This window comes from Hibiscus syriacus, unplaced genomic scaffold (genome assembly GCF_006381635.1).
Source record: "Hibiscus syriacus cultivar Baekdansim isolate YM2019G1 unplaced genomic scaffold, ASM638163v2 tig00006230_pilon, whole genome shotgun sequence".
In the NCBI taxonomy this organism is placed as follows: Eukaryota; Viridiplantae; Streptophyta; class Magnoliopsida; order Malvales; family Malvaceae; genus Hibiscus; species Hibiscus syriacus.
In genome coordinates this window covers 136,396-249,788 of record NW_024062089.1, presented here as the reverse complement: position 1 = coordinate 249,788, position 113,393 = coordinate 136,396, and the positions used below count along the sequence as shown (strand labels likewise).

At 34.3% G+C, this 113,393-nt stretch overlaps 7 protein-coding genes, 1 long non-coding RNA gene and 1 pseudogene across 8 annotated transcripts; 5 read left to right on the top strand and 4 right to left on the bottom strand.

The window, feature by feature from the left end:
• The first annotated feature begins 7 nt into the window (after nt 1-7).
• Nucleotides 8-3,046, top strand: LOC120200595 (annotated as a pseudogene).
• Nucleotides 3,047-3,982: 936 nt separating this feature from the next.
• Nucleotides 3,983-6,062, bottom strand: LOC120200621 (CTD nuclear envelope phosphatase 1 homolog). The gene is given in 7 exon segments (XM_039201420.1): nt 3,983-4,221; nt 4,331-4,484; nt 4,793-4,874; nt 4,958-5,047; nt 5,050-5,074; nt 5,163-5,291; nt 5,698-6,062. Coding segments are annotated over 7 exon segments (912 nt in total). The 5' UTR covers nt 5,995-6,062; the 3' UTR covers nt 3,983-4,086.
• An 18,611-nt stretch (nt 6,063-24,673) lies between these two features.
• Nucleotides 24,674-27,849, bottom strand: LOC120200601 (cyclin-dependent kinase 18-like). The gene is made up of 7 exons (XM_039201399.1): nt 27,325-27,849; nt 26,311-26,723; nt 25,692-26,030; nt 25,467-25,574; nt 25,105-25,383; nt 24,858-25,001; nt 24,674-24,769 (listed from the first exon to the last, which is right to left on the bottom strand). The coding sequence occupies exons 1-7, from the start codon at nt 27,614-27,616 to the stop codon at nt 24,674-24,676; spliced, it is 1,671 nt and encodes a 556-aa protein (XP_039057330.1). The 5' UTR covers nt 27,617-27,849.
• A 13,674-nt stretch (nt 27,850-41,523) lies between these two features.
• Nucleotides 41,524-44,909, top strand: LOC120200620 (protein SMAX1-LIKE 8-like). Its single transcript, XM_039201419.1, has 3 exons — nt 41,524-42,733; nt 42,855-43,104; nt 43,238-44,909. The coding sequence occupies exons 1-3, from the start codon at nt 41,580-41,582 to the stop codon at nt 44,873-44,875; spliced, it is 3,042 nt and encodes a 1,013-aa protein (XP_039057350.1). The 5' UTR covers nt 41,524-41,579; the 3' UTR covers nt 44,876-44,909.
• Nucleotides 44,910-46,989: 2,080 nt separating this feature from the next.
• Nucleotides 46,990-49,366, top strand: LOC120200617 (PHD finger protein ALFIN-LIKE 2-like). Its single transcript, XM_039201418.1, has 5 exons — nt 46,990-47,137; nt 47,243-47,275; nt 47,658-47,880; nt 48,740-48,860; nt 48,961-49,366. Exons 1-5 carry the CDS (start codon nt 47,050-47,052, stop codon nt 49,207-49,209), a joined length of 714 nt encoding a protein of 237 aa, XP_039057349.1. The 5' UTR covers nt 46,990-47,049; the 3' UTR covers nt 49,210-49,366.
• Nucleotides 49,367-55,786: 6,420 nt separating this feature from the next.
• On the top strand, nt 55,787-58,332 carry LOC120200616 (zinc finger CCCH domain-containing protein 29-like). Its single transcript, XM_039201416.1, has 2 exons — nt 55,787-55,882; nt 56,024-58,332. The coding sequence occupies exon 2, from the start codon at nt 56,037-56,039 to the stop codon at nt 57,981-57,983; it is 1,947 nt and encodes a 648-aa protein (XP_039057347.1). The 5' UTR covers nt 55,787-55,882; nt 56,024-56,036; the 3' UTR covers nt 57,984-58,332.
• A 5,309-nt stretch (nt 58,333-63,641) lies between these two features.
• Nucleotides 63,642-65,671, bottom strand: LOC120200614 (omega-3 fatty acid desaturase, chloroplastic-like). The gene is made up of 8 exons (XM_039201415.1): nt 65,102-65,671; nt 64,901-64,990; nt 64,747-64,813; nt 64,570-64,662; nt 64,312-64,497; nt 64,146-64,226; nt 63,921-64,058; nt 63,642-63,837 (listed from the first exon to the last, which is right to left on the bottom strand). Exons 1-8 carry the CDS (start codon nt 65,587-65,589, stop codon nt 63,652-63,654), a joined length of 1,329 nt encoding a protein of 442 aa, XP_039057346.1. The 5' UTR covers nt 65,590-65,671; the 3' UTR covers nt 63,642-63,651.
• Nucleotides 65,672-67,972: 2,301 nt separating this feature from the next.
• Nucleotides 67,973-69,333, top strand: LOC120200615. Its single transcript, XR_005523576.1, has 3 exons — nt 67,973-68,299; nt 68,373-68,873; nt 68,979-69,333. It is a non-coding gene; the product is annotated as an uncharacterized LOC120200615 (long non-coding RNA).
• A 476-nt stretch (nt 69,334-69,809) lies between these two features.
• Nucleotides 69,810-109,244, bottom strand: LOC120200613 (anaphase-promoting complex subunit 1-like). Its single transcript, XM_039201414.1, has 37 exons — nt 108,898-109,244; nt 108,694-108,757; nt 108,475-108,559; nt 107,941-108,227; nt 107,672-107,777; nt 107,402-107,562; nt 97,068-97,255; nt 96,910-96,979; nt 91,853-92,023; nt 91,151-91,629; nt 90,179-90,638; nt 89,202-89,540; nt 88,837-88,920; nt 88,241-88,333; nt 88,061-88,120; nt 87,150-87,248; nt 86,701-86,841; nt 79,890-79,970; nt 79,686-79,757; nt 75,938-76,009; nt 75,270-75,363; nt 75,111-75,193; nt 74,637-74,693; nt 73,818-73,895; nt 73,611-73,732; nt 73,369-73,529; nt 73,172-73,248; nt 72,981-73,094; nt 72,780-72,881; nt 72,016-72,156; nt 71,618-71,791; nt 71,392-71,455; nt 71,177-71,316; nt 70,949-71,088; nt 70,665-70,743; nt 70,338-70,436; nt 69,810-70,213 (listed from the first exon to the last, which is right to left on the bottom strand). Exons 1-37 carry the CDS (start codon nt 109,122-109,124, stop codon nt 69,824-69,826), a joined length of 5,454 nt encoding a protein of 1,817 aa, XP_039057345.1. The 5' UTR covers nt 109,125-109,244; the 3' UTR covers nt 69,810-69,823.
• Nucleotides 109,245-113,393: the final 4,149 nt, after the last annotated feature.

Sequence of the window (113,393 nt, the reverse complement as noted above, 5' to 3'; positions counted from 1 at the left end):
CGTCTTCTTCGGCGACTCCGTCACCGACACTACCGAGCGGTCGGCGGAGTTTCAAGCCGATTGCGTAGCCAAAGGGTTGAAGAAGCTGGGCGTGGAAAAATGTATCTTGGTTGGTTTAAGTTATGGAGGAATGGTTGGTTTTAAGATGGCTGAGGCTTATCCTGGATTGGTTGAGTCATGGTGGTGAGTTGCTCGGTTATTGCCTTGACTGAGTCAATCAGCAAAGCCCGACTCAGTCATATAGGGTTCAAAAGCTGGGGCGATTACTTGCTTCCGACTCGGTCAAGGTGTGTTGAAACCCTCCTTCGAGTTGCCTCAGTGAGTTTGCCAAAGTTGCCGAATGGTTCTACAAAGAAATTTTGGAGGTAATTAATTTTTAATTAATTTAAGGAAAATTAATTAATAGTTATTTTCTTTTAAAAAAATTTTCAAAAATTATGCAGGGATATCTATTTACAGAGAGGAGAAATTGGAACTTCTAGTGGCTTTGATCATCAATGACAAGGATTACCCCCTAGTTACCACCAGGTTATAATTTTTTCAACAATATTGTATATTAAAATAAATAATTTATTATTTAATAAAAATTATATTAAATAATTTAGGATAAAGAACATAAATATTATCTCGATTATTAAAAGTTATAAAATGGTCCCCTGACTATAAGACATTATTTTTATGAGTCTCTCGACTATTAAAGGTTATAAAACGATCACTCAACTATTCATATGTTCTACACTCGTCCTTTTTCGTTAAAAAATTAATAGTCATATGAGCTGGACATTAATACGCTAACTGAGATATGATACTCTTTTGAGATTCTAGAATCAAATTTTATCATATCCTAGTTAAGAGGTTAACATCCAACTTAGACTACAATATTTTTTTTTTTAAAAAAAAGATGATTTTGAAACATATAAATAGTCGAGTCACTATTTTTTGAACTTTTAATGTTTTGGGAACTTAACAAATCAATGTCTTATGGTTGAGAGCCTATTTTGAAACTTTTAATAGTCGAGGGACTCAACAAATCATCGTCTTGCAGTCAATGGACCATTTGTATACTTTACCCAATAATTTAATTGTTTTTTAACAATATAATTTTATTGTTTAAAAGTCACCTATATTGATGATTTATAATGAGTTTGTCATTATGATTTAATTAGAATTTTTTATAAATCATTTTATATATAATTTTACTTTTTATAATTGGCGAATGAAAAATAATTCAAATCTTATATAAATGAATGTTGCTGTCACTTAATTACTATAACAGTCGGACTATCGGCATATTTTGACATATTTGTATATTTTTATTATACTTTATATAATTAATTTTAATATATATATAAGGCAAAAACATCAAATGTTGTTTTACTTTTTAAAAAAATCAATACGTTCATCATATTTTTTTTTTCTTAATATGATTTTTTAACTCAAAAAATAAACCTAATGTAACCCTTTAACAAACGATTTTCGTCGTTGATCGTTATGGTGCTGACGTAATAGTTCAGGGTGTTGATATGACAACCAATGGAGCTGACTTGATAGTCACGGTGATTGATAACGTGACAATTAACATGATAGATGGACTAAATTAGTAACTCAATCATGACACATGAGAGGTCATATCAAGACCGTAACGACCAACGACGACGGAAAATAATTTATCATAAACTTATAGCAATTTATTACTGCAGAAGATACATCTTTTGTGGGGAAAGAATGATCAGATATTTGACTCGCATATTGCTCGCTCCGTTAAACAGTAAGTATACAATTATTTTTACATTTTTTCTTCTTCTGGGAACCAAAATATTTATTATCGTATCAATTCATTAAAAATAAACTATTATTCATTAAATATATAATTTTTAGAGTTAATTGTGTCATATATCCCTAAACTATAACTCTCATTTCAAACTAGTCCTGAAATTTTTTATATTCCAAGCACATCCTCAACTACGATTCTCATTCTAAACTAGTCCTTAACTTTTAAACATTCTAATTCCACCCTGAAATTATGACCCTCTTTCTAGATTGGTCCCAACTTTTGAATATTCCAAATTTATCCCCAAATTCATCCAAATATAATTAGTTTAAACCATAATTTAACCTAAATTTTGTTTTTTCAAACATATAATAATATAACTTGGCCTAACGATTTTTTTAATAAGGGACGTGATTAGTATATACAAATAGTTTGGGATGAAATTATAATATTCAAAAAGTTTGGAGACAATTTAGAATAAAGGTCATAGTTGGGGATGAATTGAAATGTTTAAACATTGAAGATAATTAAAAATGGTAGTCGTAGTTTAAGAATGAAATTAGAATATTTAAAAGTTTAGAGACTTAATGCAACAAAACATCTCTAACGTTTAATAATAGTGTTAATTTGATCTCTATTCCGTTTTAGAGACGATCGTAGTTTAAGGATGTGCTACTGGTTTTGTTATGTAATGAAGTAATTGGAGAGTGCAACATTCACCTTATAAGTGGTTATAAATAATTATTATAAATATTTAATAATATTTTACTTTTAACTTTTTAGAAAAACATGATGTGGTACTGCGCGTTGTCATTCACTATGATTTGGACACATAACGTAAGCTCTCTACGCATGTTCTTCCTATGTTAATTCTAGACGTTGATTGTTAGTTGATTAAGGGTTTTCAACTAATGAAAGGATATTTTGACCCAAAATAAAACGTGGGGGGTAATATATTAAAATGAGGATCATAGTTTAAGGACATATAATGTAATTAATTCTAATTTTTAATAAAAAAAAAAATTTCAACATAAGAGTATGATAAAATAAATTATGGATTATAGATATTATAATTCGAATTTAATATATATTTCCTATTTCAACATAAAAGTATGATTATTTGTGACAGGCAAATTGGAGAGAGAGCAAGTCTAGAATACATAGAAAAAGCAGGTCATCTGGTTCTGCAGGAACGCCCATTCACCTACAACAGCCGCCTCAAGAAAATTCTGGTTTCTTTATCATCTTGTTCACAATGATTTTAAAAGGGTTCAACACTCGGAACGAATCAGATTTGAACGAATAAATTTATATTTAGTTATGTTATTAAAAGATTTAAACCTTTGTGTATGTTTGTTCGTTAAATATTCGCGAACATGATATGTTTTCAAACACTAAATATCATTTAGCGATTATATTCATGAATATTGAACATGTTTGCTATAATTAGAAAAACCATGAATAATAAAACAAACAAAGTCAATAAATATATTTTTAGGTAAATTACACATTTAATACTTAAATTATCAGTTTTAGTCGCTTCAGTACCTAAACTTTTAATTCTTTTAAAACTATACCTAACGTTTAGTTTTTATTTCATTTAGTACATCGCTATTAAAAACTTAATGCGTTAGTACCTAAACTATTAATTTTGGTCCGTTTTAGTACCTAGACTTTTAAAAAAAAATTCAAAACTTGACATTAAGTTTTGAACGGGGTACTAAAATAAAACAAAAGCTAAACTTTAGGTATGATTTTGAATTTTTTTGAAGTTTAGGTACTAAAACAGATCAAAACTGATAGTTTAGATACTAAGAGCATAATTTACTCTGTTTGTTTCGAGATTATTGCTTTTAATGTATCAAATGATATTAATTATGAGTAATATATTTCTCTGGACACTCTTTTCTATAAATATATAATAAACACAAATATTTCAATTATATTTTTCTAGGAAAAAAAAAATAAATAAATAATGAATTAATAGATGACTCATAAACGAACTTATAAATGACCTTATATGTGTAAGCTAGAAATAATCATTGGTTGAGAAGAAAAATTTACAAAATTCCGAAAGCTATATAAACATCCAACAGGACTATGAATCGAGAATTTGTGTGGATCTGAATACATAAATGCCTTACCTAATACAATACGAGATAGCATCCAATTAATCCGTTTGCAGGACTCGGGCTTTCATCAGCATGTCCGGAAAGCGGATGCTATCTATAGAATTTATGATGCCTTGGACGAAGATCGGTAACAGAAAGGAAGTACGCGGAAGAACCGACAGCCTTGCGTATGTGATCCTCCTCCTACGCTGACCAACCAGAAGCAGGGATACCCTGCTTTTCAAACCATTCGGGCATGCGGAACCTGTCGTAAAGAAACGGTCTCACGTCTTTCTGCAGAGAAAGGTTCTTGAGAAGCGGAAGGAGGACATCCAGAAGCTTTTCAACATAAAAAAAACAAGACGTAAACATCGGAATGAACAGACACACTATAACAAATCTATATTCAACGAGGATAACAAGTTTAAGATGATGCGAATCCCGCTACCTGTGTATCATTCGGCTGCCCTGCAGAAAATGGAATGCATGGAATCCCATTTAAGGGTTGCAACAAGAAACTGAAAGGATTGTTGTCTACAATAACAGTTCGGCATAAGTCCTTCGATAGGCACGAGAGGTCTTTCACATGCTCCCGATACTCACTGTTGTGTTAGAATGTAAACAGCAAATAAATCCAAGAAGTTGATTTCTTACACATACAACACAGAGGAGGCACAAGTTTGCCCTAAAACATCTAAAGCCTCTCACAAACCGAGTTGCGAGTTTTCGGGAGCTAAAACTAATCCTAGTGCGTTCCATACATACAAATGTTACCTTAAGCAGGCAATGAGATACAAAGAACAAGTATAATTTCCTAGCGAAGTACGAAAGGATTTCATCATTTTCCAAACAAATCCGAGAGTATGCAAGCCGGAATATTATAGAAGCATAGAGAGGAAGCAGCACTTACGTGCAAATTGTAGAGGGCCTGTAAAGTCGAAGACTAAATCGATTTTCTTTATCAATTCTGTCAACAAGCGGTCTAGCATAGCCTGTGGGCAGCCATTAATAAATTCATGAAAAAATGAATGAAGTGATTTGATAAAAACAAAACAATGTCTAAAAGTTGAGCAACCTTCAAGGCCAGCAGTAAACAGCACAAGTTCAGCAAATTCACTTAATTGATTCAAGAATTCCTGCAACCCCGGACGCTCGAACACGGTAAACTGATCTTAGGTTTCCCTTCGAATTCCTTCAAAGATCAAAGCACCCAAATGACAAAGCTCTTACATAAACATCACATCATTTAAAATAGAGAATTGGATTGTTCATGTGCAAACCTTGTCTGAAGATACACATTCCAGTTCAAACCACTTCAATCCAGCATCCGTTGCTTGACTACGGAGGGCAGGTGGAAGACTAGACGTCTCGTACGCGCACACGAGAGTTTCGTCCAAGTCGAGAACTACCTGCAAAAGCAATGATCAAACCTAGAACATCAACGGTACACACTATCTTTTGTTTTACAGTTTCACAAGGTTGGAACATCTTACCTTGAAAGTAACCAAACTTAGCATCTTTATTGCTTCTTAATAGAACTTTCGACATCCAAAAATTTTAGGCACAATAGAAAGTTTAATTAATTGTAAACCTACATCTGATAGGATTCCTTTTGTTACTGACTTTACATGTTGAATCCCCAATAGTGATTGATTACGAATCAAAACCTTGAATTTAAATAACTGATTTGTTCCTTTTAGCTCATGATTTTTAATTTGAAATTTTTAAAAAACCGATGAGATTGCATTTCGATTGCTTAATTTAAAGAACATAGAATCTACTACGAGTAAAAAATGAGGACAAAAAAATTCCTACCACGAGTTTTTCGATGCGGACATCGCCGGCAGGAGCAGGAGAGCCCAAAACGGCAGCGATTTCGACCGTAGCGGGGGACTCGATCTCGGTCGAGTCAACGACCGGCAAGCGCTTAAAACGGTGCGTAGAAGTCGGAGTCTCCGTTGTCGCCGACGAAGAAGAGAGCAGAGGATATTGACCGACGGCTCTGATGATCTGAGCAAAGATCTGAACGAAAAAAGCGAGCCAATTCAAAAGCGCTCTCCATACTTGCATCGACCGAGGCGTATACACATCAGCCCGAGTCAACTCAGCCATTTCGGAGAAGAAAAGCACGAACGATTCTACGCGGCGAGGAAAGGGAGGGAGGCCTATCGTGCGCAGGGAGTGCTAAAGTGCGCTCAGTTAACCGGGACCGGTTCGTTAAATACGGTTAGCACATTAAAAAAATATGGAGTTTTTATCAGAGAGTTGTGGTAATGGTGGTGATTCGAGAAAGTCTAGAGAAAGTGACGCTGTTTCCCACGCGCTGAGATAGGCGAGTGATGGGCTCTTTCATTTCTCTTTTTATAGTAGTGTATATTTTGGGACAAATAATTTTGAGGACTAATTATTAATTTCATCTCTCTATTTTATAATAATTGAAAGATTACTCTCTATTATTTTAGTTTACCAAAATGATCACCGTGTTCTTTAAGAAAGGGTAAATTACACTATTTCTTACTAAATTATACTCTCTCCTATTTTACTCATTGTACTTTCAATTTTTCTAATTTACTCATTGAAATTTCGAATTGTTCTTGTTTTGATTCCTCTGAATTGTTTTATTATAATTTTCGTATGATGTGGTATTATTATTATTATTTAATATAAACTAATTTAAAATATAAAGTTTAAAATAAAAAAAGGTTGTCTGACACCACCGCTGGCCGCATCGATCGCCGTAGATGGTGGTCGTTCGATCTCAAATTTCATGAGTAGCTTCGTCTCGACATTGTGAGTCCAAATCCGACCTCCATTTTGTTAGAACTTTCTTCGAACTCCATGAATTAGATAGTGGTTGTTCGGTCCCAAATTTTCAGGTCAGATTCGGACATTATTCGGTGAAACAACTACCAGGTTCTAACTCAGGGGTTGAGACGAACCGACCCATAAAATTTAGAACCGAACGACCACCATCTACGGTGGTCGACGGTGGCCGACAATGGCGTCCTAACATCTTCTGTTTTTATTATTTTATATTTTTAATTATTTTATATTAAATGATAATAAAAATATTAAGTCATACGAAAATAAATAATAAAATAATTCGAAGAGATCAAAACAATAATAATTTAAAAGCTCAATGAGTAAATTAGAAAAATAAAAATATAATGAATATAATAAGAAAGAGAATATAGTTCAGTAAAGAATGATGTAGTTTACCTTAAAAAATAGAAGTTCGTCAAGTTTATTCGTACAATAGATTAACTTGAATTATTGATTTTTGTTAAATTCAATGTATAAAATGATTGTGATGGCAAATTTTTTGTTAACTCGATCCAACCTAAAAATATGCACTCTTCACTCGAACCCGATCTGATCCGACCCGAAAAGTTTATATCCGATCCAAATATATCTTACTTCTCCTTGACTGCTGATTTTTAGTGTATAAATATGACCTGACCCAGTATAAATTAAGGATTTAATTAAAAATATTTTTTTAAGAAAAAAATTATTATCCTCAGATCATATCAGAAGTTTTTCACCCGACTTCATCCCTTAAAAAATCCGATTCTACCCGATCCGTACCCAAAATTCTTTTTAAAAAAACTGATCCAATCGAATCGGAAGCCGTCGGATGAGGGTGAAATTGTTATCCCTAAATATAGATATCTATTATTTATATCTATATTACTTATGCATATGCGAATTTTGAATTCGTAAATCTGAATATATATTTTGATTATAAAACAAAGAATACATTTACTTTTAAGGTGATTTGAACTTTGGAGATATAGGTTTGTAGAGTGAATTCAGATATTCATCAAAAGATTTAAAATTTAACTTTTTAAATTCAAATATTCGACAAAATGCAATACTCAATTGTTACTAATTCATACGTATAATTGTATTCCTAATTAGGGTAAAGGAGACAAATGGTCCCCTGATTATAGAACGCTACTCTGTCGATTCATTCGACTATTAAATGTTACAAAATAGTCTCGTGATTATAGGACGATACTTTGTCGAGTCTTTGGATTATTAAAAGTTACAAAATAGTTGTTCGACTATTCATATGTTTCAAACTCATCATTTTATATTAAAAAATTGACAGCCGTCTAAGCTAGACATTAACTTACTAATTGGATTATGATAAAATCATATTTTAATGATGTGTATTGACATTGTCGTTGCTTTCGAACACTGACTAGACTGCATAATGTTTTAAAAACTAACTCGATGACACAATGCAAACCAAGAGTCGTTCCACAAAATTTAGCTGAAACGGCTCTTGGATTATATTCTATTATATTCCAATAAACATTTTAATATTCAACTCAAACGACCGTCAATTTTCTTAACAAAAAAGGACGAGCTTGGAACATATTAGTCAGATAATCATTATGTAACTTTTAATAGTCGAAAAACTTAATAAAACATATCCTATAATTAAGGGGTTATTTTATAAATTTTGGTAGTCAGGGACTCCTAAAAGCAACGCTCTATATTGGGATATTATTCATGTACAGTACCCTTCTAATTAAAATTCTGCACGCGCTGAAAGTGAGAGTGAAAAACAAAGACGAAAGGGCAGTTGAGCCGATGAGAAGAGACAACTTTGGGTTGTTTATGACACACTGTGCTAAGAATTCCATGTCAGGAACGAATCTATTGTGTTTAAAGCTGGGAATGTCTCAAAGAAAGGCGGGTTAATATATGGCTAATATACAGTATACCGGATACATTAAAATGTATTAATAAATTCGGTTTAGCGGTATCTATTTTGTTGACAACTAATAATTTTAGGTAGAAATATGAAAAACTATTAAAAATTTGGTAACCGGTAAACTTTGGTATCGGTAAGTATCTATCCTTTTTATAAAAGTGTCCATACTTTTAAATATCAAGTAAATTTTACCGGTTTGTCATAATGAATCTGGTTTGTCATATTTTACCTGTTATATTGTAAATTATCTATCTTTTTATAAAAGTGTTCATACTTATTTCACTGTGAAAATATTTATATTATCTTTAGTTAATATTGTTAAATTTAAAATCTAAATAATATTTTATAAAATATCAAAACAATCAAAATTTTTTGTAATGAAATTATTAAATTAATATTATAGGTGGAAAACATGAAACACTATTAAAAAAATTGAAACATAAATTACATAACTTTAAAAAAAGTATATATTTTATAAAAGTGTCCATACTTATAAGTAGGTCAGAGAAGAATATTAAAAAATTGTGCTACCGGTTCGTGTCGATCCAAATTAAAAATGTGTCGATCCAAAACGATATAAACAGGTAAAACTATGACAAAACCGGTATAGAAATGATAAAACCGGTCAAGCGCTACCGGATACATTTAAAATGTCGGTACTTTAATATAAGGATCGACACTTCGTGAATTTAAAAGAGAAGCAGTTTTAAATCCTATAAAGTGTCGATACTTTTAAAAAATGTATCGATCCAAACGATATACCAGGTAAAAATATGATAAAACCGGTAAAAAATGATAAAACGTAAAACGTTACCGGATATATTAAAAGTGTCGATACTTTATATAAGGATCGACACTTTGTGAATTTAAAAGAGAAGCAGTTATAGCGCCTATAATGTGTCGATACTTTAAAAAAATCGATCCACAACGATATAACAGGTGAAAATATGATAAAACCGGTATCAAAATGATAACCGGTAAAATGATACCGGATATATTGAAAGTGTCGATACTTTCGTAAGTACGTGTAATAAATTATCGACACTTTCAAAAAAATAGGTAATTATCCTTTCGAAAGTATCGACACCTAACATAAAAGTATCGACACTTTTGTATTTGTATCGATTAAATATAAATAACATATCCGATGAAAATATAAAGGCCATAGCTAAATATCCTCTGAAAAAAGATAGAACGGACGAGTTTTGAAATCGAAGCGTAATTGTTGCTGCATTTCAGAAGGCGTTTCTAAAGCGAAGTTGTTTGTTTGTTGCTGCAGTCGAATCGAAAAGTATGTTGTCGAAACCCTAATTTTTTTTATTACAGTAATCGCGATAGGATTTTTATGTGTTGTTTGGGGTTTTGGAGTAAGGAAGCATTTGGGACCGATTGCAGGTAGAAATAGATTCAAGGAAAAATATAAATGTCGATACTTTTATTAAATATTATAGGTAGAAAATGATATTATAGGTTGTATAAATGTGCCGACACATTTTGGTGTGGCCATTCAAATTCTTTTGAAGAAAATCGTTTTACCACAAGAGTAGTAGTTATCTATTTGTATATTGAATAAAGTGTATGTAACAAATAATTTGATTTGCGTAAACTGATATATGAAGGAAAAATGGAGTCAATGGGTTGGAAAATGTTGGTGGAGCAGATGACTTGAAATTGAGGCCGAGACTCGAAAGCAACCAAAGGGTGGATATATGTACTTCTAGTAAGTATCAATGTCCTTTTGTTATTATTGTTGAAATGGTAATTGGATTAAAGTATCGATAAACTTTAAATTGATTACAAATTTTAAATGTTAACAGTATGGCCGAATGCAAAGGATGAAGGGAGATGGCACACAGAGCGGTTCGGTATGTAAAATGAAATTGACATTGAGTAGTATTAGTATTTAGTGTTAATGTATTGATTAAGAAACGTTTATGTTTAATATTAGGTGAAAAAAAGATGTGAGGTCCAAATGGAATTCAATGAGTGATGCTGAAAAGGAACCTTACATCACACAGTCAAGGAATGATAGTAAAGAATACAAAGAACGGAGGAAAGCACATGAAAATAAGGTATTCATTACACTTGTAAATACGTTGATACAAAATATATAAGAACTATAACATTATATATTGTTAAAAAATGTAGGAAGTGTCGACAAGATGCAGCATTAAAAGGGTGAATTTATTAATTAAACACCTTAAGGAGAAGGGTCAGTTGAATGTGCGGGGAGAAATAGGTTTTGGATCGTTGATCGGAGTAAGGGATCGACCTATTCGGAGGGAATTGTGTCGATCCTTGATGGCACAATTTGACGTCAGTCAATGTATGGCTAAGTATGTGTGATTTCATTCCCTTGGCACAATTTGACGATTATATTATTATTAAATTACAAATTCTAAATATTATTTATAAAATATCAAAACAATCAAATAATTTTTTGTGCAAATAAAATTATTAAATCAAATTACTTATTCCAACCATGTGACAAGTGAAACTCCATCAACTCACAACTCAGCTTTGACTCAATCAATATTGTCTTTAGCTTGATGATTCATAAAGCATGTTACTGAACAGTATGAATCAATTATGCAATTTTCATGTTCAATTTAACACTGCATTTCAAATTCATTCATATGTAATTGGAGTTTGAATTTAAATTTCAATTTGAGTTTGAATTTCAATATATATTTCGGCTCCACTATAAATATTAGCCCAAGCCAATATGCATGTTATCATTGATTATTCCTAATTTCCATTGTTTTTTTCCAACGTTTAAACGCGAGGGAAATCCCGACCATTGTATTTTTGGTCAACTTTAAAGCGTCAGAAACGTTTCGGGCGTATGATCTGGGTGGTAAACAAATAGCAACTAAAATCATAAGTCCGAAATGCTTCTGAGTACCACCCAAATCATAAGTTTGAAATACTTTCGATGCTCATCAAAATCCAAAGCTCATATGGTGCCAAGCAAAAGGAAATCAAATTCAAATCTCATATGATGCCAAGCAAAAGGAAATCAAAATCTACAACTTGAGTTTGAACATTGATATGATATGTTCAGTTGTTATCATGTTGGGATTTTTCGTTTTTGATTGCTTGGATAGTTGTTCTTGCTTCTTCAAGTGTCCTTAGCTTGGAATTTATAGCTTGGAATGTGTTGATGTTGTATATTATTATTAAATTAAAACAATAAAAATATATATTACATATTATTATTATCTTTGGTTAATGTTGTTAAATATAAATTATAAATATATTTTATAAAATATCAAAACAATCAAATAATTTTTGTGCAAATGAATTATTAAATTAATATTGTAGGTGGAAAACATGAAACACTATTAAAAAAATTGAAACATAAATTACATAACTTTAAAAGAAGTATCGATCCTTTTATAAAAAGTATGGACACTTTCAATATAATAGGTAAAAATATGATGTAATAGGTAGCGCTTATATAATAATAGGTATCGTTTATATAATGTAATAGGTAGTGGTTATATTGTAAAGTGTCTATCCTTTTTATAAAAGTGTCCATACTTTTTCACTGTGGAAAACATTAATTTAAGGTTATCTTTTGAGTGAGTTTTAAGATATTAATTTAGTAATTATAGGGCGTCTAATGATTTATTTTTTACGTTACGAATATATTATTTAAATTAAAAATTCTAAATAATATTTTATAAAATATCAAATAATCAAATAATTTTTTGTGCAAATGAAATTATTAAATTAATATTGTATGTGGAAAACATGAAACACTATTAAAAAAAATTGAAACAAATTACATAACTTTAAAATAAGTATCGATCCTTTTTATAAAAGTATGGACACTTTCAATATAATAGGTAAAAATATGATGTAATAGGTAGCGCTTATATAATGTAATAGGTATCGTTATATAAATAGGTAGTGGTTATATTGTAAAGTGTCTATCATTTTTATAAAAGTGTCCATACATTTTTCACTGTGGAAAACATTAATTTAAGGTTATCTTTTGAGTGAGTTTTAAGATATTAATTTAGTAATTATAGGCGTCTAATGATTTATTTTTTACGTTACGATATATATTATTATTAAATTAAAAATTCTAAATAATATTTTATAAAATATCAAAAAATCAAATAATTTTTTGTGTAAATGAAATTATTAAATTAATATTGTAGGTGGAAAACATGAAACACTATTAAAAAAAATTGAAACATAAATTACATAACTTTAAAAGAAGTATCGATCATTTTATAAAAAGTATGGACACTTTCATATATATAATGTAATAGGTAAATTTGCAATACTATCGGTATAAATATAAGGATTACTTATAAAATAGGTAAATATAAGCGCTACCTATTACATTATATAAGCGCTACCTAGTATGTTATTGTACTTTATATTTCCGGTTAAATAATATAACATAACCGGTATAAATTTTAACCGATCAATTATTTAACCGGTCACGCCATATATTAACTGTTTTTTAGGCGCCGCACCGCAGAACCACCCGTTTAAAGCTACGCTCTTATATCATTTCATTTATTACAATAATATTAATAAATAATTAAATTTATATATTTCTTATTGTATGGGTTTTGTCATATTTATTTTTTTATTTGGAGTAATCGTTATAGTGTCGAGTATGACGTCGAGAACATGATACGTCTTTTTTATTTTTCCTTATTTTTCACTAAGTTAGAATGTCAAGATTACCATAAGAATAAAATAAAAGACGTATTGTAATCGTCACGTCTTCCCGAAGATATATTGTACTTCCGACGACTTCCGATGAACATTATAACATCTACAATAGGTCAGAAATATATAAACCAATAATTTTTTTCACTGCTCTAATATGAGCAATTTTCCCCTTATTTGACAATGTTTTTTTTTGTAGTGTATATTAATCAAACTTGTTTGCTTGTATTTTGGGTTGGTCAAATTTCAGCCATTGATTTTGATATATGATTAATTTAATATTAGTTGATAGCTATTGTTGTTGTCATTACCCGAACCTTGTCCTAAGAAGCCTACATGATGCTTTGCTTAAAGTAAAGACAAATTGGATGATGTCTTTCTTATTATATTTTTGGGATAAAAGCAACAATCTTTAAAATTTGACAACTTCTCTCAATTCAATCCATTTAAATTTTCAACCTATAATAATCTCGAAATTTGACAAACTCTTTTAATCTTTCTAATGATGATATAATTTAAGATTTTGTCACCTCATCGTCCAAGATTTTAATATTTTTAGATGATAAGCTGGTACAATCTCAATATAACGTACATGGACAGAGTCAAAATTAAATGTTGACAGAAATCGTAATATTAAACTTTTTAAAAAAACATAGAGACTTATTAGGTATTTAAACTCAAAATTTAGCACGAACCAAACAACTTTAATAATTAAGAGATTGTTCTTATCCTTGAGATCCCGAATTTGAGCATTGTATATGTTGAGGTATGAGCATTCATTATCAAATAGTTGAGAGTCTTTGTACATATACTGTCTTGTATTCATCCCAGATTTAAGGGGGGGAAACTCTAAATTCACAAGACAACACCTCATTTGTCTGATCTTAAACTTACAATGACCTAAATTGTTATTAGACCAAAAAAATTGAGAACGGCTTATCCTTATTTAGTTCGGCCTTACTTGATTAAATATTTAATAAATTATTATATTTTTTTAATTTAAATATTTATTTTTACATGAATCAAAATACTATTAAACCAAAATTATATCAAATACATAAAATTTTAAGAGGAGCTGGGGCCAAAGCCCCTTTGGGCCCAACAAAGCTCCGACTTTGATAACATATTAATAAAATATCGCATAATTAGAAAATAAGTGACCAAACTATATTATTTTCCTCATATAAGTGCTCAAATTTTTTCGATTTATCTAGGTGTCTAACTTTATCACTTTATGTGCTCGAACCGTAACTGTTGTTAAAGGACACATATCTCCTTTATAAAAAAATAAAATTAAAAAAAACTTAAATATATTATTATATTTATAAAAGCCTTTATTTTTCTAAAATTTAAAAAACCCCAAATCCCTATAAATCTCTAACCAAAACTCAAACCCAAAATCTCTAAATCCCAACCACAATCAATGTCACTAATGTCGTTGATTCCATCAATGTCGCCTCCCTTTTTGACCGATATCATTCTTGTCGTCACTCACAACGTCGGGTCTCGCAAATGCCGTGATTATTTCCCTAAATGTTGCATCGTCGATCGATATAAATCGCGCCATTGGTGGTTGTTCGTTGAATGGGTGATCATCGGGTGGAGGCACGCTCGGGGTAGATTCAATCGACGGTAAATAGTGGCAGATCTAGAAATATTTTTTAAGGTGAACACACATATATATTAATCGCATAAAATTTTGATAAAGGGTGGGCACAACTAAAATGCAGGATATAAACTCTTCACTACTCTAGTAATAATTATAAATCTCATCTTATATTTATATATTTTAGTGTTTGTTGGATTGTTGATACATGTCAACATTTTAGTTATCAGTCTTATAAACGTTGTGAATGTAACATCCCAAAATACGGGTTAGTGACCAAAAGTGTAAAATTTCAGAATATGGTGATTAAAGTATAATAGTTTAATAGTTTAATGATTGTTCGGAAATATTTCCTAAGTTTATAGTAATTATCCAAAGAATTAAAGGGCAAAATGGTCATTAGACTTGAAAATTATAATTAAATGATATATAAATATGGATAAGGATGGGAGATTTTCCAGAAAAATCTCTTCTCTTTTTCTTCATTTTCTCTTCTCCACGTGTGCAAGCCAAGGTGAGTTTTCTCTTGAGCTGATTTGTGCTGAAATTTTAAGTTTTGATTATTAGATGCTAAGTAAGGTTAAGGAAGGATAATTTGCTTTAAAAACACAAAATGAAGAGTTTATGAGGATTTAAAGATTTGAAGTTTTGAATGAAATATCGAAATAAAGTTTATATGAGAATTGGAAGTTGAATTTGACTTGTCATCAAGTCAATTAAGGGATAGGAAGTGTTAGAATAGGAATTTGAACATGTTGCAAAACTAGTATAATTTTGCAATACATAGGAATGACTAGATTTGAAGTTAAAGAATTATTAAGGAATAAGAATAAGTTTAAGTATGTGTATTAAAGTTAGGAGTTAAAGGAAGTGAAATAGGAAGGTTTGAGCTGAATAAGGTGATTTTCGAGCTCAAAATGAGATTTCTGGGCTAGGGAATCGGTACCCATTCAAGGGGAATCGATTCCCCCTCAAACGAGTAAGAATTCCAGAATGCTAGAGGGGAATCGATACCCCCAGGGGGGGAACCGATTCCCCCATAATGAAAAAGAAGAAAGAAGAGAGACTAAACTATTAATCCCTTAAATTGGTAGGATATTAGAGGTTAATTTCAAGACTTGGGCATCTGATAATCATCTTGAAAATTATGCTTATGTAGATATTGAACGTGACTTTGTTTCAAAGTAAACGAAGGGTTAGAATTGATTCAATTCAAACAAGGCTAAGGTGAGTGCATGTGCATAACATGATATGTTAGTATATTCAGTTTTAGAACTGCGATAAGTCTAGATTTAATATCTTGATACATGATTCATTCAAGATTATTAAATAGATATGAATTCATACCATATATTATGGGATATACTATGCAGATTGTGGTAAGTCTATGTTCCAGATTAGAGCTTATATATGAATGAGTTACGAGATATCTATATTAGGTATATGAAGTGTGTGTGATGTGTTTGTTATGGTTTATATGTATGAATGAGCATATGTATTGACATGTTACAATATATATATATATATTATATGAGTTGTGTAAATATGTAGATAAATGTGTTAAATATGTGAAATAGTTAAAATGATCAATATGATTTCATAAGAATATGAAATAAGAAGTATGAAAATGACATAAGAAAGAATATGAAATATACAGAATATGAATATGAAATCATATGAGGGATGATCATATGAACATGTGATAAAGAGCTATAGAAAAAGAAAAATGTGATATGATGTATGAATATGTAATAAGGTAAAAGACAATGCCATGATATGAGTTATGAGAACTGTAAGTATAGTTGGTATGCCAAGAGTCAAAGAACTACCTATGTCTTTCGAGACATATGGACAATATACCTATGTTCTAAGGAACATATGGATAGTTTACCTAGGTTCTTCGGGACCTATGGATAGTTACCGAGGATCTTTATGACCTCTGGATAGTTACTGAGGATCTTTATGACCTCTGGATAGTTACGAGGATCTTTATGACCTCTGGATAGTTACCGAGGATCTTTATGACCTCTGGATAGTTACCGAGGATCTTTATGACCTCTGGATAGTTACCGAGGATCTTTATGACCTCTGGAAAGTTACCGAGGATCTTTATGACCTCTGGATAGTTACCGAGGATCTTTATGACCTCTGGATAGGTCCTTCAGAAAATTCATGGAGCTGTGGGGACAGCATACGTGTGCACAATCTCATAATACTCGTATACCTTGGGTTCTCAATAGTGTATATGGACTTAAATAAGACATAACGAGGATGTATATAGTTGTATCTTAATATGGTATTATTACGATTTGTATTGGCTCATATGTGGTATAATAAATGATGGTATGATAGTATAATTATGTTTGGATAGTAGACGACATGTTTATATTTTAATAATTCTTTATGATGTAATTATGCCTCACTAAGTCTATGACTTAGCGTGTAAGTGTTTTTACACGTAGGTTCGAAGAGCAGGAGAATCAAGAAAAGGAATTTGCAGATCAACCTATCTTTACTCAGCGATCAGATCAGAAGTAAAGTCAGTAGGTATTTTGTTGTATGTAGTGTGTTGGCATGTAAAAACAGTGTTAGTTCAAATGCTCTGATTAGTTTTTGTCTTATTTGGTTAACTCGTGTGCAGTGACAATGTTATTTTAATCAAAGTTTTAAATTTCATTGGTTTTCGTTAAAAGATTAAAGTTTGAAAGTCAATGTGACACCTCAGACTTGTATCCGGGTCGGATACGGGTTGAGGGTGTACATTTAATGGTATCAGAGCTACGGTTTAGTCGATTCTCGGCATAAACCGGAGTCCATGTCTTAAAAAGTGTTCATGCCAACACAGTAGTAAGAACTTCTGATCTGATACGAATAATGAGTATGTTGTTTAGCTAATAGAAATATTTGGTTATCTCTTATTAGATGTTCGGACAAGATAGCTCTCGGGGTGAAGCGAGAGATGATAGATTAGCTGAAAGTAGTAATTCACCTGCCCTGGCCAGGCAAGGTGAAGGACAAGCACCCTTTGGAGTGCCTGTACAAGATCAAACTGTATTTTTCAGGACGTTGGGCACTATTTTGACACGTTTCCAAACTCCTGCATCCTCAACGCAGAGGATTAATATAGCCAAAGAGTTAAAAGGATTAGGAGCTCCAGAGTTCAAAGGTGAAGCCGAAGAAGGTCCTGTTGTTGCGGACCTTTGGCTTAATGATGTAAAGATCATGTTAGAGGGACTTCATGCTCTGTATGGAGAAACTAGATGGGATGGTCTCTTTGCTCCGTGGGCAAGCAAGAATCTGGTGGACGAATGTTATTCATAGGATGCCAAATGATCAGAAAACATGGTATTTATTTTTAGAAGAGTTTAAGCACAAGTATATAGGAGATCAGTTCATCAGGGAAATGAAGCAAGAATTCTTGAATTTGAAACAGCTGAATCGCACAGTGTATGAATATGAGTGTGAATTCAACAAGTTAAGTCGATTTGCGGCCGAATTGATTCGGACAGAGAAAGAAGCATGTGAGTGGTTTATTGAAGGACTACGACCAAGGCTAAAAGAGATGTTGATTGTTTTGAACTTGTCCTCATTTCAGGAAGTAGTAAATCGTGCTAAAGCTCTAGAAAGAGCTCAGAACGAGCGTTTTGGGGATTAGAAAGCTCAATCTTCCAAAAGAACGGGGGCTTCGTCGAGCTCTGTACCACCCAAGAGGTAGAGATTCTGGGTTCCAATACCAAGTAAGGCCTGAATCAGTGGTATCCTCTGCTAGAGGATCAAATCAGATGAGAGCTAGACAGACTCAATTAGGAAAGTCTGGTGATGGAAGAGCACAACAGAGACACTGTCAGATTTGTGAGAGATATCATGGTGGGGCATGTAGAGTTGAATTGGAGCCTGTTTTCGATGTGGGGAAATAGGACATTTCATGAGAGATTGTCCATTGGGGACAGGAAAGCCTGTGCAGTCGGAGCGATCTGCTTCGATATCCCAGAAAGGACGGGGTAGAGGTAGAGGAAGAAGTCAGACAGAATTTTCTACTCAACAAGAAATGCGCTCTACGGCTAGAGTATAATCTCAATATCAGTGAAGACAATGAGGATCCAGATAGTAGCAGGTATCTTCTATTGTACAGTAAATGCTTTATGATTAGTTGATATGAGCTTGTATAACCATATAAGAGTAGAGAATGGGTGAAAGAATTGAGAATTCAATTAGAAATTATTCATAGTAATATGACAGTGACAAATTTATTAGAGTACAGTGTGTGGATAAGTAAGATATATTGAAAGTGTCCCATTATAATGTTAGAGGATTTATATCGTTCTGAAATAGAATAGTTTCTTTGCTGCATTGATAAGATAAGGTATAGGGGATGATTCTTATAAGGAGAATATTAAAAGATCAAATGATGCAGAATATTGTTATAGAAAAGTTTAAGAATATGTACATCAGTGATCAGTTTTTAAGACAAAGGAAAATGGAATGGTTGAATCTGAACCATAAAATAATAATAATAATAATAATAATAATAAATATAGATGGATTATTGGTATGGAGTGACGAAAATAGAGGTTACTGTCTATATAATGAGTTACATTATATGGATTTTAGAAAGGTTAAAGTAAAATGCATTGGAGATGTGTAGACAATATCTTATCTCCAGGTGCAATGAAAATTCGAGGACGAATTTTCTTAAGGGGGGAGATTTGTAACATCCCAAAATACGGGTTAGTGACCAAAAGTGTAAAATTTCAGAATATGGTGATTAAAGTATAATAGTTTAATAGTTTAATGATTTGTTCGGAAATATTTCCTAAAAGTTTATAGTAATTATCCAAAGAATTAAAGGGCAAAATGATCATTAGACTTGAAAAATTATAATTAAATGATATATATATAAATATGGATAAGGATGGGAGATTTTCCAGAAAAATCTTTTCTCTCTTTTCTTCTTCATTTTCTCTTCTCCACGTGTGAAGCCAAGCAAAGGTGAGTTTTCTCTTGAGCTGATTATGTGCTGAAATTTAAGTTTAGTTTTGATTATTAGATGCTAAGTAAGGTTAAGGAAGGATTAATTTGCTTTAAAACAACAAAATGAAGAGTTTATGAGGATTTAAAGATTTGAAGTTTTTGAATGAAATATCGAAATAAAGTTTATATTGAGAATTGGAAGTTGAATTTGACTTGTCATCAAGTCAATTAAGGGATAGGAAGTGTTAGAATAGGAATTTGAAACATGTTGCAAAACTAGTATAATTTTGCAATTACATAGGAATGACTAGATTTGAAGTTAAAGAAGTGATTAGGGAATAAGAATAAGTTTAAGTATGTGTATTAAAGTTAGGAGTATTAAAGGAAGTGAAATAGGAAGGTTTGAGCTGAAATAAGGTGATTTTCGAGCTCAAAATGAGATTCTGGGCTAGGGGAATCGGTACCCATTCAAGGGGAATCGATTCCCCCTCAAACGAGTAAGAATTCCAGAATGCTAGAGGGGAATCGATACCCCAGGGGGGAACCGATTCCCCCATAATGAAAAAAGAAGAAGAAAGAAGAGAGACTAAACTATAATCCCTTAAATTGGTAGGATATTAGAGGTTAATTTCAAGACTTGGGCATCTGATAATCATCTTGAAAATTATGCTTATGTAGATATTGAACGTGACTTTGTTTCAAAGTAAACGAAGGGTTAGAATTGATTCAATTCAACAAGGCTAAGGTGAGTGCATGTGCATAACATGATTATGTTAGTATATTCAGTTTTAGAACTGCGATAAGTCTAGATTTAATATCTTGATACATGATTCATTCAAGATTATTAAATATGATATGAATTCATACCATATACATTATGGGATATACTATGCAGATTGTGGTAAGTCTATGTTCCAGATTAGAGCTTATATGAATGAGTTACGAGATATCTATATTAGGTATATGAAGTGTGTGTGCTGTGTTTGTTATGGTTTATATGTATGAATGAGCATATGTATTGACATGTTACAATATATATATATATATATATATATATATATATATATTATATGAGTTGTGTAAATATGTAGATAAATGTGTTAAATATGTGAATAGTTAAATGATCAATATGATTTCATAAGAATATGAAATAAGAAGTATGAAAATGACATAAGAAAGAATATGAAATATACAGAATATGAATATGAAATCATATGAGGGATGATCATATGAACATGTGATAAAGAGCTATATAGAAAAAGAAAAATGTGATATGATGTATGAATATGTATAAGGTAAAAGACAATGCCATGGTATGAGTTATGAGAACTGTAAGTAGTTGGTATGCCAAGAGTCAAAGAACTACCTATGTCTTTCGAGACATATGGACAGTATACCTATGTTCTAAGGAACATATGGATAGTTTACCTAGGTTCTTCGGGACCTATGGATAGTTACCGAGGATCTTTATGACCTCTGGATAGTTACTGAGGATCTTTATGACCTCTGGATAGTTACCGAGGATCTTTATGACCTCTGGATAGTTACCGAGGATCTTTATGACCTCTGGATAGTTACCGAGGATCTTTATGACCTCTGGATAGGTCCTTCGGAAAATTCATGGAGCTGTGGGGACAGCATACGTGTGCACAATCTCATAATACTCGTATACCTTGGGTTCTCAATAGTGTATATGACTTAAATAAGACAAACGAGGATGTATATAGTTGTTCTTAATATGGTATTATTACGATTTGTATTGGCATATGTGGTATAATAATGATGGTATGATAGTATAATTGTGTTTGGATAGTAGACGATGTTTATATTAATAATTCTTTATGATGTAATTATGCTCACTAAGTCTATGACTTAGCGTGTAAGTGTTTTTACACGTAGGTTTCAAAGAGCAGGAGAATCAAGAATAGGAATTTGCAGATCAACCTATCTTTACTCAGCGATCAGATCAGAAGTAAAGTCACAGTAGGTATTTTGTTGTATGTAGTGTGTTGGCATGTAAGAACAGTGTTAGTTCAAATGCTCTGATTAGTTTTGTCTTATTTTGGTTAACTCGTGTGCAGTGACAATGTTATTTTAATCAAAGTTTTAAATTTCATTGGTTTTCGTTAAAAGATTAAAGTTTGAAAAGTCAATGTGACACCTCAGACTTGTATCCGGGTCGGATACGGGTTGAGGGTGTTACAGAGAATCTTTTATAGATAACTCTAGATGTAATATCAAATATCACAAATATCTAAATTATTTTATGAATATATTTAGATATATATATTATTTTCATATTATTTTAGAATATTCTCGAGATATATCTCGTAAATGATAATTATATATTTATACACTGACTTTCCAAAATTGATATTTTTAATGATTAAAAGAGAAAACCTTTTATTTTAAAATTAATTAATTAATTTATACAAATTACTTTTAATTTGATGCTATTAATTTTTCTCTATCGTTGCCTGCAATCGCACTCTGATAAAGTGTTTTTAACGTATTTGTTAGATATCCAATATAATTTGACAATATATCTTGGTGCAATCCCTCTATATTAACTTGAGCTTCTTCTCCTGCTTTCCAGTCGGATGAGGCAATAATATCGACCTGTAATGTATTCAAAATTGGTTGGATATACCTCATACAAAACAAGTTGCCTATAACGAGAAGTTCTGATATGAGACACTTAAAATAAGGTTAATAAATGACATGACTGGTAAAAAAAGTAATATGTTAAAAGTGAAACACAAAATGTTATAAATCAGAACCGAAAAAGTTATTAGTCGGAGTAACATAACATGTTGCACCAAAATGTTATGCAAGGTATGAAAATGAGTTATAATCGATAAATGTTAAGAATATTATTGACATTTTAGGTTTCTCTTAAAAGGTTACTAAAGTTTAAGCTGATGAGGCCTTATACATTCTCACGATAAAAAAAAAGTTAAAAGCTGAAAATGTTATGAATATATATAAGAATATGGTTTAGTTCACTAAGAAATATGTTGTGATCTGTAATATTAATGTTATGAAATATAGATTTAATTTAGTAATTTGATTATATGTTGATTTAGTATTTGTAAATTTTAATTCTTCGATTTAGTATGAATAAAAAATTATTTGATTCAATGTATGTATATTATTTTTTGATATTATGGTTGATATTTATAAATTTGTGTTTGGTATATATTAACTAATTCAAATATAACATTTTGATTTTTGAAAAGTGAGCATCGTTTGATCTAGATGGTCTTAGAATCTTTGTCCACTCACCGTACGAATTTACGGTCAGAGTTGTTCGTTGTCACCGGAAGATTTCAATAAAGATTTGACATTTCCTTTAAATTTGCTCTACTTATTTTAGTTTCTTTTGTTAGTTATCCTCTATTTTTTATAGGTTTGTAGACTATTTTTTGGCAGATATTTAGGTTGTGTTATAATTTTTTCTTTTACATATTATAATTTTATCAAGTTATTAAAGTTTTTCTAAATTAACCCCTCTGAAATATGAGAATATGTAATAATTTTGTTGTTTTCCAATATTGGGTGCAAAGTGAACTTGGAGGGGGTTGAGGGTTGGGTTGTTCCGTTGCTATTGGGGTTAAGGGTATTGAATATGGATTGTATATTAAATTTGGATTGCATATTGGATTTGAGTTTTAATTAGATATATTTTTTGTTTAATTTTGATTCAGGCTCGATGAATTAATTTTTAAACCCAAACAAAAATAATGTTTATAATAGGCATATTTAGTTATCTTTTTCAAAAAATTTGGTTTTTTTAAATATAATTTTAAATTATTTATTTCAAATAAAATTTTCAAAATTACATGAACGCGACATGTGTCCTTTAATGGCATAATTTAACAACCGTTACGGCCCAGACACCTTAAATAGTAACGTTTATAACATTAGGCACTTGAATGAATAAAAAAAGTTTAGACACCTATTTGATAAAAGCATTATATTTTAGATACTTATTTTCTAATTAAGCCATAAAATAATTAAAAAAAATAAATTCAAAAGTTAAGTTGAATAAATTGTATTTGTAATTTGATGAGCGACAAAATTATAAATATTTATAAATTAATTTAATAATCAATTATATAAATAGATAGTGATCCCAAGAAATAAGTTAACAATGGAGTGAGATACACTTCCGCATGTAGCATATAATTACTAGATATTGAGTTAATATAGTTTATATCATATTATTTCAATTCTAAAAAACAACGGATCTACGGGATCCGTTGTTACTTGATGAACAAGGTAGTAATTTACCAACGGTATTTGCAAATTTTGCAGGCAAGTTAAAACATAGCATTAGAATTCAATGATGGATAAGAAATTAGAAACAGATCGAATTAATCTAATCTATATTGTATTAGATCCTTTGGATCCGCCATTGTTACTTGATGAACAAGGTAACAATGCAACTCTGGTATTTGCAGGCAAGTTAAAACATAGTATTAGAACTCAATGATGGAGGAAAAATTAAAAACAGAACATTTCCCCCCTTTTCTCGAGGTGTAACAAATGAAGTTCCGAGGAACATACACAGTAATCCGAGCAAGTATCGATTCGAATGCAGACGTAACGAAAAACGATATATATATATGTTTGCAAGCATATGCAGTTATTGGCATTAAGGGTTCAATCAATGAATTAAAAGAATGTTAATAAATATGAAGTGTGATCCACTTTTTTTGCTATACGTAAAACCAAAATCGATATCGGAAATATGCTCGACTCATAAGATATTGCTTGATGAGTGTGTAATATACTCACAGAAAGCGTCGTTCCTCCGGCGCATCACATACTTGAAGATGCTGCTCCAACGAAGACTCCTTGGAAAAGATGTATTCGAGTTGGTCCGTCTCCTGGATAGGAAAAGAAACTGTCTGAGTTCATCGTATTAAATCGAAACATGTTGAATTCGTACTTCTATTGCTGAAACTGCGAACAAACCTCGTTTATATGGTACAAATCGTATTCTTTTGTGAAATACTTGTATGTCTCTTGCCCGTTCTCCAACATCTCCGTATCGAAAGGACCGAGCATTCCAACCATCCGCGTGAGGATCATCACGACTGCATCATTTGGGAACAGCACCTATAAAAAGACATAGGTACTTAAAATGAGTAACGGTTTAAATCGTTTCCGAGGAAAGGTTGTTTCAAATGATCGGTAGCAAGCATCGGAATTAAAGACATACTTCCCCAGAACATATCTCGGCAAGGATACATCCGAGAGACCAAAGGTCAACCTTCTGGTCATATGGCAGGCCAAGGATGACTTCTGGGGCTCTATAGGAGCGAGATTGAACATACAGACACGAATTGTCGGTCCGGAAACAACTGCTTCCAAGATCAATAATCTTTATCTCACATTTCGTATAACTTTTGATAAGAATATTCTCCGGCTTCAGATCGCGGTGAATAATTCCCAACTCATGCAAGTAATCGAGTGCCTCCAAACACTGACGAGCTATGATCTGTACGAGAGAATATCAACAGCAGATTATTCGAATTGAACCTAAAGTGTTATCCTCTTCGTAAACATATAGGTAACTGCAACCTGCAACCTGCCGAGTGTAAAATAAGCTTCTCCACCCGATTCTTGATTGAATTTTTGAAATTCATACAAGTTTGCTCGAAGCAGTTCACAGACAATGAACAGGTGCTCCTGGAACGATTTCGCACGAATGATAAAACCAATCATTAGTATTAATAAACACTTACGGAATGGTTCTGCAAGAAACTCGGAATGAGAGGCATGCCAATAGCCGTTTCACTAACATACCCGGTGATAGAAATAATCGAAGAGACGCAAAATGTGGTGCTTATCTCCGGGATCATGCTTATTAACAAGCTTTAGAAGCTTAATTTCATCCAAACTCTGGTCTACAAAATATTTGTCGTTTTTAACGATCTTCAGGCACACATCGATCCCCATGAGAAGATCATGCGCTCGAACAACCTTACTAAAAGCAGCCGAACCGAGGTATTCCGTCACATTAATCGAATACTTCGTATTCATCCTCATTAGAGTACATTTGAAGTTCATCAGTAGCATCACCCTCTTCATTTGCAGTAGCCTCAAGTTCACCGAGTTCTCCATCTTCAACTTCATTACAGTCGACTGTCTCGGTTAATAATTTTTTCTCGGAAATCTTGTTCACCAAGTCAGAATTACCTCCAAACCCGTCAAATAAGTCATTTGAACCCCTTCTGTCCAAGTAAAAATTCGTTTTTGATATATGTTCAGAAGCTCCGTTATGATCCACATCAATGTCTCCAGCAACCTTTACTCGAAAATCATCAAAATCTGTTCCTTTAGAGCCTATATACCCGAAGTTTAGCGGATTTTCATCATAAAGACCCGGTCCCTCGGCGTAAGCACAGTTCTTCAACTCAGGTACAATGTCACCTTCAAGCCCATTACATTTATCAAAATGATAATAATCCATAATTCGAGCCTGGTCTTCTCCATTTGTGCTGGTCATATTAAAAAGGCAAGGCTTGTCCAAGTAATCAATGCCATCTTCGGTTCGAGATCCATCGGATTTGTCATATGAAATCAGTCTATTATCACGTTGCATCTCTGTCACTGACGTTGTGACAAACTTATCCCGACTTGGGATACTGTAGAAATCTGACCCAGCGAAGCAGGGCGTCAAGAAGTGGTCTTCATCTTTGTCCTCATGCCAAAACAAGTCGTTCTGCATTTCGAAATCCGGATACTCGCGTGCCGTCCTAAACTGAGATAATCTATCCGAGGAAGTATCGGAATCAGCCTGAGATGCAGAATGAAGTCCATATGGATTCACAAAGTCTGCAAACATGAAGTTCATCATATGGATTAACTAACATTCACCTCCTAGGCCTAGCAGCCACCTAGATATCGAAAATAGAACCGAACAAATGGCAGTGAAATCCTATGTTACTCGGATTCGGATGTGAGTGTTGAATATAATTCGAGGGGGCGGCCGCACCCCTGCAAATTTCAATTTCTCCGCATAATGTATTTCTTCTGATGATCTAAATTCGGACTCCTAGATTTCTAATATACTTACTAAAGTTTCATACCATAACACAAGATCATGCGTCCGTCCATATATGTGTTCGATAATTCGATATCGAGATCAGAACACTATATTAGTTCTAAAGATCTATTAAAACTAGGACAGTACTATAAACATGAACTTGAGATGAACAGTCAACAGATGAGTTAATTTTCTTCTTACCCGAAGAGCAAACATCACTAAAGTTTCATACCATAACACAAGATCATGCGTCCGTCCATATATGTGTTCGATAATTCGATATCGAGATCAGAACACTATATTAGTTCTAAAGATCTATTAAAACTAGGACAGTACTATAAACATGAACTTGAGATGAACAGTCAACAGATGAGTTAATTTTCTTCTTACCCGAAGAGCAAACATCACTAGAAGAAGACCTCAAGCTGACGAATTCATCGCCATCGGAGCCCGACACATCACTGGACTTCACTCGCTCGTCCTCCTCCGATCGCCGGATTATCGCCGTAATCCTCACCGGCGGCGGCATCGGGAACAAGAGCTTCTCGAAATCAAAAGCACACACCTTTTCTTCTTCTTCGTTTTTCTCCATCACGTCTTGTTCTAGAGCTTTCACGGCTTCTTTCAAGCCATTTTCCCTCAAGAACTCGATCACGGCTTCAACTTCGAAGCTCGCCTCCATGAAAAAAAAAACACCAAGAAAAAGAAAACCCAGCAATCCTCTCTCTCCCTCTCTCTCTCTCCCTCTCTCTCCCTCTCAAGTGCTTATCGTGTTTTTGGTGTCATAAGTGTGGAAATTAAGTGATTTTCGAGGGTCAAAACTGGAAAACGACATGAACAGAATACCATGTTTAAGCTTCTGCATGTTTTTATTTTCCTTTTTGGTTTTTTTTTCCTTCGTTGTGAACCCAACTTTGAAAAGAGGTAGAGGCTGACAGAGGGTTTAACTGGGGTTTTAATACAATATCATGTAATTTTATTTATTAAATATCGATTACAAATATATATTATTAATAAATATTTTTTATTTACTTTTATAAGTTATTTAAATTAATCTGAAAGAATTAATTTTTATTGGAAAAGACAAATAAGAATTTTAAAATATTTAAATCACTGTTTTTTAAGAAAAATAATAAAGTGTCATAATCATAATCAATGTTTGAATTTTGAATTTGTCTAACTTTGACTTATATTCTTAGGACAAATTAATTTATTCATGAAAAAATAATTTGAATGAATTTAATTATTTTAAATAAATATTTCCCTAAACTATAATTATCATTTTAAATTAGTCTTCCAAGTTTTAAACATTTTAATTTCATCCCAAAATATAATCTTCATTCTAAATTGGTCTGTAAACTTTTTGAACATTCTAATTTCATCCCAAATTATACGCATATATTAATCGCATCTCCTATTAATAAAATCGTCAGATCAAGTTATATTATTATGTCTTTTAAAAAGTAAATTTTTAATTAAATTAGGATTGAAATTAACTATACATTTAGATGAATTCAGAGACAAAATTTAATCGAATTCAATCATAACTATAAATTGAATTTTAAATCAATTTTTATGTATTACAATTATATCCTAATAATTGATTATTTGGTGTGGGCTATAGGTTATTAATTTTTATTGGTGCAACCTAATTTTCATGGGGCCATGGCATTATAGCAAAATTAAATAATAAATAAATAAAAATAATTTTCTTTTTCATGTGACCATTAAAACAAAAGTGTGTAATTTTCCCCTTTTATATATATTTATTGCCACCTTTCAATTTTCCCTTTTATATATATTTTTATTTTGAATTTATTAATGTGAATTTAGCCGTTGGTCAAAAATTGATTGAAACAATATTGAGGGAAAGAAATCTTAATTTTGAAAAATTTGTGAATAGTGATATAGTGACAAAGATCAATTAGAGATGGTTACACCTAAAATATGCTTTCGATATCAAACATTAGATTTTTTTTTAATAGGATGAATGGGTAGATTCTTAAGTAATGTTAAAGAATTAAATTTTAGGGTAAGTATACAAATGGTCCCAGACTATATGATACTATTTTATTGAGTCTCTTAACTATTAGAAGTTACAAAATAGTTCTTTAACTATAGGGAGTTACTTTGTTGAGTCCCTCGACTATTAAAAGTTACAAAGTAGTCACCTAACTATTCATTATGTTCCAAACTCGACAATTTTTCATCAAAATTTTGACGATAGTCTGAGCTGTATGCTAACCTACTGACCGAGATATGATAAAATCTGATCTCATAATCTCAAATGACTATTATATTGCAATCAGCATGTTAACATTCAACTCAGAAGGTCGTTAATTTTTAATGAAACATGATTAGCTTAAAATATAATGAATAGTCGAGTTATCATTTTGTAACTTTTAATAGTTGAAGGACTCACCAAAGTAACTTTCTATAATCAAGGGATCATTTTGTAATTTTTAATAGTCAAGAGACTCAATAAAATAATATCTTATAAACAAGGGACCATTTATATACTTTACACTAAATTATAATGTTAAAAATAAATTAAATTAAATTAAGAAAATTATTGCCAACGAGTGTTGGCACAAGTGGTTGAGATTCAGAAATTTGAGCTTGTAATGCCAAGTTCGAATCCCACCACCGTCACTCTTGGTGGGCAATCTGTAAAGTCCTATATAAATCCCAATTGGGTCTTAGGTATGCCCTTGCCCTGGCCCTGGACTGGGGGAGCCACCCCTGACCTAACCTTTTAGTGTACCAAAAAAAATTAAGAAAATTATCTCTATAATGAATTTCTATAATATTCAATAAAAATTCATGGACCAATAAATCATAACCATAATTATACAAAAGAATATGCTTTGAATAGATGTGTTTGAAATTTTATATCTCACTTAATTAGACGATGACCAAAGTTTCAACCTAACAAAGGTTGCTTAATAATATAGTAGGTGAGTTGGTCCAATATAGGACTATATGTTTGGCCAAAAATCCAACTCATCAATGTCCATCAAAACCAATGCTAGCTAGCTAAGAGGTAGGTCAAATTTCTTTTCTAAAGCTTTAATGGATAAAGATCTAGTTTTGTAATAATGTGGCATCAAATCTAGGGTTTAGCTTAAATTACTCACTTTTGCGTCCTTTAGAATGTGGATCTCAATACATTTGGGTTCTACTAGGATGGACATCATAATCGAATTCGACGGGTTCTAATCCAACCCGATTTTATTGGATTAGATTTCTTTCTAAAGAATTAGGTTGAATCGGGTTTTTTAGAGTAGAAGTTCGAGTCGGGTCGGATTCGATTTAGTGTGAAAAATACTTGACCCGACTCAAAAAATAATATAATGGTATCTTAAATATTTATGAATAATTACAAGAATACCATTCTTTATATTATTTTTCAACTAGATCCTTATTTTATTGAATAAAATTTATTTTTTATAAATATATTTATTTTGGGTCGGGGCGGGCTCGAGTTTTATTTAAAAAACTTGGATCGGTCGGGTTGGGTCAGGTTCAGGTGGAGGAGGGCTATTTTTGTAAAATTTGACCTGACCCGACTCATGTCCATCCCTAATTAGAACGACTTAATTGAACCAGACATATTCAAATTACGACTCTTATTTTAAATTAATTTCTAAACTTATGAATATTTTAATTTCATTTTTAAACTATGATTCTCATTCTGAATTGATCTTTATATTTTTGAACGTTTCAAATTTATCTTCAAACCATGACCCTCATTCTAAATCAATCCTCCAACTTCTAAACATTCCAATAATGTCTCCCACAATAATTCAAAAGTTTGGGATGAAATTGGAATATTCAAAAGTTTAGAGACCAATATAGAATGAGGGTTATAGTTTGAGAATGAATTTAAAATGTTCAAAAGTTTGGGACCAATATAAAATAAGAGTCTTAAACAAAAAATTGGATTTTCCATAAGTTTGGGATCAATATAGAATGAAGGTTATAATTTGGAGATATGTGGTACTATTATCTCCTTCAGAATCATAAATTTCACTTCTTCAACCTGTTGAGAATTGTGAAAGTAATTAGATAAACAGAGTAATTTCAAAATATTGTTAGGGACTAAAAACTTTAAACCTTAACATTCTTAGAAGCAGCAATTAAACCAAATATGGGTTAGCCTTTTCCTGGATAAGAAATTTGACGATATTATGAGTTAAACATTAATCTACTGACTGCGATATGATAAAATATGATCCATGAATCTTAAACAACTATCTTATCTCAGCCATCATGTTAACATCCAACTTAGACAACCGCTACTTTTTTAATGAAAATGGATGAGTTTGGAATATAATAAATAGTAAAGTGATCATTTTATATTAGTAAAGTAGTACCATATAATCGGGGACCATTTGTGTATTTTACCCTATGTATAATTAAGATTGTTTTTGGAGACAAATCAAAGAAAAGAACATTAGTATGATCAAAGATGACGAAGTAACATATAACCTACCTTAGAATATAATTATGTATGCAACATGATGGGGTAAGGTTGGAGAAGACAAGTTGATGATGAAGCAAGGCATGGATGCTTTAATTAGCCCACACGACCGTAGCTTTCATGTCAAGCTTTTATTTTCATTTCCCCAACTTTGTATTTATTTATCTATATATCTTATCCATTTTTTCTAATATAAAATTTAGTTTTTATATAATATTTTATGTCGATGGGACACTATCTTAATTAAAATAAAAAATTCTATGAATTTTGAGATGTTAAATTATAATCTCATCATGTTTCAATTTAATTCAATATTTACTATTTATTAGTTCTTTTAATAGGATTCTTAATAGAAAAACCCCAAATAAGGATGTGTACGGATCAAGTCAAGTTTTTTGTTGATTCGAATCTAATTTGAGTATTATATTTTTCATCTGTCATTAGATCAAACTTGAGTTTAGAAAGACTTTATCCGACTTGAAATTCAATCTAATTTTTAAGACAAAACTTGTACTCGACCTGATCTGACTCAACTTATATATATATATATAAGGGTAAAAACTATCCAAAATGAAAAATATAGAAAAAGAGATATTATTTTAATTATCTCTCAATATATAAAGAATAATTATACTATTATTTCGGTTACCGAATAATGGGGTTTTTTTTACTATAAACTCGAATCCAATCCAACTTTTATTCTTAAGAAAAACTTGATCTAATCTCGACCCAAATTCGAATTAAAATAATAAATCTACAAAATCGAATGAGATCGAACTCATCGAATCTAGCCCCGTACCCCAAAGCTTAAGGACTTTTTTCATAAAAAGTGAAAATCTTTTGGGTTGATTATGGATTATTATTTGGGTTAAACTACCCATATAATTGTTGGATCAATTGGCCCAATATTGATTTGAATGTGGCCTCAAAAACTTTCAATTATGGGTTGTAAGTTCCCAAAGTAGCCTAGTTCAATGTTTAGATTTGATCCTGATTGATTCTAAATAGGTCAAATTTATTATTAGTCCATGTACATAAGTTTCAAAATTAGGCCCTACACTTCAGTCCTGATCAATTTCAGTCCACATATTTTTTTTAAATTTTCAAATTTGAGTCATGATACCAATAGTACAAGAACAATATGATTAAACTATGTCTTAAAATGATCAAATTCGGTAACATGAATTAAACCTACAATTTACACTTAATACAAAGATTAATAATATAATTTGACATAATAATTAAAATTTTAAAATATAAAGACTAAAAATAATCGAATTAAGTAAGATATACAAATTACACACAATGTAGGACCAAAATGTTGAATGATTTCTCGTCTATGGACTCGGTACTTAGCTTTCTTTCTTTCTTTTTCCTAGAAACCGCTAATTTTATTAAAAGTATAAAATATCCAAATTATAATTATAATGAAGGTTTACAACCATAATCGTATACTAAACATAAAATAAAGATATTTTCCTAAACACGAGTAAACTAGCCACTTAAGATCACAAGGACCGTACAAGAAAAAAATTAAAAATATAACCAAATAAACTCGGATAAAAGGTAGATACAAACATATATGACCACATCGAAAAACAAACCACAAAAGTGATGAAATTATTGAAAATCTATTAACAAATTGTAAAACAGAATTAAAGCAACATGGAAAATACTATCCACGAACGCAAATGTGTATCCAAATCCAATCCAAGGGTCCAAAGCATAGAAGATTAGAATGATAAGAAATAAATCGCCATCTTGATCAGTCGTGACGATATCAATTCCAACCCTGAAAAAATAAACAAAAATAACGACCAAACGACCGAATTTATGCCATAAAGATAAAGAAAAATGTGTCATAAAGGTAGAAAAAATCGTGTCATAAAGACATAATTATTAAAATTAAAAAAAACAAGAGAAAAAAAAAGATATGTTATAATAAAACAAAGAAAAACAATAAATACGAGCTATCGACGACCAGTACCAAAGTTGACGTCGTCACTGATCACAAAAATGAAGACGATCAACATCAAAACTGATATGGTCACTTATCACAAAAAATGAAGAATGACATATATTAACGACATTAAGGGAAAAAGAGAAAAAAACCTTAACCCTAAATTTATACTTGCCTTCTTTCATTTGTCTCAACATTAGGTATTGAACATAACCCTCAGTACTTGTCAATTATGAACCCCAAACATCCTTATCCTGTAAGATATTGTCCATACACAATCTTCAAGACAATTATTCACTTCCAAACTAGAAAACGTTACTTTAAGGTTTATTGGTAGACTTGTGGAACCGATGAAGTTCCGTCTTTGAACACATTAAATCCATTAGAGCTCATCATCAATGTCGTTGTCATCGTTTTTATCTTCGTCGTCGTTTTATTAATGTACTCTTTATGATTATATTGATATTGATATTGTGTTTTATGTATTTTTAAGGTTAACTTTTGAACGTTAAATTATTTGTTGATAAGATATATAAAATAAAATATTAAAATGTCAACAATAATATTTATATAAATTATTACGCCAATATTGTGAAGGAATATTTTTCACTTCATTCTATTTGACTATTTCTAGCTTTGGCTTTGTTAATCATAGATTTTGACAAAAATAAAAAGGTAAAAGAACAGAACAATTTGGTATAACAAAATGAGAAAAAAAATACAGAAATGAAAGAGTGAAGTCTTATCTTATAGCCCTTTATGCGACATAAATGTCACGCCATTTTCCACCTTTCATTTCATATTATTAGAGTATCTTTATTCAATTTTTTTAAGATTTAAATCTTGTTTATATTATTTAAAAATATATATATTTTGTTATTAAAAATATTTTTATATAATATTTGTGTAGGCTTAAGTGTTATTTGTTTATGTAGTAGACCTAATTTATTATTTTCACTCCTATCGTATTTTCGCATCAATTTAATCTCAAAGTTGTTAATTGCATCATTCTATACCTTACCTCTAACTTGAAACCCTAAATTATAAATCTTAGCTTAGAGTTAATAATTTAAGGTTTTAAGCTAGGGATAGGGTATAGAATGATGCAATTAACTCTGAGGGCTAAATTGATACGAAAATACGATAGAGGTGAAAATAATAAATTATATTTACTACAGTAACATTTATACTTCTACATACGTGATGCTTAAATCCAAGATCTTAAATAATAATAATAATATCTTAACTCCTAAGCTGGATTGGTTCATGCCTCTGTATAGTTTAAGACGTCATTCTCATCAAATAATTAATCGTACAAATAGATAATAGAGATTAAACTTATAAATTTAGTCCTAAAAGCCGGAAATATCATTGTAGTAGCAAGCCTCTTGAAATTTTAATGTTATAGTGAATTTTACTTTTTTATATATAAATTTAAGTGTGGGTTTATTATTTATTTATATTTTCTACATAACAATAACACATATCAATAATAATTTGACGAAGTATACGATTTTTTAATAGAAGTCATTCATTTTATTCAAAATATGAATCTTGATTACGGTAAAGATTTACAATCATAATCGTAAATTAAGTATATGATTAGGATATTTTTCTATAATTATTGAAATTAAACTAGAAACTTAAGATCACATAAGGGTCATACAAGTAAAGATTAAAACCTAACAAAAAAAAAACTCGAACAAAGATAGACACAAACATATCTGATCGCATCGAAAAACGAACAATAAAAGAGAATCAAACTACAAAAAAATCACCGACAAACCATAAATCAGATTCCAACGACGTGAAAAGCTACCAATAACGCATAACGAGTATCCAAATCCAATCTGATGGTCTAAAGTAGGGAAGCTCAATAATATAATAGATAAGCGTCATATTGATCAGTCGTGACGATGTCAAATCAACCCTTAAATAAGATAAGTAAAAACAACGATCAAACGATAAAAATATGTACCCAAAAACAAAAATAAAGAATCATAAAGACAGATGAAAATGGTTCATACAAATAAACTTAATGAAAATAAAATAGTTTGCCACGAAATGTTAAAAAGGAATAACACTAATGCTCAAATGGACTATTGGAAATACTTGATAATACAAATTGATGGAATTTTTAGAATAAAAGAATTAATTAATTAAAGATATTTAAAAGTTTGATTGTTTTTTTAATATTTTAGTTAGACCCAATTTTTTTAATATATCAACTAAACCCTTCAAGATTTTTGAAAATGTTAATTTAAACCTCTAAAAAATTTAAATTTTAAATTACCCCAAACTCTATCACCAAGTTTTGTCATTAACAAATATTACGTTTTGATTTTATTTTGATCACTCATCGTTGAAAAATTAACGACGATGTCAACGTGTCATCAAAAGGTAATATTATTTCATTGAAATAAAAACAAAATTTTTTTACTACATCAACATTTATGTTTATTTTTAACAACTAGCGATCAAAACAAAAGCATGACGTAACATTAAATATGATTTAAAAAAGATAAGCAGGTGACAAAAACAAAATCAAAATGTAGCATTAAATATGATATAAAAAAGATAAGTGGATGATCAAAACAGAACCAAAACGTAACATTAAATACGATTAAAAACTTTAAGCGGGTGATCAAAATATAATTACAGGAATAAGTGAGTGACTAAATACATAATTTACTCTCGATATTAATTAATTAATGGAAAAAGGGAGAAGATTCTAAAAACCAAAGAAAGATCCTAATTGGGTTTCAAAAAGATTCTTCTCCAACTCCATTGCTTAGCTTTTGCTTTACATCTCTTACTATCAAGGTTGCCTTTCCATGCCTTTTTCAGTATTTTGATTACTAAACAGAATGTGCTTCTTTTCTATGCCAATAGCTCTGTATAATCAAACAAAACGATTTACTTTACTTTTCTTTTCTATTTTTATCTATTTTTTAATTAATTTTTTGGATTAACTACATAATTGATCGTTTATGTTAGTATTTTGTCCACTTTTCTTCACTGATTTAAAAAAATATGGTCACTTTTGTTTTTATTTAATTAATATGTGATCGTCACGAGTTAACCGCCGTTAAAAATTTTAGTATAATCACATATTTGGTCCATGTTATTTATATATTCTCTAAATTTAGTCTTATTTTTAATAAATTAAAATAAATTTAATCATTCAATCTAATGATGTCACGTGTCACTGGTATCACGTGTCATGCCACATGTCACTAGTACCACATGTTGTGCAATTTAATTTAAGAATATTTTATTTTTATTTTAACTTAAAAATATATATTTTATGTTAAAATATTTTGAGGTTAAGATAATAATAAAATATATTTAATAATTTAAAGTAATAATAAAATATATTTAATAATTTAAAGTAATAATAAAATATATTTAGTGAATTAAGATAAACTATATACATTAAAAAATTAAAACGATAATACAATATTTTTAAATTAAGTTAAATAAAAATATATTTAATAAGTTAAAATAAAAATAAAGTTAAGTATTTATACACCAAGATACAAAATATATACAGTAGTGACATGTGACATCATTCGATTTGAGAATTAAATTAATTTTAATTTATTAAAAATATGATAAATTCAGAGAATATGTAAATAATAAGGGCCAAATATGTGATTATACCAAAATACCATATCACCTAGTTTACGACAGTTAAACCCGTAGTGACTACATCTTAACTAAATAAAAACGAAAGTAACCCTATATTATATTTTTTTTAAATCAATGAGAAAAAGTTGACAAACCACAAACATAAGCGACCAATCCATGTAGTTAACCCTAATTTTTTAGACTAATAGTTTAAATATATGTCGATAAGATGCACACCATCAGGGACAGACACAATATTTTATGTTACGATGATGAACTTCTAAAATTTTAGGAAGTGATGAACTTATTCAATTTTAGAGGCGAAAATATATTTTCAATAAAAAAATATAAACAAAATCTATAATGTTTGATAATTTTTAATTTTTAGATATGATTATCCCCATCCGCCCTCCCTCGATCCATCCCAACACAGAATGTAACTTAAATCGAAATAAAATTTACATTTAGAACACACATGATATTTATGCATAGTCCAACTCAAATTTAGAATATCAAGATTGTCAATACCTCAAAGTTCTTCATTGAGGAAAAACCTTATTAGCTTCAATACTTAAACTAATGGTGTTGACAATGGTATTAATTATATATTTAAATAATATGTAATTTAATAATCTTGATCAGCTTAATTATTTTTTTATTAATATAGGGTAAAAGCAAGACAATATTTGTTTAAAGAAAACTCTCAATCTTTCGATATTAAACGCTCACACCTCTGTCATCTAGGTGCTCAAACTTGAATCTTCAAGGAATAACAACAATTCCTTTAGTACAGAAGCTACTTGATTCGTGCTTGATCGACTTCCTTAGTTCATACTAATAAGGCATTTTAAATAAATTTTAAATATTTTCCTTAACTTTTTTATAGAAAAAGAAATTAAAAAGATGACAACAAAATTGCACATATTAAAAAGAAATATTTTATTAAATAAAAAAAATTAGATGCATGAACAAAGAGGTTAAGGTAATCTAATAATAATATTCTTTTAAGACTCGAAAATTCTCAAATGTAGATCTCAAATCAACTTAAAAATCATATAAATTTTGAATTATATCAAAACTCGAAATAATCTATAAAATGTGTTTCTTTATGTTTAATTTAGTTTTTTTAAATAACAATAAAAATATAATTTATATAATTATTTTTTAAAATTCATATTTAATAAACCCATAATTTATCTTTAAAATCATTATGAGATTTTTAAAAAATATATATTAATAATTTCTCCAACAAATATTAATTACATGAAATTTATTGACTCAAAATTATTTTTTAGGTAAACTCCACATTTAGTACTTAAACTATCTGTTTTAGTATTTAAACTTTCATTTTTTAAAACTATATCTAACATTTAGTTTTTGTTTCATTTTAGTAACCACCGTTAAAAACTTAACACATTTAGTACCTAAACTATCAGTTTCGGTCTATTTTAATACCTAAACTTTTAATTTTTTTCAAAACTTAATGTTAAATTTTGAACGGTACTAAAATGAAATAAAAACTAAACTTTAGGTATATTTTTGAAAAATATTAAAAGTTTAGGTATTAAAATTGATGAAAAATGATAGTTTAGATACTAAATACGTAATTTACCCATTTTTTATAAAAGATATTTTTTGAGTCTGTATCATATTCCAAAGTGATGGGTATGATGAGTGGCATGTTTGTGGTGGTGGGTGCTGTGTTATTTTCTCTTCCTCCTTTCACTTTCAACTTTTTTTTTCCACAATTTCATAACTTTCCAACCCTTCATACATCTTGTCAACGTTTTTGCTAAAAATAAATTTAATTTAATTAATTTTAATTTTTTATTATATTAAAGTTTTTATTCTTAAAGTGTGTTCGGAAATTATGATGGAGATCAATTGTTTTTAGGTTTTTACTTAAATATCACCTATTAAAAATTATATGCTATTTTAGTAGTAATATTCAATTAATTTTAAAATTGACACTATTTTTTGCCTAAATGACATAGTGCTAATGCAATTTGGGATAAAATAAAAAAAAGGAAGAAAGGGTTAAAAATATGGAAAAAAAACGTTTGATGTGTTTCGTAAATACATCTTTGCACGAGCACGATCCAAATGACAACAACGCATATATATTAATTTTGTGTTCAATCACTCAATAAATGCATGTTTAAAATGTTATACTTTCTATTTATTTATAGAAATCACTAATTTTATTCAAAATAAGAAATTTCCCAAAGTGCAATGAAGATTTACGATCATAATCGTAAATTTAGCACATAATTATGACAATTTCCTATAATCATTGAAACAAAACTAACAAATTAAGATCACATAATGATCATACAAGGAATTTAAACTCTAACCAAGAAACTCAAACAAATATAGATATAAACAGATCTGTTTGCATCAGTAAATGAACCACAAAAAGAAATCAAACTACTGAAAGACCACTGACAAACTTCAAATTAGACTCAAGCAACATGAAAAACTATTCACGAACACATACCAAGTATCCATATCCAATCTAATGATCCAAAGCAAGAACTACAATATAAAATATAAGTGTCATCTTGATTAATCGTGATTATGTCAAATCAATCCTTAAAAAATAAGTAAAAACAACGGTTAAATGATTAAAAAACATGTCAAAATACAAAAGAAAACGTGTCATACATATAAATTAATTAAAAAAAAGATGTGATATAAAAAATAAAAAAATATCGATAATCGACAACCAACATTAAAGTTAATGCCTTAAAAAGCTCATAACAATATTAATGTACGAATACCAGCCTTGTGTTCAGGCATATGTTATATTTAAAATTTAGATACCACTTTTAATTAAAAAGTTGAAGCGCCAACTTGAGGAAAATGATAAGTTAAGTACCAGTTTATAAATTAACCCATGAGTAGAGTCAGATTCCGTTACAATTGTCAACTCGGTTGTTAGACCGATTCCCACACAGCAGGACAAGGAAAAAAGATTGAAAAGAGATACATATACACGTCATCAAGAGTGAGTCTGACGCTGAGTTGACTATTTGCCCCACTCCTCAACTCAGTGGACAATCATCTCCATTATACCCATAATATATAATACAACAAATTAGTGATTCCTCATCATTATTTCCTTTGATTTAACACTATCAATTAACACACATGAAAACTACAATTAAAATAAGAGTAAAATACACATATGGTCCCCTGACTATAGGATACTATTTTATTATGTTCTTTAACTATTAAAAGTTACAGAATGATCCTATAACTATAGAATGTTGATTTGTTAAGTCCTTTGACTATTAAAAGTTATAAAATAATCACCTGACAATTCATTATGTTTCAAACTCGTCTTTTTCTATTAAAAAAGGGCAGTTGTTTAAACTGGATGTTAACATGAGGGCTGGAATATGGTCGTCATTTGAGATTCTAAGATCATATTTTATCATGTCACAACCAACAAGTTAACGTTCAGCTCAAATATTGTCCATTTTTAACGAAAAAGACGAGTTTAGAACATAATGAATATCCAAGTGACTATTTTGTAACTTTTATGTTCCCGAGGAACTCAACAAAGCAATACTATATGGTTGGAGAACCATTTTTAAATTTTAATAGTCGAGTGATTTAATAAAACAACACCCTATAATCGGGGATCATTTGTGTATTTACCCTTAAAATAAACTCCCAAAGTCAATTCTCAACTTTTACTATTAAAATAAAATTAAGCTTTTAACACCAATTTTATAATTAAATTATTTCAAGTTAATTACAACCATTATCATTAATTACGAGAAGATTTTAATTTAATTATCAAAATTTTAATTTTATCAATTAAAGGAATTAATTATTTAAATAATGTCAATCAAATTATTTGTGTAAATATTTAATGAAAGAATTGATGTGATAACTAAAAATTAATATAATTTTACATTTGATCCTCATTACTTATATGTTCTATTAATAAACTCGTTTTTATTTTTAATTTATTGATTTGGATTAAAATTAAGATAAAAAGATAAAATTTGTAAATAATAAGTACTAAATATATAATTATATTAATTATCATATCAAGTCGGGTTAAATATATAATTAAACTATTTAATCTTTAATTTCTTCCCGATTCAATTTGGGATCAAATGAATATTAAAATTTTGACTAATTTAAATCTATTAAATAACCTTAGTGATAAAAAATATTATTTTTTCTAAAAGACTTATGCTCAAACAATTACGTATTTAAAATATAACGCATAATTAATAATTAAGAAAAAATTTAAATAAATTCTAACTTATTATCCAACCTTAAAAGTTTAACCAACTTAGATGCCATCTTAATCAATGATGCTAATAGAAATAGGAAGCGCTTATTCTTCCCATTACCTTATAAATAAATTAATTATAAATTATTATATAATTCACTCTTCTTCTTCCTCCTTTCATATCTTATGTCAGTTTTACTAAAAAAGAAAGCATTTTTCCTTATTTCTTTAAATAAAGATCCCAACTTCATTTCTGATAAACCAACAAAAATTATATATTTTTAAATAAAGATTGTGTATTTGTCTTCGTGTTTTTCTGTATGCCTACGCCGGTTATTGTAGCGCGGCAATGCTTGGCGCCAGATGCAGCCACCGCGCTAGACGAGGCGGTAGCCGTCGCGCGACGGAGAGGACACGCCCAAACGACGTCGTTGCACGCTGTCTCCGCCCTCTTGACCATCCGTTTGTCCTCAGCCTTACGCGACGCATGTACCCGAGCTCGCAACGTGGCCTACCCTCCCCGGCATCAGTTCAAAGCGTTGGAGCTTTGCATAAGCGTGTCACTCGACCGGGTCCCCTCGGGTCAGCACAGCAACGACCCGCCCGTTTCCAACTCGCTCATGGCGGCGATAAAGCGGTCTCAGGCGAACCAGAGAAGAAAACCGCCGGAGAATTTCCACGTTTACCGCGACATCTCAAATCAACACAATCCCAATATATCGTCCGTCAAAGTCGAGCTCCAACACTTGGTCTTGTCGATCCTCGATGACCCGGTCATCAGTCGGGTTTTCGGCGAAGCGGGTTTCCGGAGCTCCGAAATCAAGCTGGCGATCATCCGTCCCCTCCCTAATCTCCTACGATACTCCCGACCCAATGGCCCACCCGTTTTCCTTTGCAACCTGGAAAACCCGGATCCTGTTCGTCGGAGCTTCAGCTTCCCTTTCCCGGGTTTCACTTCCTATACTGAAGAAGCAAACAATAAGCGAATATGGGAAGTTTTGGCGCGAAGGAGGAATCCTCTGCTCGTCGGTGTATGTGCTCACGATGCACTCGTCAGTTTCACTGATAAAAACAAAGATGGTTCGAACATAATTTGCATCGAAAAGTATATTACAAAGTGTATAAACGAAGGGTTTAAGAAATCAGAGATGGATTCGAAGTTTGAAGAAATGGGTCTGATCGTGGAGCGGGAAATGGATAGATCCGGTGTCGTTGTGAACTATGGAGCTCTGGAGATTTTCGTTAATGGAAAAAACGAGGATGATGATGATGAAGAAGAAGAAGGTGTTGGTTATTTAGTGGAACATTTAACTAGGTTATTACAAGTTCATGAAGGGAATGTTTGGTTTTTGGGAGCTGCAAAAACTTACCAGACATACTTGAAGTTCATATGCATGTTTCCTTCGGTTGAAAAACAGTGGGATCTGCAGATTTTGCCCATTACTTCATTGTCTCACTCTTATCCCAAGTCCAGGTGTATATATATATATATATATATATGATTGTTTGTATGGAACATCATATTGTCATGTGTTGTTTACTGGTTTTGTATTAGTTCCGACCATTTCTCACGGTGTTATTGTCAAAAACTGCAGCGTGATGGAGTCCTTTGTTCCATTCGGAGGGACCTTTCCTACGCCAACCGAGTCAAAGAGCTCCTTAACCGGCTCGTATCGGCTCATGTCACGGTGTTGTCGTCTATGCAGCAAGAAATGTGAACAAGAAGTGATTGCGATTTCAAAGGGAGGAGGGTTTGATGTTTCAGTTGCGGATCAGTACCGATCTGCTTTGCCTTCTTGGTTGCAGATGGCAGAGCTTGATGCACATGGTGGACTATATATGAAGGTGTGTCCCTTGGTTTATGAATTCTGTTTCTTTAGCTTTAAATATCAGCGACGGTGGTCGGATTTGCGATCGGTTTATTTGTTGGTATTTATGAAATTTATGTGAAAACCCAGTTTGTATCTCTTCAGTGCAGGCCAAAGACGATGGAAAGTTTTTGAACATTAAGATAGCAGGGGTGCAAAAGAAGTGGGAAGATATATGCCGGCGCCTTGATCACATTCATCATGTCCCCGAGTCGAACACTTATCAACCGAAGCCTTCGAAAGTAGGCGATTTTCAGACGCCTGAACCGATATCTCCGTATAGTTTGTCCAATTCGAGTGTGGGCAATGTTACCCTAGCATTTCCCACGTCTGGGACTTCTGTGACGACGGACTTAGGACTGGGATTATGTTCGGTTTCTTCAAGCAACAAATTGATGAAACCGACTAGGCAGAACCGTGCAACGGTTGTACGAGACTACTCAAGTTGCCTTCCTGCAAATATTGATGTGACCAATGGGAGTGTCTTGAGCCATGAAGCTCAGTCCTCATCCTCGTCTTCCGACTTTGGTGGACCGCTTGATCCTAGTGATTGCAAGAAGCTTTTCGCTGCTGTCACCGAAAGAGTAGGTTGGCAAGATGAAGCTGTGAATCTTATTTGCAAAGCAGTAGCCAATTGCCGAGCACGAAATGGAAGATGTGATGGAGCCAGTCGAAGAAGTGATGTATGGATGAATTTCAGTGGACCTGATAGGTGTGGCAAGAAGAAAATTGCTATTGCACTTGCGGTTGTGATCTATGGAGATAGAGAGAACTTCATCGACATTGATCTAAGTTCCGAAGACGGGGTTAGACATTTCGATTTAAGGTTTCGAGGGAAGACCATGATCGATTATGTTGCAGAGGAGTTGAGCAAAAAGCCCTTGTCTGTTGTATTCCTTGAGAACGTAGATAAAGCTGATACCCATGTTCTAAGCAGCTTGTCACAGGCTATCCGGACCGGCAAGTTCCCGGACTCACACGGAAGAGAAGTCAGCACCAACAACGCGATTTTTGTGACAACTTCAACTTCAGTTACAGAAAATCACGTTATTTACCGGAAAACACAAACATCGAAGTACTCGGAGGATGAAATATTGAGAGCCATGGGCTGGCCACTGCAAATATTGATCAAGCATGACAACAACACAATCATCCAGGACTCAAGGTCGGAAAGAGTCTCGATGCAGGGGTTTTTGAATAAAAGAAAGCTGATCGGGTCCAATGAAACAATGGAGCATCATGGGAACACCGAAATGGTTAAACGGGCTAACAGGACATCATGTCCGAATCTAGATTTGAATGTTCCAGCCGAAGAAACCGACGATGGAACAGTTGAAAACGACTCTGGTGCTGAGAACCCCACACCTTGGTTGCAACATTTCTTCAAACAACCAGTTGAAAATGTGGTTTTCAAGCCATATGATTTCGATGCACTCGCACACAAAGTATTGGACGATATAAACCAGAGTTTCCGTGAGTCTATCGGCTCGGAATGTTCACTAGAAATTGATTCGAAAGTCATGGAACAACTACTAGCAGCTTCATATTTATCAGATAACAACACTGTGGTGACAGAATGGATAGCACAAGTACTTTCAAAGGGATTTGCAGAAGTTGATAAAAAGTACAACCTTAACACTCACTCTGTCGTGAAACTCGTTCCGGACCACCACACACGTCCATCGGAGAAACCGGTCGGAATTTCCCTTCCCGGGATAATTAACGTAAACTTAAGCCAACCCGGGTAGGTAGGTACGTAAACATTCAGCATGTTGTGAATTATTGTACCACGTATAATATTATGGTGAAAGTGCTAAACTGATAGTGTGGTATACATTCAGCTTCAATCAGACGCTGTTCTCCAAAACTGTGCACGCGCATAACATTAACATTAAACATTGAGAAAATAATTTCAATGACCGAAAATGTCTTATAATATACGATTTTAACCAATTTTTTTTGGATTTACAAAATTAACCAACAAATTCGCAATGTGATTTACATATTCGCGTTGCGAATTTGGAAATTGATTAGCGAAATTGGAGTTCGCGTTGCGAATTTGTTGGTCATTTTCGCAAATCCAAAATAAGTTGGTTAAAATCGTATATTATAAGATATTTTCGGTCACTGAAGTTATTTTCTCTTAAACATTTATAGACACAAAACATACATATTTAAGTTCCAAATTTCCAATGCTCGGGTATTCTTCAAAAATATTGAAGAAACATACAATGACTTATTAGATATTGGTAGGGGTCGAAATATTAGACTTTTTGAGAAAAATATAATGACTTATTAGGTATTTAAACTTAAAATTCAGAAGACAATGTCTAATTTATCTAACATTTAAACGTACAATAACCTAAATTATTATTAGACCAAAAAATTGAAAACATTGGATTATCCTTCTTTAGTTCGACCCCTACTAGATTAAATATTAATAAATTCTTGTATTTTTTAATTCGAATATTTTTTTTAAATGAACTAAAATTATCAAACATAAATTTTTTTACAGGGTTCGGGGTCTCTTTGGACCCCAACATATCTCCGCCCCTGGTTACAACATATCCCATTCTGTGGCAAACCTAGAGGAGGAGGAAGCTACCCTTACACGCCCCTTCAACCTTGATCGAAAATCAAACTTCACCTACATGACAATATCATCCACCCTTGATAGGCCTGTAAACGAACCGAACATTTAGCGAATCTTTCGTGAGTCATTCGGTGGGAAGTTTGCCTATGTTCGTTTATTTATTAAACGAACGAGCATGAACAATATTTTGTGTTCGTTTAATTAATGAACGAACATGAACAGATGGCTCGTTCTTTCAATTACGTTCGTGAACGTTCGGTAGTATGTTCGTACGTTTATGTGCATTCATTTATGTTTAGTCCAATATATATAAACCCATGTAAAATATTAAAGCCCAATAAATTTTAATCTGACACCCATAAATATTTTAAAATTCAATTAATTTTAAATACAAATAAAAAAAGCTCAAAACAATTAAATATAATATAATCCTAAAATTGTTAGGAAAAAAATATATTTTCATTTATGTTCGTTTACGTTCATTTATGTTTATTTATGTTAGTTCATTTGTGTTCATTTACGTTCGTTTATGTTCATTTACATCCGTTCGTTTATGTTTGTTTATCATTTAAATGAACGAACATGAACAAGATACATTCCTTAACGAACGAATACGAACAAGAAATTTTTCATTCGTTTATGTTCGTGTTTATTCATTTGTTCGGTTAAAGTTAAACGATCGAACATGAACATATATCTGTTTGTGTTTGTTCGGTTCATTTACAGACCTAACCCTCGAGTCACAACCCCATGTAATCTATTATTTTTCTCCTGCCAAACAAAATAGAGATAGCAAAACCAAGCTGTCCGAATAATAATATATAAACTTTCAATTTTTTCAAAATTTAACATTAAATTTTGAACGGGATACTGAAATGAAACAAAAAGTAAAATTTTTAACGATAAGTACTAAAATGAAACAAAAATTAAACTTTAGATATAATTTTTAAAAAAATTTAAAATATAAATACTAAAACAGACTAAAATCGATAATTTAGATACTCTAAATATTCGGGGAAGCCATATTCCAAATACCCCAAACAAGGCCTCATCAATTTGGGTTGGGCCTAATCCAAACACGGCTTTAGTAAGTTACATGAAAACTAAAAAAACAATCTTTCCTTGTGTTCTTTATTTTTGCTGCCAACCGATCTGACAAATCTTACTTTTCCTTCTTCCTCCTCCTTTCGTCTGTTTCAGTACACCCGAGCTTCAAAATCTCTTCCTTCTTTTCCCTTAGAAAAATATATGTTAAATTATTATTTTTTTTGTATCTGAATCGAATTGTCGATTGAAAAATATTACAATTTGAAATTATTAGAGCGAAAAATGGCTACTTCTAGTCCTCGCACCGTTGAAGAGATCTTCAAAGACTATAACGCTCGACGCTCCGCTATTGTTCGTGCTCTCACGTTCGGTAAATGTCCCCTCTTTCTGTAAACCCTAATTTTATTCATTCAAATTGTTATTTTGTTTAAATTTTGAGTTTCTTTTTGTATGCTTTGGTTTGGGTTTGGATCAGATGTAGACGATTTCTACTCGCAATGTGATCCAGGTCAGTTTCCGTTTTATTCAGTTGTTTTTTTTGTTTGGTTGCCGAGAAAGTTGACGGGAAAATTAAGATGGACATTCTGTTTCTTCCGATGCGTTTAATTTGATGCGAGCTAAGTAGTCTCTAGGTGATCGAATCGAGCCGGTTCGATTTTGTTTAGGATTTTTTCCCTTTTAACTGTTTTAAGGTTTCTACTTCCTTATGGTCTGAAAAGAGCCGGTTCGATTTGTACATTGTGTCTTTCTGTTATAGGCTTTTGGGTTTTTGTTCTTAGGTGTGAATTCGTTTACACAATTAGTGATAGAACGTTATGTAAATATGGAATCGTGTTGAGCATTTTGTAGAAATTATTGGCTTTGATTCCAGTTATTCTGTCCTTCCTCAGATAAGGAGAATTTGTGTTTGTATGGATACCCTAACGAGGCATGGGAGGTAGCTTTACCGGCAGAGGAAGTCCCATCAGAGCTCCCCGAGCCAGCTTTGGGTATTAATTTTGCAAGAGACGGGATGAATCGTGAAGACTGGCATTCACTGGTTGCTGTGCATAGTGATTGTTGGTTGCTCTCTGTGGCATTCTATTTTGGTGCTCGCCTTAATTGCAATGAGAGGTGCGTCGTTCTGGAATATGTCCTCTCTGGAGTTGCGACATTTGTTTCTCTCCTTTTTATCCGACATTGTGCTTATGATCTGTGCTTTCGCCTCTTGCTCGAAAAATTAGTTTTGGTATATGAATACTTTGACTTGACATAAACGAGAAATGAGGAAGGGGTCTTCAATTTACTCTTGTCTTTTGCCTGTTCTTTTTACTTCAATCTGGAGCCTTCCATTAATCAGAAGGTGTAAATCGGGAGATCTATTCCTTCTATCCTCCATCTCATGTATCCTTTTAAGTAGAGGCCACTTTCTCCGTTTTCGTTGTCGTTTGTATCCTACGTTCGGGGTTCTAGTTTGAACGTCATTCCCAAATCAATCTGTGAATACCCTATACTTTTTTCGATTTGTGTTTTCTTTGTTTTGACGTTTTGGTTCATGATAGTAGGTATAGATCTAGTTCTCGGTACCAAATATAATGATCCTTTCAAGAATTTAGAGTGGGACTAAGCAAACATAGCAAACAAAACAATCCCCTTCAAATTTAGCAAACTAAGCTATCATGTTGCCCCCAAAATGTTTTCGTAATACACAACCGGCAACCCCCCACCCTATTCCTCTTTAGGTTTTCGTTAATACGTTAATCCTATCTCTACTATGTTAATTACTGCTGACTCTGCCTGTTGCATTAGATCTGATTATGTTGCTTCTTTTGAAATGCCTTTTCGAATGTTGTCGATAAAATCGCATGGGACCAAGCACTGGCTACTGCATTCTTAAGCCCTATGATATCAACCTTCTGCACTCTATTTATTGCTTCTGGCTCGTATTCTTATAGAACTATTGCTGATGAGTTTCGCTCCCTTCACTCAACAGGAAGCGCTTATTTAGCATGATGAACGACCTCCCCACCGTCTTTGAAGTTGTAAGTGGACGGAAGCCTGTGAAAGAGAAGCCCGCACCGGAGAGTGGAAGCAAATCACGGAACAGCACAAAGGTGGATTTGCCTATCCCTCGACCTGCGACAACGATGATGAAAGCAATTCAAACTATTAACTCGATCGATTGATTTTGTTTCGTCTTTTTCTTCCTTTCAGAGGTCGATCGATGGACAACCGAGAAGCAATCCTAAGTTAGCAGACGAAAGTTACGAGGACGGTGAAGAAGAGCAGGGTGACACCTTCTGTGGGAGCTGTGGGGGAGGATACAATTCGGACGAGTTTTGGATCGGTTGCGACAACTGTGAACGGTGGTACCACGGAAAGTGCGTGAAGATAACACCGGCCAAGGCTGAAATGATTAAGGTTTACAAATGTCCGTCGTGCCAAAAGAAGGCCAGGCAGTAGCAGCCGATGTTTGCCGGGAAAATCTTCAGGTTGTTGCAACCCCATTATCTGAGTTTCTTTTATGTTACATGAATGACCTGTGTAGTTTAATGGTTTGTAGAGACGAACAAAACTCAATTCGATTATAAAATGTCGGTTTCTTTTAATTTCTAGTCGAGCTATTCAGGTCAATTCGAATCTTTTGGTTTGAATTTCAAGTTCGAGTCGGGTTTGAATTTACATAATTAAACTAACTGAAAACTAAAACGACGTTTTGGTTTTTAGCCAAGTAATTTGATTGTTTGCAATTTGGTCTTTATTTTCTTTGTTTCTCCGCTTTTTTTTATTAGTTTTAAGTCTTAACATTTTCATATCAAATTTGATTACATGTTCCTTAACTACCTTATAATACGTGTAACTTCAACTTCCTTTTTGATGATAATATTTAATTTTTACAATTTAGTCCCTTAACTTTTTATTCAATTTGATCTTTCATCTTCAACTCTTTCCAAGATAAATTCTATCATTTCTTTGATTCTTTTATACTTTCATCAATAATTTGTCCTAAAACTTTTTTTTCCCAAAAAATAACATTATAAATATATTATATAATTTTAAATGGTTTAGATTAATCCTCCTGATAATATTGATCTTCTTTTCCACCTTGATATGAATGAGTGGAGAAGCAAGACTTATTGTCGTTAACACAACCACTCTTTGTAGTCGTAAAAAGATTTTGTGTTAGGTGAATGAACTTAAATTTATAAAATTATACTAAATGGTTCGAATATTAAGTTAAATTCATTTTTAAAAAATTATACTTGAGATGAATTATCCAATTCATCATTGTCGTCTCTTTTTGTCCTAAAATAAAACGTTAAAAATACTCTAAAAAATAGGAATTAAAGTGATTATTTATTCAAACGTTAAGTGTAATTTTCTTCATTACGCCTATTATAAAACAAAAAACAAAATTCCAAATTTTGGATAATGAAACAACTACTTTTTTGACCATCCACTTACTCTCGTATTTTAATTTAAATCATTCAATTATTTTTTTAAATCATATCTAACGAGTGATTGAAATAGAATCATAAAATTATCACTTAAAAAATAACGTGACGAGCAAAATAAAAATACGAAATGAATAATAAAAAAGGTAATTTACACGAGGATAGTTTGATCTCGACTCCCTCTTTCATAAAACCCACCTCAAATTGTCCTAAACTTTAATTCAGAAAATAAATTTATAAAATTATATTAAGTAAAAATCAAAATCTGTCAAAAATAATTTTAACATCCATAATATTATATAGAGTAAATTATGTGTTTAGTATCTAAATTATCAGTTTTAGTCCGTTTTGGTACCTAAACTTTTACTTTTTTAAAACTATACCCAAAGTTTAGTTTTTGTTTCATTTTAGTATCTTTGTTCAAAATTTAACGTTAAGTTTTGGAAAGAATTGAAAGTTTAGATACCAAACGTATTACGTTTTTTTTACAGTGGAGTACTAAAATGAAACAAAAACTAAACATTATATATTATTTTTGAAAAAATTGAAAGTTTAGGTACTAAAATGAACCAAAATTGATAGTTTAGATACTAAATGCATAATTTGCCTTATATATATATGTGTGTGTATATGTTGAGCTCAAGAATTTGGACAAAGGGACAACAAATCAATATTAGAGATGATAATGAATAGAGACTCAGTGGTAAAGAAATTATTGTTACTCTTTGAAGTTCCAAGTTCGAACATCAGAAATGTTAGAGTTGTGAGCGTTTGATGTTGAAAGTTATCTATAAACAGATATTGTTTTATACTTACCTTAGATTAATTAAACAATTTAGACAAACTTTTGATTTCGATTTCTAGTTATCAATGTCGACAACGTTTGACAATTACTATAATTTTGTTTTATTTGTTAATTATTGCTGAGAATAAAATGTAAACACACATTGGCTTTGAATTTGGTACGACAAAAGTAATCTATTTTTTAATCAAGTTGAGAAGAAAGAAAATAAAAAGGAAATCTAGTTGAATACGTCTAAGCACGTGGGGAAATTGTCACAATTTTTGGAATTTTTCTAAAGGGTATTAAAATTTTAGAGGGACTAAAGTTCAAAAAATTAATTTGAAAGGACTTAGATTATATTGTTGGGTTAAAATGAGAAATATTAATTTAATCCTTGGACTAAAAGGTTTATATTAAACTTTTAATACTTAAGAGGGACTAAATCAAAGTTAGCCCTTTTAACCAAGGATGTCAAGGGTCCTGCCTCCCCTAGCTTAGTCCCTATAATAGAGGGACCAATCATTATAATAAGGGGACCAAATCAATATATTTAATAGTAGAGAGGGACTAAGGTTTATATTAAACTTTTATTACTTAAGAGGGACTAAAAATTTGAGTTCTTATCTATCAATTGAGGTTGAGTACGATCGAATACCCATAAAATCACTCTTTTAAAAAAAGTTCATTTGGAAGCTTCTCTTTAAAAAAAATAATTTTAGAGGTCTATGTTTAAACCAAATAAAAATTAAGGTTCGAAAAGTATGCGTAAAGAAAATTAGAGCACCCCTTTTATGTCCAAAAAATAAGTATCATATGAGATCTTGTTTTACAAAGAATGACTTACATGTAAAGAGTATGAACCAAGCGACCTCAGTTGTAAACAAATCGTTGTTATTCTTTGAGGTCCCGAGTTTGAGCACCAGGAATGTTAGAAGTGTGAGCATTCATTGTCAAATGGTTGAGAGTTATCTTTAACCAGATAATGTCTTGTACTTACCCTAGACTAATAAAAAAATTCCCGTAAAGAAAGGGTTAGTAATATTCTCAAATAATGATATTTATAATAAATACAAATAAGAGATCAGAAAAAAGAACATGCTTGCATGCTAAATTGGGAAATATTGAAAGTCTAGGGGCTAATGTTAATTGGACTATCAAGTTAGGACTCAATTGCAAAAAAAAGTAAAGGGCTCAAATAAGAATTAATTCATGCTAATCAAGGACTAAATTGGACATTCTGAAATAAAAAAAGCAATAAAAGTAATTAAACCATAAATAATAAAAAAAACAAATGAGTAAAATTAATTACCCAATAAGTATATTAAAAAGGCCCACTGGTTGAGCTCAGCATCAAAACAAAGCAGGTCACACAAAATGAGCCAGCCCACTGCTGTGTTGGGGCTTGGAACCTGGGTTCGGTAATGATAATATATTTTATTCTCTAATATATTTGATCCCTAAAATATTATAAATTCGCTCATTAATATAAATTTTACTATCATTATTACACGAAGATAATGATGAATTAATGGTGACAACGTTTGAATTCGTTAGTCTAACGGGATGAGGTTCGATTCGATTCGAAGAGGCTCGAATGGGAAGTTGTTGATGGGGTTTGGCTAATGGTGATAGTACCTAGAGACCGACGTATGATTTTAAGTCAAAGAGGTAAACTTGAACTTATATAATTATACAGATGTTGGTGGTCCAGCAGAGCAAGACAACCTGAAACCAGTGTTGATGGCTATAAATTATATACCCAACACCTAATTGGACTAACTTCCTATTTTCGGTGAAGAATGGGATCGGAGTTTGAAAAAAAATAAGGTTGAGGGATTAATTTCTAAATTTTGATAAAGTAAAAGATGAAATTCATAATTAGACTGAAGTTCCATAAAAAGTAATTGAATTTAAGTGGTTTTGGGTCTAGACATAAAAGGTGAAAGCTTGGATTTAGATATTTTAGATTCAGATTATTTTAAATATTAATAATTTATAATTTGGGTTATCAGGATTAAATTATATTGTGTCAAGCTTGAATTTTGGTTAATTGGATCACACGGTTTTTAAATGTGGATATGTTGATGGGAAAATTTCGTAGATTTTGCATCGTATCCGTTTTAATTGGGGAGGGAATGAATATAATTTTAGTGGGTAGTAGGCGGGTGTGGATTTAGAAAGTAATACCCGTCGCGGGTAGTGGGCGGGTGATGGGTTTGAGACCTTACCCGTCTCGCATCCGCCTGCCCACTAAATACCCATTAAATTTTGGATCATTATGAATTTAGGTACAATTTTAGGGTTTGTCATTTATGTGTGCAAAAGAACAAAAATATTATTTGTTTGTCATTTATGTTTCTAGGCTTTAATTATGTCTTTTATTATGGTGTTTTATGTACTTTAAGATTTATGTTAACACTTAACTCAGATAATCATTGGTTTATTTTATTATGTTTCTTAATAGACGTGTTTGTTTTATGTTTGTTGCTTATGTATAACTTAAGGTTGCTGTCAGACGGGTCTAGCCGGGTACGTCTACAGTTAGGTAGTGGGTGTGATGATAGATTTGAGAATTTACCCTCGTGGGCGGGTGTGGATTTAAAAAATTTTATCTATTATGGGTGGTGGGCGGTGACGGATTTAAAAATATTATGTAGATATGGGGATGGGGATGAGGTATCCGCACCCTACCCGCCCGTTTACCATTCCTAATAGTAGTCCATGAATGTGATGATCCAAAACAAAATCCATAAAAGGTTGAACTTTCATGGAAATTTAATCAAACGCATAGTGTGCACCAGTCAAACAAGCCTCCAAGCTTGATTCACAAGTAGCAGCATGAATTTCAATCATGGTCATCTTGGGTCAAGGAATTGGATATGCCTTTTTAATTTTGTTGAAGAAAATTTTAAGGACATAGTTGAAAAAGTTTCTAAATTCAAGGACTAATAAAGAATATGATTTTGTCCTATTTGAAAAAAATACATACTACCGGAATTCACTCCTAATATTTGAAAAATAATAATAACTTTGATCTGGATTCTTTTTTGAGACACTTCAACCATAAATAAGGTAAAATATTTCATTATTAATTGAAATATATTAATTAACTAATGATCATAGCTTGTTGTTGACATGCCAAATCATATGTGTTTGAAATGATGACGTGATATGTATCACGTAATCATTTATCTACACATGATATATGTCATGCCATCACTTATATATATGTAATATGTCACGTCATTATTTTATATACATATGATTTACCGTACAAAAGATAAACGATTTCGTTAGTCAATTAACAATTTTTATTCAACCATAATTATTTTTTCAAAAATAAAACATTAAAGTTTAAAACACTTTAAAATATCAAAATGACTATTTTATTAATGTTAGGGGTTTTTTTAATAGGGTAAACTACACATTTAGTACATAAATTATCGGTTTAGTCAATTTTAATATTTAAACTTTCAATTTTTTTAAATTATACCTAGCGTTTAGTGTTTGTTTCATTTTAGTATTACGCCGTTAAAAACTTAACGCGTTTAGTACATAAACTATCAATTTTGGTCCGTTTTAGTACCTAAACTTTCAATTTTTCAAAATTTAACGTTGAATTTTGAAAATGGGTACTAAAATGAAATACAAATTAAACTTTAGGTGTTTTTTAAAAAATTGATAATTTAGGCACTAAAAGATACCAAAATTGATCATTTGTGTACTAAACACGTAATTTACCCTTTTTAATATTATGCCTTTAAGAAAAGGGTGAATATGCCAAAGCAAAGAGAGGAGTAAGTGGAATGGTGAGTCAAGCGTATTTTGTCCTGGCGTGTGAGACCTACGTAAAACGAAAGAGGAAACGCGTTAAAACCGAAGGGGCAGCTCAGCTCAGCTCAACTCGGCCCTTACTGAGTCTGTTACAGGTTGGAATCAGTGAATCAATCCCCACTTGGCCAATCTCTGGCTCACACGTGATGGCCAGCCAGTTGGAACTCCCAAAAAAAAAATCAAACATTTCTTGCAATTTCCATTTCATCTTCTTTGATTTGTTGATTTTTAGGTAAACTATATTGGCTCTCACTTTTATTTTATATTTTCTGATTTAGACCATATAAGTTTTAGAACTTATATTTTGGTCACTTGATTAATAATCAACACTAAACCGAAGTAATTTTTCTCCTATGCTATTCATTCAGTATATATTTTCATAAAATGACTTCCAACATCTTAAAATCAAAACAAAAAGTTTAATTAAAAACCATTGAATTTCTTAGAAAATTAAGTCTTAGAAAATTCTAAATATTTATATAAATTATAAAAATTTCAACAAGTTTTTTTTTTGAGAAAATTGATCAAGAACCTAGAAGAAGAAGAGAATAATCATTTTATTTTTTTTTATGGGATGATTGAGGCCGAATGTCGATTGGACGATGACATAAAAATGATGACGATTAGGGTTTTTAGTAAAAGAAATATGTGAAGAAAAAGAAAGATAATTAATGATTTATTTTAATTAAAGTTTAGAAATCAAATTAAAAATTAAACTTTTTTTTATAACTTATCACGTCATCAATTTAACGAGAGTTAACCTCACATTGATATTTTGTGATAAATTAATAATATAATTTATGAAAATTTAAATCAGAAAACATGTAACAAAAGCCACCACTGATATAGTCCAATATATTTTTAACCAGAATTCAAAGTACTTCACTTTGAAATTTTGACTTTTGACCACAGGGGGAGAAAAGCGACACTTTCCTCCCTTCTTCCTCCTTAAACCAGCAAATCCCTCTACTTTAAAAGGTCCCCCAACTTGTTCAGTTCCTCAATATATACCCCTTTTCTCTCCCTTTGTTTTGACCATAACCATCAGAGACTGCTCAAATAGGTAAAAAGACTCGAACTTTGCATCTGATTCTCTTTGTTTTTCATGAATTCATGACCTTAGCCATCTGTTTTCTCTGTGTCTTGTTATTGGATTATTGTTATGGAATGGGGAAACTTAGTGTTTTTTTGTTGCATGATGCAGGTCTTTGTTTGTGATGTGCAGTGGTTCAAAGGCTGAACTTGTTCCTTCAAATTTCACCATGGAAGGTAAATTAGACGAGCTTAAAGCCGCTAGGTACTCGGTCTTGCTCGAACTAGCCGCCTCGGATGATCTGGTGGCGTTCAAAAGGGAGGTGGAAGAAAAGGGTTTGGATCTTGCAGAGGCAAGCTTGTGGTACGGTAGAAGAATCGGGTCGAGAAAGATGGGGTTCGAAGAGAGGACACCACTGGTAATCGCCGCCATGTACGGCAGCGTCGATGTGTTGAAATTCATCGTCGGAAGCGGAAAGGTTGATGTGAACGGAGCTTGTGGTGGTGATGGAGTTACCGCCCTTCATTGCGCGGTTGCCGGTGGTGCGTGTTTTTCCGTCGAGATTGTCAAGCTCTTGCTCGATGCTTCTGCTGATGCTAATTGCGTTGATGCTGATGGGAACAAACCTGTTGATCTGATCATGGCGGGTTTAAAGTCTTTGAGTGGTTCGAGGAGAAAGGTGATAGAGTTGTTGCTGCACGGTGGCGATGGTGTCGGTGTTGACCCGGAAGACGAGTCGGAGAAGACGGTTCCGCCGCAGAAGAAAGAGTATCCGGTCGATGTATCGTTGCCTGATATCAACAATGGGATATATGGAACTGATGACTTTAGGATGTATACCTTTAAGGTGAAGCCTTGCTCGAGGGCATACTCCCATGACTGGACCGAGTGTCCCTTCGTTCATCCCGGCGAGAATGCTCGGCGGCGAAACCCGAGGAAGTACCCCTACAGCTGTGTGCCGTGCCCGGAGTTCCGTAAGGGGGCATGTCCTAAGGGTGATGCTTGTGATTATGCACACGGTGTGTTCGAATCCTGGCTTCATCCTGCTCAATACCGGACCAGACTTTGCAAAGACGAGATCGGCTGCTCGCGTAAAGTCTGTTTCTTTGCTCACAAGCCGGAGGAATTGCGTCCGGTGTACGCTTCCACCGGCTCGGCAATGCCTTCACCGAGGTCTGCTGCGGTTAATTCAGTGGATATGACAACTTTGAGCCCTCTAGCACTCGGTTCATCAGCCTTGCCTCTGCCTACCGTTTCGACGCCGCCCATGTCGCCTTTGGCTTCCGCTTCCTCTCCGAAGAATGGAGGCTTGTGGCAGAACAAAATGAGCCTCACCCCGCCTGCATTGCAGCTACCGGGTAGCCGCTTGAAGACTGCTTTTAGTGCTCAAGATTTCGATTTGGAAATGGAGATACTCGGGCTCAAGAACCATTTACAGCAGCAGCAGTTGATGGATGATATCTCTAGTCTCTCATCCCCATCCTGCTGGAGCAAGGAGTACAATAGGCTTGGTGATTTGAAGCCTACTAATCTCGACGACGCATTCGGATCTCTCGATCCTTCCCTGCTGTCTCCATTTAAGGGAAATGTGCATCAAATCCGCCAAAACCAACTTCGTGCAAGCTATCCAACAAACCTCCCATCCTCTCCAGCCAGGAGTCCCTCACCATTTGGTTTCGACTCGTCTGCTGCAGTAGCAGCAACAGCAGCAGTAATGAATTCCCGGTCTACTGCTTTCGCAAAACGGAGCCAGAGCTTCATAGACCGCTGTCGATCCGGACTCAGCGCTCCTTCGAATTCCACTACCATGATGTCTTCAAACATATCCGACTGGAGCTCCCCTGATGGGAAACTGGATTGGGGTATGCAAGGGGATGAGCTGAACAAGCTTAGGAAGTCAGCTTCATTCGGGTTCCGCAACAACTCTCCCGCACCAACAACGACCAAAGACACGATGATGCCATCCAATGTCGACGAGCCGGACGCGTCGTGGGTCAATTCACTCGTGAAAGATGTTACACCGGCCGGAGGTCCATCGCTTCAGCAACAATACAACATCGGTAACGTTCGGGAAAGGCTTCCACCATGGGTGGAACAAATGTACATAGAACAGGAGCAGATGGTAGCATAAGAAAGAGATACCCCTTGTGCTCATTTACTCTACTCTAACTATTCCTTCAATTCGTAAAAGTATTCGATACTCGATAGCCATAGTCGACGGTAGAAGAACGATCAGGCGAACAAGTAAATCGGACATGGGCAAGAAGGTTTAAGCTCAGTGCTCATGGTAGAGTTAGGAGAAAGATGAACAAATAAATTAATTTATTACTTTATATTCTTAATTCATTGTGTTTTCATCAACGACTCATTGTAATCCTACTTAAGTTTGTATCTTCATATGAACTCCATTGTTGTGGTATATTGGTGCTTTTCTAGTGTTAAATTTCCAACATTCAAAGGAACTGTCTTTAAAGACCAAACATTACTGCTGTTTTAGCTGTTCATTCTGGTTTTTTTGCAGAAACTGAGCTAAAACTGATCAAAGGGATAAAATAGAATTAGTGACCAAACATTAATATCTTTCTGTTTACGAATTATAAATCTAATTCTAATCTTAGAGGTAAGAATGGACATAAAATTTTATGTTAGGGTGAGCATGAACTTATAAAAATTTAGGGGGACGAAAACATATTTTTAATAAAAAATATATATATAGCAAAAATCTAAAATATATAATTTAAAATTTAAAAATTTTAGGGTATGATAATTGTTCTTACCCGTACCCCTCAGTTCATCCCTGTCGAGAGAGGAGGGGAAGGAGGGACTCTAAGAGAAGAAAAATGAGTGCTCCAAGCGAATATAGAATCTATAACCTCTAGTTTCAAGGTTTTGCCCTAACTAATATGAATCGATTCGGTTCGTACTCTTGACTTTGGTGGATGAATCTTTCAGTAGAGATTTTATACATACACAATGACTCGAACTTGAGACCTTAAAATTATTTTAAAATTTTTATCCTGTCTTATATATTAAATATTTTTTTAATGTTATCCATACATAAAACCTTAAAATATTTAATAGATGACATCATGAAAATTAGAAGACATAATCTAGTTGGGAAATTTGAAGCTGACCAAACGCCAATGTTGATTGTATGATATAATTGTACACCCACAAACCGAGTTGTCATTAAAGTTTTGGGTAAATTACATATTTAATTTCTAAACTATTAATTTTAGTAATTTTAGTACCTAAATTTTTATTTTTTTCAAAATCATACCTAAAGTTCGATTTTTGTTTTATTTTAGTACCTGTCGTCAAAATCATAACACATCTAGTACCTAAACCAGGGACAAATGCACTAAGTTCCCATATGGGCCAAATGCATCCCATTATTTTATAAAAATGATTAAATTTAGCTTAATGTGTTGAGGAATTTTTTTTTACATACCCGTTATTTTTAAGAGAAGAAAATTAAAATTTTTGAACTCATTCTTAAATTTTTGGATCCGCTACTAACCTTAATTTTCAATTTTTTCAAAAGTTAACTTTAAATTGTGAACATGGTTACTAAAATAAAACAAAAATTAAAGTATGATTTTGAAAAATAAAAAATTTAAGCACTAAAACAAACCAAAATTAATAATTTATGTATTAAATACATAATTTAACCTTATATTTGTTGAGCGAGATAAGATCTTTATTAATGGAGCCACCAAATATATATTAAAAAATTATAATAATAAAAAGGATAAGAAAATGGGTGTGGGGATCCCATGTCGAGAGCCGCCCACGAGACTAATTCTCAACCAAACGTTAGCAAATTGTTGGATGACCCACTAGTCTCTTCATTTTGGGTAAAATTTGATTTTGACCCTTTTATTATACTTAGATTAGAGATTTAGTTCTATACTTTAGACCTCGTAAACTCGATCCAAACTCGATCATCAAATATGAGATATAATATAGACCCGAACATTATGACTCGAATTTGATATAAAACCTGAAACAAACCAAACTAAACCAAAATTGATATGAATCTTATTCGGATCGATATAAACTCATATCTAATTTGACTTGAATCGAAAATTTAAGTAATCAATAATTTTATATATACAAGATTCCGAGCACAAAGGACAAGAGGTTGAAGTGTATGTTGATGTAATCAATTGACAATATGAACCCAAAAAAAACAAAGGTGAAGATGGTCGGTTTGGTGGGTGTGCGATTCCCACTCTGATGTCACAATGCAAAAGGCAGGCGTGATGCTTTCAAATTTGTCATTCCTTTTCACCAAAAGTGTGGTTCTAATTCTCCATCCCACTAGGTAATATTAGTACTATCCTTCTTTTTATGGATAAATTACGTATTTAGTATCTAAATTATCAATTTTAATCTATTTTAGTACTTAAATTTTTAATTTTTTAAAAATTATATCTAACATTTAGTTTTTATTTTATTTTAGTACATCGCCGCTAAAAACTTAACGACACTATATTTTATGGGTAAATTACATCATTCATCTCTCAACTATCTTCTCACACCTCTTTTGATACTAAAGTTTAAAAATTTTCAATTTAACTACTCAACTTGCAAATTACTCCTATTTCAACCACTCTAATTTATTTTATTAATAATTTTTGTGACATGACATTTTTATTATTATTATTATATTAATATATAATTAAAAAAAATAAATTTGAAAGTTAGAGTGATTAAATTATGAGTAATTTGAAAGTTAAGTAATTAAATTAAAAAAATCAAACTTTAGTGACCACAATAAGAGTGAGAAGATAGTTGAGTGATAAATGGTGTAATTTATTAATAAAAAAGTGACACGTGCTAATCATCCATTAAATTTTTAACAACGAGATACTAAAACGAAATATAAACCAAACGTTAAGTATGATTTTGAAAAAGTTAAAAATCTAGGTACTCAAACGAATTAAATTTATACAAAGAGCTCAAGAGAAAGCGAGATAAAATGTATGCCCTATTATATACTACTAGTCTTTAATATAAATACGAGGCATAAAGTTATGATAGTTATCCGTAGACTAGAAAGACATATAGATATAATAATTAGATAAAAGATTTAATTCTAACAAATCACGTAGATATGTTAGAAATAACGTTAAGAGTATGTTAATTGTCCGAAAGTCTTATAATTCTTTAAGTTTTGAGGAACTTATAAAATTTTAACGCTCGATGGTTGGAAGTATAACAACGAGAGTGTTACTTCGAATGAGGTATAACAAAATTGAATATTTAAAATTTTTATAATATGAATTTGGATTTATAGATCTCGAAACCCATACTTAAAAGATAAAATTTATTAAATTAAATTGATAGAATATATAAATAACAATAATTAAAGAGTAAAAGATATAATGATACTATTTTTATATTAACTCTTTCATCAAATGTTAAAATAGTATAAATGATATCATTTAAATAATTAAATAGTTTGATTGATAAAATTAAACGATTTAAATTGAGGGTAAAGAACGTAAATAGACCTTCGACTATAAGATACAACTTAATTATGTCCTTCGACTATTAAAAATTATAAAAAGGTCATTCGATTATGGAGTGTTGCTTTGTTGAGTCCCTCGATTATTAAAAGTTATAAAATAGTCACTCGACTATTCATTATGTTCCAAACTCGACATTTTCCGTTAAAAATTGACTATATTATGAGCTGAACGTTAACTTGTTGACTTTGATATGATAAGATTTGATCTCAAAATTTCGAACAACTATCACATTCATCATGTTAACATCCAGTTTAAACAATAGCCAATTTTTTTAAAGGGAAAGGACGAGTTTGTAATATAATGAATAGTCTGGTGATCATTTTATAATTTTTAATAGTTAAGAACTCAATAAATTAATATTTAATAATCAAATAATCACGAAAGACTTAATAAAACAGTATCCTATGATCTGAAATTATTTACGTTCTTTACCCTTAAATTTAAATTGCTCCATATTAAGTAATTACTGATGTAGTTTACTAAAAAAATTATTTAACATTTCACCTTGGCATTTCTACAAACACAAAATCGTCATCTGAATTTCTGCTTCTTAACTTGTCTTTTCAGGATTTTTGTTTGTTTATTTCAATTTCCCAGAAACAGAAGGAAAGCGATAGTGCATCCAGGTTTCACCTTTCCTCCATTCTCTGTTTTCTCCTTTGTAAGATTACTGTATTTCTGGGTTTAATGAAATATTAGTAATACTTTGATGTAAATTCCTACTTTTTAATGGTTTGTTGTATACTTTATATTCAAGGGGAATTTGTCTGACCCTCCCCATCTAAATGACTAATCTACATTTTGATGTTTGTAGGACATATTCAAATCTCTTATCATTTTTGGGTTTGATGAATTTATAGATTTGATGAAAAGTTCTTCATTTTTCGTGTTTTGTTATAGACTTTATGGCCTATGGGAATTCGTTTGACCCTCTCTATCTAAATGACTAATCTACATTGTGATGTTTGTAGGACATATACAAATGTCTCATTATTTCTGTGTTTGATGAATTTGTAATAATATTTTTATGTAAAACTCTTCATTTTTCATGTTTTGTTATAGACTTTATGGTCTAGGGGAATTTGTTTGAACCTTTCTGTCTAAATGATTAATGTACATTGTGATGCAGGAAGTCTATTCCAGCCTAAAAAACATTCATTCGAGGCAAATCGCCGGTAACTTCTGAGTTTTCCGATTTCAGGTGATTCTTCGAATGTTTAGTGTCATCTTTTGTCACTAGTGTTTTGTATTAGCAGTTGAAATGTGGGGAAATTGCTGGCCTTAAGAACCAGGTCGTGTCCAAAGAATAAAGTTAGGTGCAACATTGCACAATCGAACTAAGATTTTTCTTCAACTAAGGGGAGTGAAAAAAATCATCCTTTCATCAAAATGTGTTCAGTATTACACTGGCTAGAGATGCTACTATCAAAGCGGAAGCCGGCGAAATCTCAAAAGTTGCAAGGCAATATGGTGCTGAGTCTGTTGGAGTCTTTGTGGATGATGATTTAGACACAATTTCAAGAGCTTCTGATGCACCAGACATTGAATTTGTGCAGGTGCATATACTTGTTCAGTCCTGATTATCTTTCGTGTGAAGTAATAAATCTGTTGAAGCTATTGTTTCAATCTTACTTAGCTTCATGGAGATCTTTCTCAAGCAGCTTTTCCAAAGTCGGTGCAAGAACACATGGTTGTGTAAGTTCTTCATGCAAATGAAGAGGGAGACCTCCAAAACTGAATTTCCGATGAACACATACTAGTCTTTTCTTTCATGAATGCAGTCCGTTGTACACCATATTGATTAACTATGTAATTGATGTACGTACCTGGAACTTCAAGTACCCGAAAAACTAGTGTTTTCTGTTTTCGCCCTTGATTTTTTCAAGTTAAAATTGTAAAAATGTTCAGACATCATGTAACACTCTACCTTCAGACAATGCACATGGTCATTATGTGGTTGGAAACTATCAGAACAACATTTTATTGACACCATATATGTTTGCACTTTGTTCTTGTCTTGCAGGACCACTTTATGTGGCTATAGTTATATATTTCATCCACAGAATCTATAAAATGCTGATAGGCAACAGTAAGAGAGATTCCCAACTGAAAATTGCAGATTTTGGTATTGTCAACATCATACACAGGCTAATTCTCAATCCAGGTGAGAAAGAATGACGGTCGACATATCCGCAATTGCGGTCTAGCCGGAAGAAATCTGTAGGGTTTTTAGTAGTTGGCTAGAAAAGAACTTAAGGGCTTTCAATCTGATTTGTTAGCTCCATATAGTTGAGGGTCTGTTTGATAGAACACAACATCACCGGTGTCACTCACATAATGATCCTTTTTCAAGCTTCGTACGAGGATCCCGAGCAAATAAAACGGGAAAGGCCCAGATTTCTGTGGCTCCCAATAGTATTTCCCAAGCACCGGCTTAGCTGCTTCGGTCTGCAATTCAAGTTCATGTAACATTTTTTTCCAGTATGGGGAAACATGATTGATGTAGGAAAAGGAGATGGTGATATACTCACGGCTTCAATTAAGTGATAGTGTGGGATTTGGGGAAAGAGATGATGTATAACATGAGTTCCGATATCGTGATGGATGTTGTTGAGCCATCCGTAGTCTCGATCGAGCGTCGTAAGCCCTCCTCTCAAATAACTCCATTCCTGGTTAATAAACATAGAGCAGTTCAATAGCAGAGTAGAATTTCAATAACGTGATGTTCCATGGTGCAGCTTAAACAGTTTCCAAACCTTTCCTCGGTACCACGGAAGCTTCTCGTCGTGGCCGTGGTGGTGTAGGTAAGTTACCAAGTCGAGCCACATGACGAATATCTGCAATTTATACCAAATTCGAGAGATATAATACAGAAAAACAAAGACTTTGAAGAAATATGTGCTTGAAGGGACTGAAACATACCCAGTATGGAATTCCGTAGAGCTTAAGCAACTGAATTGGCCCCATTGCAGAAGATAAATACACAAGCAAACCAACCATTGCTGCCCAACAGGCAGTGGAGGTGATTATATCTGTTCTTTCATTTGGACCGAACAAATCACTCCCCGGATCGAAATGTGAACCACTTTTCCCGGGACTTCGACTCCACTGTAAATGAATCGATATCAACGCAAATCACAGGCTCGTAAACAAGAATTCAACAGATGAAATCATGCTTACCAGATAGATTGGATAAGCAAGCATGGGAAAAGGCAAGGTGAACCTCAATAATCTAGTTGCATTATCCAAACTCTTGTAAATTTTCTCAGACAACTGCAAAAAGGAAGAGTAAATCATAATCACACAAAATGAAAGTCACACCTATACAACTCCCTCGAAGAAGATCGAAGACGTTACCGGATGCCACGACTCGTCGTTGTCGACATGTCCGTGATTCTGATGATGTGTTCTATGGCTGATTCTCCTGCAGATTGATATATATAGTCAAAATTTTCATCAGATTCATTCATATGGGACCGGATTAAGAGTATTAAAGGCACTAATGACTAACCATCCATGGTATGGGACAAGGATGGAAGAATGAAGAAGATGACCAGCAACACTGTTCAATGCCGTGTTGTTGGAGAAACTACCATGTCCACTGAAAAGCGAAAAAAACAACAAAACCAAACACATAAATCGATGTCCAAATTGAAGAAAAAAACATCAAAAACAGGGACAACACCCATGGTGAGACAAAACAAGTGTTCACCAGTCATGACCAAGAACAAAAAGAGCCCAGAACATGGTTCCCTGAGCAACCCAATAAAGAGGCCAAACAAGCCAGTTGTTGAAATAAGCAGCAACAGCAGCCAAACCAAAGACAACAACAACATCTCTCAAAACATAACTCATGGATCTCCATGGATCCTTAACCCAACAATGCTTCGGTATAGCCGCCCTGATGTCGGCCAGGTTAAAAGGAGGCGGCGCAGCAGGATCAAATCCCCCATTATCTTCTTCTTCTTCAACCCCATTAATGGTCTCAACAACCTCCAAAGGAGCACTCACATTCAAAGAACCCACAAAGCTCCTTCTTCTACACCAAGTGGAGACCTTGAATGGAGAAGAACCAGGTAAAGTTCTGACCTTTAGGCCATTGTTGTTTGTGTTTGAAGGAATTGAAGGTCTGGGTTTTGAATAGAATCTGATTATGGGGAGGGGTCTTAAGCCGCATTCTGATAAAAACCAACTGGCCATTGCTTGCTGCGAGTCCCCAAAGATTGTGAGGGCTAATGCCAAAAAGTTTCAGCCTTTAAAAAGGGCATCAGATAAGAACAGAGAGATATACATGGAAAGAAATAAAGCAGATAACGTATGGGGGCTAAGGGCTTCCTCTGATCCTATTTTCCAGCAACTTGTTTTGCTGTTGCTTGTCACTTAGTAGTAATTTCTTCATGTGAGCTGGTATAATCGTCATATTTTTTTTCCAAAAAATTATATACTATTTAGATGAAATCTGGTTTAAATTAATGGGTGTTTAATGTGTTTGAATAACGGAAGATATTCTTCACATCTTTCAAAGAAACGGCACATTGGAACTTGATAATGGTGTTGGGAAGCATTGTGGCAATGATAAATTACTCGTAAAATGTAAATTAATATATTTTTAGTGCTTAAATTATATTTTAAAATACGATTGAATGTTTAAAGTTTTTTTTGTTAGTAATAGATTTTTCATATTTCATCCATTATATTTTTAAGTGTTTATAGTTATATTTTTTAAAATTTTTAGATATTTATCGTTATATTTTTTAGTTTTTTTAATGATAAAAATATTATTTAAAATAATCAAACATACGTATTGTTCCCCTCTCTCCCATCCCCCACCACCGATGGTGAAGGGTCACCACCAGTTGTGTTTTGTTCGGAGTAAGATGAGAAACTCAACGGTGACGGTCGTGTAACGTACGACCGTCGAAATCATCGGAAAATGGTAACGAAAAACCTAAAAATCTGTCAACCTTTATGACGTTTTTCAAGATGATCGGCGTAGTTTCACGGCGGGCGGGGAATTAGGTCTTGGTCACGACAACAAGACGGTTCTGATAGTGTCAACGATGACAGCCACAGATCGACGATGACCGATCGACGGTAGAAGATATAAAACTTTGGGATTTTTTTAATTATAATATTAAGTTTTTTTAAAATAAAATAAATTCTAAAATTTTATATGCATGACACGTGTCAGATATCGATCGAATTTAACGTTGTTACAATCCAGACGCCTAAAAGTATAACGTTAAAAATGTTAAAAATTTATTATTAACAAAAGATTCTTTAGGCACAAAATCATTTTTTGAGATGTAATTTAGGCACTAAAAAGTTTTTCAAGCTTAAAACATATTATACTCTAGGAGCAGGTAATCTTGATTTGTTTTAATTACATGTATTCAGAAAATTAATAGAACTATTATCGTAATATTTTATATTTTCCAAAGATGATATGATATTACAGTCACATATACGGGTGAGTGTAGAATTTTATATCAAGAATTATTTTCTGAAAATAATTTAATTTAAAAAAAATTAAATTATTAATAAAAATAGGTAAAAAATTAAGATTTTAAGAAGATAAACTTTTCTGAACGTACCTTTAAACCATGTAATTATGGCCATGGGAGTGACAATAACGGTGGGAGAATTTGACCCACAAATGGATCAAAACAAAGTTTGTGGATTTTAAGAAGAACGGTCGACGTGGTCATTTCACCATCTTTTATATTATTATTTATATTTCATTTTTCAATATTTATTATATTATTTTATCTTTTTTTCGTCATCACATTCTTGTCAACAAAAAGCAGATCGTATAGATATTTTTGTTGAAATATAAGTATAATTTTTTGTTCAAATATAATAAAAAGGTAAAAGAATCAATATTTTTTCGAGTTTTATTCTGATTTACATAAAAAAAAAATTTGGTTAGAGGAAAAGTTTTCTTTTAAAGAAATTAATTGATTGGTAAAGTATACAAATGGTCTTCGATTTTAGGGTATTGTTTTATTAAGTTCATAGGTTAAAAGTTCAAAAATAGTTCTTTGTCTATAGAGTGTTGCTTTGTTGAGTCCATCGACTATTAAGTTACAAAATAGCTACCCACTATTTATGATGTTCCAAACTCATCATTTTCCGTTAAAAAATTGATAATATTTTGAGATGAACTTTACCTGTTGACTCTGATATGATAACACATGATCTCAGAATCTCAAATAACTATCATATCTTAACCATCATGTTAACGTCCAGCTTAGACGACCGCCAGTTTTTTAATAGAAAAGAACGAGTTGGGAACATAATAAGTAGTCGAGTAGCCATTTTATAACTTTTAATAGTTGAGATGAAGTTAGTTTTTTTTGTGTGTAATTCCCTTCCTTTGTTCATTTTCGCTTCTGCATCTATCTAACCATTCATACTCAATGTTTTAAGGCTTACTTAGGTGTTCAAATTAATCGAGAAACAATTAAGATCGTTTGATTCATTAAATCGATACTTTAGAAATATGACATTTATTTTTTTAGTACATATTATCAACTAATTTTTTCATTGATATAATCGTTTCATTGATGTTTTAATGCTTTTTCCCTCCCTATATTTCCTTCCAATTCCCTTCGTTTCCATCGGCTCCAATCAACACTCTTTCAATTCCCTCATGCACCCATTTCGTCGTTTTATCTAAAGACTATGCTTCTTCGAAAACATGCTTGGCTCAACTCTCTGACATCAGGAGGCGCAGGAGCACTCAAAAACATGTTGTTATGCCCGTCTTTTATCACGTTAAACCTTCTGATGTGCAGAAGAATCTCGAAGAGAGTTTCAAAGGGCAACCTCAAGTGCAACAATGGAAGGAGGACTTAGCTGAAGTCTGTGGATTGCAAGGGTGGACTATAGAAGGAAGCTATTCTGATAGGTAACCATATGTTTCGTCTCTTTATAATTGACTTGTTTTTGTTTTGACAATCATTTTTATACATATTTTCCAGATCTGATCCCGAATACATTAAAGATGTCTTTCAAGATGTCATAAAAAAGTTGAATAAGCGTTTCAGATGGTTTGATTGGAATAGATGACCAGAAAGGAAAATTTTTGAAGCTGATTAAACAAGAAGACAAACGTGCAATAGGACTTTGGGGAGTTGGTGGTATAGGCAAAACTACCCTTGCTGATGCTGTATACAATGAACTGACCTGAGTTTGAAACTCATTGCTTTGTTCAAAACGTTAGAGAGGAATTTGAAGAAGAAGAAGAAAAAGAATGCAATCTGTAAGAAATGAACTTCTCTCCAAACTACTGGCCGTTACAGTTGATATATAGACACCCCCTCCACAGGAAAAATTGCTTGCACAAGGGTGCAATGAGTGGAATAAGGAATAAGTCTCTACTTTCTAGTGATTCTTCTAGACAAATTTTGTGAAATGACGGTGAAATTCACAATTTTTATTAATGCTTGTGTATGCTGATGCAACTTCTGGATAATGCATAGGTAAATTTCCGGCTTGAACATTAATCTTATGTCTGTGATTCTAGTCGAGGTAAATTTGTACATTAAAAGTTTGATTGCTTATTATGTTTTCTCATTCTTTTGTAGGTGGAGGTTATTTTGGAAGGCATCAGTTGACAGATTACATTGTCATGCTAATAAAAGCATTTGGAGTTGATCAGTTTGCGGATGTTGCTGCCTTTCAAGTTGTTTGAGAATTAATGAAAACTCGAATCGAATTTCATTTTCTTTTCAAGTTGTAGATGTATAGGACATGGGCTAAGTGAATTGAGGAAAATGTTTAACCCAACTTCACTTGGGTTGAGCATGGAATTAATCTGGTTTCTAGGGTATTTGTCTTCAGGTTGTTTGCGTGGGTGAAAAGGTTTTGTTGGGTTTAGCTGTGATTTTAGTTGAATTTTGTGATTTTTTGCATGTGTTGCAAGGTTTAAGTTGTTTTCAGCAGGTTGCTGCAGGTTTAGATTGTGTTTGTTTTGAACTATGTTTCATGCTTGATTATGTTGTACTCTTTTCCTCCGCATAGATTTATGAAGGTTTTTAATGAGTCACATTTATGGTTTATTTGACTTTATCATTAATAAAATATTAGATTTTATTTTTTAATTTTCTTACTGTACTTAATACATTAATTTTTTTTGTCATGTAGTAACTTTTTTTATTTCATTTTTTAATTGATAAATTATAAATTTAATCATTAAACTTTACTATCTCTTTTCTATTTCTCTCACTATACTTTTAATTATTTTCAGTTTAATCATTTAACTTTATATATTAGATTTTGTTGTCACTCCTATGTTAACAACCAAAAAAAGGCACGTCATAACGCATTGGTTTAAAAATAACAATATTAATTATTTAGAACAACTAATAACATTATAAAAATTAAAAAATATCATAATAAAATTAAAACACATAAGCCTTCATCTGTTCACTCAGGAAGACAACAGAAGTCGATTTATCTCTTCGATTGCATTTATGTGAGTGCCTGGTAACAACAAACACAACAAAGGAACCCGAGACGAAGAGATGTTCATGTGATTAATTCTGTCCACCGTTGCCTTCACCGTAGCCGGGGCTGCTACACCAAACCATTGGAGATACCAAGAAAGAATTGTTGAACTTTTCACTCCTCTGGATCTATCATCATCAGGCCAACTACCCGACTTCAAATAATTACGCAAATCATTCTTTAACGCCTCTGAACAATTCAGGAGTTCTTCAACCCGCTTCCGAAGAGATCCTAGAAACACAGATTGAACAATGCTGCCATTTGAAGTGGTCAACCTTCCAGTCAAGACAGCCTCGTTATAGGACAATGCAAGCTACAGAACAGAAGCATATGGCATATGTTACGGATACGAGTATGTGACCTACGGGCCGATATGGATAATGTTGAAATATTCCAAGAAAAATGACAGAGTGCATAAAGAAGTTACGGAAATGCACCTTTAAATTAGAGAGAGATAATGAGTCGCCGACAAGAAGATCGCTGCTGGAGACCTGCTCTGCCAAGGTGCCAATGGTGGTGTACAAGGATAAATAGACCTAAAAGGCAGAGAGAGAGAGAGATTAACACAGATTATTATAAAGACATTCACATATTGAGAAATAGACGATAAAAATACGGGAAGAATCGTGTATACACGTCTAGAAAACTTGATCTGATTAATCCTCAGTAATGCCAACAAATTAACTTATTTCCAGTTGACATTGTAATGTAGGTGACCAAAATCCTAAACAAAAGAAGGATTTACAACTAAATCAGACTATTACCTGCAGAAGAGCTGGTCTATCCTTGCTTATACACTCAAACAATACTTGTAAGCAAAACTCCTGGAAGTCAACATCAGATCTGCAAGCACGTTGATTTGGGAATGAAAAATACATAGGCACACGTATAAGCATGACAGAAATCTCCATTTTAGTTTTCATTTTCCCACAATGACTGCATCTATATTATGGAATAGATTATGACAATAGGAACCTTTAATTCATTCACTACGTTGTAGACTTTACAAGTGTCGCCGACAATAAATAGAAGGGATTTCTTAACTTACTTGCTATTCCAGGAAAGGTCACAGAAGAGTTGTGCAAAAACAATTAAGCTTGGATCAGAAGAGAAGGTGCTGACAAGTTGATCAACAGTGATGGCAGTAGGTCCATCATCTCCTGCTCTTAGACTTGTCGAACCAAAGACCTAAATGGCTAGATAAATCAACTTCCATGAAAAGAAAACTATTACCGGGGAAGAAGGGACGGATAATGTAAAGTTCTGCAAACAAAACCTTGTGCATTGCTCGTGAAAGCAGTGACTGACACCCTATGGGATCATCCACATATGAACAAGCTCCAACCTTCCGTTTCACATGGAGAATACCAGAGTGAAATGGGTCATTCCTGTCACCCAAACTCCACCAAGGCTCATCTGTAGAGGGGAAATTATCAGAAATATGGAAATTAACATATAGCAAGAAAAATTGCAGCAACAAATTCCACATACTTTCGGGAACAAGCTCAATCACTTGAGGCCAGTATCGAGGGCCACAGACACGAACTGTCTTCAACTGCAACAACATGGCAAGTAAAGCATTACATGCAAGAAATTTTGATAATAGATGTATTAGCAGACAGGTAGTTTATGCCACAGTGCCAACAGAAAGTTTAAACGTTACTTCAAAGCTCAAAGTGTTACTCAAAAGCCAGCAGATTCATGATCTTGAACTTACAATAGAACGCTCGGGCAGAATGCAAGGAGTAATCTCACAAAAACTCGTTTCAGAATAATGCTCAGTTTCCCTGATTGTGACTTCAAGAGGAGCATAAACAGGGAGGCCAGTGTCGACATCAATAGTTTGAAGCCAGCGAGCCTCCGTTGCAAGGACATACAAATGTCTGAATGCCTGGAAAATGAAGTATCATATAGAGAAGTGGTAAAGGTAGAGCATATGTGCCAATTTGGGAAAATGAAAAAGAATTCAAGTCTCTTGAAGAAAATATAACCCACCGGACTTTACCATCTAAAAACAATAGTAAAACACTGTTCATATTGCTTGTGCTGAACCATGTACTATTTCCACCCGATCAATTTTAAGCTACCCAAAAAACACCTTAAATCTTAACATACCTGAAGGTGGCAACGGTTGTCATTAGGTCCTGTAGGCAACTGTGGATAGAGAGTGATAAGCAATGCTGCAATGGAACTGTTGCTGGTAGAAAATGTCCTCGTGCCTCCACCAAGAAACAAGAAACCAATTGCTAAGCTCACCTAAAACCGGAATATGCAAATAAATTAAGATGCCCTAGAAATAAGTAAATTGTTTGAATGCATGTTATAGCCAGACTGCCCATTTAAATTAATGCAAAAAAACATGATATAAGTCGTCTCTGGGAAGAAGCTTGTTTAAAGCTACACTGACTTGTGACCAAGAAGCCATACATTCTTACGTATTTAGTATTGTTTTCTGATGAAAGCTTGGCCATAGAGATGTTCTTAATGTTCCATGAAGAAATAGAAGAACCATTGAACCCTTACTGCTCAAAGGGTTTATAAGATCTCCGCAAAGATTCAACAAGCGGACATATGGCAAACCAATGCAGGGGATATTCAAGGCATGATATAAATGATGATAAACAGCATATGATTTTTTTTTTTTTTTTTGCAGCAGGTGAATTATAGAATCCATGTTCATAAACCAATATATTATCTTTATCTTATAAATTCTCAGCATAAAAATTGCAATTTCCACAATTTGAGAGTTCATGACAAGCACGAGATCATAAAAACAGGCATACAATGGATTATATCCTAAATCAGCTGGGGGAAAGTACATGATAAGCACTTGAATAGTTCAATTGGATCCATCACTATGGAATATGTAGAAACATTACCACCATCTGGATACCATAGTTAGCATGACCATCTACAGAGCTTCGGTTGCGGAGAAACCTTAAAAGCCGGAAGGTCTGTAAATGTCCAGAACCAGCCATAACCTGCTTCCAAAAGGCCTCAGAAGTCACCCACTATTACTTGGCATAAATTGGCAAAATAACAAAAATAAGAATAGGAATCAAATTATCAAGTTCATTTACCACAGACAAGGATAGAACAATAAGATGAAGGCACATCTCAAATGTGCCTCGGTCAACATACTGAGATAAACCCTTGGGGAAGGTATTCCTGTTTGTAGTGGAAACAAGCTTGATCTGCAGTCATTACAATTACTTAGTTATCTATCAAAAACGAATTGTACTTGTTGAGCAATAGATATCCTATGTAAGACCTCATTCAGGAAGTAGACAGCATATTCATAAAGCAACTCCTGTGCATTTCCATCCTTTGTGCCAGCAAATCTCAACCCTGCCAACAATTCATCATAACAGACTTAAGATACACTCTTTCCAGGGCCGTCCACATGAATAAGAGAATATGCAAGACTAAACGTCGTAATTAGCATATGAATCAGCAGGAATACCATACCAAGAGAAATACATGCCCCAGCTACTATATTGACATATGCCTGTACAGCAGTTTCTGCATCCATTTCATCAATATCCATGGCATCATCTCCAAGGCTATTGACACCATTTTTTACAATTTCAGGAATCTGAGACTGAATCCAGTCTTTAGAGGGATGAATCCTGAGACGAAAATCTTAAACTCAGACCTAAAAACTAGAAGATTAGACAGTGAATGATTCAATAATTGAAAATCAAAATTACCTGCCCCACATGATCAAATTCCGAGCAATGACACGAAACATTATAAAATCAGGTCTTACGTATTGCAAATCGAAATTTGTTTGGGGAATTGTGAGCCTAGAGACAATCACCTCTGATTCACTCTGGCATAAAAAAATGAGAAAGGTGAATATCTGATTTACATCATATACGTGATGATCTGCTCACATTTGTCTAGTTAAACATTACCTTCAAAAACATTAGAGCAAGAGCTATCATAGCCCCAGGTGCAGTGACATCAACATTGACAGTGGTTCCATCCATCATCTAGTACACCAAAATAACAGTATCAGCAACCTTCATAGAAAATATGTATATATTTTAATCTTCAAAATAAATAGGGAGCTTAATTAAGTCAATGAGAATGTGGATGCAGCCATTAGCAGTGATTGGAAGAAATCAGGTCTTGGAGGTCTTTTGAGGGATCATTCTGGTGTAATCCTAGGTTCTTTTCAGGAGCCTGCTGGTTCGGGACCTCCGACTTTGAAGGAACTTAAAGCTATTCAAAGGGGCATTTCTTTCTTTGCCTCGTTTCAAGGGAGGTTCAAAGATAGGCTGATTGTTGAGAGTGATAGCAGGGTTGCAGTAGACTGGATCAATGATGTTGATTCATGTCCAGTTGTATATGGTTTTATTGTTACAGACATAGTTGACAGTCTTAGAATTTTTTTTTTGGGGGGGGGGGGTTGTTAGATGGGTTGCAAGGACAGCTAACATGGATGCTGATGCTTTAGCAAAGGCTGGTTTAGGATGATTTTTATGTTGTTGGTATTTTCAGATTGGTTTTTGCTTCCTGTTAGGTTGGGGTTTACTTATTGTTGTAAGGGTTATTTGGATTTATTTTCCATGGTTGTAATTATTATTTTCTAATGAAATATAAGGCACTCTTCCTCTTTCCGCTGATTAAGGAGCTTCTATACAAGCTCCATTAATCATGAAGGAGGTTTTTAATGAGGCCTTCAAATCTTATCAAAAAAAAAAAATTAAGTCAATGAGAGGTAAAAAAACCTGCCCAGTGCCCAGGTTGTGTTCATCCACTGATGTAGCAAGCAGGGGGGATCTTTCCTGAATGAAAATAGTTGTTAAAAGAAGAGAAAGTAGAGAGAGGACTTGCACTTCAAAAAATGTATAGAAATTCAAGGTTTAAAAAGCCATGGGAAAATTCAGCTCCCTCCCCAAAATAATCATCCAATTTTTTCTTTAGCTATCCGATATGTCTGCCCACTCCTAAAATGTAAAGAAGCACTAACTAGTATAAAATGAAAAATAATAAAAGTGTAAAAGAGAAAAGTAGTATGAAATAAAAATGCACTTATGGTACCTTGTGCAAATTGAATGAAGGGAAACTTCAGGAAGGATAGCAGATCATTTATTTTTGTATAGAACTAAGAAATATGTTTCAAAAAGCATTGATTGTGAACTCATACCCTCAACCAGAAGAAAATGCAAAAGAATAATTCAAGTTTAAAACGTGCAGCATACATTACGAATTTCCTTCCCACCGATATAATGAAATAGCCGATCAACCAGTGTATCCATTAATCCCAATGTGTCTTCTCCTCGGCCTTCAGTTAAGATAGAAGTTAGCTGAACCATAACTTTAAGACATTCATTAATATAAAAGCCCATAATGATACATACCCAATGCAACAAGACCCAATGAAAAGCCTGCAGAAACAGCATAACCCTCCCTTTCAAGGACATTGTCACCTCCACTTCTTCGGCCTATTTCACTCTGTGAAATACGCAAGTTTAAGAGTGTAACTGAAAGAGATCTGGAAACAGTTAAGAAATAAGAGAAACATATAAACAGTCCAAAGGCACTGCATATGTTACAATGATAGGGACATGCATTTTCACCAGTGTAACAAAAAGGAATAATGCTTTTTAATCCCTGTTACAAATAATCAAAACCCAAGATGGTTATCTATCCAAAACCTCAAATTGAATGGTCAGAACTCATGGGTAGAAATTGACTTACTAATATACCAAAATATTGTTTTTTTTATTGGGAGCTTTTACCCAAGGAACCATAGAATAATGCAAAAAGCTACAGTACCAGAAATTTGTTAGACAAATACAGTGTAAAAGATATATATTGCATGTATGTGGAGTACGTGTGTATACATGCACATATTCCTTAGTAAGTATATATCCATTTTGATGTTTGTAAGTATACATGCGTGCATTTAAAGTATATTTTTGAATTTTCTCAAGAAAATTAAAAGGATGCTTGTATTTGACCTAAAATACTAATAAAAAATCCGATTAAGTTGATAAGAAAAAGAACTTAAGAGGTAAAGCCATACCAGTAATCTTTGCATTGTTTGGGGGTGTGCTGATCCTTCAAAAAGAAGCCCGAGTGACATTAGTGCTGCAGTCTGTAGAATCCGGAAAAGTTTGCAAGGATCATTATTCTAAAGAACAGAGAAGGTAACTGTAACGTTCATATAAAGACACTCAAAGAACAATATTCACTACTTGCTAAAGCTGCATGTGCAAGGTTCATTTCAGTTTAAACAACAATGGTGACAATCTGGTGACCAAAATTGATTGACAGCCAAGGAGAGGTTAATTTCGAACCTAGAAGCACAAATACAACAAAGGAATTCAATGGTTTCAAAGGTGGATATTTCAAAAGAAAAAAGTGAATTATGGTCATTGTATAAGAAGGAAGAATTAATTTGGTTCCAAAAATCAAGGGCGAGTTGGATTCAGGATGGTGATCGGAACTCGAGGTACTTTCATCAATGTGCTACAAATAGAGGGAGGACTAATGCTCTTAATTCTTTGGATGTGAGAGGTAACTTGATTGAGGATCCAAAAATGATAAAATCTGCCATTTTTTATTTTTTCAAGGAAGCTTATAATGTCAATCAAACAGTTGGGGTTGAGAAGTTGGATCTGAATTTTAATAGGCTCTCGGAGGATCAAGCCGCACACTTAGAAAGGATTTTCTCTGAGGAGGAAATTTGGGAGGCTATAGAGTCTTCGAATAGTAACAAAGCTCCGGATCCTGATGGATTGAATATGGGATTTTTCAAGAAATTTTGGCCGGTTTTGAAAGGAGATATTCAGAAGTTTTTCAAAGACTTTTATGATGGTAAAAAGTTTGGGAAAGGTGTGAACCACTCCTTCATTACTCTAATTCCGAAGAAGACGAACCCGGTTGGCATTGAAGACTATAGACCTATAAGTTTCGTAGGGGTTTATACAAAATTTTGTCAAAAGTTTTGTCAAGAAGGTTAAGGATGTGCATAGGAGGGTTGATTGGTCACTCTCAATTTGCTTTCATTCCGGGTAGAAAAATTTGTGATTGCTCCTTAATAGCTAATGAAGCCATTGATTATTGGAGAAGGAAAGGAAGGGAAGGTATTGTGTTCAAAGTGGACTTCAAGAGAGCTTACGATATTGTGGATTGGAATATCTTAATCCAAATTATGGAGTGTATGGGGTTCGGTCGAAGATGGAGGTCGTGGATTTTAAATTGTTTGAATACAACTTCAATTCAGTTCTTGTTAATGGTTCTCCTACTGAAACCTTTAAAGTTTCTAGGGGGCTGAGACAAGGATGTTCTCTATCCCCGATTATGTTTAATTTTGTGGGTGAATTTATGAATCTGTTGCTGTCTAAAGCAGTAGTGTTGGGGATGTTCGATGGTTTTCAGATAGGCTGTGATAATTCTACAGTAATGATGTCTCATCTACAATTTGCTGATGACTTGATAATTTTTTGCAAAGCTTCTAAAGGTCAGTTAGAAAATCTAAAGAGGGTTTTGGTACTAAATCTGCTGAAGAGCAGGAATTTTGGTATAAATTTACAAGATCAGATTGTTGGGGAATGGGCAAATTCTATAGGCTGTTTATGAGGCTTTTTTCCGACGGAGTATCTGGGGTTACCCTTGGGAGCAAGGAGAAATTCTATTCACCTATGAGAACCGATTGTGAATAAGTTCTATAAGAAACTTGCAGGCTGGAAATCAGGTTCATTATCCATTGCAGGAAGGACAGTTTTGATAAAATCAGTCCTGAATGCACTTCCTAATTATTATATGTCGCTTTTCAAGATGCCAGTGGTTGTACGGAAAAAACTGGAATCTATTATGGCCAATTTCTAGTGGGGTTCATCGACAGAGAAGAAATGGATCCATTGGGTTAATTGGAATACTGTTTGTAAAAGTAATGATTTTGGAGGACTGGGTATTTCGAATCTTAAGCTACGGAATAGAGCTCTCTTGGGCAAATGGGTTTGGAAGTTTGGTAGTAAGAAGGATTCTTCGTGGAAGAGAATGATTTGTTCTAAGTATAATATTGATAGGAGATCTATTGTTTTAGATGGTAATTTGCCTTCCAATGCGTCTTGGATTTGGAGAGGCGTATTAAATAATTTTCAGTCGAATGACACTTTTGGGTTATGTTTCCGTAATCATCTAGTGCTACATGTTAGAAAAGGAGATTCTATTAGGTTCTAGCATGACTCATGAATTAGTAACTATCCTTTGAAGTCTCAATTTTCAAGGATATTTGCTTTGTCGGTCAATAAGGATGGGGTTGTGGCTGATTTTGGGTACGTTTCTAATGGGGAATGGGTGTGGGATTTTCTGCTTAGGAGGGATTTAATGGACAGTGAATTTGAACGATGGATGGAAATGATGATATTGTTGCAGAATTTTCGTCATTTCTTGAAGTGTGAAGATTGTTATGCTTGGAAAGCAAATGGGGATGGTGTTTTTTCGGTTCAATCTTGTTCTAGAATGATTTCAAGATTATCAGACGCAGATACTTCCTGGTTGGAGATTGTGTGAAAGGGTTTAGTTCCACCAAAAGTGGAGGTTTTTCTTTGGCAAATTATTCATCAGAAGCTTGCTGTCAAATATGTTTTATTGAGCCGAGGGGTCAAAGGTGTAGAGAACCCACTTTGCGTGTTTTGTGGAGTGGAACCAGAATCGGTGAGTCACTTATTCTTTTCTTGTGAGCTGGTTTGGGAGTTTTGGGCAGAACTACTCCATTTGTGGAATGTTTGTTCAGTACTACCCAATAATCCTAAAGGGTTATTGCTTTCTTGGTTGCAATTAAGGCCATACTCGGTTATCTGGCAATTTCTTCCGGGAGCTGTTTTGTGGACTGTCTGGATTTGCAGGAATCAGATAGTGTTTGAGAATGGCAAGCTGGATAAAGCTAATCTATTCTTTTTGGTGAGGTATAGGGTGGCTTCATGGTTCTTGGCTAAAAACAATGACTTAACTATTCAGGTTGATAGCCTTGTGGGTGACTTAACTTTGGCGGATATGCATCGTTCCCCCTCTAACTTTCGTTTGCCTAAATTAAAGTGGTGCCCTCCTTCGGGCTATTTTAAGATGAATGTTGATGGGGCTTTTACTTTTGACTGGAGAAGAAGTGGTATTGGAGGAGTCCCAAAGGATGCTGATAATAAGTAGTTGGATTTCTTGTCTAGAGCGACAGGGCCTTGTTCTCCGATTACTGCTGAGATATTTGCAATCAAAGCAGGGTTAGATGTGTTTTTTGATTCAGTTTGGAAGGATAAGGGGAATCTGATTTTAGAAAGCGATTCATATCTTGCTGTGAAGTGGATCAACAGCCTTGATCTTTGCCCGGTTCACTTAGTTGATTTGGTGTCAGAAATTCAGAAGATTGTGTTGCATTTTAATGTTATTATCAATCATATCAGTAGATGTATTAATGAGGAAGCTGCTTGTTTAGCTAAATTAGGAATTGGTTAGTGAGTGCTGAGATTGTGTTTTGGTGAGAATGGGGTTGGTGGGTTGATGTTGGAGGTTGTTGTATTGTGTTCTGGTTTTGGTGTTTTGGTCTTGGTTGTTTGTTATGTTTGGTAATCTTATGTAATTATGGTTTATTAATATATTGAGGCACTCTTTTCCTCCTTCTGCTAGTTGCCTCTTCTCAAGAGGCAACTATGAGGGAGGTTTTTAAAGAGGCCTCCTTTTCCTATCAAAAAGAATGAAGGAATGAACCTATATTCAAATCCTAATGCGTACAATCATGTAAGTGATACAATGAGAGAAATGCAATCTCTTACCTGAAGCAGTGTTGGTAACTCCAACTCTGGATAGGAAGATGGATGGTGAGCAGGTATATGCACATAAAGACACTGTATAGAGTAGAGCCATTGTTTAGGTTAAATGAAATAGCAGATATATGTAAATCTGCAATGATGGAAGAATGTTAATATTATCAGTGAACCCTTGGGTACTAGGTTCAACTTCAAAAATACATAGAATACCTTTGCTATTGAAGGTTGCATAGTCCCTCTATAAGAAGTTGCCAGACCGAGCATTAAACCTGCAGTTGTGCTTTCATGTTCCTATCGGTGAAAAAAATCAGTATAGCATATTTTTTTTTTGATAGAAGATGAGGCCTCATAAAAAACCTCCTTTTTACCCTCCATGTTATGAAAGTAACATGAAGGGTAATGAAAGGAGGAAAAGAGCGCCTATAATTTTATTAAACAGAAGAAAAGTACATTACCCACTCTACAACAAAATAAACCTTCCCAGAAAGCATAAGACTTAAAAACCACTATCAGCTGGAAAACGTAGACACAAATTACATAATACTGAGAACAAAAACCTGCATAAACAAAATGAAACATACACTCCAACTCGTCAAATACAAAGGCAGCTAATCAACCAATACCATCTTTAGCTAAACTGTCCGCTTCCCAATTGGCAGCCCTCAAGATTAGCCTTAACATAATATCCATCCCTTCCATAATAGAGACGATCTCCTTCACCAATGATTGGAATAAAGGGGTGCTTAATTCCGGATTTTTAATCCACTTCAGCGCGTTAGTAGAGTCCGATTCTAAAATAATCCTCTGATTAAGAACCTCACCTGAATCAATAAGCAAACACAACCCTCTCTTAATCGCCAAAAGTTCTGCCATAATCGGAGGACCACCCCCAACCTTTTCAGAAAACCAATGAATCAACCTACCACTGCTGTCCCTAATCAGACCTCCTATACCTCCTTTGTTCCACCCCTTCACCATCGCTCCATCAACATTAATCTTAATAAAACCAACTGGAGGAGGAACCCAGCAAAAGACGGTTTGGATCTTGCTTTGTGACTAACCATTAAATCAGCAAGTGTTAAATCACCCACAAGGGAGTCGAAAGGAATCAGCATATCAAAACTAGCAGCAAACCAAGAAGCTATTCTAAAACGAGCAATAAAGAACAACAACACCACATCTAGCTTCCCATTCTTAAAAATAACCTCGTTCCTAATTTTCCACACCGTCCACAAGACTGCCCTTGGAATGAATTTCCAAATACTAGAGTTCGGAAGAAGCTCATCCCACTGAGTGATACAATCTAAGGGATTATTAGGAATCACCCAAACAACATCCCACATATTCAAAAATCTGGCCCACAGTCCCCAAGCAACCTCACAATGCAGAAAAAGATGAGAAACAGTTTCCCCAAATCTGCCACACAACGGACATAAGAAATCTTCAATTCCAGCCACACCACGCTTTAACAGTTCCTCCTTAACCGCCAATCTCAGATGAACTACTTGCCATAAGAAGGTTTCAACACGAAGAGGGGCTATCCCTACCCAAATTTTCCTGTCCCAAACATCTTGATTCCCCTCAGTACCTTCCGAGCCATGGAAAATTTTTATACAAGAATTAGTAGAGAAACAACCCTCTCCATTCCCTAACCAAATCCAGCAATCTTCCTCGTCATGAGCCAAAGAGGTGTTATTCAGCATAGAAATCAGATGCAACCATTGGTCAATCTCCCAATCCGCCAGATTTCTTCTGAATTGAATATCCCACACCCATCCTGCAACCTGTTCCTCCCTAAACTCCACTACTTTCCCCTCTTTATTCGTTGAAAGTGCATAAAGTCTAGGGAACAAAACTTTAAGGGAGACTTCTCCCAACCAAACATCATTCCAAAATACCACAGAACGGCCATTTCCAGTTTTCCACCGCAAATTACTCCTAAAGCAGTCACCAAACTCATCATTGGAAAAGAAGTTATTAATCACTCCTCTCCAAATCCAAGATGCACGAGCAGTCAAAGAACTCTCTAACATTTTGGAGTTCAGGTCCAAATTATTCACACAGCAAACAACTCTCTTCCACCAAGAATCCTTTTCAGAGGCAAACTTCCATACCCATTTACCCAACAATGCTCTGTTCAATATAGCTAAGTTCGGGATCCCAAGACCCCCCAACCTTCTCGGTTTGCTGACCAATCCCCAGTTCACCCAATGTATGTTTTTTTTATCAGTCGACCCCCCCCCATAAAAAGGCAGCCATTATAGAATTTAATTTCTGCAGCACCGAAGCTGGAATACGAAATAAAGAAAGGAAATAGGTGGAGAGAGAGCACAAAACAGATTTGATCAACACCACCCTCCCTGCTAATGCTAGAGAATTTGCCTTCCAACCAGACAACCTATTATAGAAATTATGCACGATTGGCTCCCACATTGCAATAGAATTTCTCTTAGACCCCAGAGGCAAGCCTAAATAGTCTGCTGGAAATTTACCCACTGAACAGCCAATTTCCTTCGACCAATCAACAAGCACATCATCCTCAATATTAATTCCAAAAATTCTGCTCTTGACTAGATTAATCTTCAACCCCACCAATAACTCGTAAATCAAAAGCACCCTTCTAACATTCTTCAAATCCCGAATTGAGGCCTTTGTAAAAATAATTAGGTCATCCGCAAATTGTAGATGCGAGAGTTTGAATGAACGATCATGAGTTCCCAACTCAAAACCTGAAAATAATCCCAAATCCACTGCTTTAGTTAACAGCAAATGAAGCAATTCACCACCCAAATTAAACAGCAAGGGTGATAACGAACACCCCTGTCTAAGACCTCTTTTTATTTGGATTTTCTCAGTAGGAGTCCCATTCAGTAGAACAGAAATAGAAGCTGTAGACATGCACTGAAGCATCCAAGACCGCCATTTATCGCCAAACCCCATTTTACCCAATATTTTCAATAAGATCAGCCAATCAACTGAATCATAAGCTCTCTTGAAATCCACCTTAAAGACCACCCCCTTCAGCCCTTTCTTCCTCCAGAAGTTGATTCCTTCATTCGCTATGAATGAACAATCCAGAATGTTTCTCCCTTGGATAAATGCAAATTGGGACGGACTAATAATGTCATTAATGCACAAATTGAACCTCCTAGCCAAGACCTTAGACAGAATTTTATATAGCCCTCCCACAAGGCTAATTGGCCTAAAATCCCCCATCCCCTCCGGGTTAATCTTCTTAAGAATAAGAGAAATAAAGGAATGATTCACCCCCAAGTCCCACTCCTTCCCCTCGAAAAATTCATTAAAAAACAGCATAATATCATCTTTCAAATTAGACCAGAATTTCTTGAAAAAACCTAAATTCAAACCATCTGGGCCAGGAGCTTTGTTACTATCCGAATCAGCAATTGCTCTCCAAACTTCTTCTTCCGAAAATGGCTTTTCAAGTGCTAAACTCTGTCCTTCCGATAATTTTAAAAAATCCAGATTCATATCCTCAGCCTCCAAAGAATTTTCCTGAGAAAACAGACCCTTGAAGAACTCTACCACCGAATTCCTAATTAAGGTAGGATCTTCTATGACTTCATTTCCCACTAAAAGGGACTTAATGCCATTATTTCTTCCTCTAACTGTGGCAGAATGATGGAAAAATCTGGTGTTCTTATCTCCCTCCAATCTCCATTTCAGTCTCGATTTTTGCAACCAAATCGATTCTTCTTTCTTTTGGAGCTCCCATAAATCTCTCTTTGCTTCAATTATTGACCTCATTGTCACCGAAGGAAGGCCTTGTTGCAGCTCCAACTCCATAACTTGAATTCTTTTCTCCAACAGTTTGATTTTTCCAGGCAACTCTAAATAACCCTTCCCAGACCATCTCATAACCACTCCCTTCACCCGCTTAAGCACCTTAGACATGGGCTTCCCCTTTTCCTCTTTACATATATTATCCAGCTCCTTACCCATCATCTCAGTAAAGCCCTCCTCCTCCATAACATAGTTAAATAACCTAAACGGCTTCAGGCCCCAATTGCAATCCTTGTTCTCTAACAGAATAATATTATGATCGGAAACGGACCTTGGCTGCAATGATTGACTTAGCTTCGGGAACAAACTTACAAATCTATGGTCAACCAAAAAACGATCCAACCTCTCGAACGTAGGAGCTTCCCTATTATTACACCATGTAAAACGACCTCCTGACAATGGCAAATCAAGCAAATTTGCCTTGCTCACAAAATCCCTAAAAATATTCATAGTCACCGAATTCACAGCTCCTTCTTTTTCCTCCTGAGACAACTACATTGAAGTCTCCACCTAAGCATAAAGGGCAATCCACATTATCCAGAAAAGATAATAGCTCCCTGAAAAATGTCTCTTTTTCTGCAGCCAGACTAGGGCCATACACATTAATGAAAAAACAACTTCCTGAAAGTCCCTCCATAGACCCTTTTATTGCTACAAATCTGCTATAAATGACTATATCTTCCAGCACCAATACCTTCTGATTCCACAAGGTTATTAATCCACCAGCAGATCCTATGGAAGGAGCTACTGCCGAACCAGTAAGAAAATTCCCGCCCATTTTCCTCACTAACAAATGGCTGACAACCTCCAATTTGGACTCTTGCAAAAATAAAATTGTAGGTTTCTTCTCATCAACAAACCTCCTAATAGCTCGAGCTTTCACTCTTCTACCCAAACCTCTAACATTCCAAGACATCATCGACCACGCAACCATCATTAATTAATCATAACCTTACAGCCCAGCTACATCTACTGACCCTCCTTCGAATTAAGATCATTCACCATCGGAACCATTTTAGCCATAAAAGCTTCCTCCCCTCCTTTAAATTTCACCCCCAACAATTTGGACACATTCCAACACTCCAAAGCCTCTGCCACCCCCTCATTCTCGTTCTCTGCAAAGGAGACTATCTCCCTGCCATTGCAACTCTCAACTTCCCACCTCCTAGAATAAACATTCTTATAAAAACCTCTTTCAATGTTACTTACTGACGCACATTTCCCAATATGGCAACGTCTCGCCGGTGATATGGACCGATTCTGCAAGCTTGAATCAGACTGATCACCAATTGACATTTCTGCAGACTGGAAACGGACAGTGTTCGACCTTAAACTCCCTTGCTCAGGCCCACTTGTTTGACTTCTGACCAAGCTGGTATTAAGCCCATTCTCTTGTACACCCTTATCCTGGCCCAAGGTGACACCTTCCACGGATCTCTCCTTTTCTCTTTCTTCATTAAAATCCTCTGACACTCTCTGTTGACCGGGAACATCACCTGCTGCTGCTACCTCCGCAGAGCAAAAGTCAACAGCCAACAAATGATCTGTCCCTTCTATAATTTTCAAATTTCCATCGATAACCGTGTCAACCCCTTGTTTATCACCCCGAACCCATGCTTCAACCCTGTCCTGAGAGTCTGACAAGGACTGATCACCCCACTGCTCTTTCTGTCCCTCCTGGACATCCCGCTGGCTCCAGTCTAGCAAATTCTTCTCCCTAGAAGCCACTGTTCCGTCATCTTCAACCATATCCTCTAACTCCGGAAAAAAATCATCACTTCCTTCCACCTTAATCTTAACCATGAACGATCTCCCATACGTATTAATAATAACGTGGGGAGGAATATCAAAGGGACTTTCAACCCTCAATAGCATGTGAGCTACTCTACAATCCACTTTGTTAGTAGTTTGTTCCTGTATCTTAACTAGCTTACCCCATTTCGACGCCAAGCTTGTGAAGAAAGGAACTGACCAACAGTTAAGAGGAACACCAATCATAGACACTGCACAGTAAGGTAATGGCACACCCTCTTCTTCCATAACGTGCTCCAACCTCTCGAACCAGAAGGACAAGGTCTCCCACTTGTTATCCATTGTTACAGCTTTCTCCTCAGCAGTCTGGAAAACTACCAGACAGGCTTTTTTTGCATAACCCCATTGAACCACTTTGACATTGATTCCTTCTGTCCTTAACGCCCTTTCCACAAACTCAACTTCAAATAATGGCTTACAAATACCTGTCAACGACGATCTCAGCCATGATCTATCCTCCATTGGAATAAAAACTTCTAACTGCTTCTTCCCCTCCTTCTTAGCTCCAAAGCTCCCCATTAACTGGCCCTCAACTTCCTTTGCACCCACAACCGTCTCCTTGTATGTCCTTCCATTATGAAACTTATTCATCATCTCCTTCTTTCCTTGAGATGATGGAAGTTTCCTGAGCAACCCATCCACACCAGCATCTGAAGACCTCGCCCCACTAGTACGTTTGAGACTCCTCGAAATACATTTCTTCTGATATTTGGCAATCGACACCGATATTCTCCTCCCATCGACCGAGACATTATTCATCTTTTCAATTGCTAGATGCAAATCATCTTTGCTAGCAAAATGCACAAAGGCAACCGTACTATCCTTGTAATATGGTCTCCTATTAACAAATGGAATGAACACCTTAATCACCTTACCATAATGACTAAAACGATCCCATAATGCACTTCTCTGCACTCGCCTGCTAAGATTATCCACGAATGCAACCCACGATATTGCTCCCAGCAAAGGCCGACTCCTGACTGGACGAATAGAACCCTTCGAACTCTCCCTCACTCTCTCTCTACCTTTCACACTCATGTTAAAAAGTATCAGTATAGCATATTAAAACCTAATGATGATAATAATAGGAGCTATTTGAGTATTGAGAGTAATTATCAAAAGTAACAAGTGTATCACATGAAAAGATAGAAAAGTTCCCACCTCAGTGATTACAACTATAGTAATACCAGAAATCATAAAGTGAATGCAATTACTTCAGGTCATCAAAATTAAAGAGTTTGAATCATGATTTGTCACTTTAAACTTCATTCACTCAGAAATTTGCATTTAATAAAATACTGATTTCTTCCCATTTATCTTGAGAATTTCAGTCACAGGATCACATAACTGTGTTGTGCTGCAACTAAATCAACTGCAATAAGAAAGTTTTAACGAACAAAGAAACCTGTGAAAAGTATTGGTATATGTCCGTAATCCGTAAAACACGCAGAAATCCATGTAATCCAAGAGCAAGGAGAAGTCCAGCATGAACTGCATTAGGTTCCTCGGGCTTGTTATATATTATCCATGTTCTACACACTTTTCCCTGAAAAGCTTAAAATGCATTGCATAAGAATCCAAACTAGCAGGCATGCATAAACCAAGCAATATATTAGCACCCAAAAAGAACTGAGCAAGAGAAAAAAAAATGTAGAGCATTAGCTTTGCAAATTGACATAAACGAAAACATCCAATTTCAAATTTCAAGAGGTACTTTTAACCATATATTCACCGGTGGGGGGGGGGGAATACCAGCCAACATAAGCAATTATTCAAAGAATTTGTCCATAAAGAAACATGAAGTTTTGGACATCATAAAACAGATATTACACTTTCTTAAGATATCATATAAACCTGAAGTGGGGCCAGTCTTAATCCGGCAGCAACAGCATTGTGGAACTCAGGCCATGACTTCAGTTCTTGTATGTTCCTTATGCTTGGATCAAGATTAACCTACCAGCAGGATAATTGTAGAAAATAAGTACAAAAAAAACACTGTGCATATGATGCAAAAGAGATAAATCGGAGGAATGCTTAAAAGGAAGAAGAGTAAGCAGAAGAACAGGATTACAAAAGGTTTTTGTGGTTAAACACAAGATTCTTAACCCAAGCATCCTACAGCGAAACAATTTTTTTTTTGATAGAGAAGGCCTCGTTAAAAACCCCCTTCATAATTAATGGAACACCATAAGGTGCTCATTAATTAGTGGAAGGAGGAAAAGAGTGCCTTAGAATTCATTAATAGCCGAAAGATAACATAATGTTTAAAAACAAACATAAACAATCCCTTTACAATAACACACCCAAACCATAAAAATAACCCAAACAAAATAGAGAAACTAGCCAATACCAGCCTTAGCTAAGCTATCAGCCTCAATATTGGCTGACCTAGCAACCCATCTAATAACACCCTCCAATACTCTCAACCTAGCAACAATATCTTTAACTAGGTCTAAGTAGACAAAAGGACAACAATCAGAATTCTTAACCCAATTCACAGCTAGTTTACTGTCACTTTCAACAATCAAACGTTCCTTGCAAAGCTTTTGGATCGAAACATAGAAAATTAAGCCCTTCTTTAATGCCATAAGCTCTATCATATTCCAAATGCAATAATATTTTTCTGAAAGTTTTCGAGTTCTAATTTTTAATAGTTGATAATACAGTTGCTCACTCAAAGGGAAACTCGATAGTATATATGATATCTCCCAAAGTACAAAAGTTTGTGAGAAAGAAATGAAATAACAAAAGAATTATGGACTTACAGTAGCATTTTGTTGGGCAGGCAACCGCCCTGCTAAAACAAGCTTTGGAACAGTAAAAGCCTGCATAAAGTGGCAAGAGATCCAATCAGAAAACATGTAGCATATATCTTCACGTGATCAATCCAAAAGTAAATGATCAACTGATCAAAAATATATGTAAAAACACAAAAGAATGAGTACTTCTGTTAATAGAGTATATATAGTTGCTAATGTAAATGCCCCACGGCCAAGAGGAAGAGCAGTAGTCCTCTGTGCAAGCTGCCACAGTTGAGCCTGAACAAACAAAACAACATAGCAACATCAAAGTATGCAATCTGCATTAAGCCATGTGTTCAGAGCAAACTATAGTCATCATATCAGTACTCATCTAAAATGACAGGTAACATGTCAGGGAGAAGAGAACACCAAACTAGATGAATCTCATCATGTATACTGTTTATGTGTATCCTGTAATATTATTCATGATAAAATCTCAGGGTATTTTCCAAGTCCTATAAAACATTTTTTTTTATATAAGAATTGGAGATCTCGTTAAAAACCCTTATAAAACATTATCACTATCTACTCCAAAAGAAACCCGTTATCAAAGGAAGGTGGGTATTGTTGGCTAATGCATTTGGCATGTTTAAGAATACTGATATAAGAATATATCGATAACATGTGGTAACATACATTGTCATGCCAGTTTATTTGCAAATGATTAAAACTGAAGCTACAATGCGCTAGAGGGGAAAGAACTATACAACATTTTTAACCAAGCAACAAAAGAAGCGTACCTGTTGGAGATCCTGATCCGAGGCACTAGGATTAACCGATGTTTGAATAGCCACAGGTCTTGCGGAGCATAGAAGGCGTCTAACCTAGTAGCAGTGACAGTGGCAGGTAGGAAAAGAAAAATGGATGTTCAAGAATCATATTTCCATTCCCCTCAACAATTAAAAAAAAGAACCATAAGCCTGCAACAACTATAAACAACAGACTAAAGATGAATGTATAAAATTATTTCAGTTTGACGAAAGGGGAAGCATTTCTTAATTTGATTCCGAATCTAAGGATGTATAAGCGAAGATCATAAGCTAGATACTTCTAAATTCAATATACAGCCTTTGACATCATTGTTTAAAAGTGGACCCCAACAAACCTCATTTAATCTTAGATCCCGACCATATCGCAACTGGGTGCAAGAGCTGAATATGTTCTCCATGCCATCTGTTGCTGACCCATCAATGGAATCTGTATCCTCAAGCCTCGTGCTTTCCAGACCATCAGTTTCAGATACTGTTGAAGGAATTGTCACAGGATACAAGTGTATCATGTAAGGAGTAGACATACAGACCAAATTCACATTAGTTTGTGTTTCAAGTTGCTTAGATTTGCAAGAACGTGTCAAACAAGACAAAGCCAAGTCCTTGCGACCAACGAGTACATATGCAGCTGCAGGCCAATCAGCAGGAGGAGATTCCCGACACTTATCCAAAGCCTGAGAAGCAAATCCACAAACAATCATGATTCATGACTAAAAATGAAAAAGGGAAGAAGAATAGTTATCGAAAAAGATGCAAAAAAATAACTAACAGCTTCTACAGGGACAGATTTTAAGAGTTTTAACCCTTTTTAAGCTCTCATTAGAAACAAGTCTTTTGGTGAGTAAATGGCGAAAGGGAGACATTGAGATGCCTTCTTTTAAGTAACAGGGCAATGAAACATCATAAAAGGGCAACATTTTTTCATGATGGGGGGAGCACAACGGTAAACAAAAGGTGTCTTCTTTTATATAACAGGGGAATGAAACATCATAAAAGGGACAACAAATCTTTCATAATGGAGGGAGCAAAACGGTAAGCAGAAACACAACGAAAAAAATAAGAGAAGCATCTTCATTGCTGAGAATGAATACCATCAGTATGTAAAACATATTAACATACAAAGACCAGAATGAATACCATCAGTATCTAGCCATAATCATCAGTAACATTTATATTTAACAATGCCATAACTAACCTAATATTCCTTCGATGTCATAATGTTACAGACATAGTAATAAAATCACTATATCTTCAAGCTTTGTCAAAGTATTTGATTAAAAGATTGCATGCATTATGAGGTACTGGAGCTTACATGTCGAAGAGGAAGAGATACACCAGAAGGCAAAGAATCTAACTCTTTTAATCCAAATTTCTCCCCAACCATTGCCAACACTGTGACTTCCTCATTTGAGCAAAATGATCCAGAGGCAATGTTACAGCTAACACCAGATGAAAGCTTTTTTCCTATGATTTTGGCACCAGATAGTAAACTGTAAAAAGATACAATCTTACGAGCCCAGCTCACCACAGAACTTCCATCTTTACAAACTACGAGGGGAAGATTGTTAATATTATCAGGAGTACATCCACGTTGCAAACAATTTTCTAGCCATCTGAATAAGCTGAAAGGAGCCTTGCTGGACAATCGATCTGTGCCCATCCTGAATGTCTTGCAAAGGGCGGGAAAATCACGAACGTAATGATCCAAATAGCATTCTTCACCCAAGAATTTTGCAACATCACACAACAGAATTGCCAAAAGCTCCAAATCCCTTTTTAAGGAAATTCACACCAAAAACCATAGAATGAGAACTGCATTTTAGCAAACTGCTGAAGTAAATCTAAAAGAAACAACCATAGGCAGTAGATATGAATAGCAATTGCATTACCGCCAACTTGAAAACTCCCAAACTTATTCAGTCAGTCCTAATAACTTAAAAAACTAGCATTGCCTAATCCTCACTATCATATCATGACAGGAATCTAACAATTCAAAATATGAAAAAGTTACAAATGCTTTACAGGATAAATTGTGATCCCTCTGATATGAACTCTTGTCGAATATCATCTGGCTATTAGTACATCATTCAGGGCATAGATACCATGTAGTATTTTGACCTTTTCTCATGAAACAGAACTGAAAAAACTACATTGGAAAAGATACCAGCAAGACAAAAGAAAAGGCAAGAATAAAGAATAAACAACAGACGGAAAGATTAATAGCAAAAAGTCTTTAGAACCTAAAGCATGTGCAGAGAAGAACATGGATATGATTTTGATTTACCTTCTCCGAAGATTATCCATTTTCAAACTTTCATAAACTGCATGTAGAGAGTTCAAACTCTCCCCCAATAAATCAGAGTAAAACGATTTTTCTGAACTTTTTGTTCCATCCATACTTGATCTCATTGAATCCAATCCTATCCTGTCAAGTGCGACGTCAGAAGACAATCCAATCATAGAATTTATTTTGCAGTAGTTCCTATGAAATTTGCTATCAAGAAGAAACTCCCAAGATGATTTTGGAATCTCTTGAGACACTACAGATGACTTCTTGCACATTTGCATGATAGTATCACAAAAAGAATTCCATTCAGAATCAACAGTAGAATTAGACTCTGACAAATAGCCAGATTCATTATCACCCCAAAGAAGAATAAGAAAATGGCTATAAAAACTTGGACTGAGCCCTTCAGCCATTGCTGTTATACAATCATTTGCCAATGATGATGACGGGTTTCTACGTAGTGCGCATCGAAAAATCTGTACACACATGGAAAATAAAAGTTGTTAAAGCTCATAACCGAGATATAAAAGCAAGAAACTTCGATAGATCGCAATATTATCGGAAACTAATTCAAGGGCTACCTAGAATCTCCATTGCTTAAAACTTATGATTGCAATATTATAGGAAAGGAAAGTGACCAATTGAACAACAAGAGTAGAGAAACTGAACTAATAAACTAAGAGAATGGAGTCATAATACCTTTCGATTATTTACTTTCACATTAATACGCGCCTCAACAGCATCAGCCAATCCTACAATTTTCAGGTCATGGGAAATGGATGATGCTTTTGAGAATCCCAAATTGCAAGAGATACTTTCTTTGCCCAAAGATGAAGGAAGCAGAAACCTGCAAAGGCATTGCTTCCCTGACTGCATTTACATCAGATGTAGATTATCAAACGAAAAGTGAACAGTCAATCAACCGTTTATTGACATTCTGTTAGGAATAGAGAGAACATAATCAAAGGATTAAAGTTTTTTTTTATAAGAATTGGAGGTCTCGTTAAAAACCCTGTTCATAATTGTCAAAGACCAATAGGGAATTCAGCAAAAAGCGGAAGGGGGAAAAGGGTACCTCAAGTTTTATTGATATAAAAGTCATAGGTTTCTCAGTTACAATATGTTGAATAAGCCTTTAACATACATAACCCAACCAGACTAAAGGTCCCTCATCAAACCTAGAATTACCCTATCCTTTATTTAGCTAGTTCATTAGCTTCCCAATTAGCACTTCTATTTATCACCCTTAACATGATTTCATCTCTCTTTACTAATGATACAATCCCCTTGACTAAATCCTCATAGGATGAAGGGCACACCACATAATCCTTTAACTAATCCACAACATTTCTATAGTCACATTACACAATCATCCAACCCTTACCACACCAATTAGATGATTCACATGGCAAGATACCAGCTCTGATAGCCTTTAATTCAGTCAAAACTGGGGGACCAGGGCCAAAAGAATTCGAAAAAGAGGCAAGAGTTTGACCACAAGAATCCATAACCAAACCACTGATACCTCCTTTGATCCAATCCCAAGAAACAACTCCATCTACATTTACTTTCAAAAATCCTGGAGGAGGAGCCCAAGCAGCAGAAGAAGGCATGACAAGCTGCCTCAAGAGGGAGCATGAATCTGCTGAAGAAGGATCCCCAATTAAGTTGTCTAGAGGGATATTAAGATCAGGGAGTTTGGATGAAAACCAGTAGGCCAGACGGAACCGTGCAGTAAAGATGAGTGTTGAAGGTCTGCATTCCTGTTATCAAATACAATTGAATTCCTATATTTCCAGATTGATCAAACGATAATATTCATAATTAAATTCTTCTAATATTTATTATATTTGGGTTAATTAAAATTAAATATATATCAAATACATATATTAACTTTAATCACATATACTTCACTCACGTACATTAATTATACAATTACAATTCGTTTAACATCTGCTCATTTAAACCTTGAGGTGTGACCCTATAGGTTCCTATAACATTAGAGACCGTCCCAAGCTAAATAATAGAGATGATAGATCCGAAGGAAGAGCATTAATAATAGAGACCAAATGGAGGATTTAGGAACTAGGCCGTCCCAAGCTAATAATAGAGATGATAGATCCGAAGGAAGAGCATTAACTATATCCCAAAATTGAATGAAGTGATTCCATAAACCCCAGGCGATTCTGCATGTAAAGAATAAGTGTGATACAGATTGAGGAGATACATTACACAGAGGACACAGCAGGTCAGCCACGATTGTGACTCCTCTTTTAATCAATTCTTCTCTAACCGCCACCCTCTTATGAATAACCTTCCACATGAATGTCAACACCCTTGGTGGAGCTATTCCTCTCCAAACGCAATTAGGCCATATTTGAGTCTCACCAAAATCAGACCCTTGCACGATTTGACAGTGTACAGGCCCTCTCCATTCCCGAACCGCACAAGCCTGTCTTTAGCTCCTGATCGAGGGTTAATACTAGATGAAAGAGACATTAAAATTAACCATTGATCTAACTCCCAATTGTCTAAACTCCTTCTCACTTGAATGTCCCATCCTGGAGGACCAAAGCTCCCAAATTAAGCAATTTTCCCACCCTTATTTGAAGATAAAGAAAAAATTATTGGGAATTGGGACATCAATGGGGTATCACCAACCCATATATCATGCCAAAATGTCAGCGAATTCCCATCGCCCACTCTCGCTTTGATTTGGTTTCTGAAACACACCCTGAACCTGTCCTCGTTCATACAATTCCTAATAATTCCTCTCCATAACCATGTTGGGCGCTTGAAATGAAGGTTGTTAAGATTCACAGAGTGAGGATCCACGTTGTAGCTACTGCATATCAAACTTTTCCAAAGCGAATCCGACTCAACTCCAAACTTCCAAGACCAATTCCCTAATAAAGCTTGTTTTAGAATATTAAGATTAGGCACCCCCAAACCACCACAATTCTTAGGTAAACAAACTGTAGACCACTTGACCCAATAAATCCGACTCTTTTCACTGCTTCCACACAAAAAAATGGCCATCATCACATTCAATTTCTTGCAAACAGCAACCGACATCTTAAAGATAGACAGAAAATATACCCGCAAATCTGACAGAACTGACTTTAAGAGCACCAACCTACCAGCCAAAGACATCGATGTCGCTTTCCATCCCGCAAGCTTATCATAAAACTTTTGAATTACGAGATCCCAAAGAGCCATCGAGTTTCGTTTAGAGCCAAGGGTCAAGCCTAAATATTCAGAAGGAAAGTGACTTACTGAAACATTAGCTGCCAAGGCCCAATCGCTAAGGGATGTTTCATCCAAATTGATCCCAAACAGTCTGCTTTTAGAACAGTTCAACTTGAGACCCGTCATCATCTCAAACACTCTCAATACCCTTATGACATTAATGATTTCTCCCCTCGAGGCGTTGCAAAAGATGATTAGATTGTCGGCGAATTGAAGATGTCATAAAACGAAGGAATTACCAGAGTTGCCTACTAGGAAACCCTTGAAAAGCCCAACCTCTGATGCTTTTGTCAGTAACAAATTCAAAACTTCTACTAGATTGAATAACAGAGGCGAGAGAAAGCATCCTTGATGAAGGCCCCTGGTTATTGAGAACTCTTCTGTAGTTGCACCATCAACTAGAACAGAGATGGAGGCAGTAGAAATGCACTTATCAATCCAAGAAATCCAACGTTCCCCAAAACCCATTTCTTTCATGATTCGAATTATTATAGGCCATTCAACGGAGTCATAAGCTCTCCTAAAGTCCACTTTCAACATTAAACCTTTTAACCCTTTCCTTAGACGTCAGCATCAATGACATATGTATATATAGGCATTACCGACTTTACAAAATTTGTATAAGACTTGGTAAAAAGGGGATCTTAAAGTAAGACTAGCTATACACATCATATTAAATAATTAGTTAGGCATTAAAAAACTTATTTGTCTAAGAGTTCCATTGTCTCTTTTTTTTTATAAAAAAAGATGTCTCATTAAAAAAACCCTTCATAACCGACAAAATACTGCAAAGTATCTCATCGGACATTAAAAGGAGGAAAATAGTACCTCAAAAATTTACTGCCAAAAAAGAATAGTCCCCAAATTACGATGAACCAAACAAGTACAAAAGCAACTAACCCAAAGAAATAACCTCCTAAGAAAAAACCAGAAACACAAAAAGACATTAGCCAATCCCTAATTTCGCTAACTCATCTGCCTCCCAATTCACACATCTCTGAATATGCCTAACAATAACATTCCTATCTAGGACTATAGCAACAATTTCCTTCACCAACGACTCAAATAGAGCAGAATAGGAACATGGATTTTTAATTTAATTCAAGGCATTGGCACAGTCACTTTGCAAAACAAGGCGCCACCTAGAACCCTAACCAGACTCCTCAAAGAACCTAGGCCCGCTCTAATTGCATATAACAAAGGGTGTAAATGAACCGAGCTTGAACGAACAAGATTATGTTTGTATTCGTTTATTTATTTTTAAAGGTATTTGTGTTCGTTTATTTATACGTGTTTGTTTATATGTTTAAGAATGTGTTCATGAACATGTTCGTTTAGCGTTCAAATAATGTTCACGAACGTGTTCGTTTAGCATTAATTTAGTGTTCATTTAGTTTTTGTTTAGCGTTGTTTTAGTGTTTGTTTATAATTCGTTTATATATTCGATTTTTAATTTCATTTGCAAGCTAAAGAAAAATGATAAAGTTACATCATTGGTGCTTAAACTTCTTAAAATTCATAGTTTAAAATGCAACTTTTATCATGTGTTTTATTTAATCCTTATCTTCACCAATATTTAAAATGTAAAAAGATAAAAGGAAAAAGAGAATCAGGTAAGCGAGTTTGTTCATGACCATAAATGAATGAGCTGATAAACGAGCTCATAAACAAACTTATAAACAAGCTTATAAACGAGCTAATAAACGAGTTTGTTCGTGAACATAAACGAACCGGACACACCTTTATTCATGTTCGTTCGTTTATTAAATGAACATAAATATTTTATTCATGTTCATTTATTTAGCTTAACAAACGAACATAAACGAACGTTATACGAATAGTTCACCGAACGCTCTGTTCATTTACACCCCTACCAATAACTCAGCCATTATAGGAGGACATGACCCGACCATTGTCTCTTTTTCATCAAAAGCTATACTTCTTCAAATCTAAATGGCCATATTCAAGTTTGGAACCAAGTCAGGCCATTGACATGCTTACCTACACTATATCTCTCACCACCCTTTATCCCTAGAGATGACCATAGGAGTCAAATTTCATATCAACTAGTTTCAATAACACACGTTAAAAGGCTTAAAAACCAAGTGCCACTGCATAATCCCACATGGCACACAAAAACCAGTGGTTGCTTTGAGGAACATATTTTAACAGCATGCTATATGGATCAATATGCTAGAAAGGTCAAGACAAGAAAGTAAGATGAACTTCCAAATGGAAAAGACAATCTGGAAAAAAAAATTGGAAAGTCTATATCATTGGGGGTGGAAGAATAGATCTCAATCCTCCAAGAAAAAACTGAAGATGGGTTACTAGCAAAGTAACAACTAACTGCAAGTTAGAATTACAGCAGAAACTGTACAAAGATGACAACAGAATCCTAAAATATAAACAATAGGTTGGGTGCAAGAGACCCCCAAAAAAGGTAGAAATGTATAAAAGGAATTAAAACTGGATATAAAAATGATTATTTAAAGGGAAAAACTTACATAAAGCAATAATATGTTTTCTGGAGCCAAAACAATGATGTCTGTATATGGAAGCAATCCCACCTTCACACTGGGGGAGAAAATCAAAGAAAATCATCACAAAGAATTTAAGAAAATCAGCCACTTAGAATCAAAAAAGAAGATGCATGTAGCAATACCTTGGTTGCGTCACAATGACAGGAGCAGCAGCAATTGCAGGTATGCTCCAGCTCATATCAGGTTTAACATCATACAGAATCTCGTTGTTTATTTCAACAGACTGAAGCCTTAAAGAAAGTAACTTTTTTTGTTCCAAGAAAAGAAAAGAAATTACAGGAGCTGAATCATCATCAGTTGCAAGAAACACCTGAAAATGTACGAGGTCAGTAGTTAACACAGATAGCTAAATCATCAAGTGCTGGTAAATAGAACACCATAAAAAACTTAGACATCAATGAACTTTAATGAAAAGTCAGTGGGATGGGAAGAAAAAATTTTGAGTAAAAAAAAACAACGGGATATTAAAACAACAAGAAGCTCAGTCATTTACTACTATTAGTATATTTTATGGGATCTGCTACACAGATCATATAGCGACATTATAATGTACTTCAAGATCATATCCTCCATTAGCTACATAAAAGAAATGTTCATCTTTATACCTTCCACATAAGCTTCTTTGGTCATTCTCCCTCAGTTAAAAGTCGAGTAATTCACTATAAAAACTTATCTTTATCCTGTAGGATTTGTTACATATTTATACACAGGCTTTAATCTTAACTTAGAAAACTCTTAAACTAGTAAAGTAACTAATTCTAGGGAAAGATACAATCCCTTAAAGTTAGGGATTATAACTACTAAAATAATATTCACATAATCTTACATAATATTTCTAATTTAGGATTTTGTTTTCTGACACTCCCCTCCAAGTTGGGAATGGATGTCCTCCGTCTTCAACTTACTTGCTAACTCCTGAAAATACTTTCCATGTAGTCCCTTGGTAAGTATATCTGCAACTTGATCTCTAGTGGACACATAAGGAGTACAAATTAGTCCACTATCAAGTTTTACCTTTATAAAATGTCTATCGACTTCAACATGTTTTTGTCCTGTCATGTTGAACTGGATTATGAGCAATATTGATTGTTGAGTTATTATCACAATACAACTTCATTGGTCCTTCCCATTTAATCTTTAAATCCTCCAGAATAATCTTAAGCCACAATAATTCACAAATCCCAAGTGTCATTGGTCCAAACTCAGCTTATGCATTGGATCTAGCCACCATATGATGTTTTGCTTCTCCATGTCACTAAATTTCCTCCAAGAAAGGTGCAATATCCTGAAGTTGATTTCTATCAACCATGGCCCTACATAATCAGCATCAGTATAGGCACAAATACTGTAGGATTTGAGTTACTGCCCTTACGTGTGATTCTTTAGGATTGTGCATAAATTGGCTCACAACTCCAACTGCATAAGCAATGTCAGGTCTGGTGTGTGATAAGTAAATCACTCTTCCCACAACTCTCTAATATGAGCTTCCGTCAACTGATGCATCCTCTATCGAATCTCCGAGTTTGTGATTAACTTCTATTGGCGTTTCTGCTGGCCTGCATCCTAGCTTGCCAGTTTCTGTCAACAAATCTAGGGTGTATTTCTGTTGGGATATGAAGATTCCTTGTCGTGAATGTGCCACTTCAATCCCAAGGAAGTATTTTAGCCTTCCCTTTCAAATAAAGTATGATCCCCTTGACTTTGTTTGTAGCCCAGTCTAAACATCACTATGGTAAATCTCCCAAACCATGCCCTCGGGGACTGCTTCAGCCCGTACAGGGCCTTCTTTAATCTGCACATTGCTTACCCACTACTTAGACCAAATCCAGGTGGGATGTCATGTAGACTTCCTCCTTAAGATCCCTATGCAAAAATGCATTCTTAACGTCATATTGATGTAATTTTCATCCTTAACTGGCAGCTAATGACAATAAAATACTCATAGTGTTCATCTTTGCAACAGGAGCAAATGTCTCAAGGTAGTTTATCCCATAAGTTTGAGAGTATCATTTAACCATTAACCTTGCTTTGTACCTCTCTAAAAAACCGTCTGATTTGTATTTTATTGTAAACACCCATTTACACCCCACTGTTTTCTTCCCTTCTGGCAGATTCACCAAGTCCCATGTTTTGTTTTTCTCAAGTGCTTCTATCTCAGCTTGCATGGCATTCTTCCAATTCTCATTTTCTAATGCCTTGGACACATTTTTAGGAATGGCAATGGTATTCAGGCTAGTAATGAAGGTCTTGTGATTACTTTATAGATTCTTGTAGGATATAAATAGGTAATGAGGGTTTTTGTGGTGCAAGTTCTTTTTCCTTTTCTAATTGCAATAAGAAAATCAAAATCCCTATGATCAAAAACATAATCAGATTTTTTAGTGGCATTTAGATCAGAGATAGATTCGATAGTTATGTCGTTTCGTATAGGAGAGGAAGGAGATGATTAGACCTGCAATGTTGCCTTCTTCCTCGAGTAGACCAACAGAGGACGAGTAGTGTCCTGAGGTTTTTGATGAGGGTTGTTAGGATAAGATTGTAAGGTGGTAGGTTGGTCAAAAATAGGTTGTTGGTCAGGTTGGATATGTTGATAGACAAAATTAGGTTGTTGGGTTGGTGTAGGAAAGTCAATGAGAGGCTGAAATAGGAAATAATCCGTCATTATCTTCCCTTAATGAAAAGGCAAGTAAAATAGTTTTTCTTTTATACAAAAGTAACATCAGTCAAAACAAAGTGTTTCCTTGTAGGTGGATGATAGCACTTATATCCCTTTTGAGTGGAAGAATAGCTAACAAGGATACATTTTAATGCTCTTGGATCAAGTTTGCCCCTATTTTGGGAGTGTATATGGACAAAGGCAACACAACCAAATATTTTAGGTTTAAGGTTAAGCGAGGGGCTGAAATTTGGGAAGAAATTGGTTAGGATTTTGAGATTCAAGGACTTTAGTGGGTAGTCTATTGATCATATAGGTGGCGGTTAACACAGCTTCCCCCCAATACTGTTTAAGGACATTTTTTTTTAAATAAAAGGGCTCTTGTTATGGCAAGAATATGGTCATTCTTTCTTTCTGCCATGCCATTTTGTTAAGGGGAATTCACACAAGAAGACTCGTGTATGATGTCTTTCTCTTGGAAATAATGTGATAGGACTTGGTTGAAATAGTCTTTAGCACTGTTTGATTGAAACCTTTTTATGTCAACCCCAAACTGAGTCTTAATCATGGTATAAAAGGTTTTAAAGGTAGAGGTTACATCCGATTTATGTTTTAGAAGAAATATCCATGACACTCGAGTACAATCAATTATGAATGTGACAAACCATCGGACCTCAATTATATTTGGAATGGTGGATGGTCCCCAAACATCACTGTGAATAAGGGTAAAAGGATTTAAGGCTTTTTTATTACTTGATGGAAAAGAAGTTATTTTATGTTTTGCAAGTTCACATATGTCACAATGGAATTCTTCAATATTTAAGGATTTGAACAAAGAGAGAAACATAAGTTTTATAACTTTAAAGGATGTGTGACCAAGGCGGAGATGATGAAGCCATATCTGGTCCTTATTGTTTTTGGATTCTGATAAAAGCGAAAAAGGTGGGGAGTTCAGGGCATTGACTTATCCACCGGGGTCTTCAAGGTAATATAGGCCATTTACTTCCTAGGCACATCCAATCATCATCTTCGTTCCTTGTTCTTGAAAAATGCATTGAGAGGAATAAAAAAGAACATTGCAGTTAGTGTCCTTGGTAATTTTCTGGATAGATAGAAGATTAGTAAACAGTTTTGGTACGTGAAGGACATTTTTTAGTATAAGGGTCTTGTTATAACAATATCTCCTTAGCCAGCAATTGTTATCATAGTATCATCTGCAACTATTATTTTTTTGTTGCTAGGACAGGGTGTATAAATGATAAATACGAGTGACTGTAGTAGGAATTATAGAAATGAGTTGTCAATCCCTTAAGTTAAGAGATTATGTAATTATTTTCTGTTTTTTCAATCCCTTATTTCAAGGGATTACATCTCCTAGGATTAGTTTCCTTTCTTAGAGTTTCCTAGTTTAGAGGCATAATTTGTATATAAATATGTAATATGTTCTACTGAATGTACACAAGAATAAAAATAACAGACTTGTCTGTTTTCTACAGTCTGTTTTCTACATGGTATCAGGTTAGAGCGATCAATCCGATTTCCGCTTCTCTTTAAATCAATTCCTATTCAACTCTATTTTTTTTCATGGCTAATCCGGATCCCTCAGCATCCGAAATCACTTCCCAGACCAGCCCCTCTCAATCTGATTTTCAGATTTCAGTTTTCAAATTTTCAAAGCAACAGAGGAAAAATCGCCTTTGGTGCGAACATTGTAAGAAGCTAGGCCATACGATAGATCAATGTTGGAAGCTGCACGGAAAACCAGCCGATTGGCAGCACACACGGTCCAGGTTTCAAAAGGAGCCTCATATTGCCTCTCAAGATGATTCCTCAAGCAGTTTTAGCAAGAAACAGATAGAGAAACTGCAGCAGATTTTGAGCAGTATGACAGCCAAGCCTACAAATGTGACTTATACTACTACTGATGGAAATAATCCATATGCTTCCTCGATACAATGGATAATAGACTCGGGTGCATCAGATCATATGACAGGAAATATTAATATCTTGGAGGAATATAGTGAAAGCAGCTTACCAGCTTCTATCAAAATAGCATATGGTTCTCTCACTACAGTCAAAGGGAGTGGTTCTGTTACATTAAACAAAAATCTACTACTTCATAATGTCCTCTATGTTCCTAGACTTGCATGCAATCTGTTGTCAGTCAGCAAATTAATTAAAAATTTTGGTTGTAATGTTGTGTTTGGTACTGGTGGTTGCATTTTTCAGACACAGGGCTCGAAGAGGGTGATTGGCAGTGCTAGGCTGGGCAAAGGATTGTACACCCTTGGAGGTAAAGCATCTCATAATCATGCCTTATCTAGTGCTCTTAGGAAACCAATTTTATCTTCTGATCTCAATACCAATAAAATTATGTTATGGCACTCTAGATTAGGTCATCCTAATTTTTTCTATCTTTCCAAAATGTTACCGAACTTATTCATTAATAAAGATCCGTCTTTGTTTTCCTGTGAAATTTGTCAAATGGCCAAACACACCAGAAAACCATATATTCCAGCCAAATTTGAACCAACACCACCTTTTTCCATCATCCATAGTGACATGTGGGGCCCTTCTCCTGTCAAAAGTATTTCTGGGTATAAGTGGTTTGTGTCTTTTATAGATGATTACTCTAGGACAACATGGGTTTTCTTAATGAGAGAAAAATCTGAGGTTGAGTCTCTCTTTAAAAGTTTTTATCAAAAAGTTGAAACCCAATTTGACACAAAAATCAAAATTCTAAGGAGTGACAATGGGAGTGAGTATTTGAATAAAACCATTGGGTATTTCTTTAAGGAAAAAGGCATTGTTCACCTTACTTCTTGTGTCAACACACCTCAACAAAACGGGGTAGCAGAAAGGAAAAATAGACATCTTCTAGAGGTTACTAGGTCTCTTATGTTTGCTGCTAATGCTCCTAAGTATCTTTGGGGTGAAGCTCTTCTTACAACCACTTACCTCATCAATAGAATGCCAAGTAAAACCTTAGATTTCAAAATTCCTACTAAGGTTCTGTTTCAGCTGTATCCCCATTTTAAACATTTAAACTCAAGTCTTTCTCCTCGGGTGTTTGGGTGTACAACCTTTGTTCATATCCACAACAGAGGGAAATTAGATCCTAGGTCCATAAAGTGTGTGTTCTTGGGCTATTCTTCGAGTCAGAAGGGTTACAAGTGTTACTCACCTTCCACCAAAAAGACTTATGACTCCTTTGATGTTACATTTTTTGAAAACCAACCTTATTTTTCAGGAACAGAAATTCAGGGGGAGAGTTACAAGGAATTTCAGCCTGTTCAAACCGATATTTCTTTACAGCCTATTAGTTACAAGGAATTTCAACATGTTCAAACCGATATTTCTTTACAACCTATCCTTTCCTTACCTATTACTGTCTCTCCAAAACCGGCTAGCACTGTCCCAGTTCCTAGGGAGGGTGATGGGAATAACCTAAATAACTCTGATGAATTACCTTCCTCCTTATCTCAGCACTCTAGTCCGTGCAAAACACCTTCCACCACTACCAAAAATGCACCTAACAATGACCCTGAAACCATAACTCCCCAACCGAAACAACTCAGTGTTTACTCAAGAAGAAGGAAAGATGTTGCTGAAGAAATCAGTCAGCCTAGCATTTGCCAAGAACCAGATTCGGATCCTGTTGCAGCTGAAACAGAAGGTAATGATGGTTACCAAGAGGCTATTACTGTTGATCTTGATGACTTTCCTATTGCTATTAGGAAGGGGGTAAGAAAATGCACTGCTCATCCCATAAATAAGTATGTTGCATATGGGAAATTACAGTATAATTTCAGGGCCTTCACTGCCAGTATTAACACTGTGAAAATCCCAAGAAATGTGACAGAAGCATTTCAATCTCCTGAGTGGAAAAAGGTTGTGGAAGAAGAGATAAAAGCATTGCAAAAGAATAAAACATGGAGTTTGACAGATTTGCCAAAAGGGAAGAGAGCTGTTGGATGCAGGTGGATATTCACAGTCAAATATCATTCGGATGGGAGTGTGGAAAGATACAAGGCAAGGCTGGTTGCTAAAGGTTTTTCTCAGTCCTATGGCATCGACTACCAGGAGACTTTTGCACCGGTTGCAAAATTGAATACCATCAGAATATTGTTATCAGCAGCTGTTAACATGGACTGGAAATTGCATCAGCTGGACATAAAGAATGCTTTTCTGAATGGGAACCTTGAAGAAGAGGTATACATGGAGGTCCCCCCCGGATTAGAAGGAAAAGTCACTAAGAAAACTGTGTGCAAGCTCAATAAATCCTTATATGGCTTAAAACAGTCTCCAAGGGCTTGGTTTGATCGATTTGCTAAGGCTATGACACAGAATGGTTTCAAACAAAGCCAAGCAGATCACACATTATTCAGAAAAATTACACCGAGTGGTAAGATAACCCTCCTAATTGTCTATGTAGATGATATGATTATAACTGGCAGTGATATAGAAGAAATAGAAAAGCTAAAGATGAATCTTGCAAAGGAGTTTGAAACCAAGGATTTAGGGAGTATGAGGTATTTCCTGGGTATGGAAGTTGCAAGGTCCGAGGAAGGGCTGGTCATAAACCAGCGTAAGTATGTTTTGGATCTTCTTGCAGAAACTGGGATGCTCGACTGCAAACCAGTTGAAACTCCAATGGAGCCAGGCTTGAAATTTTGCAAGGAGAGGACTTGAAATCCAGTAAACAAGGAATCCTACCAAAGGTTAGTTGGGAAGTTAATCTACATGTCACTGACCAGGCCTGATATTGCATACTCAGTGAGCATTGTCAGCCAACATATGAGTGATCCTCGAGAAGAACATTTGGAAGTTGTTAACAGAATTTTAAGGTTCTTGAAATTTACCCCAGGAGCTGGACTTATATTTAGAAAAAATCAAGACAGAACAGTGAAGGTTTATACAGATGCAAGCTGGGGAGGTGAATTAACTGATAGAAGGTCAGTTAGTGGCTACTGTACCTACGTTTGGGGTAATTTGGTGACTTGGAGAAGTAAGAAACAAGTTGTTGTCTCTCGAAGTAGTGCTGAGTCAGAGTTTAGAGCAATGGCTCTCGGAATATGTGAAGGAATGTGGATTAAAAGACTGCTCACAGAACTGGACTTAGATGACAAGAAGAATTTTGAGATTTTTAGTGACAGTCAATCAGCTATGAGTATAGCAAAAAATCCAGTGCAGCATGATAGAACGAAACACATTGAGATAGACAGGCATTTTATTTACGAGAAGGTCAACAATGGAGTTGCAAAACTGCAGTACATTCCGACGAAGAAACAGCTGGCAGATATCTTCACCAAAGCCCTTCCACGAGTGACTTTTGATGAGATGTCATTCAAACTGGGTATATAAAACATATATACACCAGTTTGAGGGGGAGTGTAGGAATTATAGAAATGAGTTGTCAATCCCTTAAGTTAAGAGATTATGTAATTATTTTCTGTTTTTTCAATCCCTTATTTCAAGGGATTACATCTCCTAGGATTAGTTTCCTTTCTTAGAGTTTCCTAGTTTAGAGGCATAATTTGTATATAAATATGTAATATGTTCTACTGAATGTACACAAGAATAAAAATAACAGACTTGTCTGTTTTCTACAGTCTGTTTTCTACACTGTAGCTCCTGAGTCAATTACCCAGGAACTTTGGGTAGATAAACCCGAGGCCTTAGAGTCCTGAAAAGAGGACATATCTGAGAAAACCAGACTACGTGTACTTGTAGAGTGAGTGTTTTCTAGTGACCCTAGCAAGTTCTTCAGTTTCTCTATTTCTTCTTTGTTGAACTCAACAAGTTGTTCTTGACAGTCCTCAACTAAGTGTTTGGTTGTATATGCTCTTCCTTGTCCCCTTGATTATCCTTATTTTTCTGAAAATTTCTACTTGTTATTTGTGGCTTTCCATGAAATCTCCAACACTTCTCTTTTGTGTGGCGAGGTTTCTTGCAGTAGGTGCACCATAGAGAGCTCATATTCACTGTTTTTGTTGCTTCGGTTTATTTTCTTTAGAAATCTGTTGTTCTAAACCAACTTTCCTCTTGGTTACAACTTTAGTGACTAAGGTTGAACTCTCCACTTGGTTGCTTTCAATCATTACTCCTCTTCTTCCTTCCTCAGCAGGAATGATTGCAATAGCTTCATTTAGTGAGGGCAATTCTTCCTTTCCAAGAATCTGGACTCTCACTGCATCTAATTCAATATTTAGTCCAGCAAGAAAATCGTAAATTCTTTTTCAACAAACCTCTTTAGGGCTACTGCATCTTCACTACACCTCATTTGGATACACTAGTAGTGATCCATCTCCTACCAAATATTTTGCAGTAGATTAGAGTACTCGGTGATTGATCTGCTTCCCTTCTTGGTGGATGAAATCTTGCTCTTGATTTCATAAATCTGGAAGATTTCATAAATCTGGGCAACATCTTTAACCTTTGAGTAAGTTTGTTTAACAGCCTCCCATATTTATTGGGCAGTATTGAGAAACATGCCAGGTATCACTAATCTCTGGCACTATTAAATTCCATAATCAGGACATGACTAATGAATCTTGTTCATCCCAAGAATCAAACCTAGGATCTCCCTCCTTAGGTCCAGTTCCAAGAAGATGGTTTAACTTAACTCTACCCTTTAGGAATGTACGAACTAGCTGAGACCATTTAAGGTAGTTTTTTTTTCCATTCAACTTATAGCAGCTTGTATATTTTGCAAATCACCTATTGGATTAGAATAACTTCCTTTACTCATTGTGCCTCCCTAAATAAATCCAAAACTGCTGGTATCGACCACCTCAACCATGTTTTTATTGGGCTAACAATACACACTTGAGGGAAGGGTTTAGGAAAAGAAAAAGATTGCTAAACCGAGATTTACAAGACCCATAAATAAGCTTAAAACAACTATGATACCATGTTAAAAGTCGAGTAATTCACTATAAAAACTTATCTTTATCCTATAGGATTTGTTACATATTTATACACAATAACTTAAGAAACTCTTAAACTAGGAAAGTAACTAATTCTAGGGAAAGATACAATCCCTTAAAGTTGGGGATTATAACTATAAAAGAATATTCACATAATCCTACATAATATTTCTAATTTAGGAATATGTTTTCTAACACCCTCTCTCAGCAAGAATATTCAATATCGTGCATTAGATGACAACTTTATACATGGATGCATCCAAAAAAAATCCTTGAACAGAATTAAACAAAGACTTTTACATGAATGCAATTTCATAACCATTAATGGGGATTGGAAAACCCGAGAAGTCAAACAGAAGCTCATATATGATATACTAACCAAAGTTACCATACCCTTACATCCTGGCAAGGGATTTTCACAAGTTGAACATATGAAATGCACATTGTTTAGCATATCCAAAGTTATACCGTCCAACTTTTAAAGATATATGGGAGCCTAAAATGCGTTAAATGGACTACCATACTAAGAATTTTAGGCAACCAAAGGCACGACCAACTTCTCATCTCTTAACAGAAAGAAGCAGGTAGGCTAGGCACCTACATATCTAACCCAATTTGATTTTCTATGTTGATTACCAAACCCTTAACTGGATCAAAAATATTAGCCGAAGCTTTTCAAGGTGCCTCTATCTATAATTTAGCAAATGGTCATCAAGTGTTATAAACAAAAAAATTCCTGAAGTTGTTCAAGAATTTTACAATGCACACCTAATTAACCAACTTGAAAAAAGAAAAGTATTATCAAAAATAGCTATTGATAACAGGTTAGCAGATAGATAACACTTGTAAAGGGAAAAAAAGGGTCAAGTACTTGAGAAGCAGCTGTTTGAGCACCCTTCCCTTGCCATATTCTACGGAAGAAGAAGCGCTTCGGTAATACACTAGCAGGAATTGTAGCAGATAAACTACCATTTTCCACTTCAAGGCTAGAATTAATTACTTCAGCAACCCAAACTGAATGCTGCATTTTAACTGCAAAGTGACAAAAGCATAAATAAATTATTTAGATAGAGCATACCCACAGTCCTTTAGGGAAAAAATAAGGAAAAAGTATTAGACAAACGAAAGTTGAATGCAAAACCTTTGTTATATGAAGCCATTAGAGGGATAACATCACTAGTCCAAATTGTTCTTTCATCAAAATCCCTCATTATGTTCAGTTTTCCTCTTTCTTCAATGTAAATTGACTGCAAAATTCAAGTCACCTACAATTTTCAACTCTAGATATAAAATCAAAAGGCTCAAAATTCAGAATCAATGTTACTGAATGTACAATTGCAAGTATACATAAGCATCTAAAAAAAAGGAACCTATGTAAAATATCAAAATAAGATGCCTTCTATTGCAAACCTGTGGTTCTTCCAGTAGATCTTTCAGAATCAAATGCGATGACAATAAGCTTGATTCTCCCTTAATAAGCTGATCATATGCGGTCAGAAAACTAAAATTGTGATGAGGGCTGTGCCCACTTTCTCTTCTATTACGAATTATATCATGTGAACCTAGTGATGGGCTTGAATATGGAAAAGGGCCATGCAGTACTGAATTTTCTTCAGCCACCTGCTGGAGTAACAGTCCAAACGGAAGAGACCACATAGATATAATGGAACAAGGAAGCGGAATGGATACTACTTCACCTGTTGCACAAAACAAAAGAATTGGGAAAATCAGTTTCATTCTGAATAAGAAATCAGAGTTGAAGTTCAATAAGCTAAAATGAACTCGATAAAACAAGTAACCTTAACGAATAAACCAGTCCAGTAATATGGTATTAGCTACTCTCTAGTCGAAATAAGTTATAAAATCTTTACTTATGCTAACCAAAGCAATAGCTAGAGAGAGTTTCTGAAAATAGACTTTCACGAGTTTATCTACAATGCTTACCTGATGTAGTGTAGATCGTTATGGAATCAATTAGTAAGACACAAAGAAGGGCTTCGGAATTATCACCCACACGACACCAGCATGCCTAGAATTAAGGTAAAAAGTTTGCCGAAGCAAAATTCTTTCAGTGAAAACGAGCAAAATACACCAGTGATATTATTTTCCATACACTGGTAAAGCGTTCAATTTCACGACCCAATGACAATTTAGCATACTTACCTTGATGACTGGAGAAGGTAAAGTGAATCTCTTAAAAATTCTTGAACCAATACTCCAAATTATACTGTTGCAGGCAAGTGAAAAAGTAATTAAATTGAGCTCAAATTATGGTCATTTTTATCGGTAAATAGAAAAAATAGTAACAAGTAGCTAACTTCGATCCAAAACTACTGCTTGAATATTATACAAGGTGAAATAATTTACCGGTTGCCTCGAATAAAGAGCTCGTGCTCGCGGCGGTCACTGAGAGCTGAAGCGAAGGCGTCGTTATCCAAAATATCGTCACGTTGCCTCGCGATTACTGGGTCGAAGAGGAAATAATCGTAATCATCAGTCGAAGTATCTGGCGGTTTTCCGTCAAGTGCCTCGGCAATTAATCCGAACGGCTTGAACTCACCGAGTACGGTGAGTTGGCGAACGCCAACAGGCATTCCTTTGAAGAATGAGTCCACTCGGTGAGGGGATTAGTAATTTTAGTTCAGTGAGCGAAAAGAATGAGAACAGAAATGAGTTAGCAAAATGGTATTACATTTGGAATCGGGGTTTAAGATCTATGGATCCATCTCCCGCCCTTTTTTGTGATTTTTTTTTGTTTTGTTTTGTAAACAAAAAAATTGAAGCCCTAGAGGTTTTTCTGTTTGGATACAGAGCAATGCAATCCACTGTCGGGATAGGATCAATCCTGCTATGGCTGTATACTAAGTTTTGACATAATATTAAAATTAGTCCGTAAATTCATCAAATGCTTACTTTTATTTTTATTTTTTAAATAATCCTTAACGATTTATTTGAATTAAAATGTTTTTATAAAAAAAATATTAATTATTTTTTAGACTTCCTCTTATCATGTTGTCTATTATTCCTTTATTGTCAAATGTTGTAATTAATAACATTTCAAGATATATCAATGATAGTAGCTCACAAAGACTTCCCCTTGTCAAATTTCTACAGTTAATCAATCAAAATCATCCAAGAGTCGTGAGCAAGAGAACACCCACAAGCTTTGTATAACTAATTGTCACACTTGTCTAAAGTAATAGCACTCGACAAACAAATGATCACGCGTCTTCAAATCATGCCTACATAACAAGTATCGAGAGTTAATTAGACAATCCCATCTTAACATTCTATTATTGTTGGCGGCATGTCTTGCAGCACAAGCCATGAGATAAAGGCCTGTCAATGAATGGACAATCCTCCTCAAACAACTCCGAACCAAGGCATCTTGTCTTGTGTGTGCTTAGACAACTCCCATACCTTCTTGCTCTATACCCCTCCTGCAGATTACCAATAAGAGCCAAATATCTCTAAATTTAAGTAATTTTCTTCAAGCACATCTATGATTAGCCTTGACTTGAAACCCCTAAATTGATCATTCTTTTAACAAATAATTTATACCTTCAAATAAAATATTGTATTCTTTTTTTTTTTGTATTTTTTATGTATGTATGTATATCATAGACAAGGATTTTTTTTTATTAATTTAGGAAGATTAATATTGGTTTTTCTAAAAATTCTCAATCAATTCACAATAAACACTCAAATATCTCATAACTATCATGCAATTATTAATGTTCAGTACGTCTCTGTTAGAGATTCAACTTCTGGTCCTGAACTTGGACTCTTCAATGGGGATACCTTCATTACAAGCAAGTTGCCCACCGAATATGTCGGAGTTGCTTATAATGCCTTTTCGACCCATTTTCTGGTACCATCATGTCCCTATTTGTTGCATCCTTAGCTCTTCTCCTTTGTGCCTCCCTTTATCTAGGTTAAGTTGGGTTTCCGAGTTTATGTCGCGCATACCATCGGGAACAACTGTATCCCCTTGCCTAGCTCTTGCATCAGGCTCCTCTTCCTCCTCTTGTTGTGCATTTCTCATTTCTTTGCTCTGACGCCATTATTTTTTTCCTTGCAATATTACTGCGAATGGAATGGAGATATTTGAAGAAAGGTCATTAGGGAGCATGATTATTATATAGGCGAGGTGGGGGGAGGGGTTGATCAGTGATAGAACATCGATTGACGGGATATAGGTTCGGGATTGTCACAAGACAGAGATGCATCAAGGTTGTTGGGTGTAATCACATCCCTAAAAATTTTAAACTTTTTATACTTTAGTTTTCTTTATGTTTAATATAAATTATTTAATTTCGTATCCTTAAGATTTTATAATTTCACATTCTTTAAAATTTTAATATAATTACTTTATATTTGTATTTCTTGACATAAATTTATGCGTTCATAAATTATTTAATTTATGTGTTAATTACCAATATTAACAAACTACCTAATTTTAATAAAAAAATGAGTTTTATGATTAATATTTTAATTATTTAAGGAAAATGATTATATTTATAGATTACCCATTTTTTTAGTTTATGATATATTAAAATCACGCGCCATGGAAAACCTACGCGCCATCACAAAAGGAAAAGGCGGTTTTCTCCCAAATTAAGTTACAAATTTAGTCCAACACCAACTCAAAAACGGCATCGTTTTATCCTTCTTCCCGCCTATATATAAACGCCATTGAAAGGATTCTCAAAACACGTTCAGTTTCAAAAGGTGGGAATTGAGTTATTTCACTTATTTGGACGCATTCTCTCCCTCTTTCCGCTCTATCCAAACAGAAGGGAAGAAAGGAAAGGATACGAAAATGTCTTTGTCTCTACTGATGCCGACGTCTCCCATCTTCTCGCAGAAGAAGCTACCTTCAATATACTGCAAATCGGACGGTTCGTCTTTTCATTCATCTCCTCGGATCCACGTTTCTCACGCGCCATCGTCTCCGTCTCGTTTTCACCCACGAAATCGCCTCGTCAACTCTCGTCGACCTCCTTGACGACATCGCAATCGCCGTCTTCGCCATTGAAACCGTTGTCGATTTGCGTCCCGAAGATACATTTACCGTTCATAGCCGAGGCGAAGCCGTCTTTGCTGAAGGGGGAGAGGCCGGGAAGGATAGAAATACCGACGTCGATAGCGGTTCAGCTGGGATTCTCGGCGGGGACGCCTAGAGGAGATGAGGAGGTGCGGGTGGAAGCGGAAGGATATTCTGTTTATTCTAAGAGAGGGAGTAGAGGGAAAATGGAAGACCGTTACTATGCTGCCGTTGATCTTGACGGAGATCCCAAACAGGTATTTTTCCCTCGAATTTTCTCTAGCATTTCACATAAATGCATAGTTTAAGGTAGAAGCTAAGAATCAGTACAAATCTTCGGGATTTTTTTTATAAAGAGGTTGAAATTGCATTATAAACTTTTGGGAGGGACTAAAAGTGTAATTTTCCCATTTATTCATTGCAGAATTGGAATTTTAGAGGTTTGTTTTTCTTTCGTTTTGCAGGCTTTCTTTGGAGTTTATGATGGACATGGAGGTTCAAAGGCTGCTGAATTCGTGGCAAAAACTTTGGATAAGAAGGTAATGGCAAAGGTATCAAAAACAGATGAAGATGCCGCTATTGATCATGCAATTAGAGAGGCATATTTAACCACCGATACGGATGTGCTAAAGGAAGATCTGAGTGGTGGTACGTGCTGTGTTACGGCAATGATTCGTAAAGGCAATCTTTTCGTATCGAATGCCGGCGATTGTCGCGCCATTTTGAGCCGAAATGGTGTAGCCGAGGCTCTAACGTCCGATCATCATCCTTCGAGGCAAGACGAGAGAGACAAAATTGAAGCTTTGGTAAATAAACAATTTCCCTTGGTTCATCTTTAGCTCAAATTCAATGCAATGAAGACGAAAAGAATGATGATCTGATGTTCAATTTTGTAGGGCGGCTATGTGGATCGTTGCCACGGTGTTTGGATAATTCAAGGTTCTTTAGCTGTTTCAAGATCAATTGGTGATAAACATCTTTAAAAAATGGGTAATAGCTGAACCCGAAACGAAGACGTTGGAAATTAACTCCGAATGTGAAATTTTGATCCTTGCCTCGGATGGTCTTTGGAATAAGGTAACATCGTTGCTGGGATTTAAATAGCGGTCCGTGACTGCGATAGCCCCTGTTATATTTATCGTTGACATGATAAATTTCGAACCCCATTGTTGTAATGTTAAGTTGATCATTGATTTCTGTTGCCTTTTTCAGGTTACAAATCAAGAGTCGGTCGATTTAGTTCGGCCTTTCTGCGTCGGCCTCCATAATCCTAATCCGTTCTCGGCTTGCAAGGAGCTGGTTGAATTATCGTCATGGAGAGGCTCATTCGACGACGTCAGTGTGATGATAATTCCTCTACAACATTTTGCTTCTTAACTCGTCGAGGAGAAAAACAATCCGATCAAATTCGATGGTCAGGAAACCGGAATCGAATCTCTCACCGTAATCAAAAGCTAGAAGATACCTCTTATACCAGTTACAACACTTTGGAAATATACTTCATCCATTTATCCTACATAAAACCGCAGGAACCAGTGGCTCTTGACATGGGACATTGCAATGTGTTTGTTTGCAGATGCAGGTTCACGTTAGGGTTCAATGTGTTCCCCCTGTAAGTATTTCATAGTGGAACACTAGTAGCAGATGTTGATGGTCAACCCTACAAGTTGACATTTTGATTGAAGTAATCCATATTGCATGTCTTTTGTCTATCATTCATATTGCAATATATATACATATATGTATGTCTGCATTTATGTATGTATATAACTTAGATGTTTGAAATGAATTCAAACTTTTGATATATACTGTAAAT

What these genes read in the sequence shown, in the direction of transcription:
- LOC120200601 (XM_039201399.1), bottom strand. Translation starts at nt 27,616, where the DNA reads ATGGAGGCGAGCTTCGAAGTTGAAGCCGTGATCGAGTTCTTGAGGGAA. An exon ending in TCGATTATTTCTATCACCGG is followed by an intron (nt 25,575 to 25,691) that starts GTATGTTAGTGA and finishes AAATCGTTCCAG; the next exon opens with GAGCACCTGTTCATTGTCTG. An exon ending in CCGAGATATGTTCTGGGGAA is followed by an intron (nt 25,002 to 25,104) that starts GTATGTCTTTAA and finishes GTCTTTTTATAG; the next exon opens with GTGCTGTTCCCAAATGATGC.
- LOC120200620 (XM_039201419.1), top strand. Translation starts at nt 41,580, where the DNA reads ATGCCTACGCCGGTTATTGTAGCGCGGCAATGCTTGGCGCCAGATGCA. An exon ending in CACTCTTATCCCAAGTCCAG is followed by an intron (nt 42,734 to 42,854) that starts GTGTATATATAT and finishes CAAAAACTGCAG; the next exon opens with CGTGATGGAGTCCTTTGTTC. An exon ending in ATGGTGGACTATATATGAAG is followed by an intron (nt 43,105 to 43,237) that starts GTGTGTCCCTTG and finishes TCTTCAGTGCAG; the next exon opens with GCCAAAGACGATGGAAAGTT.
- LOC120200617 (XM_039201418.1), top strand. Translation starts at nt 47,050, where the DNA reads ATGGCTACTTCTAGTCCTCGCACCGTTGAAGAGATCTTCAAAGACTAT. An exon ending in CTACTCGCAATGTGATCCAG is followed by an intron (nt 47,276 to 47,657) that starts GTCAGTTTCCGT and finishes GTCCTTCCTCAG; the next exon opens with ATAAGGAGAATTTGTGTTTG. An exon ending in CGCCTTAATTGCAATGAGAG is followed by an intron (nt 47,881 to 48,739) that starts GTGCGTCGTTCT and finishes TTCACTCAACAG; the next exon opens with GAAGCGCTTATTTAGCATGA.
- LOC120200616 (XM_039201416.1), top strand. Translation starts at nt 56,037, where the DNA reads ATGTGCAGTGGTTCAAAGGCTGAACTTGTTCCTTCAAATTTCACCATG.
- LOC120200614 (XM_039201415.1), bottom strand. Translation starts at nt 65,589, where the DNA reads ATGGCCAGTTGGTTTTTATCAGAATGCGGCTTAAGACCCCTCCCCATA. An exon ending in CTTGTCCCATACCATGGATG is followed by an intron (nt 64,814 to 64,900) that starts GTTAGTCATTAG and finishes ATCAATCTGCAG; the next exon opens with GAGAATCAGCCATAGAACAC. An exon ending in TTCCGTGGTACCGAGGAAAG is followed by an intron (nt 64,059 to 64,145) that starts GTTTGGAAACTG and finishes TTTATTAACCAG; the next exon opens with GAATGGAGTTATTTGAGAGG.
- LOC120200613 (XM_039201414.1), bottom strand. Translation starts at nt 109,124, where the DNA reads ATGCCTGTTGGCGTTCGCCAACTCACCGTACTCGGTGAGTTCAAGCCG. An exon ending in CGGATCAGGATCTCCAACAG is followed by an intron (nt 88,334 to 88,836) that starts GTACGCTTCTTT and finishes TTGTTTGTTCAG; the next exon opens with GCTCAACTGTGGCAGCTTGC. An exon ending in TTGCTCTAATGTTTTTGAAG is followed by an intron (nt 73,733 to 73,817) that starts GTAATGTTTAAC and finishes TTTTTATGCCAG; the next exon opens with AGTGAATCAGAGGTGATTGT.